This window comes from Suricata suricatta, chromosome 13 (assembly GCF_006229205.1).
Source record: "Suricata suricatta isolate VVHF042 chromosome 13, meerkat_22Aug2017_6uvM2_HiC, whole genome shotgun sequence".
Lineage (NCBI taxonomy): Eukaryota > Metazoa > Chordata > Mammalia > Carnivora > Herpestidae > Suricata > Suricata suricatta.
Genome location: NC_043712.1, coordinates 78,970,075 through 79,091,007, shown reverse-complemented (window position 1 = coordinate 79,091,007; position 120,933 = coordinate 78,970,075). Strand labels below are relative to the sequence as shown.

General features: G+C 39.6%; 1 protein-coding gene across 2 annotated transcripts; it reads left to right on the top strand.

Moving 5' to 3' along the window:
• The first annotated feature begins 15,566 nt into the window (after nucleotides 1–15,566).
• Nucleotides 15,567–90,786, top strand: C13H9orf135 (chromosome 13 C9orf135 homolog). 2 transcript variants are annotated; one of them, XM_029921156.1, is made up of 6 exons: nucleotides 15,567–15,783; nucleotides 39,807–39,915; nucleotides 51,742–51,860; nucleotides 53,584–53,652; nucleotides 73,768–73,825; nucleotides 90,512–90,786. In XM_029921156.1, the coding sequence occupies exons 1-6, from the start codon at nucleotides 15,617–15,619 to the stop codon at nucleotides 90,698–90,700; spliced, it is 711 nt and encodes a 236-aa protein (XP_029777016.1). In that variant the 5' UTR covers nucleotides 15,567–15,616; the 3' UTR covers nucleotides 90,701–90,786. The 2 variants fall into 2 exon arrangements, with proteins under 2 accessions (XP_029777016.1, XP_029777015.1); XM_029921155.1 differs by having other exon boundaries at nucleotides 51,727–51,860.
• The last annotated feature ends 30,147 nt before the right edge of the window (nucleotides 90,787–120,933 follow it).

Below are 120,933 nucleotides of genomic sequence, written 5' to 3'. Positions count from 1 at the left end.
GTTAAAAAAAAAGTCCTATTAGTAGAGATTATAAGAACTAGGTTCACTGGACATTATAAACTAGGAGCCTCTTTTCTGCTCACTTCTTATGTCATTCATAAGGGGGGCATCTTATACCATTCACCTCACCTTCCCAACCCATTTGTTGCTCACTAGAGACATTTTTTGTACCCAAAGATCTCGGTCATCATCTCCAGGGATTTTTTAAAATAGTAACTTTCTGATAGAAGGAAAGACAAAGAGTTTCACAGACAAAAGACTAAAGGAGTTCGTGACCACTAAACCAGCCCTGCAAGAAATATTAAAGCGGACTCTTTCAGCAGAAAGAAAAGACCAAAAGCGATAAAGATGATAAAGGAACAGAGAAAATCTCCAGAAACTATAAAAACAAGTAATAAAATGGCACTAAATATGTATTCATCAATAATTACTCTAAATGTAAGTAGACGAAATGCTCCTATCAAAAGACATAAGGTGTCAGAATGAATGGGAAAAAAATCCATCTATATATTGCCTACAAAAGACTTATTGTAGACCTAAACACACCTGCAGATTGAAAGTGAGGGGATGAAGAAACATTTATCATACATCAAAGCCGGAGTAGCAGTCCTTATATCAGACAGACTAGATTTTAAACCAAACACTGTAACAAGAAATTAAGAAGGGCACTAATAAAGGGGACTATCCAACAAGAAGATCTAACAATTGTTGATATTTTTGCACCCAACATGAAAGCATGCAAATATATAAAACAATAAACATAAAAGGACTCATTGATAATAAGTAGGGGACTTTAACACCCCACTTATATCAATGGGCAGATCATCTAAGTGGAAAATCAACAAGGGAGCAGTGGCTTTGAATGACACTGGACCAGATGAACTTAACAGATATATTCAGAACATTCCATCTTAAAGCAGCAGAGTACACATTCTTTTCAAGTCACATGGGACATTCTTCACAGTAGATTACATACTACGTCACAAATCAGGCCTCAACAAGTACAAAAAGACTGAGATCATACTATGCATATTCTGACTACAACTCTGTGATACTTGAATCAACCACAAGAAAAAATTGGAAAGACCACAAATTTGGAAAGACCACAAACAACATGCTACTGAATAATGAATGGTCAACCAGGAAATCAAAGAAGAAATTTAAAAATACATGAAACAAACGAATATTAAATCAAAACTGTCCAAAACCTTTGGAATTAAGCAAAAGCAATCATAAGAGGGAAGTATATAACAATGCTGGTCTACCTCAAGAAGCAAGAAAAAAAATCTCGAATGAAAAACCTAACCTTACACCTAAAGAAGCTAGAAAAGAAACACTAAAGAACTCGACAGCCAGTAGAAGAGGGGAAATAATAAAGCTTATGATACATAGAGCAGAAATAAATTATATAAAACTAAAAAAACAATAGAACAAATCAATGAAACCAGAAACTAGTTCTTTGAAAAAATTAATAAAATTGATAAACCCCTACCCAGACTTATCAAAAAGAAAAGAGAAAGGACCCAAATAAATAAAATCACTTGTGAGAGAGGATAAATAACAACCAACATCACAAAAGTATAATTATCTAACAATGTTATGAAAAACTACATGCCAACAAATTGGACAGCATGGAAGAAATGAATAATTCCCTAGAAACATAAATTACCAAAACTGAAACAGGAAGAAATAGAAAACTTGAACAGACTAATAGGCAGCAAAGAGACTGAATTAGTGATTGAAAATCTCCCAAGAAACCGAAGTCCAGGGCCAGATGGCTTCACGGGTGACTTCTACCAAATATTTGAGGAAGAGTTAATACCTGTCCTTCTGAAACTATTTAAAAAAAAAAAGAAAGAAAGAAATGGAATGAAAACTTCCAAATTCATTCCATGAGGCCAGTACTGTCCTCATTCCAAAACTAGATAAAGATTCCACTGAAAAGAGACAGGCCAATATCCCTGATGAACACAGAATGCAAGAATTCTCAATAAAATACTTGCAAACCAACACTATGTTAAAAGAATCATTCACCATGATCAAGTGGGATTTATTCCTGGGCTGCAAGAGTGGTTCAATATTCACAAATCAATCAATGTGATATAACACATTATAAAAGAAAGGATAAGAATCATATGATTCCTTCAGTAGATGCAGAAAAAGCATTTGACAAAGCACACCATCCATTCATGATAAAATCCCTTAACAAAGTAGGGTTAGAGGGAACATACCTCAACATAATGAAGGCCATATAAAAAAATGCGGCTGTATCATCCTCAGTGGGGATGATTATTTGCCAATAACATGATGCTGTCTATACTCTATCTGGAAAACCTGAAAGACTCCACCAAGAAAATTTGCTAGAACTGATACACAGATTCAGTAAAGTCACAGGATACAAAATCAATGTGCAGAAATCTGTTGCATTTGTATACACTAATAATAAAGCAAGAGAAAGAGAAATCAAGGAATTAATCCCATTTATAATTGCATCAAAAACCTTAAGATACATAGGAATACATCTAACCAAAGAGGTTAAAGATCTGTACTCTGAAAACTGTAAAACACTGATGAAAGAGATTGCAGATGACACAAACAGAAAAATATTCCATGCTAATGGATCAGAAGAACAAATATTGTTAGAATATTGTTAATAATAACAAATATTGTTAAAATATATTTCCCAAAGCAATATGTACATTTAATGCAATCCTGGTTAAAATACCAATAACATTTTATTTTCATAGAGCTACAACACACAATCCTAAAATTTGTAGGGAACTACAAAAGACCCCAAATAGCCAAAGCAATCTTGAAAAAGAAAAGTAAAGCTGGAGGCATCACAATTCCAGATTTCAAGTTCTATTACAAGCTGTAGCAATCAAGACTATGGTTCTGGCACAAAGATAGACCCATAGAGCAATAGAACAGAATGGAAGACCCAGAAACAAACCCACAACTATATGGTCAACTAATATTAAATAAAGGAGGAAAGGATAGACAATGGGTAAAAGACAGTCTCTTCAACAAATGTTGCTGGGAAAACTGGACAGCAACTTGCAAAAGAATGAAACTGGATCACTTTCTTACACCATATGCAAAAATAAACTCAAAATGGATTAAAGACTTAAATATGAGACCTGAAACCATAAAAATGCTAGAAAAGAGCACTGTCAGTAATTTCTGTGGTATTGGCTACCACAACATATTTCTAGATATGTTTCCTGAGGCAAGGGAAATAAAGGCAAAAATAAACTATTAAGACTTCATCAAAATAAAAAGCTTCTACATGGCAAAGGAAGCATTCAACAAAACAAAAAGGCAACATATGCAATTGGAGAGGATATTTACAAATGATATAGCTGATGAAGGGTTAGTATCCAAAATATATAAAGAACTTGTCAAACTCAACACCCAAAAAGCAAATAATCCAGTTTTAAAAAATGGGTGGAAAACATGAATAGACGTTTTTCCAAAGAAGAAATACAGATGGACAAGAAAAGATACTCAACAGATGGTCATATGAAAAGATACTCAACATCACTCATCATGAAAGAAAGAAATAAAAACTACAGGGGCGCCTGAGTGGCTCAGTGAGTTAAGTACCCAGCTCGCTCAGGTCATGATCTCACGGTTCAAGGGTTCGAGCCCCGTGTCAGGCTCTGTGCTGACAGCTAGCTCAGAGCCTGGAGCCTGCTTCAGATTCTGAGTCTCCCTCTCTCTCTGACCCTCCCCTGATCGCACTGTCTCTCTCTCTCTCATAAATAAATAAAAAGTATTAAAAAAATTTTTTTAATAAATAAAAACTACAATGATATAACACCTCACACTGTCGGAAAAGCCAAAATTAACAACACAGAAAACAACAGTTGTTGTTGAGGATGTGGAGAAAGGGGAACCCTCTTATACTGTTGGTGGGAATGCAAACTGGCATAGCCTCTCTGGAAAATAGTATGGAAGTTTCTCAAAAAATTAAAAACAGAGCTATCTTATAATCCAGCAATTACACTACTAGGTATTTACCAAAAAGATACAAAAATATTAATTTGAAAAGATACATGTACCCTGATGTTTTTAGTAGCATTATCAGCAATAGCCAAATTTTGGAAGGAGCCCAAATGTCCATCCACTGATGAACTGATAAAGATGTGATATGTGTATCGTGTATATATACACATATTCCATTGTGCATGCACACGTGCGCGCGCGCGCACACACACACACACACACACACACACACACACACACTGGAATATTGGCCATAAAAAATGAAATCTTGCCATTTGCAACAACATGGATGGAGCTAATAAGTATTATGCTAAGCTAAATAAGTCAGTGAGAAAAAAACAAATATCATATGGTTTCACTCATATGAATTATCTGAAACAAACCCTTAACTATAGGGAACAAGCTGATGGTTACCAGAAGGGAAGTGGGTAGAAGAATGGATTAAATACATGATGGAGATTAAGGAGAGCACTTATGTTGAGCACCAGGTATTGTATGTTAAGTACTGAATAAGTAAATTCTACATCTAAAACTAATATTATACTGTATGTCACTGGAATAAATAAGTTTTAAATAATAACTTAAAAAAAAGAAAAATAGTACTTTCTAAAATATCACTTATTTTAGTTTTCTATAACTTTAGTTTTCATAACAAATGACCACAAATTCAATGGCTTAAAACATTTTTTAGCTCATAGTTATATAGGTCAGAAGTGGGGCAGGCTTCGTGGGGGTCAGTAATTAGAGTCTCACAGGCCTCACAAGATCAAGGTGTCAGCTAGACTGGGCTCTTCTCTGAAGTCTCCATGGAAGAAATCATTTCCAGGCTCCTCCTGTTGACAGAATTCATTTCCCTACAATTGTATGACAGGGGTGTCCGTTTTCCTACTGGCTGTCGGGGGCACAGCACTCTTAAGGCTCCTTGTGGCCACTCTCATTTTTCACACAGCCCCTCCATCATCAAAGCCAGTTACAGTACCTTGAATGCTTCTGGATTTGGTTTTTTGTTTGGTTTTGGTTTTGACTTTTTAGGTTTTTCATTCCAATTAACATAGGAAGTTATGTATGATATAGGGGATGCCTTGTGTTTTAGATCTGGCTTTCTCTACCACCATCAGACAGAAAACTCTACTTTCCAGGGGCTCACATGATTATATTAGGTCCACCCAGATAATCTCCCTGTCAATTAGCTCAAAATCAATGACTAGAACTCTTAATTGCATCTGTAAAACCTCATTTGTCATGTAATGTAACATAATCACAGGTGACTATTGCATTCATCATATCCATACTCCCTCAGATGAGGGGGGGGTCATGGGTTTTAGGATTCTGCCTGCCACAGTGCTTGTAGGCTTCTTTCCACTTAGTGCCACTCAGCTGCCTTTACAACTATTTTAGTCTCTTAATTTTACCAAAATGTGAATTTTGTTTCCACATTTTTGTGGCTTTCAGATTTCCATGATGAAAAGAGGAAACTGCTGACCAATGCATCCATGATCATGTTAAAAGTTTCTCTGACCATTTTTGACCGTGATTTATCCCTTAATCAGATTATTTTATGATTCCAAGGTTTTTTTTTTGAATTTATGTTCAGAATCATCTCGTATGCTGCATCTAATAATTAAAATATTTGAGTTGGGGCGGTCGGTTGTAGTGAGGGACCTAAATCTGTTATTTATTGGTTTCACTCATCCTAGCTAATTCCCTTCTATGTTTACCAATAACATCTTATGAACTCACTTTTGGTTAGTTTAATCTGGGGAATCCTGAGAGTGTGACTTGGGGATATTTGCTTAGAGAGCATTTGTCTTCTCACAGTCCCCATCAGTTGTTGCCTCAAAGGTCCTAGGCTTTGATATGAGTTTTCCTACCTTGCCAGAGGTCCAAAGCTTAGTCTCTGGTTGGTAGTTCTGATCCTAGTTTTAGCCTCAGGGAATACATATATTTTGAATATATTTCTCCCTGGTCTTGTTTCAGTCCATCTGAAAACATTCAGTTGTTTGCCCTTTCTTCCTCCCTTTGTACCTCTCTTCCATCCTGTCTCAGCCCTCCCTTCCTCCTTTCTCCCATGCCTAGGTTATGCTAATAAATGCAAAGAATCAAATGTATGGGACACAATAGTAACACCCCCCCCCCCCAGTACTTGGCACTGGTGAGTGTAAAACATTGTGCTCTTTTCTGAGAAGCGGTTTTTAAGGAGATCATGATCAAAGTGATATACATCCAGAGCTTCAACTAAAATAAACCTGAAAAATATGTAGGGTTGGTTTATTTTGTTTACCTGGGAACAGAGAAGGCATGTTAGCTTTTTTCAGATATCTGAAAAGATTTTTCACAAGAGAGAAATGAAGCTTATCTTTTATCTTCCAGAAGCAGGACCTATAGGTGCATCTAGCAAGAAGGTTCATGTTAGCGCTACATAAGATGGAATTTAGGATTATATTTCTATAGAATTGGGACGGGCTGCCTTTGTGAGGTGTGAGCTCTGTCCTCCTGGGCTCGTGTAGAGGTCGGATAAGTCTCCTCAACAGTATTTTAGAGGCCAGGAGTACACTTCTCCTTCGGCCAAGAGGCTGTGCCCAATAACCTTCGCTGTCCCAGGGAGCCAGAGTCTAGGCTTGCTTATTCCATGACTCTTATAAATTTAGATACAAACTAAGAAATTATAGCCATCTGGAAAAAAACACACATTTATCTCACATTCTGACTACAACAGAAGGAAATTTTCTGTCACAGTGTTGAAGAAACTTTTCTAATTGGTGAATCAGAGTAATCAATATGTTTTACTTCCAAAATAGTCCTCCTTGTAATGTGCCAAGAAAAAAAGGCAATTAATTTTTACACAAAATATTCTTCTCATACATATCCACACTGGGAGAAAATATGAGGCATTTTTCAATAATAATAAGGTTCAGTCAGAAATAGAAATTTAGTTCATTTTAAACTAAATACAAGAGATACTGGTAAAGGAGAAGAGATGACACAGCATGAGCTATAGAATTACATTTAAAATACACGTTCAGGGCAGTTTCCTTTAATATTAAAACTTTAATTTTTGACAGAAATGGATTTTTGAATATTTTTATAAAGGATATTTGAGACCTTGCTATTTTTGTTCTTATTTATGTTTATATGAACATAAAATCACACTTGTTCTAAAATCATCACTTTAAGGAAAACAACACATTTAACCTTTCACTGTGGAATAAAAGCTTATGTTGAAATGTTTTAGAAATCTGGATACCCCTTTTATTCTCTGGATTCTAGAGTGACAAGAGAGCCCTGAGGAAGAAAGACTCAAGTCCTATAGTCCTGCTTGGGACAGTAGAGCCACCCCAAGGGGAAGGAAGAACCAATCCAGATTCAGAGAGGGTGAGAGCAAGAGAGAGGCAGAATATGAGCCAGATGTTCTTCAGGACAAAAGTGAAATTTGACCCCAAGTGACAAGCAAAGGGATGAGTGAGAGACCCAAACTATTTGCCTGTATTTTATGAAAGCTTTAGGAGTATGTAATTGTATAATTTCTGAGGAAATTAACAAGGGAAGGATGTTGGAAACATTGCTAAACCAACATACAAACAACTTAATGCCTTAGATAGAGAAAAAATTACAGAGGTAAAGCCTAGCCAGGGACGTAATCCTGTAATCCTACTAAAGACCAGGATCCTGCAAATAAAAGAAAAAAATACATATATATATTGTCTGCAGGAGATTAATAATGGAGAACCTTCCTTGGGGTTTAAAGATAAGAACATAAGACAGGCTTTGCTTCTAAATAGGTGTGATTCAGTTTATTCATCTTAGAAATGACAATATGCTCCCCACATAATTTTTCAAGGACCAAGTAAGAGAGTATATTAAAAAATATTTAATAAAGTGATATGGATGAGATGTCTTATTATTACTGTCTACAGTGGGTATCTGTTGTTTTTGCCTACCAGGCATGCTTTCCCACTAATTTTGGAATAGCAATCTGTTTTTCCCTTTAGTCCAATCCCATACTTTCAGTCTAGATTAGTCAGAAAGGGCAGACCTCACCCAGGAGGGGAGCCTATGACACACATGAAGCTGGGGAGCATACTACAGCAACCCTGCGCCTTGCCCTGGTGGCTTCAGAACAATCACATGAGGAAGTCAAGCCAGTCAGCATTTAGGACTTCTATTAGAGCTAGAGGAAAGGGAAACACTTTATGTGGTGAGAGAGTTGGGGAGTAATGTAAGTTGGTAGCCATCTGGGGAGCTTGCCTGAGAATAAGCTAACCCAAGAGGGAAAACAGAACCAAGAAATAGTGAAATAGCATCCTAAGATATCATCAACCCCTGGGATTCAGATGTGCTTGAGGCCAGAATTGCCCCTAGAATTTCCAGCTGCATGAGTACAAAAATTCCTCTTTCTGTTCTAACTAGTTTGATTTGGCTTTCCGTCATTTGTCATCAAAACTGTATAGCTGAGTTCCTATAATTAGGGAAACTTTAACTAGAAATTATTAGTGTTACTTGGAGAATCACACCTAATTTATACGAAAGCAATTACAGCTGACCCTTGGACAATGAGAGGGGGGGTAGGGGGAGTTAGGGTTAGACACCCTTGATTGGCTCTGTCATGAATCCTGTGAAGACATGCACAAGATCTCCAGCAGGAATTTGTTGTTTTGGGCTCGACATCTTTCCTGGTTTTTTCTTCCAACAATAATGGCATTTGCAACAGTGTAGTCTTTCCAGACTTTGTTGATGTTCTCAGAGTCCTCTTTCATAACATTGACTCCTTTTCCTACAGAGTATATAACGAGCCTTAAAGGTCCTTAGGATACCCCGATCTACGGTGAATGAGAGACGTTGTGTTTGGGGGCAAGTAAACTACTCTGACACCTTCCATGGTGAGCTCATGGGATTCTGGGTCATCAGGGGCATTGTCCAATATCAAAAGAACATTAAAAGGTAGTCCCTAACTGGCAAGGTACTTCCTCACTGCAGGGACAAAGCATCACAATGGAACTTATCCAGAAAAAAGGGATCTTGTTTTCCAGCTGCCTTTTTGTACAACCCAAAGACTGGAGGCTGGTGTTTATTTTTTCTCTTCAAGACTCAGGGGCTAGCAGCCTTAGAGATTAGGGTAGTCCTGATCATAAACCCGACTGCATTTACAGAAAACAGTAGAGTCAGCCTCTCTTTGCTGGCCTTAAATCCTGGTGTTAGCTTTTATACATTTCCCCCCAGAATAGGGCACTTTCTTCTGCACTAAAACTGTTTAGGCAGGTATCCTTCCTCAGTGATTTTCTCTATGGTGTCTGGGAACTTGTTTCCAGCCTCTTGGTTGGCAGAAGCTTCCTCTCCTGGTATCTTAACAATTTTTAAGGTGAAACCTTTTTTTTTTTAAGATTTTAATTTTTTAAATAATCTCTATACCCAACATGGGACTTGAACTTAAAGCCCCAAATCAAGAGTCCCATGCTCCACCAACTGAGCTAGCCAAGTGCCGCTAAAACCAAATCTTTTTAAAATTATCAAACCATCCTTTGCTGGCATTAAATTTTCTAGCTTTAGATCCTTCACTTTCCTTCTGGTCTAAGTTGTCATAGAATGACTTTGCTTTTTCATGAATCATATTAGTGTTGACAGGTATGGCTTTCTCATAGCCATCCTACACCCATATAAAAGCTCCATTTTCAGTATGACATAAAAAGGTATTTCACAGAAAGTGTAAGGTTTTTGTGCCTGTTGGCACTGCTGCAATGGCAGCTTCACAAATTTGCTTTTTTTCCCTTTAACAATTGCGCTTATGCTGGGTTCATTTATCTTGAGATGGCAGGCAACCGCAGCTGCAGACCTCAACCCATAGCCCTCGCAAGTGAATCATGTTTCTCCTGTAATGTCGTGACTGTTTGGGAGCACTTCCAGCATCACTAGTGGCACTTCCTATGGGTCCCATGGTGTCATTCAAGGTTTATGATGTTGTGCTAAACTCAGTGAAAAATATTTGAGAACTGTGAGCTACTGCTTTTTACTGCAATGCACAGTTTACTCGAGAGCCGCACTGCTCAAGGGGGAGATGATTAGTGTCACAGGGCGTTTCAACAGGGTACTCCGAGCACTTGAACTCACTGCAGGAGCAACAGGAAGTGGCTACCAAATTATCACCACAGTACAGTATGCACTACAGTTTATGTTCTGCAGTTATGACTTCATATCGCATTTTTACATTTGCTTATATTTCTTTCTACCACAAATGGCACCACGAATGCTCTGTGTGTCCACAAGCTTTGATATATTTTAACTTTTCTATAGCAGACTCGTGTACTTTATGGCAGTAAATGACAAAGGAGACTAGCATCTACCTACATTTTATGCATTCAGGCGTACGACTGTTTTCTTAATTTGGGGGGCTATTTCTAGGTTACACAGTTTGCGAGTTTTTCACATTGTCATAAATCTCCACAAACTTTTCCAATATATTAATTGAAAAAATCCCTCACATAAATGGATGTCTGCAGTTCAAAACTGAGTTATTTAAGTGTTGACTGTACTAAGTGGTCATAATATGGGTGCCAAAAAAGTAAATGCCTCTCTGGTCTTGAAAATCCTTACTCTCAGTTCACTTCCTTTATTATTATTATTATTTTTAATGTTATTGCACTTGCTTTTAGTTCCCTCCTGGCCCTTTAAAAAATGATCTTTGGGACACCTGGGTGGCTCAGTCAGTTGAGCACCCAAATCTTGATTGCGGCTAGGTTCATGATTTCATGGTTTGTGGGATCAAGCCCCACATCAGGCTCTGCACTGACACCACAGAGCCTACTTGGCATTCTCTCTCTTCCTTTCTCGGTCCTTCCTCTGTTGCATTCATGCTCTCTCTCTCTTTTGCTCTCTCTCAAAACAAATAAATGATCTTAAAAAGAAAGATCCTTCTCCTGAAATAGCCTCAGCCTCCCTAGTTTAAAGCAACCTCAACATGATGCTACAGAAAGATTTAGTGAACAGAGGAAACAGCACCACACCTCTGACAGACATGCCAGCTGAAAACCAGAAACTCAAATCATGCAACACTCAGACAGTCCTTCAAGGCTCAGGAAGTCCTCCAGCTTCTTCTCTGACCTTCTTCTCCTAACCTTTACCCCAGACTGGTGATATCCTCAGCTGTGTGTTTGGTGTACTCCACAGCCAGAAACGTCCTGCAGAAACCTGGCCCCTGAGGGGAGACTTTCAGTACATTTCTTACCAGCCTGCTCACCGTGCAGCTGGGGTGGGTCTTTTGCGGACATGGGGAAATGTCCACCACCACCAGGAGCTTAAGGAACCCAAATCCAGTTTCTTTTCTCTGAGCTTACTCCCTTCCCCAGGAGAGAGTGTTCCTTTATCCAGATTAAAGAGCATGAGGAACAAAGAAAGTCATAATGATATTGAACTTAATTTCAAGTACCACTCCTTTCATAATAATGGTTAACTGGTAGCTAAATGGTCTCATTTTTGTTGCCAACAAACAGTAAAGGTGCCAAGAAACCAAAGCAGCACAGGGGAGAGAAGGGAGAAACCAAGGGTTTAGATAATTTGTGAAAATGGATATTTGGTCCTTGAATAATTAAAGATATCCAGTTTGTAGGATGCTAAAGAAATCCCTAATCTACATTTATGTTAGAGCATGTCATTACTAATCCAGGGCATTGAAATTTTGTCATTATAGTTATGGACAATTCTGCCAAAGAATCTCACTTATTGGCTATGAAAATAAGGGAAATGCTGAATTATAGAATACTATACATTGAATATTTAATAAATTAATCCCCTGTGCTGATAGTAGGAGTTCTAGAAATAATGCCTGTTGCATGACAGCATTTAATCAATATACTAGTGAATAATAATAATTTGAGAGCAAGTTAATGCGTAATAGGTTTGCAACCCAAATTAGAAGCACAGAGAAATCATACTCAAGGTTAAATTCATTCTTAAAAAGACCATTGCTTCTTGTGAATATTTAAATGAAAGGAAAGAAGAATGAAGGTTTTGTTGTGGTTGATTCTTTTGAGAGTTCCTGGGTCATTAAACATGAGCTTATTCAAACAAATTTTGGCCCTGGTATCTGTATCTTATTATTTTTCTTTCATATTTTTTCACATAATTGAATTGTACCGGATTCTCTTGGGTGCTCAGCAATAGATTCTGACTCTGAAATCCATTATTACTTCTCAAAGGAGGAAGAGGAGGAGGAAACAGGGAGGGAGGAAAGAGGAGAGAGAGAAGGAAGGGGAGGGAAGAAGAGAGGGGGTAGAGGATGGAACAGGAAGGGATAGAGGGAAGAGACATGTTAGAAGGAAAAGGAGAAGGAGGGAGAGAGAATGACGAAAGAAGGGGCACGGGGGGCGTGGGGAAGACCAGACATCTCATCTCCCTCATTGTGACATGGAGGTGGACTCTAACTTTTTTATATAAAATATTGTAAAGTGAACCCCAAGGTGTGTATAGAGTGGGTGACAGGAGCTCCCTGTTCCTAGAGAATTAAAAAAAATACTACACAATCAATCCTTGATTAGGACACAAATATCTTAATTTTAAACTTTTGAGTGTTACATAGTTTAAATAAGTTTTTAATAGATTTATATGATTAAACATGGAGATAGTACAAGTTCTTTTTCTTACAGAATTATTTATTTTCTCAGTTTAATTGCATGACATTTGGTGGAAGGTTTAATGTTGGGGGGAGAAGGTGCTGATAGGATTGGAAGGTCCTGGGCAGGGGCTGGTCTGGAATTGAGCAGATGATTATTAAGACAGGAAGAGAAAGGAGATGGTGAATAGGTTTGCCTCTGTGGCAATTTACATCTGGCTGATTTACATCTATTTTAGGTTTGCTATTCTGGTTAGTTCTTCTTGGCAACTTCTTAAAATTACCTGATAAAGCTGATAACTATATTAGGGTGGGCTCACATGATGGGATTCCCACTTCCCGACTTGGTCTGCCTATACTTTCCTATAGAAAAGCCCTGTACCAGCCACCTGAGCTACAGTTTTCTGACCCCAGGGATATTATGGTGAAAAAAGTTAATATAAATACGAAGACATTGCTTTAATCCCTACACTTCATTGGTTTGATGAAGTTTGAGGAGAACACAAATAACTCATGTGTTGAAGATCAGCGATTTCACATTTAAAAAGCATAAAGCTTATAATGGTCTTGAAGAGAAAAGATTCCATATGAATACAAAACCATCATTATCACTGGCAACATGTCCAAATATCTTGCCAACATTTTTCTGATTCAGACTGTTAAGTTTCATATTAAAATATAATAAAAAGATATTCATTAAAAAAGACTTTATAAACAGACAAAGCTTGAAAAGCAGAAAATATAGTTAGGAAAGTCCATGCAAACAATAAGCACATTTTAGGGTACTTTTCCCAAGAGATAAAGACAAAGTCTGGATGTAGTAATAGCAGTAGGATTGAGCACTGAGCATCCATTAGACACTGTTCCACTTTCAATATATCATCTTCCATAATTCTCATAAAACCCCTCTGTAATCAACATCGTTCTACTCTTATTTCATTGATAAGGACTCAGGAAAGCAAGAATTCCACAGAATGTACTGGTGTATGCAAAGAGAATGGAATGAATATGAACTTGAGGACCTCGGAGAGTCAATCTGTATCCCAACACAAGGGCGTTGGAAAGTGTGTTTACCAGTCACAGAAGACAGTAAAGCTGGTAACTTTGGTATAAAAGGGAAAGAACATAACAAAAAAGCAACTAGGCTGTCAGCTTGGTGTACGGAGCTCTAAAATAATAAGCTCTATGTGTTTCATTTTCCGGCCATCCTGCTACTCGGTGTACTGCAACGCTTTGAAGTCTCTGTGGTAACCACGGACTGCGGAAGGGACTTGGCTCTGGGCAGCTCTGTCTCTGACCCAAATGGGCTGCCGACCTGACATCTTGGCTGCAAATATATGATGTTGCCATCACTTTAAGCATAAGCAAAATAAATATACTTTAAGCATAAGTAAAAAAGCCAGATGATAGTAATGATGGTAATATTTTTAGATTGACAGCAATATGCTATGCTTTGGGCAGAATTGAGCTTAACATGGATCATATTTACCCTTTTAAAGTTAATTTCTATTTTTCTTTTCATTCCTTCAAGAAGAAAAGGGCTAAAATAGCACTCAGTACTCTACTAGCACTTAGGTGGTGACAGTGGATATTTATTGGTTTTAAATAACATGGCTTAACTACGGCTGTCAGTAAAATAGACGCCTTAGCATACCAGAGGCACCCACACAGGGTACCACAGGCCACAGAGAAGCACTTAGTAGTTGTGTGTAATCAAGTTTGTGAAAACTGATCCAGGAGGGCACTTTACTATTTACAGGAGTGCTATAATAAATCTTTTTTCAAACTATCGAATCCATTTGTATTGTGAAATATCTCTTAATTTGTGTTTTTAAGTTTGAATTTTTGTGTACATGTGGTCTTCTTAAAGTGAGTCTCTTCTGAAATTTATGGAAGCCCAGGTGAATCTAAAGTACTCAAACATAAAATTCATTCATTTGTTCTCTCAATACTCTGAAGTGATGCTATGTATTAAACACACGCCAGGTCCAAGGGATGGCCATGATTAAGTCCGCTAATGCCCTTATGATGCTCATAATAATGCCCTGAGTTGGGAAGAATTCTAGTGTGTTAAATATTCCTCTCTTGGAAAGCCACAGAAGAAATAAGCATCTTCCCTCTGTAAGACAGCTATCCAGTCATTTCTCAAAGGCAATGCCATAGGTAATCATTTTGAATACTTCTCACCTATAAACAACACAATAATGTGCTGAATTTGTGTTGTCACAACATATCAGATGTTAAAATGAGAACTGGCAGGTCTTGGGGAGCTGAATGCCCCAGAGCCCTAAGCTGTACCTAGAGGTTGGATCTCAGAAGGACCTCAGATTCTTCTGTCCACCCTGCCCTCTCCTAGGTCCCATACATTATTCCTCCCCAACACCCAACACTGCCCCCCTCCTCCCGTCCCCTCGAAGAAACTCTTGGTTACTTTCTTGGTTGAGAGTAGCTGAAACTGGAGTCATCAAGGCCTTTTCATCCTCAGACTTTGTAGCTGATGGGCTGAATGATTCCGCTCCTCCTCCTCCTCAGAAAATCTGAATATAAATGACATATTTTAGGGTTTGAGGGGTGGGTTCCCTTGCTCCCTTTTGGTTGAACTTTACATGCTTGTAAGTAGAATCTGCAGGAGCAGAGGGCTCTGGACTCAAGTCCCCTTAGCCCCTAACTGACTTCGCAGATCCTTGTTAAGTCCGCCAGCCACTCAGAGGATTAGGCGGGAGGGCGAGCGAAACTTCAGATCCCAGAATGCCGAGAACTTGCCCCCCGAGCTCCCTGCAGCCGGTCCGCTCCTCTCATTGCATTCTGGGAAATGTAGTTTCTTTCTAATCAGTAGCTACAGTGTCTTGGAAAGGAGGGCTGTTAGATTTAAGGGATCCGCCCCTCCACTGGCCCCGCCCTCTCCATTGACCCCGCCCCAGGTTGCTCAGGAGATGAGAGACGCCGAATCTTGGTCGGTGCTGGCGTGGGAAGCAGGGTAGGTGCAGAAAGAAATCCTCCGAGGTCTCAATGTGGAGGTCCTCCATGGAGACTTCTGACAGCTTCTGTCAAGACTGTAGCAGCAGTAGGCAATACTGGCTTGAACTCGGACCCACGGACTTGCTGGAGCGCAAAGGCTCCCTGACCCTTCGCTCCCATCACAAGAAGTACTCGAAGCCCGTGTTGGTGTATTCTTGGTGAGCGAGCTCTCTGCAGTTCCCGGCCCCTGGGAGAAGGGATGGGGGAACAGAGGAAAGGACAGTAATAGAGAGAGGACAAGGGTGGGGAGGTTGGAATAAACAGGAGAAAATAAAAGAAAAGGAAGAGAAGAGCAGAGAAAGGAAAAAGGAAGACATGGGAAGGGAAAAGACGAGACAAGTGAAAAAACTGGGAGAGGTGACAAGGGAGACCAAAGAGAGGGAAACAGATCTTCAAGGTAGGAATGGGGAGGAGGGCATTGGGAGTTGGGGCAGCAGGAGATAGGGAAGCCTCCAAGACCAGCTGCCCTGACACACTGAGACCTGCTGTAGCCAGTTCCTGTCTACCAGAGGTCATAGATCACCCGCACGGAGGAGGGAGATGAAGCCTTTTGCAGAGGCCTGGAAATCACATTTCTGAGAGAACTACTTACTCAAAAAAGGAAGGGTCCGTTAGGAAACCAGGGGACAGCAGGAGGGAGGTGGCTGTTCAGAGGATGGCCTCCAGGGCTACCATTTCTTGGGGGCAGTGAAGTACACCAGATGATTTGAAAGAGGTCCCTAAATATCTCCTACTAGGACTCTCCTGGCCAGAGATTACAAACTGGCATCTCCCACTGGCTAAGGCCAAAATGGACATAGTTTTTTTTGTGTCCACTGTGTTTCTTTTTTTCTTTTAAATTGTCCACATTTAAAATTAAGAAAGTGTACATAAGCCTTCAGGATTGTGTCTTCCCTTGAAAAGCTTAAGGGCCTGGCAGCAGAGGATTTTATTTCTTCTTGCAGTTACTGGAGCTGAGCCCTGTCTACCTATAATATGGGAGTTCCTTCTCTGGGTATTTCACTCATAGAGGTTCTTGCCTGGTGCCAGGAGGCGTTTGATTTACTTCTTCTGCTTTGGGTTTGGAATTAAAATTCATCTAGAGAGTCTTGCTTTATTAAATATTGTGGTGACTAATAGCAAAACCATGACAGATAACTGGGAAAAAATTAGGAATTAGGGCATTTAGAACTTTGTCTTTTGGGTCATTTTCCTGTATTATTGACAATAATTACTTTCAGAGTATTTGGGATATTCTGAGACAGAGGGTGGAGACAACGGAAAAGAAATCTCAACTATTGTCTCCTTTATACTTTTGCCTTTGGACAAAGATAACTGATTTGGCTTGACTCTAACCCTAAGGCTAAGCCCTCCTTGATCCCATTCGTTCACGTAATGGATGTGAGCCTTGCAGTTTCTGTCGTGCAAACTTTCGACAGCCTACCCTCCTTCCTATAAGCCCACTCCCCTAATTTTACTTCTCATCCCTAAAACTGACTTTCGGCCTATTTAGAAACATTTTTTTAATGTTTTATTTATTTTTGAGACAGAGAGAGACAGAGTGTGAGCGGGGAGGGGCAGAGAGAGAGGGAGACACAGAATTGGAAACAGGCTCCAGGCTCTGAGCTGTCAGCACAGAGCCCCGACGCAGGGCTCAAACCCACAAACATGAGATCATGACCTGAACTGAAGTCGGAGGCTTCACCGACTGAGCCATCCAGGTGCCCCAACCTATTTTGAACTCAATATGAGAAGCTAGATAGATTTGGAATCCAAAGCTATATAAGGAAATAGAAAATCCTCTCTTAGCCTCATACCGGGCTTACCTCATAGACCTCAAGCAAAACACTTAGCTCTTGCATGATTCTGTTACTCCGTGAAGAGGAGGTCATAATATAAATCACTATTAGAAATGACTCTTAAAGACAAAGAACTTTTTCAGTGGGCAGTGCTGCTTCTTTCTTGTGCACTCCCATGACTTGTGGACACCATAGGCATCAATAGCCAGGCCACAGAAGAACATGAATGGGAAGGAGATGAGGAATTTGGTGGGGGAGAAGTGTGGAGGAACACTGGAAGTCATTCTGGTCACTGCTGAAAATGCAGAGTTCTCATGCTGTTGGTTTTAGAAAGAATATTGGGGAACAAAATGAAATAAATTCAATTCAGGAAACATTCATGTGTTATGTACTTTGCTATGTGTTTGAGACAGAGATAAAGTGGATTCAATGAGTTGATTTGGCTAAAGGATTTAACACCATGCCTGGACTTAGTCAGTGGTCAGTTATATATGGTAGCTAATCCTAACTTTTTAAGATAATATAATAAACACTTGGACTCTCTCTTCCAGTACCAACTCTGTAACATGTGAAATGGCAAGTGAAATGACTGCTGTAGGCCTCTGTTTCTGCCACCGTAAAATGAGGGTGGTAGGATTATTGTAAGATTCAACATATTGTAAGTGGAGCACTTTTTAACATATGGCCTGGCACGTCATAAACACAGTGAAGCTTAGATGCACGTGTTAGGACACGGTCGTGGCCTTCGATGGGTTTCATCGATCAATAAAGAAGAATGCTAACAAATTCAGTGTAATTGATTTGTGCAAAATAGAGATGAATGTAAGAAGCCGATGTAATAGGGAGGGGAGATTTGTGTGTGGGGAGTTTCCTGAGCAAGGTTTAGAATGAAGAATAGGAGTTCCACAGGTGCACAGAGGAGCACAGGCAAGTGCAATGGGATAGTCAGAAGCAACATCATAGGGAAATAGAAACAATTCTCTACAGTTGGCCAATACAGCTGACCCTTATTATTTGCAGATTCTGTATTTGTGAATTTGCCTGGTTGCTCAAATTTATTTGTAATCCCAAATCAGTACTCCAGGCATTTTCATGGTCATTTATGGACATGCGCAGAGAGAGAGAATTTTGGGGTCACTCTTCCTCCCCTCTCCCGTACTCCCTTAACGGTCCCAGGTGAGATCAGACAGTGTGGACACTCTGCCTTCTTGTTTCAGCTCTCAATTGTAAACAAGCGGGGTTTTTGTCTGCCACAGTCTATTTAGCATTTTTGTGCTTTTTATGGGCAATTTCATTGTTAATGTGGATCCCATACAACTGAAGTGCTGTCTAGTGTTCTTAAGTGCAGGAAGGCTGTGATGTGCCTGATGGAGAAAATATGTGTTACCTAAGCCTCATTCAGTCATGGGTTATAGTGCTGTTGCTGGGGAGTTCAATGTTAATGAATCCGCAAAATATACTTAATAAGGTATATTTAAGCAGAAACACACACAAAACCAGGTCATATATTGATTGGTGATGAAAATGTGAACAGAGGCTCACAGGCACCTACTTCTTTATTTCCCTGAGGAGCAGTGGTTCAGTATTTGCTAATTATTTGCGACAACTTTGTAAAACATAGCATCCTCAAAAAATGAGAACTGATCATAAAATGTGAGAAACATTTGCATTTCTTTGAGCTGGCAGTGCTGCTGGCATCCTTATTTTCATCCCATATCCAACTAGTCACCAAGACCCATAAAAAAAAGTGTTAAAAAAAAACTCAACTCTGTAAAGTTCAAATTGTATAAACTTCCAAATGGACAATCTGGTCGACCATTGTGTTTTTATGCATTCCGGTCATAATTGTTTGCTTTCTATTAACTTGTTATATATTAAAACTTTTATTAAATTTTAATCTTTTATCAGTGATTTTTATTTAATAATGAATACTTACTGTCTATGATACACCATTCGGATGGCTTTCAACTGAGTATTTGACCAATTAAGTGACTGTCTCTAGGCTTGCAAAGGAGAGTCTGTAACTGAGAAAAATTCTGATTTGCATCTTATATAGTTTAAACATTTGCATGATTCCTGTGTTTTGTTATTGCTTGTAATACAGGTCTGTCTGAAGAACAGCTGTATATAATAGACCTGATGAAGTGATATACCCAGAATGGTTGTTCAAAGCCATCTCTGGTCCATGACTAGAGTAGGACATTGCTTAGGCACCATCACTTCCTTACAGCTGGAGTGATGGACAGAGCCATGTTACTTACATCACACAGATGCTTCTGTGGGAGAGAGACCTTTTCTAGAAATTAGTTTTCTCTGTTCATTCCTGTGGCATATGTAGAGCTGGTCCCGTGAGAAATTCAGAATTGAGGGGAAATTTCTTGGGATGTCTTCCCATTCATTGGAATGACAGAATACTAAGAGCCAGAACAACTAGATTTGCCCTTAATAAAAATTCTCTGTTGTGAGGCTGCTGCTTATATTGTTATGTATATATTTTAACCCATCTCTTCATTGCCCAAATCGACATCAGGTAATAAGTGATGATAACTTAAAGCCTAAAAAATCATTTGAGTCTCCATGGAGACAGTTCATGCTCTAGTCTCCATGGTGACACCTAGAGTTTTAAGAGCTCAGGTTAATTTTATGTATATGTAATTTCAATTACTTTTCTTCCCTGCCTAAGCCCTAGGTAAGGAGCTTGGGCATTTTATTCTTTCCTTTCCTCACCCTTCTCCCAATAATAGGAAGAAAACAGAAAAAGGAAAAGAAGGAAGAAAAATAAAATGCAGTGATAATTGTGGGGTAGGGAACTTCGTAGTTTTACAGATTTCTACGGAACATCATTTGGACTGGGGAAAGAAAGAGCCTTCTGTGATGTCGTCAGACTTGCACTCCGTTGTGCTGTCTGAACAGGGCACACTGAAGGTATTCCACAATCAGGGGAGAACCTAGTTCCCTAGATATCGTTAGTGTCCTTACAAAGAGACCAGAGGTGTGTTTTCTGACACGCTGTATCATTCTACCTGCACTTAGCCAGTGACTCTCTCAGGGCCTAACCTGGACGTGTTGGGAGCTCTTCACACGACTCAGGGCCACACTAGACCTTCTCTAGCCAGCGCTCCTCTCCTCGCATCTCCGACACTCACTCACGAAACGGGATGAAAAGGCAAACCAGCAAGGCCTTTTAGCAACCCCATGTTGCTGCCTGCCTCTTTTATGGAATACATCAATGCTTCCCTCCACCAAGCCTCCGTCCTCCGGCCTTTAACTCAGGCCTTCAATCGAATGCTTATTAACTCTTATCTTATGCACATTTTAAGTAAGTTTGGTTATATGGTTTCCATGCACACAGCATACACGTTGGTGAGAAGAGAGAAGAGCCTTAGAGAGGCTTTTTTTTTTTTTTTTTTTTTTTTTTTTTTTTGCCAATAATGAGAAGTGCCAAGAGCAAGCCTCAGGACAAGGTGTAGGAACACAGCGGGGGGCCCAGTTAACGTCCATCAAAGAAATGAACAAATGAGTGGGCAGAATGAACACACACAGAAACCCAGAAAACACTGGGTTGGGACCCTCTATTTTATGCTGTAAAAATGTTCAGAGGGAAACAGTCTACAGGATAGAACAAACTCATAATAAAGCCAGAATCAATGTTCACACCCACGATCCTGATGTAACAGGATGCCACTGAAGTGTGTTTGGTCACCTCTGTGTAAGTGAGCTTCAAGGGGTATAATGTACTCCTTCTGATTTGAATGGTGAAGAATTAAAAATGGAGCTGAACTTGTACTCTTCCTAGTTGCGGTGCTTAACTTATCAGGGACTGACAGGTACTAAGAAGATTTTGAGTTTATACAGGGATAAACGAATTTACACTTTAAAGAGATATTTTTATTTCTTAACTCCTGCTTAAAAAGAATTCTAAATTATATCATGTGACCATTTGAGATGGTGTTCTAGTAGACCAATAGCATGCAAATATAGTCTTCGAGTAGATAGCAGAATTAGAAACTTGCATACAAATCAGATGCATATGTAACATTTTTTTCTAAAATTGATCCTGATGGCTTTTCAATTGATAGTTACAAGGAAAAAAATTCAAACGTTGCAACTAAAGGGTATCTCAGTCTCCTCAAGTTTAAACAGCTTGTTTTAAGTTAACATAGTCCCTTTCAGAAGAGTGCCCCCATTCCTGTGTCCTTCGTCCTCTAGCCTCTTCTTTCCCCAGTGGCACCTGTGTGTGTGTGTGTGTGTGTGTGTGTGTGTGTGTGTTTGAGGAACTGAGGTTGTGTGTTATTTTGGAGGTGGGGAAGGAGACCAAGGTTGCTCACCTCATTCTTCGTCCAACTTCTGAGTCTGCTCCTGGTGAGTTTGTGACCAATAGACTTTGTTGAGGACCGGATGTCTCTGCTTACGCTTCTGGTTCCACTTTGGCTCTTACTGGCTCCACGGATGCCCATGTCATGCTTCTACTCCTCCCCAACCCCTGACTTAGGCTGGTCATCCTGTGGCCACTCTGGTTACAGCCCCTCATCCCTCAACATGGCAGCCCGCAGCTGGTGCTCTGACAGCTTCCATCAAATACCCCAGAGACAGAGCGCGCGCTGTGCTCTGACCAGGAGAGTTTACTCCTGTTGGCCTGAGAATTATTAAAAGCATTTTCTTTCACTCTCTAAAGTGATCTGCTTTAAAAGCTAAATTATAAGGTCACCCTATCTGAGCTGTGTTTGGGAGCTTCTGAGTCTTGTTGATAGAAGCTTAAGAAATTTAGACCTTTTATTTCTCCACAGTGACTGACTTTCAAGAAAAATATCTCACTCAAGACTCAAAAATTCCATTTGGTTAATCAGAAGTTAATGAGCCATGCTTTATTTTCCTTCATATTCCTCTCAAAACAATCTTAAATCTTCCCAAGACAAATGTGAATGCCTTTGATTTATTAGATCAAAGGTTATTTTACCGAGGTAAGCAAATAAAAGTGAAAATATGAATATTTGAAAATATAGTCTCACTACAGTGAGTGAAAAAAAAACAGGATGTGATGAATTCCTTTGTTAAAGGTGTAGGTCTATACACATTGGAAAGAGATCGAAAGAACATTCACCACAGAACACAAAATACTTATTGCTGGATGGTAGGTACATTTATGGATTATTTGTCTTCTTCTTTTTCCTCTTTGCCACTTCTACATTTTCCATAATGAACATGTATTATGTCCATAATAAGAATAAAGTAAAATTACTTTAAAAAATTTGAATCATTTGCTGCAGCTTTTCCCTGAAGCAGACATTCTCTAAATGATCAGAATGTAGGCACAGTGTTTCATCTCTTTTGGAGTCTGAGTCACTTTTCATGGTTTATTATGAGTCTTTTTTAAATATCTTTTTAATTGCTAGTTTTATGTTGGGTAAAAAAGATGATGTTATTCACATTCATTCGGTTTAACCACCCTTTCATTCTTGTCTCTGTTCTATAACGGTAGCTCCTACGCCACAGTTATTTTTAATGTAGTCCTACATTCTTATTCCTCAACATACGCACATACCCACAAATGATCTTCAGTGTAGTAGTTTTGGGGGGAAGCACCTTATTTTCTATTTTTAAGATGAAATCCAGGACACACTGCATCCTTTTGCCCTGACTGAATTTTTCTTTCGGTGCTGTTCTCTTTCATGAAACTCCAAGTTTTCTTCCTGAAAACAAGTGGTTATAGGATTGTTGTGCCTTGACCTTTATGTGAGGTTTTGCTCAACTTAATTGGTGGCTAAGGTAAAACATCTTGCACGTTTTGCTTGCAAGATGAACCCTTGTAAGGCAGAGTATGATGGAACGGGCATTTCTACATATGGGTACCCTTAGATTAGGAAAGATCCTTGCTGTAGACAAGTCCCTCTGTTTGAGCCAACCCTCTACTTACTGTTGGGACCACCGCCCACCTGGGCCATGGGAGCCACCAAAGACCACTCCGCATCGTAATGCTGCTGAAGTCTTTCCTCTTGCAGATAGTCACAAGTACTTTTCCACCACACTTTCTTTTTCTTACTGATGATCCCTTTCTAGGTAAGGGTGTGGGGAATAAGGGAGGACATAAGAAGAATGTGGAGCCTAGTGACATTTTGATAAGGTGAGATTCAGTCTATGGACACTGTTGACACCAGGCTCAGGGCTCGAGGTTTTTAACAGCACTAGGACTAGTATTAGCAGATAAACTTCTCTGAGTTGGCCAGGGAAGCCACCTCTTGGTACTGTTTTCTGTATGTACCGGTCAGACTTCTTTTGGTTGCAAGTGACAAATACTCAGCTTGCATAAGCCTAAGGAAACAAGGCAATGAATCAGCTCATTATATTCATGAAATGGTTGATTACCAGGTAAGAAGAACAAGGGTGAAGCCTCACCTTAAGAACAACTAGAATAAAAGATGAAAATGCAACCAGGTCTCATTTAATTTCTCCTCTCTCCTCCTCTTGGTGTATTTGCTTCATCTTATTGAAAACTATGGGAAACATGGCTGCTGAAGTTCTGGAATTTATATCTGATGAATCTTTATATTTATCCTACCAAAAAAGTTGATTTTATGGTACTGAATACAAAACTTCCAAGTTAGATATACTGTCTTGGACCAAATATCTGTTTGGAGTCATCTGAATAGGTAAGGTTAGGTGGAAATATGGCAGCTCTCCAGTAACAATGGGACAAGTTGGATAATACCAAGAGAAAGGGGTGCTGAGCTGAAAATCCTATAGATATCTACTATATTCCATTCTATCCTAATATATATATATACTCTATCTGCTATATCTTATAGAGAGCTACTGTAGTGGAGAATGAACCCCATAATCCAAACACTCCATTTTATAGCAAAAGTTTAGAATATATGCATTAATATATTAGGGATTTCCTATATTACCTGTTACTTTGACTTTAGACTTTCCACCACCCCACCCAACCAGCACCTACACAATACACTTTTAAAAAATTGATCTTGGATGTAATGGACAGAAAACAGAAACTTTGTGTAGACATTAGATAAATATACTTTTACAATGTTTTGAAAACTTTAGTTCTGATATTGCATTATGGTTTTTGTTAGACACTAATCTTTTCTACTGTTTTCTTTATTTCACTTTGAAATACAATTACATTTAATTATTAGCCACATAGTATATTTTCTTTATTTTGACTTAACTAAGTTTTGATGCATTAACAATTAATTGGCAGAAGAATTAGAACATGTTTCTTTGGCAAGATGTTAGATTCCCAGTCAGATTGTTCTAGGTTCAATCAAATGGAAGAATTAACATATTATCACTTATTTATCACAAAAAAATGTAGCTTTCTTTTATAGAAAGTGGTAGGAAGAAGGTTTTGAAATTAAAATGTATGAACGACTTGTCAGAATTTTTTAAACACTTGGAAAAATACTGAGATGCTCAACCAGGAGCCAGAAGCATTAAATGAGCTTTTGGAAAAAAAATCACTTAAAAATGTTTTTATTTCTAAATAGCTCATTTTTGTTTAAAATACCATTTGCTTAAAAAATATATTTATTAAGCCACTGCTATGTTGCAGACACTCTGCTGGGTGTGGGGTTTGGCAGTTAGGTCAAGATTCCTATAAGACAGGAGTGGACAAGCCTGACCAGGCAAACACTGTGCACTGTTCTGTGCTATGAGTAGAGGAAGCAGGGTATTCTGGGAACTTAGGCCCTACTGGACCAGGTCACGTTTTCTAGAGGAGGTCATTGTAGTTCCTAGGGTTCACATGGAGAGCTAAGGGTGGCACATTAGCTAGTTTTCAACAGAGAGCATTACTGCCCTTTCCACTGGAGTGTTTGGTAATGGTGTGGACATTTTTTATTGCATAATTACCAGTATCTAGTAATGTAAAGTGTGTGATTACAAGAATTGTGACTCTAAGTTCTAGGGATGGCCACAGCATCTTAGTAGCATTTAACCATCTATTTCTGTGCTGCCTAAGTTACATATCCATAATTACAGCCAGATGGGTGGGGACAACAGAGCTAATATATATCTACGGCCAACACATTCAGGTTAGCTAATTTACATATGGCCCTTCCAACACATTCAGGTTAGCTAATTTACATATGGCCCTTCCTAGCAAGGGTATGAATAGCAAAACTCCATGGTGTGTGACCATCACAGAAAAGGAATTCTCTACTCATTACTGTCTAAGAATCCTGAACTTTCAGAGCTTAGTGGCACCTGCTCTCATTTGTAGGGGTGCATGCCAGCAAAGCAACCAAAATTTCATGTGGGCAATCTAGAGATTAACATATTGTGGCCTTCTATCTAGACCTCAAAAGAAGTATATATATTGTGTGATTGTTTTTTAGAGAAATCTAATATGATCTGATCTAATCTATTCCATGGGTTTTTTTTGTATATTAAACCATTTTATAATAAATATAAATAATCTAGAAAGGCTGCCCATGGTTGTTTTACTCTTATGTCAAAGTGAGTGTAGTGAATGTAACATGATCCACTATAGGTCTTATTGACCTTATCCATGGCTTTGAATCTCTGACCACTGAAGATATCAAGGCATGTCAAACATTCTTCTAAACATTAAGATACAGATAAGAAATTTCCTTCTACAATAAAATCATCTGGGCCTGGTCCTGTTTGACAGATAACTCTTTCTTTCTTTGACAACTTTCTCTATTCTTTCTTTAGGAATTGTCTATTTAGATTTTCTGTCTCTACTGAGGACAATTTTAGTAAATTACTTTTCTTAGAAAGTTACGTGTGCTATCTAGCTTTCCAAATATGTTTGTGTAGAGTTATGGAAAGTAGTCTTTAATGCTTTAAAATTGTTTCTTGTATTTTGGTGGTTATATCCTATTTTAACAACCTTGTTAAGATAGAACTCATATACTATACATATCAACCTTTTAAATTGTGTAATCCAGTGGCTCTTCATATAGTCACTGAGTTGAACATCTATCAAAGCAGTTGACATTAGAACATTTTAATTAACATCAAAAGAAATCCTATGCCTTTTAGCTGTTACTCCTGAATCTACTCCCCTGCTCCCACCAACTCTCAAGTCCTAGAAACCACTAATCTATTTTCTGTCTTTATAGATTTGCCTGTTCTGACCATTTCATATGAATGGAATAAAATAATATATGGTTCTATGTGACTGGCTTTTTCTTTTCACTTGACATAATGTTTTCAAGTTTCACCCATATTGTAGCATGTATCAGTACTTCATTTCTTTTTATTGCCTAATAATACTCCAGAGTATGGATATTATATCCCTCTATTTTATTTATATCTCCCCTCCCCTTTTTCTTGGTTTTTAGATGTTTGTCGATTTTGCTTATTTGTTTATTCTGTTTTCTAATGTATTTAATTCTGTTTTTATCTGCTTTTTAAAACCTTGAATTATTATATTCTTCTGGGGTGTTTTTGTTGTTTTGCTTCTTCTATTTCTGTTTTTGAATTAGATCTTTTACTTGTTATTTTTTCATTTCTCTTGATATAAGGACTTAAGCTTAGAATTTTTTTTCTCTTGATATAAGGACTTAAGCTTAGAATTTTTTACTGCTATAGCTATACCCTATGGATTCCTGTAAGTGATATTTCAATTTATTGGTATTTGTTAGAAATTCAGCAATTTTAGTTTGTATAGGTCTTTGATTCAAGAGTAGTTTGATAAAGTGTTTAAATATTTTCAGATTGGAGAAGGATCTCTTTAAAAACATGTTACTTGGGGTCTTTTGTGATCCATACAGATTTTAGGATTGTTTGGTCTAGCTTTGAGAATAGCCAAAGTAATGTTGAAAAAGAAAACCAAAACAGGCGGTGTCACAATCCCAGACTTTAGCCTTCACTGCAAAGCTGTAATCATGAAGACAGTATGGTATTGGCGCAAAAAAACAACACATAGACCAATAGAATAGAATGGAGAACCCATCATTAACCCCACAAATGTATAGTCAACTAATCTTTGACAAAGGCAGGAGTTTTCATTGGAAAAAAGTCTCTTTAGCAAATGGTGCTGGGAGAACTAACTGGATAGCAACATGCAGAAGAATGAAATAGGACCACTTTCTTACACCATACACAAAAATAAACTCAAAATGGCTGAAGGACCTGAATGTGAGACAGGAAACCATCAAAACCCTAGAGGAGAAAACAGGCAACAACCTCTTTGACCTCAGCCACAGTAATTTCTTGCTCGACACATCTCCAAAGGCAAGGGAGTTAAAAGCAAAGATGAACTATTGGGACCTCATCAAGATAAAAAGCTTCTGCACTGCAAAGGAAACAATCAACAAAACTAAAAGGCAACTGATGGAATGGGAAAAGATATTTGCAAATGTGATATCACATAAAGGGTTAGTTTCCAAAATCTACAAAGAACATACCAAACTCAACACCCGAAAACAAATAATCCAGTGAAGAAATGGGCAGAAGACATGAATAGACACTCTTCCAAAGAAGACATCCAGATGGCCAACAGACACATGAAAAGATGCTCAATGTCACTCATCATCAGGGAAATCAAAACCACACTGAGATACCACCTGACACCGGTGAGAGTGGCTAAAATGACTAACTCAGGAAACAACAGGTGCTGGCGAGGATATGGAGAAATGGGAACCGTCTTGCACTGTTGGTGGGAATGAGAAGTGGTGCAGCTGCTCTGGAAAACAGTGTTGAGGTTCCTCAAAAAATTAAAAATAGAAGGACCCTATGACCCATCACAATAGCACTACTAGGAATTTATCCAAAGGATACAGGAGAGCTGATTCATAGGGACACATGTGCCCCAATGTGGATAGCAGCACTTTCAATAATAGTCAAATTATGGAAAGAGCCTAAATTTCCATCCACTGATGAATGGATAAAGATATGGTTTATATATATAATGGAATACTACTTGGCAATGAGAAAGAATGAAATCTGGCCATTTGCAGCAACGTGGATGGAACTGGAGGGTATTATGCTAAGTGAAATAAGTCAGTCAGAGAAAGACAGATACCATATGTTTTCACTCATGTGTAGATCTTGAAAAACTTAATGGAAGACCATGGAGAAGAGGAAGGGGAAAAAAGTTACAGAGAGGGAAGGATGCAAACTACAAGAGACCCTTAAATACAGACAACAAACTGAGAAGTGATGGAGGGGTGAGATGGGGGGGAAATGGGTGATAAGCACTGGGGAAGGCACTTGTTGAGATGAGCGCTGGGTGCTATATGTAAGTGATGAATCACGGGAATCTACCCCTGAAACCAAGAGCATACTGTACACACTGTATGTTAGCCAATTTGACAATAAATTATATTAAAAATAAAAATATAATATAATAAATTTAAAATGTGTTATAAATTTTTACCTTTTTTGTATTGTCATATCTTTCAAACATATGAAAATATTTGTTCTTATTTTTTTGTAGAAGTTCCATGTTTTGTGTTCAGGCAAGTCACCAAAAATTGGCTTCAACCTTTCCATATACAATATTCACTCATTTATGCAAGGATAATGACCCAAATTCTACCCAGTTGCAGGTAAAAAGTTCAAGATCTCCACATGTTATGCTATTGTCCCTCTCTGAAATCTAGCTGTAGCTCTACTCGATTCAAAAACCTATAAAGCAAAAAGACAGATTTTTTGCTCCCAATACACAATGGCAGGACAGAGACTGGAATAAGCACTCTCACTCAGAAAGAGGAAGGACAGAAGTGACAGAATTGTCATTTGTCCACAGTCATCCTAAAATCCTCCTTCTTCAAGAGCCCTACATTGGTGTCAGGAATATTCTTTGTTAGATTCTGATTCTGTTAGACCCGATTCTGCTTTCTGGAAACAGGTTCCCTTTCCCATTGTTCTCTGTGGTCTTTGGCTCTGCCCAGTGTGTGATTTTTTTTCTATTATTCTTGACTACACCTGCAATGGATGTTGTAGACTATGCTCTTCTGTGAGCTCTCCAGCTTTCCCAGTTCACTTCCTATTTCCAAAAGTTTGGGGACCAAAGAATAATTTAAATATTAAACAGTTACAGGATTTTAAGTGCAGACTCCTGTCTTATTTGGAAGAACAATTTTTAAGAACTTCATCAGTTATTTTTGTTTGAATCCAATTAATTCCAATTGCTAATAACCTCACAATTCTTTCTAGAATAAGTTTGCTATAATTCCTTATTTTTTCTCCTCATAGTATCTCGATTATCACATTGAGGCTGCTGTAGTTACAGAAATCAGAAACCCTGGGAATTTCTGCTTGGCTATCTCTTTAAGCAGATGTTTACTTAAATGCAGCTTAATTCATTCAAGTGTCTAATAATGGGGTGAACGTTGCTGGGAGGCTCAGCTTTGTTACAACTTTGTCTCAAAAAGATCTTTCTCAGTTTCCTCTCTTACTGTTTAAGATCTAAAAGTTGCTGACTCTTCCAACTTTTTAGATCCCAAATATCGGGAATCTCTCATTTCCCTTTACCTTCTTGTAAACAAGCCAAGTTTTTGAATTTATGCCTCTCTCTTTTATAAATACCTTGGTAAAAAGCAATTATAGTTCAGACATAGAACTAACAAACTTTTCTCCCAGTCTCTCTCGCTGTACTAGGCACATGAGTTGACTCTTCACCTACTGTGGCTATGAAATGTTTTGCCTTTCCAGCTTGCAATCTCAGTTACCTTTTGTCTTTGCCTGGCTTTTCCAATGCTATATATTTTAGATTTTTGTTGCAATAGCACCTACCCCACTTTTGGTACTGACTTCTGTGTTAGAATAGGCTAAAGTTAATCTGTAAAAACAGTCCCCCAAATCTCAGTAGCTTAAGCACATAAAGGTTTATTTCTTGCTCTCACAAAGTTGACTGTAGGTTTTTGGTGGGGAGTGAGCACTCCTCCACACAGATACTCTGTGATTCAGGATGATTCAGGCTCTATCATCTAGAAAGTCATTGACTGCTCTGGCAGGGGAAGAAAAGTTGAGAATTGTACAAGAGCATTCACTGTCAAAGAAATGATATATATTACTTCAACTCAAATTTATTTTATTATCCAGTACTAATCAAATGGCCCCACTAAGTTCAAGAGAGCTGACAAATTGAACCTCTTGTATTCCCAGGAAAGAAGGAGAAATTACACTGGTGAGCACAATGTTTATCACATATGGAAGACTTTCTTATAAAACTCCCCTCCTAGGTGGGCTCTGGGGCTAGAGTTTTGTCCTTCCCAGTCCAAAGTCATTGCCCATGTGCAGTGTTGGCAAATACCTCGAGGGCATCAGCAGATCTGGTGTTTTGAAATTCTACTTAACCCTTTGGTTACAGGCTTTCATCCAAAAATTGGCCTGGGATTTCCCCCACTGGATTTTCAGCTTTAAAAAAAAAAAGTTTTTTTTTTAACATTTATTTGTTTTTGAGAGACAGATCATGAGCAGGGGAGGGGCAGAGAGAGAGGGACAGACAGAATCGGAAGCAGGCTCCAGGCTCTGAGCTGTCAGCACAGAGCCCTATGTTGGGCTTGAACCCACGAACTTCGAGATCATGACCTGAGCTGAAGTCCAACGCTCAACTGACTGAGCCACCCAGGTGCCCCTCAGCTCTTAAATCCATTTAATATGTTGGCATTTAAAAACTATACTTTTATTTAGCATTTTCCATTGTTTCCATTGTGAATGTATTTGCATAACTATGGAAATACCATTTGGCTGTCACTCCAGGAGTTCCCACCTCTGGCCAATCTCCTTACTGAGATTTCTCACTACAGCCTCTTGTCTCCACTTCTTCCATTGTCTTTGACTGGGTCTTGGCTGCTTATGAAAGTCCTTGCCCACAACGTGATCTGGGGATTATAACTTCTGACTTCGCCAAAAATTTAGTTTGCTTTTAATTTTTCCACTTCCTTTGCTTTGAATGATTTCTGGGGAAGACATGGGGGAAAATGCTCATGTCTATAATTATGTTCATAATGGAATAATATTTAAACCTTAGATTCTCTTTATGAAGAAAGACTTGTTCACTTGTTTCTCATGTAAATGAAATGAATTGCTTTGAAACCAAAGAACGTCGTAATATCTAGGCAATATGCCTTGCGCTGTGGGTTCACAGAAGTGTGTATTAAAATGGGCTGTTGAGCTCACATAATATAACCTTTTGATGTTATTCCAGAACAGTTAATTCAAATTATTTAAACTAGTAATATGAACTCTAGAGAAGGTGTTTGCTTTGTTTTGCTGGAAAGCAAACTGGTCTACATTCCATTCATGTGAGATCCACAGTCAAGGTTTTCTTGACTATCTATCTATAGTACACTTAAGAAACTCTGTCTCTCTTTAGTCTTACTCTTCCACCTCCCAGAGCGTCTTATTCAGCCAATATAAGTTGATTCTGGAGGTCAGGATCAAAGAAACCCCGAAAAGTATCCTAGGATTTGGAAATGAGATCCAACTGTCGAACCATGGAGTAACAGGACGTCCTGATCCAGGTTATCTGGGACAGTCCTGGTTCCCACCCCTCCCTGCGTACTTAGTACCTCATTTCCCTCTGAACGTGTTCCAGGTGGGATCATCAGTTACAGTGTCACCCTGCCTAATACGTGTCCCTTCAGCTGTTTTCAAGGGCATGTGTTTGGCAGTTAACTCAGACTGACAACATTTATTTAACATTTAAACTGTTTAGACACAGACTTCCACTACTATATTCCTTTTTGTTTCCTCCCAGTATTCTCCATAGGGCCTCCTGTTGCTGAAGATTTTATGAAAGAAAATTTATAATAATGAAAGGTCTTATTTACATGCCACTCAATCAATATATGTCGAGTGAAGAAAATGACTTATCTGCCTTTGTCAAGTCGTTTTCCTTTGAGTGCAGTTTAGGCTTCAGATTCTGTGGTTTCAGGTTATAGATGCACAAATCACATATGGCATGAGACACACTGAAAACCAGAGTCCCTCTTCATAAGTTTGAAATGTCATCATTTCTCCCAAGGACATAAGATTTTCTTTATGACTCTGCAAATGCATCTAAAAGTCTTCATTTGTCAGTTTGATGAATGTGCTACCAAAAAACACTGCCTTGGACGTAAATCATTTTCCCATGAAATCTTTAAAGAGCACTGTCAAATGTTTCTTTGTAGCCTTTGATTCTGTTGGTTTTATGCTCTTAAAAGCATAAATGTCAGAAAATATAGCTGACTCTCTGGGGTGATTTTCTTTCAAAATTCTAGATAGCAGATGTTTATAAAACCTAATAGAAAAGGTGTCTTTCTCTTCTCATGTGGGTTAGATTTATATCCGAAAATACAATAACTGACAGAATAGTTGTGAACTACATTAATAATTCTAAAATTTAAAATTAATATATTCCATCTGGAGTCTTAACTAAACATTTTTAACATCTTTGAAATTCGCAAAGAAAAGGTGTCTCTTGTCAAGGAACGAGAAGCTAGAAGGGCAGGGGTTTTCATTGTTCTCACGTCAGATATTGTTGAGATTCACACCCCCATTGCAATCAGTGTTACGCATATGCATGTCGAGAGCTCTCCCACTCAGCAAGCAGATTTATAATTCCTCTAGAGACAAGTTTTGGTTACAAAGGACTAGCGTCTCTATATGCATAATCACTCCTTCTTTTTGTGTGCTTTTGCAGAGTGAGCCAGGATGCTCTTTATTTTTATGGACACGATTGAAAGCCTCTGCTTTCAACATTTATATTAAGGTGACGGTAACACAGTGTAAGAACACTCAATCAATCAATCATGTAAGATTTAATGAGCATTTATAACATGTTAGACTATGCTAGGCACTGAGATTACAAAAATGAACAAAGAATAATCCCTGCCATCTAAGATACTCTTAGTCTAATGAGAAGGCAGATTCATTAATGAAAATAGTTATAAAGAAAAAATGTGAAATGTGGAGCAGGGATAAAGGTTTTCATTGCAAACCCCACATAGATGTGGGACCACAGAAAGTGAGAATAAACTTCAGTATAGCTTGAATGTCACTTGGTCCACTAAAGTGTAACTTGGTGCCCTTTCCTGCATTGGAGACTCCTCTCCCCACGCTGTCCCCCACTGCTAGCAGGACCACTCTGGCTTGGAGCAGCCTGAGGAGAGCTATGGGGCCTTGCCTGAGCACTCTCCAGACTCAAGTCTTTTTTACAGCTCTCAGGAATTGTATGTGTTTACTCAGGGGACATTAACAGATCTGACTGCAGGTGGAATCATCCAACTTTTATGTTAGGAAACCCAAGCTCCCAAAGGACCCCAGAAACCGACCTAGAAAGTCCTCTTGACAAGACATTATTTGGGACTACACTAGGCCAGAGAAGATAGAAAGTACAGGATCTAGAGGCCTCCGGTGATGGTAGGATTGGTGGTAGGAAGCTATGTACTGACTGGATATATTGGGCATTTGTCTACAATGGGACCTGCTCGTGCTAGCTTTGACTTACTGGATTCCATTGACTTGAATCCCCTCTGAATCAGTCCTACTGGCATTTTTGACAACAGGGTCATGGTTCCAAGCTCCCTTTCATACAGTTGGCAACTCTGATCCTGTCCTGTCTGTCCTTTCCCCATTCCCATTTCTATTCGTATTCATGCTATCTCTCCCACATCAGGGTAGAGAATGCAAGTTTCATCTCTTATAATTAATGATGTCTTACATAAAGATTTCTCATGTAATGAAATAGCCATAGCACTCAGCTCTGGGCTTGGCAGAGCAAGGTCCCAGGCAGAAGCAAGGCTTCTTGTCAAGGAAGAAGATGGCAGGGAGCCCTGTGGACCAGCAAGAATGTCCGCCAGCACTTGCATGCTTGACATGGAAGACACAGCTCTTCCTTCGGTCAGCAGCATGGAGTACCTATATTCAAGGAGCTTTGACCTTCAACTGACTGCTGACCAGCTGCTGTCAAATTCACGTCTCGACAAATTAATGTCTGCAGAAGCCAGTCAGTAGACTAGACCAGTGCTGGTCAACAATGACCTTAGTACTAATCCAAGGTGATAATACAAACTGTAAAGACAGTGTAGCAAGTTTTTCATATAGCTGAATGTATTTGGTTTAAAGGAATCTGAGATTGTTTTTACTTATCTTTGGTGTTAGAGGTCTTCCTATTAAAAGCAATACATAGCTATTTTATTTTTAATGTTTCTGTCAAAACAAAAGTTGGCAATTTTATGTTGGTTCTACAAATTTGGGGGGAATGTTTTGCTATTCCGTGAAATCGGTTTTGGGAACCACTAATCTAAGACTCTGATCTACAACTGTTCCCTAGAGCTTTCTTAACCTTGGCACTTTAGACAGGTTGAGCCAGATAGTTCCTTGCTGGGGAGTGGTGGGCGAGGGGTTGTTCTGTGCAGGGTAGGGTGTTTTACAGCATCATGGCCTCCACTCACTCAATGCCAGTAACAGCCCTCCCCACCTGGGATGCCTTCAGACATTAGGGAAGTTGGGGTGGGGCTTTGTTCAAAAAGTTTGAAAGATATTGCTCCAGAGACATTGTAAATTTTATCTTATTATTTTTTTAAATTATCTTATCAAAGAATTTCTATTGCAATAAACAACAGGTTACGGGTGGTTTCATGGTGAACATTAATAAATGCAGGTAGCAAGGAGAAAAAAGCTATTAAAGTACAATAAAGTCTTGGTTTGGGAACATAATTCATTCTGGAAACATGTTTGTAACCCAAAGTCCTTGTATGTCAAAGTGAATTTCCCCATAAGAAATAATGGAAAGTCAGATGATTCATTCATAGCCCAAAAATATTCATATAAAAATGATTACAGTACTGTACTATATACAACATAATAAAAAATACAAAATATAAAGAAAAATAAACAAATGAACCTGCACTTACCTTTGAAAACCTTCGTGGCTGGTGTGAGGGAGACAAGTGAGAGGAGGGTTATTATGTAGGACGACTTTCACAATCACTGATGGAATCACTGCTATCTGTTGGCTCAGTGGAATCTTTTTCTTTTCATGCAAGTTTAACAAGGAACCTATCCAATGACACTTGATTTGCCTCTTTTTGAGGATTTCACGGAAATGTGACATAGCATTGTCTTTAAACGGATTAATTGCTCACACTGCCACAGCCTTATTCAGGTGGTGCTTTTCAACAAAATTTTGTAGTTTCCCACATTTTACACATCTCCCTCATCTCATTTGAAATGAGGTATTTCTCCAGCATTTTCTCCTCTTCCTCTGCAGATGAGATCACCTCCCTAAGCGCTCGCTGTTGCTTGTGATACAGCAGTTTGATGCAGTAGTCAGATGCCAGTTGTGGCCACCTTCCAATGTTCTGAAAAATCACTGATTTCTGACAACCACTGCAGCCTGAGACCAAGCATTCGAGCATGGGAGCCAATCAGCCACAATCCTGCGGGGCAGGGGGGAGAAGAACCATTGGTTCATTTGTGATTATGTGACCTTTGACTTCATGTACTACTCATCCTGCAAGACATCACTCCTTTATCAAGTTAAAGTTTATTAGAAATGTTTGCTCGTCTTGTGGAACACTCGCAGAACAAGTTACAATCCAGGGTTTTATTGTATGTGTGTGTGTTTATAATACAGATATTTCCTTTATTATCTATTATTATACCTTGATATAGGTCTCATAAAGATGCTGTAAGGCTTAGTTGGCATTAACAAAGTAGTGAAAACACTCAACTAAAGCATAGTGTAGAAAGATAAAGTATTATTACATATAATGGTATTTTGCATTTACATGTCACTTTTCACTTAAGACTCTCAATCCATTGATTCATTTGTTTCCTCAATGTATTATTCTCAGTTCATGTCAGGGAAATTGAGGCACAAGCCAATGTTCACCTGACATAATCAGAGAATTAATTAAGCCTCTCATTTCCTTTATAATACGCTAATCACTTTTACTATACATATATTATAGTATAGGATTATACTATACTAATTATACATATTATATATACTATTTATAATATACTATGCATATATACTATATAGTATGTATATACTATATACGAATATTTAGGATACTATATACTAATTATATAGTAATATACTTACAATAATATACTTACAATACATATAATACATACTATATATAATAATATAAGCATGTTATGTAATATTTAGTATATAGTAAATATGTCTTTTATATTTTATACTACATTATATATACTTTATAATTTTTAAACATCCAGATTTCTCTTTGCTAGGCTGGCAGCCTCTCAGGAGTAGGGGCAGGTCTTCAGTTGTGTATCTCTCAGAACAGAGGGCCATGGGCACAACATTCACGGGCAACTAGTAGACACTAGGAAATGCCAGTTGCATTAGCAGTTCTGCACAGAAACGTTTTCATTACAGATTCATCTTTTCAATGCTGGACTTTTAGTACTGAGACTGCTGTAAGTCAACACATCTGCATCTTTTGTAATACTCCAGTTAGAATACAACGTAAAATATATGGTGGCATAGTCAGGACAGCATTCTGATTTTCATGGACCTTAATTATCTTTGCCTTCATGGGCTTCTTTCTCCCTTTAAAAAAAGAGTTGAAAGTGATAGTTTATGACTACTTGGTATAAAGATGGCTACAATCTAAGATGAATTATTTTCTTTATTATCTGATTAAAAATGATTAAAACACTCTAGTGGGATCCCAAGGGAACCGTGTCCCCTACACTGTGCCCATGGTAACCAGTAAAGAAGTGAGCACTGAGGGTCACACACTGAAATGTTAACTATGCTTTTCCTCTTCATCCTCATGTTGCCAGGGAGATAATTTGGTTTATTGTCTCAGGGAAGAAAGACACAGCAAGCAACAAAAACACCAAATTCTTAGCTTCCAGGTCCAAAAGCTCGAGTTTTAGGATGAGTTTTAGGATGACGCCATAGGTTTGGAAGAATAGATGAAGAGCTGGGCTCCCCCATCTCTTGGGAGATGAAGAGTTCATGGACTGAAGATGGAGGGTGCCAGAGAGGCTGAGGACATGTGGGATTGTCTGGGACCCCCAACTTGGAATAAAGACCTTGGAAATCCTGGAGCAGATGGGACCTATCCCTGCCTAGCCCTCTGTTCCCGGGGTACAGTTTTGGAGGTGTGGAACTGTGGGGCTTCTGTGTGTCTCTCAAGCGCGGTGTGGTGGGATTGTGAAACCTTGATGGACCAAGCAAACAGCTTAGAAATAAGATTTGCTTCCAGGAGCCCTGGGTGGAGAGGGACACAAGAAGGTTCTTGGTGGCCTAGATAATGGCATGCCTGTGGCAGAGTGCCAGTCTACACAGAGCCCATGTGGCAGGGCCAGGAGGGCGTAGCAGAGACCTGCATGGGTCCATAATGGAAGACCACAGGAGAATCCGGAGGTTTCCACGGATGTCAGCAGGAAGAGATGGTGACACAGAGATGGGTTCTTGGCAGTGTGGCACCACACAAGCCCTTGAGAGTTGGCAGGGATCCATAATTGACCAAGATTAAGGATTTTTCCATCTTGACAATATGAGCACTTGGAAAAGAAATTAAGTACAATTATGGAAGAAATAAAGTTGCAATTGTACACCAAAATTTTTTAAGCTGGATAAATATTCACTTTACATTGGTGTTTATGGTGCTTGACAGTAATAAAGGACCTTCTGCTTTAATTTTTTTCATTTTGCAAAAATCTCCTTGGTATTATGTCTGTTCTCATTTCATACATGTGGAAATGAAAGTACAGAGAGGTTAAGTGACTTGCCCAAGTCACACATCTAGGACCTGAGCAATGACTCAAACCCATGGCCCCATTCACTCTATCACTCTCAGTTCTTAAATTTTTTTTATGTTTATTTATTTTTGAGAGACAGAGAGAGACAGCATGAGTAGGGGAGGGGCAGACAGAGAGGGAGACACAGAATCCGAAGCAGGCTCCAGGCTCCGAGCTAGCTGTGAGTACAAAGCCCGACGCGGGGCTCAAACCCACAAACCGAGAGATCATGACCGAAGCAGAGGCCGGAAGCTGGAGGCTTAACCGACTGAGCCACCCAGGGGCACCCCATATCACTCTCAGTTCTTGATGTTCAGTATTCCCCCCTAAGGACCTAAGTGAGAGTTTCCTGTGAGGATCTCAAAAAATGCTTATAGGATTCTGTATCTCCCTCTCTCTCTCTGATACTCCCCTGCTCGTGCTGTCTCTTTCTGTCTCTCAAAAATAAATAAAAAACATTAAAAATTTTAAAAATGCTGATATGGTACCAAAATGCTTTTAGTGTTTTGCAATTTAATGCTCAGATGTTAGGAAGGCCGAGGGTTCACATGTCTGAGTGCAGCTGCTCTGCCCTGGGCTCCCTCACTGCTGTGTTCTGTGCAGTTCTGTGCTCTCCTCTCAGAGGTGGGGAAGCAAGGGTGTAGCAGTGTAGGGGCCCAGCCCCAACACAGTGGGATGAGGTGGGCCTAGGGCCTCCCGACTTGGATTCTGGGTGCCCCATTCAGGTGAGTGGATGCTGTTCTGCTTCCATAACCCACCCTGTGCCCACATTGTAGAATTTTCTTGTTTGTCTGTGTCTCTTGCCAGACTGTGAGCAACTGAAGCAAGGACTGCAATAGGCTTGTTCCCCGCCCATCTCCTCCTGGCATGGAGTAGGTACTTAAAATAGTTCCTGAATAGATAGACCGTTGAATGGATGGATGGGTGGGTGGGAGGGTGTATGGATGAATGGATGGACGGGTGAATTCTGGAGTACCTCAGTGTCCCTTACATCATCTCAGCCCTGTACCCCTCAATAGCAAGGCCCCTTCTGAGGGATGTTTGGGCTCTGCTGCCTTTATCTCACCTAAGAAAGCTTTGCAAAAATAGATACTTCTGCTGTAGGCCACTTCACTTCCTTTTTCCTTCCCTACTCCCAAATCCCTCCATTATTATTATTTCTATTCACCCTTTTCGTCAAGATGTTTGGAATATTTTTTCTCCTTCCATCTACATGTTTTTCCAGCTTATGTTTGTCAGCTTTCTTTAAGCCCTCTTTAGAAGCCAGAAGCACATGTTGTAAATCCATATGAGCAGATACTTCGCTCTTTCTCATTTTGAAAAAAAAAATTCATGGTAGGAAATATTTCTAATGTGGCAAGTTGCCTTTCTAATTTATTACTGTGTCTTATTTTCAAATTTACTTTTGATAAATAATCTACATTACTGAGTAAGTTTCACTTCATTGGAGTCACTGAGTAATTGCTGTGTTGGGTAAGTATTGTGCCGGTGATATTATTAGTTTTATCATATGTGCTAAGTTGTATTTAGAAAATAGCCTCAGCATTACTTGAAAAGGGATGGAAAATACATTATATATCCCACACCCAGTGAATTTGTAATTAAAGCAATTTTCATTGGGTATTTTTAAAAATCTTTAAAAGCAATACATGATAAATAAACTTTATCCCATAACAGGTTCTAATTTATTTCTTAAGGCACCATGACAGAGAAGCCTATCCCAAAGATTATGATATAGAAGGTCCTGAGGAAATAAAAAAACTGTGTAATTCAACATATTGGCGACTTGGAGCCAATGAACCCCCAGTAAGTAACTGCTGCTGATTTCTTCTTTTTTAAATTTTTATAACTGTTTATTTATTTTGAGAAAGAGAGAGAGTGCATAAGCAGGGGAGGATCAGAGAGAGAGAGAGAGAGAGAGAGAGAGAATCCCAAGCAGGCTCTATCTGCGCTGCCAGCCCAGAGCCCAATGTGGGGCTAAAACTTACAAACTGTGACATCATGACCTCAGCTGGAGTCAAGAGCCTGACAATCGACTGAACCGCCCAGGCCCCCCTGACTTTCTTTAAGTCTAGAATCTTCTTCCTAGTAAAACATGGACAAGTAAAGGCACAAGCACTTTGTGCCACCTTCCTAAGCTATGTTGGCTATTTAGGCGGATGAGTTAGTCACTGTGTGCTTCTGTGACCTTACCTATAAAATGTGCACAGTTATAAGATAAAGCAAATAAAGTGGTTAACTCGGTACCTGGTACATAGCGTGTGTTCAAGAAACTATTAGTGCTCTTATGGGGCTGGGGCTGCGGCCACGGCATCTTGCTTGATGTCTCCTTTGACCTTCACAATAACCCTGTGAAGTAGGTATTATTTTCCCTATTTTACAGATGGGGAGAAACTCCTAGAGATGAAGTGACTTAAAGTTACACAGCTGGGGAGTGGCACAGTGGGAGTTTGAATCCGGTTCTTTGATTTCAAGTCTTTTGTATTTGTCTTAAGGTGGTAGAGTTTTGAGTTATTAAAACATGCTGGTATTATTCTCGTAACATTTGTATGATCCAATTCCTAAAGGAATATTGGCTGCACAAGTACTTCCTATTTGAAATGCCATGAGTGGGTTACTCGTTGGCTATTTCGGTGCCTGCCCAATCAGGTTAAGGCAGGAGCTCACCTCTCCAAAGATGCCCAAATTGTGTCCTACTATGTTAAGGGCTTTAGGACTGCCTAAAGACTCAATTCAGCTTTATAGAATGCCTTTGGGGCTTGAAGAGCTGGTAATTTGACTAGGACAGATAAAAATGTGTTGAGAAGGTCGGGTTTGTATCACATTCTGTCCCCAAAGGCATGGCTAGCCTGAAATAAGGCAGGAAGATGAGTAGTTCCATATTGGAAATGAGGCTAGAAGATTCTCAGTTTTCCAGGGTGATGGGAATGAATGAGTTTATCAGGACCCATGCTTGTTCCCTTCATGCCTTTTATACTTGCAATAGACAATGATAAGGACAGCCTGAAAAATGGGGACTTACTATAGCGATGCAGGTATCTGGCTGTGGAATCAAAGACACTTAGAGGAACCAAGACAGCTCCAAAGCAAGACATCCTCCATCTCTCCTTTCTGACACACACACAGACACACACAGACACACACACACCATCTCATTGGCATCCTTATTTTTTTGCTTCTCAGTGTCTTCTTGCCCTACAGCTCCAATCTCAAGAGCATTCTGACGGTTTCCTCAGTTTCCACATTGCTCTTCTGCCTTGCAAAGCAAGCCGCCTTTTGGCCACTAGCCAGCACACAGAGGGGTACCCAAGCTTTGCCTTGTTTTCTTGAGCATGGGGCTAGGTGGTCCGGACAAGAGCAAGTTGGGCAAAGCAACCATGGCCTGGCATGCATTTAGCATCTTTGACTCTTAAAAAAACATTTATCTTTGATTTCTAACTGAAAATGTTCTTGATCTCTGTGTTGTGGGAGGACGTGAAATGAAGTGAACTACGTGATGTAGGAACCTCAAACATTCATTCTGTACCATCTATACATCGTAGCACTTAAGCTTCATTTTTAATAGAGGATGTATAAATTAGATATTTTATTTTGTTCATGGTCATTGAAATTGTGTGTTTCTTTTTCCAGGTTTATAGGTATATTAGATAGGAATGGAAATAGAGCAAAGGATCAACTATTTCTGATGCTATTTTCATATCTTAATAGTAAGTTACATTTTTCTAGACTTCCTGTGCATAAATCACTGGTTCATCCATCTTGTTTCTTGCTCTTCTCAACAAAGTTATAACGTTTACAAGAAAGATATTATTATTCCAGTTTTAAACATAGACTCCATGATCTCCCTGATCTTTTTTTTTTTTTAACATTTATTCATCTTTCAGAGACAGAGAGAGAGAGAGAGCATGAATGGGAGAGGAGCAGAGAGAGAAGGAGACACACAATCTGAAGCAGGCTCCAGGCTCTGAGCTGTCAGCACAGAGCCTGATGTAGGGCTCGAACCCACAAACCATGATATCATGACCTGAGCTGAAGTCAGATGTTTAACCAACTGAGCCACATAAGTGCCCCTAGACTCCCTGATCTTAAATGACTCCCACAAGGTCCCAGGTGTAAAAAAGAAGGGGAATACAGACACAGAACCTTCATATTTTCATACCTCAGGTGTGATGCTGGATGTAGCAAGAGGATGGATGAGTTCTCCTTCTTGCCACAGAGTTTTGATAGAGGCCTAAACACTAGAATACTCAATAGTTGGTGAAAACCACACATCCTAAAACAAGATCCTAGACCATCTAGGCAGGACCTGCTAAGATACGCTAAACCAGGTTAGGCCAGTATGAGTGATTATGTCCTTGGAGACTAGAGTTCAGGAAGGGTTTATTTAGTTGTGGGTTGCATGCCCCTTCTTCCTCAGTGGAGAGGTTTTCCTTCCTTAGTTTTCAAGGGAATGAGACAGATTAATATCTGTGTCCTAGAATTTAGAGGGCATGGGGTCCAGGTGTATGATACATGTGGAACAGCAAGGCCTACCTGGCACAGGATTCCACGTCTAAAGCAGCCCCGAGCTGGGAAACTGAGAAGCTGAAATCTAATACAGTTAGAAGTTTTGATTATGTCACTGGGCTGGAAAATTTCATAACTAAAATGAGATCCTTCTCAAGATTGAGGGGCCTAGCAGTGTTATGGGACTTGCTTAAAATTTCCATTAAGGGAAAGGGAAGAACCAGCCATCCATGGGGGCTGGAAGAGGCAGTGTGATTAAAATGAAGTTGCTTCATGAATTACATTCTGAGGCAACAGGACCAATTCAACAAGATGGTTATGTGAACAGTACCTTATCTCAGCGTCTGGACGCCTTCAGGCTGTCTCTCTGCGTGGCCCACGTTGTATAAACTGTATAAACGAGGAAACTGAGGGCAAGTGAAGCTGAATGACTTGTTCAAAGTCAAACAGCTAGAAAGTTGTGTTAAAAATTAAAATCTATTTTCCCCTCTGACTACAGAATCTGAGATCTTAAATACTTCTCAAACTGCCTCTTGGAGTGCCAGGCTGTTCCGCTCCCAGCCCAGTGGCCTTTTTGACCCCCGACACTGCATCCTGATTGGCTTTTGTGCTCTGACTTGGGCATTGTGTACATCTCACAGCGTACGTGTTGGGGCATCAATTTCTTACGTCTTATCTATAACCTCTCTCCTGTTTCCTGAGTTACGTCCACACGCATGCTAGCCAGCCCTAGTCCAATGTGCCTCTTTTCCTAAATATCTTCTTAGCACCTCTGGGTTTTTGCAGTATTGCTGCTGAGTGGTTGCTTTCTATGTCCACCAGCATTTCTCTTCTGCGGTGTGAAGTTTTCCTTGCTCTTAAACGCTTCTGATGGGGCTAATGTGAGCATTGTTTATTTGTGCCAGGATTTGGAATAGGCCTTTCTTTGTGTCTGCATTTTGACTGAGACTCCAAAAGGCCACAAACAAAACTATAGTCTCATGTGCCACTTGGGTGGGATCCTCAAGGACGGTGCCCTTAGGCCAGCACTCACATGAGGGATATAAGAGGACTGAAATCCAAGAAGCCCAAAGAAGAGTTGGAGAGCAGAAACGGGGTTTTGGAAAAGGCATACTGTGAGTCTCATCTTCCTGGTGAAATTACAGACACAAGGTTCAGGTGATGTGTCTGACACAGCAGAGCAGAAAGAGAGGAGCTAGTGGCATGTACATCACTGGTGGGACAAAGATAAAGAGGACTCAGGCCCAGAGGTGGCTTTGGGAGATCAGATGTGGGCCATATAGAAGACAAAGATGACAGCGAGCCATCTCAGAACCTGCCCAAGAGCCCCTCGTGTAGGGACTTAAGGGACACTGACCGGATTCTCAGGGGCTGAAGGAGGATGGTTAAGTCCAGACGGGGACATCCTGTGTCATGGAACATAACCACCGAGTGTTTCCAGAAGGGATCTTAACGTCCAACAGAAGGCCTCAGGAAAGGCGGTTTTGAACATCAGTCAATGCTGGAGAGGGTCAGACCTCAGACATGCCCAGAGGAAACAAACAAAATTACACTTCCATCTTCCTTATATCTACCTCTCTCTTCCTCAGATCCCCACACACTCATCTTAAACCCTCAGGAAGCCAGAGGGAGTTGAGGAGTAAGGAAGAATTTTAGGGGGGACAATTGAGAAGAAGCTAAATGTGCCCCCTTATCACACTGAGTTTTGCCAAGCTAAAGCCAACCCAGAGTACAGGGATTTTACATAAAACTTTCATTTTAAATGGAGTTTTGGCCATTACTTGCGTCTGGGTATTTTACTTACCTCAATAAGATTTCTCTTGAGACAGAAGTAGCCAGAAGGTGTTTGTATTACCTGAGAGTGACCACAAAGTCCCAGCAACTGTTATGTATTTCATCAAGGAGCACGGGTCTCTCCAAAGGACCATGGATGGGCAGTGAGAGAGGAAGAATAGATTTGTTTATTGATTGTACCTACTTACAAGTCCCACTTGGTCAGTGAGTTAGTTGTCCATTTTCATATAAAAGAGCAGGCCATTCATATCATCCCTCCTTATCCCCTTCCTTTAGTATTTTTCATGACATTTAAGTTTCTTGACTAGAATACAAGCTCCATGAGAGAAAGGACTTTGGTCTGTTCTCTACTGTTTCTCTAGTTCTTAGAATGGGACCTGGTACAGAGTGGGTGCTCAGTAAACATCTGTGGGAGAAAGGAATGAAAGAAGAAAAGAAGGAAAAAGGCAAAAAACGAAGAAATGCAAGAAGGAAGGAAGGGAAGAAAAGAGGGAGGGAGGAAGATATTCCACAGATATGTATCAAGGTCCTATTATTTTGCTCAGTGTGGGGTAAGACACATAATTTGAAACGACGTCACTGAACATCAGGAACTCACAGGCTCGTGGAACAGTGTGGGTTTACACCCACAGTGGCAGAGTGTACAATGGATCCTAAGATAGGGAGAGGGTCAGGATGCTGAGAGGGACCCCTGAACTGGAATGGGTCATGGATGGCTTCCTAGCGGAGGTGGCCACAGTGAAACTCCTGAGCTGCATCTAAAGAACATTTGTTGGTGAAATCTGGAAACATGACAGTCAGGTTTCAGTGGTGCCATAATCGAATTCCCAGCCCTGTGGTCCTTCAGGCTTCAGGAGACAGAGTAGGGCCATGGGGATGAAGATTCACAGGGGAGCGGTCCTTCAAGCCACTGGAGTTTCTCTGAGTATTTTGCTAGTCTAAGCAAGTGTGGGAAATTGTAATTTAAACTGTAGTGCTTTGTCTTGGAATTTTATTTAAACGTTATTCAGGTGCTGCTTAGCCATACCAGAGTGCGTTCCATGTGAACTAAAGTGCTCAGGAGTCCTTCTGTCATTGTTTCTTCACGTGTAAGGCTCCTCACCCGGGGACCCTCATGCCACTTCTAACAGCTGTGTCACAATCAGTACGTAAGACTGCTTCTGGGGAAGTAAACTCAGAAGAATCAAGTACAGAGCACATTCGATGCTGTGTCATAGAAGGTGAGAACTTATCAGACATAAAAGAACAAGGAAAACCATGAGCGATTTTGCAAACAGGTTTTCTTACGTAGCTAATGGATCAATGCCAAGGCAGTTTTGGAACTAAAAGGATAAGATGAATGTGCAAATTAGTCTAATATTAGTATTAATAGCATTATGTCATTTTGGACTTTAAAATGGTAAGTAACTGAACAGTGCAAAAGTGGGCTAACATTCATTTTATGAAGTGATAAAGAACAGCCAAGTAGGTCTCAAATATGAACTGTTTCAGTGGATGGAAGGATGACATTTAAAAATTGATGACCCTAAAAGGGATATAAGGGGATATCCTTCTACCAGATCTGAGAAAATCAATTATCATTTACCTAATTGGTCCCAGTATTTTTTTTTCTTTGATTGACATCGTAGGATAGTGTTTCGGCCACGAGAGTCTTACACAGATGCTTCTTGCTTCTGCTCTAAGTGCCTGAAAGAGGCATATGGATCCACTTTTTGTAAATGGAATAATTTTAAATGCCATTGGAGGAGAACCACTTAAACCAGGAAAGGGGGGATGTTTGGGGAGGACGCGCTGAGGAGGCAGGGCCTCCTCCTCCTGCGGGTCCCCATATTCTCTGGGCCTCGAGCTGAGGCCGCCAGTTCCAGCATCCTCTCCTGGGTCTACTCTGATTGTCCTTTCCAGTGTCAGCACAATTGCATCTGCCTTTCCTCTTTCAGGAATTCTGTGTAAATTTAGACCAACAGAGTGTACTTCCCTTTTCTGCTGATGCAGCTCTGGGCTTATTTATTCTGCCATATATCTTCTCCATCATTTCTAAGGATTCAGGACAAAATGAGCATAGGCATCTGCCATTTTGATCCCATCACTCTCCTTCACGATTCTTTTTCGCTGTCAATAATCATGCTTAATTTAACTTCTAGAGAAACTAGATTTTAATTTTTCACCATATCAGTTTGCTTAAGCATATGCAACTGTTATGTTGAACAAATGGGACTCAAAAGATGCAATCACACACACACACACACACACACACACACACACACACACACACCTATATTTTTTCTCCCCACTGTCTATTCAGCCTACTTTGTGGAGTTAGTTCTTTTCTATACCCCTGGATAAAACGTACATATTTTATAATCTTTATGGTCACTCTCAGATAATAGAATCCTGTTGGTCACATTTGAGTAATTAAAGAATCTCATCAAAATGGTGAATTTCATTGAAGGCAAAAGACTTTCTCCTCCAGCAAGAGTGTGCTCCAAGCCAGGAAAGTCTGTAGAGGGAAGTGTGTCCATATGGGGAAGGTTGGCTGATTTCCCATTTCTTCACTTGCTCTGTTTTTTCTTTCCCTCAGATAACAACTAAAAGACCCTCTTGTGATTATTTTAATATTAATTACTTAACCGAGACTGTTTTTGTTACAAGAAACAGTTTTGTTATCTGAGAGTTATCATAAGAAAAGATTGAACAAGTAGTTGGAAAAAAAGAATGAAATCATTTTTCTGATCGTACCCCATGAGTCCCAGTTGTTCAAAATAACGATGGGAAGGGGGCCTCTCTCCTCTCTCTTGAGATCCTTTAAATAATCTGTGTGTGGAGCTACTGAGTTCTCCTAGACATGAAAAGAGAGCCAGAATTTACAAGAGCAAAATTACTGCTGAGAAACAAGACTCATCCTTTTTTAAAGATAAGGACTTTTTTTTTAAGTTTATTTTTGAGAGAGGGAGAGAGCACACGAGCGGGACAGAGAGAGAGAGAGGGAGACAGAATCCCAGGCATGCTCCTCTGACCCACCCATGCACCCCGAAAGATAAAGACTTTTAAGAGAGTCTCAGTATTACTTGTTGATGCTGATGACGTTCTGGTAATGGTACAAGAAAGCTACAGTTGATAGGGGAAGTGCTGTTGAACAGGGTAAAATGAAACTTCCCAGTTATGACTGAAGAGCCATGATAATAGGTGCCAACTTCTTTATTCCAAAGTGAGGGGCTGGATATGTCACAGAAAACATGCGAAGCATTTGGGGCAGTAACTGGTTTTGAGCCTCTTGGTCTCTCATCCCCCTTGAAGATGAAAAAAAAAAGAAAGAAAAGGCTGAAATTAAAGAGACTTGGCTGGAAGTATTTGGAATTTGGAGACAATTTATGAGCTGAGTTTGACCCCTCCTATCCCAATGGGATTAGTTACTTCATTCTGGGCAGGGAATTTGATTATTACCCTGAAGTTGGGGAACTTAGTTGAGTGAGGTCTGACTTATTCCCAAAGCAGCCTGTGGCATCAGAGAGGGAAACTTGACTTTAAAATATCTGCAGGGGCACCTGGGTGGTTCAGTCAGTTAAGCATCCAACTTCAACTCAGGTCACGATCTCATGGTTGGTGAGTTCGAGCCCTGCATCAGGCTTTGTGCTGACAGCTCAGCGCTGGAGCCTGCTTTGGATTCTGTGTCTCCCTCTCTCTCTGCCCCTGCCCTGTTCACGTTCTGTCTGTCTCTCAAAAATAAATAAACATTTAAAACATTTTTTTAAAAAGGAAAATATCTGCATTTCCTTCAGTATGAGTCAGAGGAGTCTGCTTTCTGGGGACCCTATAAGCAACATAAGAAAGAAATGTCAATTAGTGATCATCTAAAATGAATCTTCCCAAGAGAGATTCTTCTGTAAGTAAGTCATCTGCAGCAGAAAAAGTCTGTTTACCCTCAAATGTGGAACTTGAGGGGAAGTCATAAATGACTTTCTCCTTCCCTGTACCAGTTACCCAGGTTACCTGTCTACTGAACTTCTTAACTGCTGCACATACAGGAAGAGTTCATCTCGGAAGATTAGAAGTTAGGACTTTAGGAGAAATTGATACTCAGGAAAATGGGGAATAAGAATAACATTATGAAGTGAATTTCACACATACATTAGATTTTTTTTTTTATGTTACCATTCAACTCAAGCTAGATTTTATTATGCAAATTTAATGGAAATTTTAGTGATTATCCTGTGAGTTTGTGCTCTGTTGACTTAGATATCTCACACATCAAATTGCCAATCTCCAGTTTGTGATATATACACATATATATGTATATAGAGAACCCAAAAGTCTTTTAAACATATGGTAGTGCTTTTATAAATTATCCACCCTTATGTCAGGTTATGAACATTTCTAGACCAAAGTGATTTTTCACATTAAAATGGTATAGGATTACGTTTGCCCACATGCAACAGAAACCACAGATCAACAGTGGCTGTTCACATTAGGTTTTATTCTTTCCCATAAAGAGTCTGGAGGATAGCAGGTCAGGACTGGTGTGGCAGTTGCGCAGATCGTCAGAGACCTAGTCCTTCCAGCTTTCTACTCTGCCATGACTTGCCCAGAGTCCAACATGGCTGCTAGAAACCTGCCATTATGTCCACATTTCAGACAGCTGGAAGAGAAAAACAGAAGCAGCACCTTTCCTGGAAGTTGTGTAAATTACTTCCATTTATGTCTGGTTGTTCAGAACCTGTCACTAGTCCTATGTAAGTATAAATTTAGGAGGCTAGAATGCACTTGTTACGATGAGCACCAGGTGTTATACAGCTGTGTTGAATCACTACATTGTACACCTGAAACTAATATTACACTGTATGTTAACTAACTGGAATTTAAATTGAAACTTTAAAAACTTTTTTGAAAAATAAAGGACACTAGAAAATGTGGTTTGAAACATCATATGTCCAGATAAAGTTTTGGGGTTCCATTACTGATAAAATTGAGGAACAACATTTGCCCCTGACACAGGGAACACAGAGGTTAAGGGTGGGCTCTGGAGACAGATGGCTTCTCTTTGATTCTTGGCTCTACCACTTGCTAGGTTGTACCTTTGATCAGGAGTCAAAAGCTTTCCATGTCTTTATTTCTTCAAGTGTAAAGTGGGGATAGTAGACTTTATAAAAGCAATCCAAATGGAGTAAGATACTATATGTCTGTTCTGAAACCCACACCAGGTGAGCTTCTCCTTACTGCTATTGGCCCTACTAGGCTCCACCCTATGGCTCTCCATGATTGCTAACCTCAGGGTGCTTCAACATTGTTGATTTCCTGAATACTGGCCACACTTCTATAAATAGATCCTTCATTAAGCTCTAATCAGTTCCCCATTGGATTGTTGTTTTCTTTCTATGACTATGATTGATACACAAGACTCATTGGATTGCTTCGAGTATTTAATGAAATCATGCATTTGAAGGGCTTAATACTCAATAAACTTAAATCCACTAATGTTATTATCTGTTTTTCTTTTAACTCTTCATTATTTCATTTTTGCAAATAAATTTGTTTCATATAATTTCAAAGGTATTGATTGATTATTGAAATATTTTACTGCTGAAAATGATCAGAGCATTATCTAAGGTTAATTTTTGGGTCAACCTTACTCATTAAAACAAAATAGTGCATTGTAATTTTTCCCCCAAAAGAAATGTCTTAGTTTTTTGTTAAAGTATATAACGTGAAGCTAAATAATACAATGTCCTTTCCCATTGACTTGTGAACCTGGGAATCTATGAGGGAGAGTAGTTAGGCAAAGGGTATAAGGAGTGAGAGCTAAGAAATTGGGCAGGGTGACTGATGATTCAGGAGGTGAGGTCTTAGAGAACATTGATCAGAGTAGCCAAGGATCTAGAGAGCCATGGAGAAGACCAGGGAACCAGGGCCAGAGACTATAGTTAAAACTGCTTTGAGTAGGGTAGGTTCCCACTTACAGCAGAACCTTATCGTACTGACCCAAAGTGGACCATAGGTGTTTGACTATAGCTAAGATATTCTTGCAGTTAAAGTCTCCAAATATCTAAACAGAGGTTTTTCTCTCTCTCTTTAAAAAAACAAACAAAATCTGGTGGGATTAATGTGATACAGGACTTCACTGGATGTCTTAGGGAAGTTAGTCTTCAGGTTTGGGGAACGTAATGGGTTCTCTTGGTGGTGGTGAGCTCTCCTTCTCTGCTATGAACCTCCACATTCATGATCTTCTAGAGTTTGGAATGGAAAACATATTGAATCTTCAGTGTCCATTTTTGTTCTTAAGATCCCCTAGATGTTACCCATGATGTTTCTTCACTGAGGACATCTTACAACTTGCAGGGCTTCCTCATAGCAATAATTGCCTGATAATTTAGTGAATAAGCCTCAGTGGAGAATGATGGTGATGGTGGTGGTCCTGCTGCTAGTGCTGCTGACTGGTGCTGGTGCTGGTGTCTGAAGTCCCGTGTGATTTACAAAGTGATTGCTACAAGCATTTTCTTACTTAGAGAAATTAACATATACTAACCTTGAGAATACCGTATAAATCAGTTAGTATTTAGTTGAAGGCATTTTACAGAAACAAGCAATTTGATTTTTTATTGTCTAGTAACATAGTAAGGAATTGGCATTTTCAGATATTTACAATGAAATAGTTGGCTGCTAAGAGGCATTTTTTAAAGTGTATTTATTTTTAAGAGAGATGGGGGAGAGAGAGGGCACAAGTGGAGGAGGGAGAGAGAGAGAGACAGAGAGAGAGAGAGAAAGAGAGAGAGAGAGAGAGAGAGCAAGCGAGACAGAGAATCCCAAGCAGACTCCAGGTTCTGAGCTGTCAGTGCAAAGCCTGGCATGGGGCTCAAATCTACAAACTGTAAGATCATGACCTGAGCTGAAGGTGGACACCTAAGCAACTGAGCCACTCAGGTGCCCAAAGATATTACTTATTTTTTAATCTCGACAAAGTCAACAATTAAAATCAGAATATACTTTGGGGCGCCTGAGTGGCTCAGTCAGTTAAGTGTCTGACTTTTGATTTTGGCTCAGGTCATCATCCCAGTGTCATGAGCTCAAGCCCCATGTTGGGTTTCTCACTGGGTGTGGAGTCAGCTTAAGATTCTCTCTCTCTCTCTCTCTCTCTCTCTCTCTCTCTCTCTCTCTCTCTCTCTCTCTCCCCACCCCCGTACTGCTTCCCCTGCTCACACATACGTGCACACCCTTTCTGCCTCTCTCTCTCTTAAAAAAAAAATCAGAAATGTACTTCAACAAAAGTATTTTAGTAACTGACCATTTTTGGCATTGGCATTTTGGCATTACTTTTCTTATATGTAGCTTCTATTTTTCCAGATTTGGATATCAGAAACACATGAACAAATGGCACAAGTTTATTTAAACAGAGAATTGGCTACAATAAAGAGAAAGCCTTTATTGAATGAAGAAACAATGAGCTCTGGGATTATTGAAAGGTATTCTTGATACTTTCCTTCACTTACAGAACATATCCGTGCAGGAAAGGGTTTGGACTAATAGTGAGGAGGTGCCGTGGCCCCGGCTGCCGTTACAGGCCCACAGCAAGCACAATGAACACATCTCGAGCTTCTGTGCTTTCTGTTCATGCCATGGCCCCTGTCTAGAAATTCTCTTTCCCCCAACTGTTTGCCAATCAGCATTACCCACTCTGGGTCCTCTTTACATAATTTTTTTCTGGCCAGGGTTCTGACTATTGAGGTTTGAATACCAGCGCCACCATTTACTTGTGAAAGTAAGTAGTATTTATAATATTCAGTTTGTCAACCTGTAAAATGGGAATTATAATAAGTATCTGCTTCATAGGGTTGTTGGGAAGTTTAGGTGTAGAGGAATGGAATGTTCATAGAAATATTGCCCGAAAAGTAGTAAAAATTAGGTGAGCTGTGATTAATCAGGATTAATTGCTCTTGTATTCTTGCCTTCTGAGCATTTTGTTTATGCTCTTCATAACAGTTGGACTTAACATTCTAGTTATTTGTATGTATGTGTGTTTCCCTCAAAATAGTTCCTTGAAAAGAGGAACTATTTCTTTTTTAAAGAATTTTATGCTTATTTATTTTTGAGAGAGATACAGAGTACAAGCAGGGGAGGAGCAGAGAGAGAGGGAGAGAGAGGGAAAGAATCCCAGGCAGGCTCTGTGCTGCTAGGACAGAGCCCAGTATGGGGCTTGAACTCAGCAAACTGTGAGATCATGATCTGAGCTGAAGTCAGGAGTCGGGCACTTAACCGACCGAGGCACCTCACAGAACTATTTCTTCCATATCTGTAGTCCTGCAACTTGGCATAGTGCCTTTCCATGGAGAAGCCTATCCACAGCCTTCGTCTTATCTTGTAGTTGTTGGAAAATGCAGTCAAAACAGTGACAAAAATGCTGAATTTTTCATTTACTTGTTGGGGCATTTTATTTTGCAAAGTGCATGAAAGTTGCAGACATGAAAACCTTTAAAAAACTATCATAAAAATTCCACCCTAGCTATGCCACCCATGCATTTGTATTAATTTTATTCATGGTTGTACAGATTATAATTGGAGGGAGGATTCAGAAACTGACTGATCCCATTAATAACAGGAGCTCCCAATAGAGCATTTTCTCAGGCAAGAAGTTTCTGTCTACTGCCCCCCCCCCCACTGTGTCCCTTCCTCACATAGTCAATAGTTGAAGCAGGTGCTGGAACGAGTCGCACTGTGCACCCACCTCCAGCGAGCTGCTAACCCAGTTCATCCAGGAGCTTCTGTTGACGTACCGCTCCTTTCCCTACATGTAACGAGTATGTCCCCAGTCACAAGTTCTATCAGTTTTATTACTATACTTGTTAATGTAAAACCACAAGCCTTCTCTCAATACCAGGCGCCCTTATTTGTTTGATCAGTCCCACTTACAGCCATACTTTTACTACTGTCACTCCCCATCTTAGCAGCTTGAATAACAGGATTATCAGCCAACTGCGATTTAAATACTACATTCTTTATATGGAGCTGTGGAATCACTATATTGGACACCTGAATCTAATGTGTGCTACTGTGTGCTAACTACACAAGAATTAAAATAAAAACTAAAAAGGATTTAAAAAATCCAGCTCCAAATAAGTTTTGTATGGCTTTGAAAGTTTATAAATATCAGTCTGACATGTTTTTTAAAAATTGTTGTCTTGTTTCCAGGGACACCGGGTTGCCTGCTACTGGCTTCGGAGCTCTCTTTCCTAGACACCCACCAGATCGTCGCAAAATGTTAGTAGATTGCCCCAAATGTTTCCTCATTAATCAGGTTTGTTTGCAGAGGTGAGGGGGTGAGGAGCCTACAAGGTCGACAAAATACCCTTTACGTCGCACTTCACAGACTCCTTTCCTTTCACAAAAGGTTTGTTTCCCAGTCAATATGAAGCACTAATAATAATACAGTCAATCCTCATTGTTCGCGGATTCTATATTTGCAAATTCCCCTACTTGCTATAATTTATTTGTAACCCCCAAATCAATCAGCACTCAGGGAGCTGTTGCGGTCATTCACAGGTAGACTTAGAAAGGCAACAAAATTGAGCCAACTGGTGTGCACGTTCCCAGCGGAGCTGGAGGAAAACAGAACTCTCCGTCCCGCTGCGGCTTGCCTGCCGCACACGGGCGTCCTCACCGTCGGTTTACTGCCATGACTTTTGCTTTTTTGCCTGTGCTCTTCATTGGTGATTTTGCTGTCTGAAACGGCTTGCGAGGGCAATGTCAAAGTGCTGTCTCATGTCCCAAGCACAAGAGGACTGTGATGTGACTTATGGAGAAAACACGTGCATTAGGTAGGTTTCCTTCAGGCACGAGCTGTGGTGCTGGTGGCCATGTTCAATGTTAATGAATGAGCAGTAATATTAAATAGATGTCTTTAAACAGAAACACACATAAAAAACCAGGGCATGTACGAAGTGGCTGAGGAGGATGTTGGGGCCAGAGGCTCTCAGGAACCCAGCCCTGTGTTTCCCCTAGAGCAGTGGTTCAGTGTTTGCTAAGTCAGTGTTTGCCGGGACTTTATAAAAGTCACTGTGAGTGATGCGCTTGGACTCTGGAGCAAGAGGCAGCTGATTTTTAGTGGTAAAAGAAACATGTTTATTTGGGGTGGCATGACTTGTTAACAACTACAGACAACGAATTTGTCTTCCATTCATCTCTCCAAAGACAAACTTTAATAATTTATGTAATGATGTATAGATGAGTATACATGATATATAGATCTGGATGTATAGGTACGTACAAGCATGACAAAATTCCACGTGTTGAGTTGTGCATTATGTAGATATGGCTACATGCCATCATTACCAGCAATTTAGATGTTTTTGCTTCCTGTGAGAACTGTCTGGCATTAGAACTAAGCTACTTTGCAGTCTGTCTGGGGTTGAGGTGGGAAATGTCCCCAGTGACAGTGCCCCACAGCCCATTTCACAGTCACTTGAAATTCTGGCCAGGTGCAGGTTCTAACCTTGATTGCTACAGTGGCGCTGGCCTGGCCTGTGTCTCCCACAGGCCACTGTCGCATTTCTAAGTGGGCTGGTAGGGCCACAGGGAGTGTTTCCGAATGACCCCCAAGGAGGGGGAACTTCTGGCTGCCATGAAGGTGATGAGCTAAAAGGAATCCCACGGGCTGCCTTCCCTGCACTGAAATCTGGAAATTCTAGCAATGAGAGGGAAAGGCAGAATGAATCCAGAGGCAGACTTTGTATCCAGATGTTGAGAAACTCTAAAGAAAATGATGGGCTAAAGGAAGAGAGAACTGGGGGTTGGGAGTGGGGGAGGAGGAGAAGAGAGAAGGCAACGGTCAAAGTCTCTAGATGGAGTCCTGAGCCAGTGCAGGGTGGAAGCAGTGATCTTGGTGGGCCAGGCTTATTCAGGAGCTGAACGAGTCTTGTCTATTGTGTTTGCAAACTTGGAGTATAAGCTCAAAGTTGGATTTTTCTGCATGGACTTTGTCTGCTGTTTTTAATCCAGGACGGAAAATGAGACACCCAGGGCTCTATGTACTAGATGACTTGCTACCAATAATCTACCTCCCTTAAATCACTCTGATCTCAGCATTTAAATCTGTAATGCCAGCCACAGATGGCCAGTAGGACCCTGAGTTGTCTCCCCCAACTCCAGTTGGAGAAAGCAGCCTTGGATATGGAACAACTAGGCAGTGCATCTGAAGGAGAAAGAGATGCCAGGGGAAGCAAACACAGTTCAGCCTAGAGAGTGGTAGTAGTAGTGCTCAACTCACCTCACCCTCGCTCACAGTGAAGACACCAATTGAGTCTCCCTTATACCAGAGGAAGCAGACCCAGTGTGACAAATGGAACAGGAATGTAAAGCTTTAGTACATGGGGAAATAAAGGAAACAGTTGCAAACATAAGACAAAATAATAAAAATCAAATTGACATTAGCTTTCCAATAGCAACACTGGATGCAAATCCATAACACTGAAGTGTTGAAGGAAAAGAATTTTGAACCTAGAACTATTTAAAAGGTGAAATTTATACGATCTGAAGAGAAACCCAAACTATTTAAACAGGAGGGTCAGACAAAGACATCCTCAGGTGCACAAGGACTGGTTGCAGACTTACTGTCCTCACACATAACTACAGAACCGGGCAAAATGTAGTAGGCAACTGTCATCAAGTGTTGGGTGGCTACCGTGTGGCTCTGTGCTCCTTGAGATGGGGGCAACGGCATCTCATTCCTCCCGACTCACTCTCTGAGGACACTTCTTCCAGCTGTGGTGCAGGGGGGTGAGCCCAACTGCACAGCAGTATTCCGTTGAGTTAGCAAGTAGGAACAGGATTTTAGAGCTTCTGAACGTGACTCAAGTTTGTAGGACCAGGGTGTCAGAGAGAAGGAAGTTGTGTGGGGAGGTGGGAACAGCAGTCCACGTTGGGTTCCCTTGGGCTCTTGATCAGGAATGCAGCCCTGCACAGCCTATGGAAATAATAGATACCCCTGGTTTTAAAAAATCAAATAGAACTGTCTGTAGTGTATTCTGAACTTCTACGGTGGTGCTCCATCCTGCATGGTGATATCGTGTGGTGGGTTCCAGGGCTACACCACCTGCCTTCACATCTTGGCCCTGCCGCTAACCAGCTGCATGATCTTTGGCAAGTTGCTTAGCCCTTTCAATGTCTTCGTTTGGAAAATGAGGATGATAATTATAAAGGCGTCCATGTTCTAGGGATGCGGTGATGATTAAGCAAGTTAATTAAGATAAGATAAGATAATTAGAACAGTAATTGATGTGTACATGGTCAGTGCTGTGCAAGTCTTCCGGGCCAGATACTCAGCAAACTCAGTCTAGAAACTATCAATTCAGGGAAATATTCTTAATTTATTTCATTGATGATTTATACTTTCCATTTTCTCTATTCTTTCTTTTTGGAAATCCTTTATTTGGATGTTGGATTGCTTGGCCTGGTCCTTTACTTTCCTTGTCTTTCTGTTTTATTGTTGTCTTTACTGTCTTCTCCGTGTTTCTTCAACCCTACTATTGAGTTCTTTTTTGTTTGTTTTTTGAATCCTTCTGTTTTTATTGGATCCTTTTTTAATTTCATGACTGCAATAACTTATCTATCTGGGGATGTTAATGATAATTTGTTTTTCTTAAATATTTTTCTCTATGCATCATCTCTATTTCATGTAAAATGCTTTTTTGTTTCTGTTTTGTTTTTGTTTTATGGTATCTATTTATGCTGGAGGCTTTCTTGAGGGGTCTGGTAATCAGTCCTTGCTTTTCTGCTCATGATTAAGAGCCTGTGAGTGAAGCTTACTGACCTGGAGTTTTGCTGGAACAATCTAGGTGGGTCTTCCCCCCCCCCCCCCCCCCCCCCCCCCCCCCCCCCCCCCCCCCCCCCCCCCCCCCCCCCCCCCCCGCCGCCCCCGCCTGCAGAAGCTCAGTGTCAGTACTTTAGTCTTTTCTCTTGGGCTAGTCAGATTCCCCAGAGGAAGCACCCTTATTTGACCCTCTGAAGGGTGAAGGTCTGGCCCCCATGTTCTTGGAGTGAGCATATCCTTCATTATGCATAGTCACTGAATCATGTTGTTGATCAAAGACTTTCTCTTTTATCCTTACATTTTTTAAAATGTTTATTCACCTTTGAGAGAGAGACACACACACAGAGCATGAGAAGAAGACAGGCAGAAAGAGAGTGAGACACAGAATTCGAAGCAAGCTCCAGGTTCCAAGCTGTCAGCACAGAGCCTGATGGAGGGCTGGAACCCATGAACGTGAGATCATGACCTGAGCTGAAGTCAGTTGCTGAACTGACTGAGCCCCCCAGGCACCCCTCTTTTACCCTTTCTAGTGAATAAATTTCTAGTTCCTACTGGAAGAGGGAAGGGGCAGTACCTAGCAGCAGAGAATAACAGAGGGACCTGGGGCTCTACCTGCTTCTCCAGCAGCTCCAGGCCAATTTTCCTCTGCTCCTTCAGGACTCTCTCAGCTTTCTGCTAAGTCAGACACCACTTGTTCATCTTCTCTCAAGCTTCCAAATGTTCTCATGTCCCTTTTCCTATTCTCCATATCCTTGTGGTTATTTTTGTAAGCCTCTTTCATATGATTTTAGTGGAGTTTTTTGAAGAAGCAAAATGCCATGTGTACAGTTAATAGTTAATCTTAACTCCAAAGTTGTCAAGTCTCATCTGAAATATCACCTCCTCCAGAGGACCCTCGCTTCCTACTGTCACGCCAGTCCCCACGACATGATAGGCCCCTTGTGGGTATCTCCGGCATTGTGTGCTGCTTTTATCCTAACACTATTAATCTTGGTTGCAATTACTTGCATCCCTGTTTGTCGTTCTTGCTAAACTCAATGCTCTAGAGGGCAAGACTGTGACAGCGCCATCCCCAATTCTTACCAGAGAGCTTGACCTCTAGCAGCTGCATAGTAATCATTTCTTGAACGAATAGATTATTTCTTGTGTTGAACAGAAAATTCTAATAAAGGAGAGGTATTGCTCTTTCCTATCTTATTTGATTTAAGGCTTCAAGGCTTGTAGAAACAGAAGTTGTTCTCAGTTCTATTTTGGTAAATGCATTAGAAGACATAGTCTAGAAAATCAGTCCTTCTTAGTTGGAATTGCCGAATTACTTGTTTGTCTTATTTGATTATCAGCAAGGAAGTAAATACGTGAGCACCTTTGAATGTCCTTAAAGAATTCCATATGTAATTCCTTCTTTCAGGTAATGTACACTAATCATAGGATATTCCATACCATAGAATGCTGTGGTGTTTTAGAGTCTGCTTTCTTTAATATTAAATATTCTTTTGCTTCTTACCAAGTGTACAGCTGTGAAAGTTAAATGTCAACTTTAAAAGGCAATGAATAAGAATGAGTTTGCTCAATGGACCAAAGTAATGTGCTTCAACTTATAAAAGAAAGGCTGTAATCATAATGTAAATTTAAACTTCCAGTTACCTCTTAACAAAAAACCCCCAGAATATAGGTATAGTTTTGCTGTTAAGGGGACATTACTCAGATACATTTATCTTAACTCTTAGATAACATTCACTATATTATGATGGCACTTGACAGTCTGTTCTTTTTTTTTTAAAAATGTTTATTTTGAGAGAGAGATTGAGAAAGAGAGAGAGAAAAAAGAGAAAGAGACAATTCCTAGCAGGCTCCACGCTGTCAGCAAAGAGCCTGACATGGGACTCAGTCCCATGTCCGGTAAGATTATGACCTGAGTAAGACCAAGAGTCAAATGCTTAACTGACCTGACCGAGCCACCTGGGTGCCCAACAATTTGTTTCTTTTCTCACAACTCAATTGCTAGCCAACCTACTTTATTTTGGACCGATGTCAAGAGGACACAACACCTTTCCTTCTTAAACTGACAGCAAACATTTCTGGAACATATTGAAAATAGTGTTTGGACACTGCTTATCACTCCTGGCCTTACCTAGAGAAAAAGACTCTGTGGATAACTCCTTCCACATAAGTCTCAGACTGAGATAAATTTTTAAAAATTATAATGTAGGGAGTAATAAAGTTGAGACTAAAAGTGGTATCCATGACTTAACTTTAAAAATGAGATTTACATACATTGAGGCTGGATTGAGCTTGTCTAAAACCAGAGTTGTTGTTCCTCTTGAGAGCCGGTTACATTTCTATCAGTGAGTTTCCAAAGAATTCACCCTGACCAGTAACAGAAGGGGTGAGAGCTGGCGAGGCCCAGAGAGCCACCAACAGTGCTCTTCTGGTCTCAGATGGGGACAGTTGCATGTTTAGGGGGTCTCTGACACATACTCCTTTTACTACATGGGTAGAAACATTAAAGGCATTGAAGAGTAATGAGAGACACATTTCCTTTAAGGCACATAGGAAAAGTAGATAAGAACATGAATATAATTAGTAGGTTAAGAGACTTGTTTTGGCCTCCCATCTTGTTCTCAAGAACTTGTACTTAATTCGGGAAGCTAACTCACTATCAGAAGGCCCTTAGATATGTGATGATCTTATACAAAATCATTTTATGATTTGTTCATATGAACAGACAGTTGTAGCTGATTCATTCTAAGAAGTAAGGTTTTTCCATGTATAATATTTGGACTGCACCTGTGACCATTAAGCAAGCAAGCAACCAGAAACCAAAACAACAGAACAAACAGAACAAACAACAACAAAAGCTGCATCAAGTTGATCCAAATTTGCAAATGAAATTTAGTATAAATATAGTTTTAAGATCTTATTTCTCAGAAACCCTTACTTAAATATGCATATGTAACCATGCATGGTCCTGGGATAATGGTTTACAGGAGAAGCTAATTTCTTTGGACAGGGGAAAGCCAACTCTGGCATAGAATATGTGCTGGGCGAGATGCTTACCCATGGGAGCCTGTGTCAGTTTGAGGGCAGCCCAGAAGTACGGACTGCCTGCTGGAGGATGGAGAAGTATGAAAGTATGAAAGAAGTAATAAAGGAAGTGTGAAAGGAGAAGTATGGAAGGACCTCTTACAAGGATAACCATTAACTACTGTGTCTTGACGTTTTTACCAAATTTCATTGACTCCTGGTGCTAGTGATTAGTGGATATTGTCAGGATTTTATAATAAATGTGTCTTGTTTCCAGAAGTTATCCAATGCTTATATGATCCACATGATGGGAGAAGAAAGAAATTAATAGTGTTTTGGATCACTGGGTAGCTTTTTGGAGATAGTGTGGTTTTTCAGAAAAAGCACAGTATGAGAAGGTAGACCTGGCTTCTACTTCTGGACCTGCACTAAACCTGCTATGTGACCTTGTGCTGGCCAGTAAGACTCTCTGGGTTCCAGTTATTTCCATCTATAAAATGAAGAGATTGAACCAAATGATCTGTAAAGTCCTTTCCTGCTCTAAAATTTTATGGTTCTAAGGAGAAAGGCATCTGTAGTCTCATAAATGGACAAGTTAAATGAGGCCACAAAGTAGTTCAGGCAGTTAAGTGTTCATTGTTGGCATAGAGCACTTATCCATATGTGTGTGGAGTGATTACTTCCCTGTAGCCATAGCGAGCTTAGGCCACAGCTTAAACTCTTTCAATTTATTTCTCTCACTGGGGCGTTTAGCATCTGTAAAACCTTTGGCATTCTTCAGAGTAAAGGGACTGAATATGAATAGCAAGAGATGTTATTTTGGTATTTTTTTTCCTTTTCTCAATGTACAGTGCAAGGCATTTGCTTTTTTTCTGCTCAGGCACTTAGCCGGGGGCTTGTCTCTTGGTAAAATGCCACCCAGTTGTTGAACATTTTTCCAGAAGGAAGAAAAGCTTTAGAAACTGCCCTCTGATGAAAATGATGAGGATAACAAAGAAAATGTGAAGAGTAGAATGATGTGGTGGAATGACCATGCAGTAGGAATGAGACTGACCCAAACCCCTTTCTTGATTTCCCATCTTACTCACTGGAGGACCTTTTCCTTCCCAGTGTAATATAGGCAGGCTGTATGCTAATAGACTGATTCTTCTCCCCACTCCCACCTCCCCCTGGCCCATGTGTTGGCCATATGACCCAGGCCAAGCCAATCAGAAAGCATTCTAGGATTGTAATTGAAGTTTTGGGCAAGATGCCCTAACATTTTCCAGGTGGCAAGTTACAGAGAGCATCTTGCTGCAGGGGGAGCATCTATCTCTAAATGAAGTGAAGCAGAGGTGTAGAAAAAGACTGTTCTGATGGTATCCTTTTTATATGTACTGGTATTTTCTTTCTTTTTTTTCTTAATTGAGTTTGAGTTGGGTTTCTAGAACTTAAAACATTAAATAATACTACAAATAGCAAATACTTGTATGTATTGTGTGCATGACACCATTATAATGTTGCTAACTCATTCACTTCCTCCAAAACTCATATGACTTGGTTCCATCTACATTATCTACTTTCTACGGTGGGAAAAACAAAAGCACAGAGAAGTCAAGTAACATGTTCAAACTCTCAGAGCAGGTAAATGATGAGTCAGGATTTGGACTCAGATTGTCTAAGGCCAAAGCTCTTGGTCTTAGCTATTCTTCTATAATTCCCTCTTTGAATTCTAGGCAACTAACAGAACTCTGAACATGGAGTTGTTATTTGCTGTATTTACGCAGGCCAGGTCTTGGGAACCAAGCCATTAAATGGAAATACTGTTCAAAGGTTCTTTATCTCTTGAAAGTTCTGGATTCAAAATTTTCATTTTTCAAATAACATGGCTAGTGGTTCCTAAGACATGCTGTAGGAACTTTGGCTTGGAACTCTTGGCTTCTAACTTTCCCCTGTGAGGCAAGAATCCTGCCTGAGCTCACTTCACTCACTTGGGCTGCCTGGAAATGGTGGCTTGGCAAGTGCTGAGTGACAATGGCTTTTATAGTTGGTCAAATTTGCTGAAATGATTTCAGAGTTGACCTAAATGCTACTGTTCTTTGCGCTATTCCTGTACTTAGGGTATCCTTCCTTACCTGACATACGTTGAAACCAAATGGCTAAGTAGGTGAGACACTTTCCCATTTGTTAATGTTCAGGGGTATGGCTCAGGTCCTGACTTGGCTTGTGTGCCTTGGCACAGGAGTGTTTTAGTGGTGGGTAGCAATGATATCCTTGCAGGGTAATTCATATAATTTGATAAGAAAATTTATGTGAAAGCACCTGGTATAGTGCTTGTTAGATTCTAAAGTTTTGGCATCATAGTGCTGACATGTGACATGATGGCTGACTCAGACCATCCCTATAAATCTTTACTGTATCTAACTTCATTAGAATAGTCATTCACACTACACCTACCAAACTGAAGTTTTTTTGCATATTCAGGTGTGCTCAGAGGCCCTCAAGATAAAAGTATGAAGATAGCCTTCTTCAATTTATTTGGTCTCTAGTCCCTAGAAGTAGCCACCAACAATCCCCCTTTTCTCTGTGCATGAATGCCACAGCTCCCAGCAAGAGGCAGAGGTCATTTGCCTGTCTTATAAGTCTGGGCTGGCCTTGTGACTTGCTTTGATCAATAGAATATACCCGAAGTGATGCTCTGGGATATCAGAAAGCAGACCCTATGAGACTGGTAGTTTCTACTTTCTGATTCTTGGCTTCTAGTCAACATGCTGTGAGAAGCCCAAGACACATGGAAGAAAACCAAGGCATTGTGTTGACAGCTCCAGCTAAGCTCCCAGACAACAAACAAAACCAACTGCCAGGCATGAGAATGGGCTCTCTTGGATCTTTCCATCCATTCAAGTACCTGGATGATTGTTGGTTTCATTAACATCACATGGACCAAAACACTACACAGCTGAGCCCAGTCATCCCAAAGAATAATTAGAGATAATAAAATAATTGTTATTTTAAGTTACTAACTTTTATGCCGTAGCAATAGCTAATTGAAGTAACCTTAATGTCTCTAACTATCATGATTATATGGCTGCTTCTACCATTATTTGGCCTACAGGTGAATTTTTGTCATTGCTAATCCATTGGGAATACAAGCAGTTCAAATTTTGGGATTGATGAGCTCATAAAACAAATGAGTGGCAAAGATTTTCAAAATGTCAATATTATAGGAATTTATATTTAATCCTGACATTCCTTTTATTCCATGTAATGGTGAGCCTGCATTGCTAGTATTACTTTTTATAATATTAGAAATTTATGTGGTTGTCATAATGCTATAATTACTTGAAGTCTTCACTGGGTCTCAGTGGATAGTACTATATTATGCATTTTTGAGCCATAGAAGTGGTTTCACAGGAACAAGAACTTTGCAGCATTACAGAAATCTTTGCTGCTATGTTTAATTTGATTCTATGTTTGGCATGTTCATAGATAAATTATGACCTTAATATGTAAGACTTATATTACCCTTCAAAATGGCTTGCAAAAACTATTAGTCCTGAGGAAATTGTATTTGTTCCACATATCTGAATTCATCCTTTTGACATTATGAGTGGCTACTATGAATTAGGAACAACGAGGTACTAGAAATTTAGAGACGAAAGCCACCCCATTCCTGAAGTAGCTCATTGTCTAATACATGAGATAAAAAATAACCAGTCAGTACTCACGTATCAGTGAGGAATACACTTGGCTAAAAGTAAAAGAAAACCTAACTAATAGCAACTTTAGTAATTAAGGAATTTGGTCAGCTGGCATGAAATATAAGGGAGTTAAGACTGATATGTCATGGGGCACCTGGGGGGCTCAGCTGGTTAAGCATCTGACTCTTGATGCGGATCTTATGGTTTGTGGAATTGAGCCCCCCAATGGGCTGAGCATGGAGCCTGCTTGGGATTCTCTCTCTGCCTCTTCCCCATGTGCATGTTTTCTCTGTCTCTGTCTCTCTTTCTCTCTCTCTCTCACAAAAATAAATTAACTTAAAAGACTGGTATAGCACCTACATGATGTCATCAAGGATGTAGGGTACTTTTGTCTTTCTTCTCTACAAGTTTTGGTAGGAAGCTTTCATCCTCATAGTGTCAAGAGGGTGCTGTGCCTCTCAACATCATCAATCTGTTCTAAAAAGGAAGAACTGGGAAAGTGAAGAAGTAAAGGGAAACCCCCCTCAGAATCTTCATTCTGTATCTACATGATGGACTGTGACATGGCCCCCCTTGGCTACAAAAGTCTTCTAAGTAAAGAAAAGCAAGGGAGAAGGGAGGCTGGAAGTGTTGTTGAATAAGCCAACCTACACGTTGCAACATGCTAGAGTGAACAGAGGAGGCAAGGGAAGAACGTAACTCAGATTTGGAAGGTTAGGAAATGCTTCCAGATAGACATGAAACCTAAACTGAGTCACGAAGTTTGAGCTGGAGTTAGCCAGATCAACAGGAGAGAAGGGCACCCTAGCCAAGGACTTTAGGCAGAGGGTAATGGTACTTGTGATGGGTGTGCTTGGTTCAGAGAGTACAAGTTTTCAGTGATACCAGCCAAAGTTGGAGAGAGATGTTTGGGACAAAGCAGGTAGGGCCTGAACGCTATGTTAAAAAGTTTGGACTTTATCATGAAAGCAAGAGTGAAAGATTTTCAAGTATGGGGTAGAAAGGATCAGATTTGTGTTTAGAAAGCAAAAGGCAGGTGGTAGTTGATTGGAACTGCACTGAGAAGACTGTTGAACTAATCAAGTCAAGACATGATAAGGTCCTGACCTCTAGTGATAGCAGTGCAGAGGAAAAGATTTCATATTTTAGATATATTAAGAGAGAGGAATAGACATTTGCTTGGTAACAGATAAGATTAGTTATAAGGGCAGAAAAGACTCAAGGTTGATTCCCAGGCTTCTGGCTTAAGCATGTGGGGTTTAATGGGGCCATTCATTGAGGCAGTGAAGGTAAGAGGAAGAGCAAATACCAGATAGCAGGTGGATAGTTGAGACTGGAGCATGAGCGAGATCACTGACCCAGATCCAGTTGCTTAAATAAGTGTCCTAACTAGTTCCTCTGCCTCCAGTCTTGTCCCTTTCAATCCATTTGGCAGCTTGAATATTTCAAATAAAATGCAAAGAGAACTATGTTCTTCCACTCCTTAATTAGTACCATTGCAGTATTGCTTTTTCTTCTTGTGTTAATGAGCACATACCTTGTGTCTGGCACTGAGCGCAGAGCTTTATATGCCTTATTTCATTTAATTCTTTCTTTGAGATAGACACTGAAGCTATCTCCATTAAAAGGGGCTCAGAGAAGTAAAATAACTTCCCAATAGTTCCTTGACCTAGTAAGCACCAGAACTGGGTTTTAAACTCAGGTCTGGTCTGACTGCAGAGTTTGTGTCCTTAACCCCTATAGTACATTGTCTTTCATGCTTAATTGTTTAGAGTGCTCCATTTCCTTCAAAGTATTTCATATGCATTATCCACTCCTAACATTTATACGAAGTTATATGTCTGTATTTTCTTAATTTTGTAAACAAGAAAATCAAAGCATAGAGATAATCAAAGATCCAATTTCTCATTAATTAATCTATCCATCTAGTCTCTACATATTTATGGAAAAGATACTAATGGAGGTAAATGAGATGTAGAGGGTTTAAATGACTTGCTCAAGACCCCATAATCACTTGGTGGTCAAGCAGAGACTAGAATCTCTGGGTTTGTAAGTCTGCGTTCTTGATGGGAGGAGAGAACTGCTTCCAAACTGCTAGGAAACTTAGCAAGGGCTTGGCTTGGATCAGGAGTAAAGCAGATTCAAATTGTCTGCCATTTCATCTGTTCTTTCCACATCTTTGCCCTGTAGCTTCTTTGAGATTGATTTCTAGGATGGACCCAGAGGGTATAATGCTACGTTAAATAAGTTGGAGAAGGACAAATATGGTATGGTTTCATTCATAGGTGTAATTTAAGAAGCAAAACAAATGACCAAACAAAGAAAAAAGAGATGAACAAAAAACAGTCTCCTAAATACAAAGGACTAAGTAGTGGTTGCACAGGGGTGCTGGGTGGAGGATGAGTGAAATAGATAAAGCAGATTAAGGGCACATTAACCCTGGTGAGCACTGAGTAACATATGGAATCATCAAATCGTATTGTACACCGGAAACTAATATAACATTCTGTTAATGATTTAAAAAACGAGGGAGTAAACAAAGATAGAGAAAGATAAGGGACCCCCAAAATAGAAAATCCTTCAAAGAGAGCAGTGGCAGTTATCCCCAAGACTAAAGCTTGCCAACGAGCCAACTGTGCCGCAGATTGGGAGAAGAATCTCCTGAGACCAGAGCAGAACAGAAGTCTCCAAGAGAAATTTTCACAAGAAGTAAAATTAACTGAACATATTGAGATGAGAATTACACAGCTGGGGAAGTTTGAGAGTAAATTAGTGGCAGATTAAAAAAAGAAGGGGGGGCTTTCAGCCCATGTGGAAGAACTGTAAGATTTGCTCTGTGTGGCTTCATTCTGCAGGTAGAAGGAAGAGGAATCTCAGCTCAATCTGAGACTAAAAAAGAATGATGATTTCTGATAAGAATGAGACATAACTTCCCAGAATGGTTGTAACCTCCTCTTCCCTCCTACCACAGAGTCAAGTAGAATCCATAGCCATGGGGGCTTTCCTCGTCCTAAGTAAGGGATGCTGCTTCTACCGCTGCCAGAAACAGGATTAATTCCAAATTAATTCTCTGCTTTTTTGAGTCACTTACTCAGATTTAGACTCTTAGGTGGGACCTCTGATTTGCTGAGTACATGTCACATACCCTTGTTCTGGCTGCCGGGAAGATGGCTAAGAAAATATCTGCTTGTTCTCCAGACAGAAGAGAAAAGAAGCCATTGACTTTTAAAGTTCTTCCAGGTTTAAGAAACTGTGATTCCCTGGGTTTTGGTATTTCCTCTTGTCATAGATTCACACATGTTACCATAGAGGTTAGGGTCATTGTAGGCATTTTAACTAATACCATGGCTTTAATAAAAACTTCAATATCAGACTTCTTTTCCTTTTTCATCTTGCAGAACCTTTAGTAGTTCTCCACCTTACAACCATTAACGGTTGAAGAGGCATGTGTGGCAAACTGTGGATGGTGTTGGGCAAAAGCCAAGTGTCCACTTTCCAAACGTTCTTGCAGCATGGCATTATATTGGTAAATTTATCAGCGTCTGGTCTTCAGTTTTACATTTCCAGAAGGACAATTTTATCAGTGCTTCAGAAATTTTCTGATTCATGGAGATTGACTTATGCTCATTAAACTCACAAGAAAAGCCAGTATTCTAATTACTTAATTTAAACCAGGAAACAAAATGTTCAAGCATACAAGCATACCAGTCATGTCAGCCAAACAAAAGGATTCTCTCGGTAAAAAAAAAATGTTTTTTAAATGGATAGGAAGGCAACATATAGTCAGAATGTTGTTCAGAGTGTGTGAGTTAGTTATAAGATTACAATAATCAATGGCCTCAGATGCTGACTACCTGATTATAATGGGACTCTTTCAGCTGTAAGTAAAAAATGCACAATTAAAATTACCTTGAGCCAAAAGGAGAGTTTATTATAAGAGTTTGAATGACCGGATGGAACTCTGGGAAAGTCCTTGGAAGAGCTGGGCTTTCAAGACTACTGGAATTAGGACCAGGATTCTCTCCTTGGTGGCTTCCTTTTCTCCTTCTGAGAAGAGGGACTTTACATCCCATGGTTCTTATCACAGAAGAGGGACTGTCCCTTTCCCACTCATCTCTAGTAAGAAATCCCATGGCAGGGCCCTGATGGAATCTGAACTGGGGGCTGATGCTCAGACCTATCAGCTATGGGTAGTGATGGAGTGGTAAAGCAGGGACATGTGGCACAAGGCTTGCTTGAGGTGATTCCAGACAATTAGATAAAGTCATAATCAGACTGCAACACTGGCTCTGATGTACTGCAGCTCTGCTCCCAGAACCCCCCAGAGAGGTCTGTTTATGAGCCAGGACACCTCTTCCTTGTGCCTAGAACACATGCTTCCTTTAGTTTTATCATCTCTGGCTTTCTTGAATTTCTCTGAAGGCCATTTCTCTTCTAATGGATTTATTCTTTCATTATAGTCTTTTTTGGCTATAGCCTTTAGCTGATATCGAAGAGCAAGATCTATGGTGATTTTCCATAGTTTGATTTTCAAAAGACCATCTTGTTTCAAATTGGGCAAAATATATCTCTTCAAGGTTGTTGCCCTGTTTTTCAGATTAAAATGCTCAGAGGGTGGAAGGGAGTGATCAGAGTTTATAGCTGACTGACTGAGTCATCATTCAGTATTATAGAAGTTTCCAGTTTGTTGAGCCACACTGCATTTTCAGAAAGATAACTGGATATTTTAACCTTCCACTTCTTTTTACTTTTTTTGTAGTAAATCTCTGTTTTTATGTTCTAATTTTATTTTTATTGCTTTATTCATTTAATTAATATTTTTAAGTGCTTACCTTGTATCAGATTCTGTGCTGGGAGGTGATAATAAAGAAAGGGAGAAGGGCCTGAGCTTGGTAGAATGGGTTTCTACCTGCTTTAAATGGGTTGAGAGATGCTCAATGCTGCCTTGCAAGGTTGGCCTGCCCAAAGCAGCACTCTGACTGAAAATATTATCATTTGCGTCATAAATTTGGATGAGAATGGGGTAGAGAAATAAGTTCACTGTCATCTATTAACATTTAACCATTTTAAGATTATGGAATATTTCCATTTAAATACTCCTCGGACAGCCATCTGTTTATTTCCTAGTTATAATGTAAGTTGATAGCTTTGCCATATTTGCTCCTTATTTTTTTAAAAAGACGATTTATCATGACTTATAGACTAATTCAATATGTTCACCATATTGCTGGACATTAGCTTCCAATTTTTCACTGTTACAAAGAAGGCTGCATAGAATATTATATATGTCTCCTTGAGTATATATGCAAAGATTTCTTAAAACTCAGAAATATAATTGCTGGTTATTAAGATATATGCACCTTCAATTTTGTAAGATATTGCCACTAGTAATGTATGAAGATACTCATACTTTCATATCCTTATAAACATGGTAGAGATTTAAAAGTTTTACCAAATGGATATCAAATGGTACCTTCTTGTTTTACTTTGCATTTCACTATTGAATTTAAGACTGAATTTTAAGCGTGAATTTGTTTTCAAATATTTATTAGCCACTGTGGTTTCTTCTACTATGAACTATTTATAGTCTTAGTCCATTTTTCTATAGGATATTATCTTTTATTGATTTCTAAGAATTTTTTATTTATCCCGGGTACTAATAGTAATTGAGTTCATTTTACAATAAATATCTTCTTGTCTGTGAATTCTCTTGTAGCACTGTTTATGGTGTCTTTTGAGCGATTGAAATTTCAAATTATAACTTAATCAAGTGTTATATGTAAAATATCAGATTGTAAACCTTTTAGAAATTGTATACACATATACATACATACATAAATATATATACATATATATGTAACATATTGAGTAGCCATCTATAAATAAAGGGGTTGTTTTATGTCCTTCAGCAAATTTAAAAATTTTTGTCATAAATGTCTTTTAAATCTGTTAGATGCATTCCTGTAGGAACATTAGAGATTTTATTGCAGTTATAAATGATATATTTCCACTTTAATTACGGTTTTGAATTTCTTGTTGCTGTTGTCTGTGTATGCTATTTTTGTATACTGATCATGTATTCAACAACCTCTCTGAAACTTGCCTATTATTATGATTTATAGATTCTCTTGGATTTTTTAAGTGTAGACAATCTTATATGTGGAAAATGAGAATTTTATTTCTTTCATTCCAGTTTTTATACTTATGCTTCTTTTTTCTTGTTTTACTGCATTTTCTAGATCTCCAATTCATAGAATAGAATCCAGTTCATTGACCAGAAACACTGATGGACTAATGTGACTATTTGGGAATGTTTATGCAAAGGGTTTTCATTGGCTTAGTTTTGACTTTCATTTACTGTTTTCTTCGCATAGTGATACTGCACTACTCTGTTTATTATATGTTAAATTTTCCTGGAGGAGCAAGAATCAAGTAATTCTAATGCAGGGGTTGGTGGTGGGGCGGGAGGGCAGTGAGATGTTTGGGCAGTTTTCTTAATCTCTTAGTTCAAGAGTTCCCTCTACTGTTGGAACAGTGAAGTGATCTATATTTCCTTGAATGCATCTTTTTTGAAAGAGTGGTGGTTCTAGGACCTTTTGTTTCTAAGCTCGAATTCTTATTTTTCTTTCCTTGCTAGTTGCTTCCCACTTTCCCAGAAGCAGCACCTTCCCACACTGCCACTGTGGTCTTGAATACTTCCCAAGCCCCTTTCTTGGAAAGCCAGTCTTCAGATCCTCTAGTCACAGACTTGTTATCAGTATTTCCCCATCAGTGAAGCATGCTCTCTTTCTGGGGGTGATGTCTTCTGTGTTCCATCCCCGTCAGGGACTTGCCACCCTCTTCTCTCTTCCATGTAATACCCAACCTGATTTTGTTCCAGTAGGGCTCTGGATCTGGCTCTACTGACTTTGGACTTTTCTCCCACATACATGTACACTGAGGTTTGTAGTTTCCTCTAGCGGCTGTTATGCACTAGGCATGGGTGATTTTGTGGTTTTATTTGCTTTTGCTGTTGATCTATGTGATTTTGGAGGATATATGTAGAAATTTGGGTTTAAGGAACCAAAGGATCAAGGAATGTGTAACAATCTTGTTCTGACTGTGGACTGGTCATTTTATCTTTGTGAGTCTATCATTTTTTGACTTACACATTCTGTGTTGTTAGGTTTATTGCTTAGGATCCTTCTGGTGTTTGTCCCTTTAATCGGTAGGTAATGATCTTTATAACTGATAACTTTTGACTCAAAGTGTCTATTACATATATTAATATAAGGATACTAACTTACTTTGGTTAATATTTTCTGGATATATCTTTTTATATCCTTTTATTTTCAAACTTCCTTTGGAAATAATTTATTCTAGGTATTGATGCATAGAGTTGTACTATGTAATACAATTTGATGTTCAGTTTAAGTCTGAGAAAATATTTTATTGATGAGTTTAACCCCTTTAATTGTATTTGCAAAGACATTTAATTCTATTTTTGTGATTTTAATTTGTCTTATGAGCAAAAATGATTTTCCTTTCTTCCTTTTCTTCTTTTCTTCTTGTTACTAGATTGGTCTTTAAAAAAATTACTTGCAACAGTATGGAGGTTCCTCAAAAAATTAAAAATAGAACTACCCTACAACCCAGCAATCGCACTACTAGGTATTTATCCAAAGGATGCAAAAATGCTGATTCAAAGGGCACATACACCCCAGTGTTTATAGCAACACTATCAACAATAGCCAAATAATGGAAAGAACTCAAATGTCCGACTGATGAGTGAATAAAGAAGATGTGTTATTATATGCAATGAATATTACTCTGTGATCAAAAAGAATGAAATCTTGCCATTTGCAACAACATGGATGGAACTAGAGTGTATTATGCTAAGTGAGATGAGTCAGTCAGAGAAAGATAAATATCATGTGATTTCACTCATATGTGGAATTTGAGAAACAAAACAGGTGAACACAGAGGAAGGGAAGGAAAAATAAGATAAAAATAGAGGAGGATGCAAACCATAAGAGACTCTTAAATACAGAGAACCAACTGAGGGTTGATGGAAGGTTGTTGGATGGGAGAATGAGCTAAGTGGGTAATGGGCAGTAAGAGGGACACTTGTTGGGATGAGCACTGTGTAAGTGATGACTCACTAAATTCTACTCCTGAAACCATTACTACACTGTATATTAACTAGCTTGGATTAAAAAATAAGAATAAAATTGTAAAAAATTAAGAAATTTACTTGTTAGTTTGAAAATTACAAAGGGGGAGGGGGGAAAAGAGGTGGTGGTGATGGTGGAGGGCACTTAAGGGGAAGAGCACTGGGTGTTGTATGGAAAACAATTTGACAATAAAATATTATGGAAAAAAAAAGAAAGAAAATTACAGATCTAATTTTTGTTCTTTTAACTGCCAGTATTCATACTTGAGTGTGCCTGAGCATCACTTAGAGGGCTTGTTAACACAGACCACAGGGCCCTACCCCAGCTTTCGAACTCAGCAGATCAGGGTTGGGACCCACTTGTTTGTATTCCTAGCAAGATTCTGGGTAATGCTAATACTACTACTCTGGAAGCCACACCATGAAAGCCCTGCAGGAACTGGTGGTTACCCCAGGTAAAATATTAGCACCTATACCCAACAACCGTTCTGAGTTTGACTCCTTGTTATTTTGGAACTCTTTTACTTATTGAATTCTCTTTCTCACCAGCATAGCCAAGCATTAAAATGTTTAAATTTCCTTGCACCCAATATTTTTAGGTATGCAATTCTCAGAAGAGTTTCTTTGACTGTCTAGTCCCATAATACTGCCAGAAACAGAAGTAGGGCTTTACTTATTTAATTTACTTGATTATTTTATTTAATTATATCTGATAGAGGAATCATTTTTGTCCCACCCTGAGTTCTAAACAGAGAAACTTTCTTGCAAGTTTCTCTGGACCGGTGGCTGGAGTTTCTTTGGTTTCTTTTATATGAGGTTACAGATGACAGACTCCTGACTATGAGTAGGAGTTTAGCTCTTTGCCTTCTGTGAACCCAAGGCCATGTCTCCAGCCCTTCATATGCAGCTCATATGCCACCTTCTAGTCTTGGCACATCATCTTATGGCTTGCCACTGTAGTGAGCATCCTCTTCATTTCGGGCACCTCAGGGTTCCCCTTTGGAGCTTGGCTGTGCTTGTAGACTTGGGGGTGGGCGGATGTATTTATTCAGCATTGCTATGTGTTTAATGGGGTGGAGGTTGGGGAAGCGATATCATCTCAGTCCACCTGGTTGTCTTCTATTATCTTTTTCAGCTGTCATCTAGCAGAAAACATGGGGCATAGAGTCAAAAACATTTGAGAGGCAGAAAACGGATGGTTAAGAGAATCCCAGTAGTCTAGAATACACCTAAACTCACAGACTTGGGATTGGTAGCGAATCATTAGTATAGGAGAGTAGTAAGTGGTGCTGAATTGGAAGTAATTGAAGGAAGGGCATCCTATGGTGGTAGATAATGCTATAAACAAAGTCTGGACAGTTACAGGTTTTTAAAAAAGTGTTTATTTTTGAGAGAGGAAGCGAGAGAGAAAATGAACATAAGCAGGGGAGGGACAGAGAGACAGGGAGACACAGAGTCCTAAGCAGCCTCCTTGCTGTCAGCATGAGGCTCCATGTGGGGCTCGAACCCATAAACTGTGAGTTCATGATCTGAGCCAAAATCCGAAGCTCATGACTGAGCCACCCAGACACCCCAGTTGTAGCTTTTAAAATGTTTTAGGGCCAATCCTCCTTAAAATGTTTTTATTTCATGTAGAGCACATAATACTAAAGATTTTCAGTATCATTCTTTTTGAGTTGTTCTTTTCTCAAATATTGCCGTATCCCTCTTAGGTGTGCCTTGACAACATATGCTGAGGACTATGCTCCGCCATGTGATTACCAGCCATTTGTGAGTATAAGACAGCTGAGAAGCCTTATTCTAATACTTATTTATTTATGTACTTAAAATTATTCCGTACTCCTAATGTAAACAGTCAAGCTTGGAAGAAAGGACAAATTGCAGAAAGTTATGACATTTTATATTTATTTAGAGATAGTAGCTATTTGTGGGAATCAATGGAATGTTTTATGGTTATGATTTATTTTTGGAAGTTTATAGATTTCAGGAAGAAAATACAACACTGTCCAAAATATATTAGTTATTTTCGTCCTCATCTTGTTTTATTGTCCCCTTCCCTGAATTCAATTTATGTGGAATAAACCCCTACCTTTCTATTCATTTGTATTGCATTGACACATAAAAGTAGGTAGTTTAATTTAGTTCTGGGAGATGTGTGTGTTGATAAAATATGTCCAGTTTATAACTCAATATACTTGTACTTAAAAAATTATACAACAGAAATGAAACAAGGGTGCTTCCTATTAGTCTTGTTATGAAAGTCTTGACTGGTACAATAGGTGAGAGATTTAACTGTTGAAAAGGAGAAAAAAGGTCATCTTTATTTTCAGAGAGTATGATTATCTCCTTAGGAGAATTAAAATATTACACTGAGAAGTAATTAGAATAAATAAGAGCATTTAGTGAGGTGATTGAATACAAAATAAGTATATTAAAAACCAGGATCTTTCCTTCATATCAGCACTACCTGCTTAGTTAACTGTGAGAAAAAAAACATACAAATTACTATAGCAACACAAATTTTAAATACTTTTGTGAAGAAAATTCTAGACCAAATAAAGATTAATCAAGACAATGTGGTCATTTGTCTCCGAAGATAGTGGACTTTCCACAGGCCACTTCCCTAGGACGAGGTGAATGATCCTCCACCTCTGACTCTGAGCAGGTAACTTATTTGATCAACAGAACATGTCAAGTGACCCTGTGCCAGATCTAGACTAGTCTGAAGAAGTCCGCTTCCAGCCCTCGGAGCCTCGAGCTACCATGTGAGGAATCGAGGTACTCAGCTGGAAGGAGAGGCCATGAGGAGGAACAGAGACGAGCTTGAGCAATGGGTGAGGAAGCCATGTTGGGAACACGGCCTCACTGAGTCTAGCCCGCAGCTCCAGACGCCAGCTGACTGCCGCCCAGGAAGGAGGCCAAGAAGATAATGATAAATTGATGTTTGAAGCCATTAAGTTTATTTAAAAAGTATACCCCAAGGTAACTGAGACAGAAATATTGAATCCAAGGGCATAATAACCATTTTAAGAGACTGGAAAACTATGTTAATTATGAATTAAATTCATAAATTTAATTATATTGAAAATCCCAATGGATTTTGTTTTCTGTTAGAACTGTAAGATTCTAAGAATTTTTTGAAAGAATAAACAGAGGAGAATAATCAAAAGTTTTTGAAACAGTGACATAGCCAATTTAGGGAAGTATAGGATTCATGATACTACCTTTATTATACGTTGTATTCTTATTTTTTTTCTCATCTAAAAAGAACATTCAAACTGTAAAAAAATATATTTTATGGATTAATGCCTAATACATAAATAACTTACACATATTGGAAGGAAAAATGTTGAGGCCCTAGAGAAATGACTAAAGGACATACATAGACAACTTACAAAGCAGGAAATGTGAGTAACTAACTAATAAATATAGCCATTTGTAAAGATATTATTTACAAAGTATAAGAGATCTGAATTAAAATTAGATTAAAAATGTTTGCTGATAAAATTGGCAATATTTTTAGAAATAATAATACTTAATGGGGTGAAGATGAGGTAAAATGGATACTTTTATCTGTTGCCAAGAAGACTGTAAATAGTTTTAATCTTACTAGAAAATAATTTGGCGATGTATATCAAGATACTATTTGATCTAATAATTTTCCTTCTAAGAAACTTCCTCAGAGAAAAATAAATCAACTAGGGATAATATTCATATTCAGGATATTCATCACTGAATTAGTTGTAGTGACGAAGCTTGGAAAGTACCTAATATTTTAGTATTAGGAGTAGTACTAACTAAATATGATATAATCATGTGATGAGATATTTTGCAGCCTTTACAATGTCCGTAGATGGTTCTTAGTGTCCTTATAAATCTTGATTTAAGGAAAGGAAAACATTAACATAAAATTGTATGCATGTGCAATTTATTATATGAATATGACATATTCATATAATAATATTTTTTTCACTCTGTAAAAATATCAAGGAAAGAAACCTGAAGGAACTGTCAAAATGCTAGTAAAGCTGGCCATTGGATGGTGAGATTCTAGGTGATTTCTTCATCTTTTACACATTTTAGAATTTTCTAATGCAACCAGTATGATGGCTTTTCTGATTAGAGAAACCACAAGGAAACAAATAGATTATTTAAAAATGCAGTTCAGGCCCATTTCCTTATATACATGGGATCTGACTGCATCTCTAAACAAAAGTCAGTATTAAGACATGTAATGAAAAACTCACAAAATGCAAAGGACTAATTTCTCCATAGGCATAAATGTTAAGAATGTGAGCTGTATTCTCAGGGTGCATATATCATTAGCCATTGTGTTGTATATTTGTGCTTTTAATTTTTGAGCATTATTTCTAACATTTATCATGTTGCTTGTGTCCACATTAACAGCACACTGTGCCATGGCACTTGCTTGGTTTTATTTAGAATTTTGTTCACTCACTTCTGAGTTCCATACCAAAGTAATTGATGTTGAGGCATGTTTTAGCACTGCTCCCAGCACCCCGTTTAATGAAAGCTTACATTGTTACATTGTTATAGGATATAAAATTGTTTTAAATTGTAATGACTGCGAATAGTTACATAAGAGTAAAATAGCGACTGAATTCTGACATAGAAGTTACTGTGCATATAAACAAGTGTGTGATTGATAAAATACTGACAAAAGAAAGAGAATATTTTTTTCTTGCTAGAGACTAACCCATGTAGACTTAGCCTGGACACAGTACACCATTCTCAGGCTACTGCCTTTGCAATTATGCAATTCCAGAAGAAATCTTAAAATATGTGGATTCATATTTCAAATTTTGGGCATGAATTGAGACTTAGTTTTTATATTGTTTTTTAAATTTGTTTAATTGCTATTGTTTAAAATGGAAAAGCATTATAGGAGTTCTAAAGTAAAGCAAATTATCATCCCATAGCTCTAGATATGAGTACATAAATACAGCATATTAGGAAGCTATGAAATCATTTTTAAGGTGAGAAATGGAAGAGAATTGGAAGGTACTTCCTCAAAACTCTACCTTTTAGGTTAGGTACTTATTATGGCTATTATGGCTCACCCCAATCTCAGTGAAAGATACTTTCTCTTAAAAGCTTCCCCATCCTTCTCCCAAAGAACCAAAATAGAGGAAACGTTACAAAGAAGATACATTAGAGGATTGGTCCAAGGCTGGCTGGTTTTTAAAAAAAAAAATTTTTTTTTTTTTTACATTTTATTTAGTTTTGAGAGACAGAGTGTGAACAGGGGAGGGGCAGAGAGAGAAAGAGAAACAGAATCTAAAGCAGGTTCCAGCCTCTGCCTGACATGAGGCTCGAACCCACGAACCGTGAGACCATGACCTGAGCCGAAGTCAGATGCTGAATCAACTGAGCCACCCAGGTGCCCCAAGGCTGGCTGTTTATGGGGTACATGAGCTTTTAGGATAAAGGACCAGTGAGCTAAGTATCATGATGAGAGTTGACTGAACAAACTCAGAATGAGTAAGGAAAATAATTAGTTCAGGCAGAGAGCAAACTCAGGAAACTGAAGGGTCCACGGAATGAGAATGTTGAGAACAAAAACCAATCATGTTAATAATGAAGGAGTGAAAGAGCTGGAAGAATTGGAAGGAATGAGCAAATGGGGATATACCGAAATTTATTGGAATTTCAGATATAGAACAATTCTTGGGAATGACAGAGCCCAGGACATGACCATGGGTCTGAGTTTCTATAAGGAATCCAAGCCCTTGACTTGAGAGGGTGAGAAAATGGTAAGCCAGAATGTTGGCTAGATTCTAAATATGGGTGTTAGAAATCAACCTACAGGACAAGAAAGAAGGGTAGTGCCCAAGACTGAGTCAAATGACTGAGCCATCAGTTGGGAGCACTTTGGATGTTAATGGCTCCTCCGAGCCATGCAGCTGCCATTTGGGTGCTTCTGGTTGGTCATTATCAAGTGTCAAGTACCATTTTGTTTTCCTGAATAGAGCTGCCTAGTGAATTATTTTTCCAGGCATATGAGTAGCTTAAACTCCCAAAATGTTGAATATCTTGGTTCACTCAGACGTAGAAAGCTGAGGAAGTTTTTAACAGAGAATTATGTTTTAAAGTTGGCATGCATTCCCAGCTGACTTTGAGGAGTCCCCACCATGTTGCATGTAGGTATGAAAAGAGACAGCATCAGTTTAGCATTATTCCCAACAACAGGACTGTCCTGCCACTGGGCCTTTATGCACTGTACAGATATTGCCCTGTTAAAATACAGACATTTCTGTGCTGATTTGAAATTTGCTGTCACCTTGAGTTCCCCAGACCCTTACCCCCTGAGTAGCCCCAGCCCTTTCCCTAGACTCCCAAGACTCAGGACTGCATTATGAATTTCCTGGACCCTAAGGACTTTGGCTGTCTTGGGCTCCTTCCACTAAAAAATTTCAACATTATATATTGTATAACTGCCTTGGTATAAAGACAAATATAATCCAAGTTGGATGATTTTCACTTTTGGCAGTGGGGACTTAAAAGCTTATTAAAGAAGTACATTGATTAGGCTGTATTTCTCATTGTCCTTTTGTAACAATTACATATCTTTTCCCCCTTATACTGTTTGTCTTCTTGCCTATTTATGACTATATTATATTTTATGGCCATGTTATACGACCGTGTTATTGTTAACCCTTTTGAAGTTATTACCAATGTACCAATGGGTGTTATTACACAAAACTAAAGTGTACAATAATTTTTTTCCTGAAAAGTACTCTGTACCCTATTTTAAACAAAACTTTATGTGTAATAACTTATCATCAGTTTCTACCCTAAGATGTTTTTGAATATTAAATGGCCAGCAACATTTCCTGGCTAAGCCATGAGTTTCTACCATTTAATACAGTTAGTTTTTCAAAATGGCATTTGCATTTTTTATTGTGATAAAATATACGTATATAAAATTTACTACTTGGACCCTTGTTTAGTGTAGAATTTAGTGGCACTAAATACTTTCACATTTATCTTGAAAATCCTGATTTTAAAAGAAATGACAACATTTTTGTGAGCCCCCAAAAGTACTGTGGGTTCCAGGCACTGGGCTTCCTGGGCTTCGTGGTTGAGTGGGCCCAGCCTGGACTTTCTGGAAATTTAATACTTGCCTTACCAGGGGCCTCTAGGATTTGCCCAGTCATATTGATTGATAAATACTCTGAGTATCATCCCAGATCAAAATGTACCTTGGCCAGCAGTTAGAGGTGGACAGCATCAATAAGAGCTCTCTCTTGTTCAGTTGGGGGTCATTCACATGCAAGAAACTCCCCAAATGCTAGACTTGCCTTTAGTTTTATGCTTCCCAGGAAAGGATACCTACCAGGTCCCTTAAAAAGAAGAGAAGGGAAAGAATGATGTGCTGAAAATACCAAAAGCTGAGACAGAAAGTGACTCTAGGACAGGTTGGGGGTTCTATAGGAAGCATCTGAAGGAAATTAGCTTTGGTTTCCATTTCTTTTAAAAACCTCTGTTTGTATCTTTGTTCCATTCAGTGCTCCCGTGATCTTCCATAATTTTACTTCAGCATATAGTCCATTTCTTTTTCTGGTTCCCTTTAAAAAACATAATAGCGTGCAAAGTTGTGCCATTGAGTTGGCCACATGGAATAATCAAATATAAGCCTTATAGCCCAGAGTGAAGTGTGTTTTTTTTAACTAGGTGATGTCTGGATTCCATGATATGTTTTCATGAGTTTCATTTCAGTACTACTTTTCTTTGCCTCGAATCTTAATATATCTATTATTTAATTTTCTCTTTTTTGTCCTATAAATGTTCTAACTCAATATTTACTGAAAAAAGAATAATTGCCATTTGCTGAATATCCTTGTTTATCTTATTACATTAAAAGTTGACTGAAATGAGAGTTTTAGAGTTATCTGCAAATGAGGTAGGGTGAAGGTGAAATTGGAGAAGAGGGAAGGGTTCTTGTGGTTAGACCTATTATTTTTTTATTGATGTCAAGGGTGTTCCAAAATACCGCTGTTAGCTAACCACAGGAATGGCCCTCTATTACTTGGGTACAGAAGGAAATGGTGGCCTTCCTCAGTCTAGAACTGTGCCCGAAAGATCTTATTGTATGTTACATGTTTGGGCCGACTTTATACATATACACATAGATTGTATACGCATGATTTTTAGAGGCAAATGGTTCTAGTTCCGAACCACATGGGATTCTGCTGGCATTAAGGGGCCACATTTCCTAAGCCCCAGTTCCAACTTTAGGATCTGCTGGCATTTGCTCATACAGCCACATGGGGCTTCCACAGCTTCTCTCTTGGGAGACAACAGGGTTTGCCTTACTTGGGGGGAATATATAGTTCTTAATAGGTGAGAGGGAAGGAGGGAAGAAGGAAGGATACTCAGTGTATATATATATAGATAGATAGATACCCAGTTGACCCTTGAATAATATGGGAATTACAGGCACTAACCCCCACCCCCAAGCAGTCAAAAGTCCACAAATAATTTTTGACTCACCAAAAACTTTAGTAAGAGCCTACTGTTGAGCAGAAGCCTTACTGATAATATAAACAACATAAATAATTGACTACACATATTTTGTATGTTATGTGTATTATATACTATATGATTACAACAAAGTAAGCTAGAGGAAAAAATATTAAGAAAATCATAAGGAAGAGAAAATGAATTTATGGTACTGTACTATATTTATTTTTAAAAATCTGTGTATAAATGGACCTGCACAGTTCAAACCTGATTGTTCAAGGGTCACCTGTTGTCCCCTACATACAGAAATAGAAGACATAGGAGATAGATATGAGGGGAAGGTAAGTAAACATCCTTCCTCTCTCTCTCTCTTCTCTATCTATCTGTCTATCTCTGTATCTATCTATCTATCTATCTCCTATTGGCTCTACTTCTCTGGAAGACTCTCACTGATGGAGACAGAATGATAATAGCTCTCAAGCCCTGAGAGTTTACTATTTATATATTTGAGGTGATTTGATTCTCTCTCATTGATCCTGTCTCATCCTAATAGTATTTACTTATGACCAAGTAATCTTTTTGATGAAGGACCTTGGCAAACATTTGCTTCAAGTCTACTTAAAAATTAGGAAATAAATGTTTTAACTCATGCGCATCTCATGTATCACCAAGAGTTAGAAATTGTGGTCTTAATTCTCAGTAAACTCATACTTTCAAGTATTTTTTTGTGTTGTCTCCTTTTAGTGGAAAGAATCCTGTGTTCTCTAAAACTGCACCTTCATTTTATATTACCTTTCGAAGCTAAGTAACTATGATCTTCTTTTGTTTCTGGGTCAAGTCACAAGAATTTAGTTCTAATTTTTTTCTTTTAATCATGTTTAAGTTCTACAATGAACATATTTGACTTTTGTAAAGAAGAAAAAGAAATTTTTAACTGAGAACACTGGGCCTCAAATTTATAACTAACTATACCATCATAAGTATAAAATAGTGACAGGTTTCCTCACATAATACAGACTGAGGAATCAGAAAAATGGTATTTGTTTTTTCTATGGTAGGGGGACCAATCAAAAGTTGTGCATTAAAAATGTATCAGTAGCTGGGGCACCTGGGTGGCTCAGTCGGTTAGGTGCCCGGCTTCGGCTCAGGTCATGATCTCACGGTTCATGGGTCAAGCCCCGTGTCATTCTCTGTGCTGACAACGCGGAGCCTGGAGCCTGCTTCAGATTCTGTCTCTCTATCTCTCTCTACCCCTACCCCAATCACACTCTGTCTCTCTCTCTCTCTCAAAAATAAACAAACATTAAAAATTAGTTTAAAAGTATCAATAGCTAAGGTTTAATATGGTATTGCTTAGTTTTTGACGCTAGCCGTTCCTAAAGTTTGTGTGGTATTGTTTAAAGTCAGCTTATTTTGTGAAGTGATTGTTCATACAGATCTATATATTTTTCTTCTTGATGACGAGACACTTTAATGATATTGATATTGATATTAATACTGATATGTCTAGCCTAACCTTCCTTGTACCTCCAATGACTACTTTCACTTAGATGCATACCTCTGTTGGTTATGTGTTTTTTCTTTGTAAAATTTCATCAAATATGAAAGAATAGTAAATGTTTCTTAAATACTTAACACAAATATACCCAATCAGTAACGTGTATTTTATAGCTACATTTGTCAACTACTCTTGTTTCTGTGATGCAGTCTTTGGGAGAAGAGAGTATCCAGTAGCCGTGAGATCATTTCTGAAGAAGGAGGAAATGGATGAAGGGGTCTGTCTGGAATACCGAGCCTCCGTAATTCCTAGGGTTGACAAAGTATTCCATGGCTGCGTGGAAACTGCTCTTTTTCTCTCACACCACTCCGCATGTGTGTATAGAAGACAACCTTATTAGGGGACGGCAGGTCTTCAGTCAAGTGCATATGACAGCTAAGGAATTTTACACATTATGTATATTGAAAATAATGAAACAAAATGTCACAGTAATCTACCTGTATATTTACTGTCACTCCCTCCAATGTGACATTCACATAAATAAGCCTGCTGCCTCAGATGCCTTTCTAAGAGTAAACGGAGTACCCCAAATGAACATGCTTACAAGCAAGCTCAGGAAGAATGGTCTTTGCTGTAGGGGTGCCAGGTGGCTAATAGCTGTCTGTAATCATGGACACAAGATTAGTTCACAGTGACTGATTTGGCCAGGAAACCTAACACATTGTGCATTTTTATGGATGATCTGGATGAAGGAATTGAGACTAGCTTTCAAATTATCATATAATATTAAATTACACAGAGGTACTCATGTTCCAGAAGGCAGTCTTCAAACTGAACATGACCTTGAAAAATTTAGCTATAAAAAATAAAAGATCCTAAAAAAAAGGATGAAATCAAACAAGACTAAGTACCAAGACTAAGTACTAAGTACTCAAGACTGAGCACACAGTTGACTAAGAAAACAGGAAGGTCGTTTTATTCTAAAGAAGCTTCAGGAGATAATGGTGTTCAGAATAAGAATATAGCAGCCAAGAGTGTGGAGATGAGGGTTGCCAGGGGCTCGGGGATCTGTGGGGGATACCTGTGGTGACTTCAAGATACTGATACGTTTTATTGACAAAGGTGGTAAAACTGTATTCTGTTTCCTTCATAATGAGAGAATGTCAAGTGGGGAGCCCCCTCACCCAGAAGACCCTCCTGTAGCATTCTAACCTGTCTTTTCGTGATTTGTTTAAAAGAAGAAAAAGAGAGAAGAAAAGGAAGAAAGCTTTCTTAACCTTAAGGCAGATTCTTCCCACAGTGACTCTTGCTGCATCTTTAGTGCTTGCTATTTCTATGGCTTGTTTGCCCTGGGCATATTTTTTCTCTGACACCCTTTCTTTTCCACCTTTTATCAGGAAGGCTGCCATACTCACCGGTATATCATCAATGCCCACTTCCATCTTGGATCAGGATGTTTCATTCAACTTCCTCTCTGTTTTCCTGTAACAGAACTGTAGGTTGTTGTTGTCAGGCCTTGCTCTCTGTGATGTTTCTTTGGAAGCGAGCACCTGTTGGCTCCCACTGCTTTCTTCCACCTCCCTCTCCCTTTAGAACTGATGACCTTGCAGCACTTCATGCCTCTCCTCTCCTCCATGGACCCAAGCATGGGCGTCCATAAGACTCGGGATCCAGAACTCTGTGCTTCTCATTTAATGAAACCTCAGAGAATCATCCCCTCCCATGGCTCCCCAACCATTACTATTTTGGGGGGTGAGGTAATATATATTCTACAATTACAGAGCTTATAGGAAACTTGCAAGAATGGCATAAGGAGCTGCCATATAATCTTTCCCCCAAGTGACCAATTGTTTGCTACTTAAGAGTAAGCTGTGCCCCTTTATCTATAAATAGTTCCATGTGTACTTCCTAAGAACAAGGACACAGAGCTATGGTAATATTTTCAACCTTAGGAATAACTGATGCAGTATAATTATGTAATTCACAGTCTGTATTCAAATATCATTCATGGTCCCAATACTGTTCATAGGGCACTGATCTCTTTCCCACAGTTTCCCTTTCAGGTAAAGATTTTATACTGATGTCATCTCACATTAAAAATGTCTAAAATGTGACTCATCATTTATCCCCTAAAACAAATCCTCCTTCCATCTCCACATCTTTCATATTCCTTTTAGTGGTTCTAGAACTCTCCCAGCCATCCACATTTGAAGCTGTGGATCATCTTTGGTTCTTTCACCCCCATTGGCCTGGTGAGTTCTCTAAATTCCTCCTGTGAAATGTCTCTTCCATTCTGGCTCCGTGTAAGCCATTGTGCACCAATACCCATTCAGTCCACACCTCAGACAAATTTTACCAGAGATCCTCATCTACCTGAAGAGCTCAGAGAAAGCTTGTGGTGATGATCCTATCTTAAGTAAACATCAGAACTCAGGGTCCGTGTAGCACCAGAACAGTGAACCAGCCAACAATGCATGGCGATTCGCACCTGTTTTTATATGCAATTTCTAAACATTTCTTCCCAGTCCCACTAAATAAATGTTGAACATGTACATAATTAAGTATGATGTTAGGGTGTGGAAATATAATAACTGTCTACAACTCACACATGCAGAGGAAAAGTGTCTAACGGATAACTGGCCTTCTTCCTGAGCCCACCACTAGTGGGAAAACATTCACTCTTCAATCCATTTACAGCTTAGTCTGATTCTATAATTCAAATAGTTCCTATAGGAAGTGTTTGATTTCCCTTCATAAAAACTTTTGTTTGCAGAAAAGAACTAACATAGCAGAACTGAGACAGTTGTCTGTTAAAAAGTCTGCTTGCAAGGTTGGCCCAACTCTGGCATCTAGAAACTTGACTTTTGGGACTAGAATCCCCTAATGGGCATGGCTCACTGCACCTAAACAGTTTGTGCAAACAATATGGTTCATCTTGAACACCTGCTTTCCTTCTGGGAGTCTGGAATTCTACTATTATAAGGCAAAGAGTGCCTCTGTGACCAGCCCTTGAGAAAAACCTTGGCCACTGAGGCTCTGGTAAGCTTCCCCAGTAAACAGCATTTTACAATCCGTTGCTGAGGAAATTAAGTGCATCCTGTGTGACTCACTGGGAGAGGACTCTTGGAGGTTTGCACCTGGTTTCCTCTGGATTTCAGCCCATGTGCCTTTTCTCTTTGCTGATTTTGCTTTGTATCCATTTGCTGTAGTAAATCATAACCACAAATACAACTACATGTTGAGTGCTGTGGGTCCTCCTAGAAATCACTGAATCTAGGGGTGATCTTGAGAACCCCACCACATCCTACTTTTCTCCATGTGGCAGATTGTTATTCTCCCCAGATGGCAGCCATGTGTGTGGTCGTCCCACATGCTCTTACAATGTGGTTTGGACACTCCTTACGTTGAAAAGCAGAGTCCTTGTTACGTCCCCTAGGACTAGGTGAACCATGACTGTGGTAGAAGTGAGGCCATGTGACTTTGGGGGCGAGGAGATCAGAAGCTATGCAGTTTCCTCCGGGTTCTCTCTGTGCCACTGCCGTTCTCAGAACCCAGGCACCGTGTCGAAAGCCCAAGCAGGCATGCAGGGAGGACCTGTGTAGTTGCTCCGGTCAGCAGCCCCAGTTGAGGTGTCAGCAGGCAGCCAGCGTCAACCCCCAGCTGGAGCGAGGGACGTTTGTAACGGCAGCCCTCAAGTCACTCCCAGCTTTCAAGACTTCTCTGCTGAGGCCTCAGACACTGGGGAGCAGAGAGATGCTGTCTTTGTTATACCTTTTCCAAATTCCTGACCCAAAGATTCTGGAAATGGGTATTGTCTTGTTCTGTTCTCCATGGATTGACCTATTTGTTACACAGTAGTGGTAACTAGGACTCTCCCTAAGATGGGGTCCAGGTACATGGAGAGGAGGATGTGCCTTAGCATCCTGATGCCAGAGGGCAAGAGGAGGATTTTCGTGTGTGCTGTTGTCTGCCTGTCCTGGTCTCTGGGATGATACCCCTAGTCCACCCAGCTGCTCTTTTCCTTGCTGGCACTGGTGGCTAAAGTCTGTGGACATTGAAATGTCAGTCTTTTTCTATTTCTCGCTCTTTTTCTCTGGGCTAGCTTAGAGCCCAGAAGGCTTGCTTGAGATAACTCAGCCTCGTTTCTACTCCCATAAATACTATGGGCCCCAGAGAAGACTTCTGTGACTCCCATTCAGCCCAAACTCCAGTGTTCAGCTCTGCAGCTCCTGTTAACCCCCTCTGCAGCCTCCTCGTAGGATCCCAAAAGTAACTCGGAGTCTCCCTCTGCATATGCATTGTGCTCTGCCAGTGTGGGTGTGGTGGCCTCCAGGCAGATGAAAGGATGGCCTGAGATGGTCAGTGTCAAGCGTTCTCATGAGGGATGGGACCCCTCTTATGCCTTTCCACCATTACGCTCAATTCTCTCATGCAGTGCTCTCTGTCTAGGTCAGAGGGACTCTGCCGGAAAGGGAAAATTGGGAAATACATTGTCTCTCTCTGCCATCCTGCTTTTCCCTTTTCTCTTGTTTTCTCATTTTTATAATTCTCCAGACTCTTCCCTATCTTCCTGCTATTCATTCCAACCTTTGGTTAAGCCTTAACAAAAGGATCTTTTTTTCCTATACGTTTGGAGAACTCTATAATGTGAAGTATTTCAGGCTTGGACATTGGTATTCTAAAATCCTCACGATTGTGAGTGGATTGCAAGGCTGAAAAAATCTTACTGAAAAATCCTATTTTGCATGTTAGAAGCTGATATTACTTTGTTCTTTGGTTGCCATTTTATTCTGAAACAAGTTTTGGTCTCACCTTGGGCAAATGGCTGGTTACACACAGAAAGGGCAAAACTACTCATCATTTTGAAATGATTACCCCCTGTATACTTGATTTGAGTGGCACACTAAATTACTTGCTTGTTTAAGACTCCTACCATCTCATTTTGGCCTTGGGTCTAAGCTGCAGTCAATATTAAGTTCCTTTAAGGTGGCTCTTGGTACAGCTATTTTATTCTATATTGTGCCTTTAGTATTAAACTTTGAAAAACATGCTTGCTCTGCCTTATAATAATTATACCTTCTTGAATCCTAACAGTTAGTTCTATTGTCCTGTTTTGTTCACCTATTCCATATTTGCGTTGTTCTAATTCTTGATTATGTATTTAGTCACAAATTGATTGCTTGCCTTTACTCCTATTATAAATATATATTTGCCCTGTTTCCTTGGTTTTGACTTTTTTTTTTTTTGCTCTGATTCACAGTACTTCAGTGCTCCAACATTACTTACTATTCAGGTATACATTAGTTAGGATGTTTTTAATAGTTTGTCCAAAACCCAACTCAAGTCAAGTCAGACAATAAGAGCAATTTGTTGGTTCACACTTCTTTGAAAAGTCAGATTACAGTAAAGGATTGATACAGCATTATCATCATGCTCCTCCCGACTCGCAAATATGGCTTCTACAGTGTTGACTTCATGCTAAGCTGATTGTTGTAGCACTACCAACAACAACCTTCAACCTAGATGCTTCCTCTTTTATGTCCAGTAATGGAAAGAGTTTCTTTCCTCCAAATCATTGAACAAAAGTCTTGGGCTTTACTTTATTTGGGAAAATTCAAAACACATGCCCAACACTGGATCAATCATTGTCATTGAAACGAGTGAGATTACTGTGATTGTCATATGCCAGTTGGATTCTGCCCCTAGAGCTTGCAGTAGGATTGATTTACCCGAATCGCATGGCTGTCACATAATGGGGGGTGGGAGAAGTAGATTCAAGGTGAGCTAATTATACTCATGTCTTCCTAACTCAATATTCACTGACCTCACTTTGATAGCTTGATGTCAGCCATCGCGGGAATATTTACAACACGGAAACTGGCAAATATCACAAATAAGTTATGTGGGATTTTTTTTGGTGGGGAACTCATTTACCAGTATGCCTCAGATAACAGAAGGGACTCAAATTTCATGTGTGTACTAGTAGGCAGTAGTCCTTTAACTAGTTTTCCTAACTTTCAGATTGCTCACCCCTACTTATCCCCTTTTAAAAACTAACAGCTTTGTTGAGATATAATTCACATGCCATAAAATTCACCCTTTAAAAGTATGCAATTCAGTGATATTTGTATATACACAGGGTCATGCAGTCATCAGCACAATCGGTTTTGGAACATTTTCATCACCCCCAAAAGAAACTCCATATGCATTGTATTAGTCAAGTTTCTCAACAGATAGAGAACCACTAGGCTATCCCAAAAGAGAAGAGAGAGAGATTTATTTATTTTAAGGAATTGGCTAATGCAATATGGAGGTTGAGAAGTTCCACAACCTCTGTAAGCTGGAAATGTACGTAAGCTGATGGTGTAATTAAGTCCGAGTCTGAAAACCTGAGAACCACGTACCAAAAGGATAAGATGAATGTCCCAGCTCAAACAATCAGGCAGGAAGGGACTGAATTCTTTCTTCCTCTGCTTTTTTTTTTTTTTTTTTTTTTTCTATTCAGGCCCTCTGTGGATTGGAAGATGCCCACCTACATTAGGGAGAGCAAATTGCTTTACTGAGTCAGATGAAAGGGCAGCCTGAGATGGTCAGATCCAAATGCTGATCTCATCTAGAAACACCTTCACAGACACAACTCACAAATAATGCTTAGCCAAATGCCTGGGTGCCCTGTGATCTACTCAGATGACAGGTAATATTGGCCACCGCACCCATTAACAGCCTCTCCCTATACTCCCCAGCCCCCAATGCCTCACAAAGCTAATTTCTATCACTGTGGACATTCTTTAGAAGGAATCATACAGTCTGTATAGTCTTGTGGTTTAGTTTCTTTCACTTAGCATAATGTTTTCATTGTTCATCTATACTATAACATCTGTCAGTATTTTATTCATTTTATTGCCAAATAATATTTTTTCACTGTATGGATAGATCACATTTTGTTTATCCACACATCAGTTAATGACATGTGAATTCTTATTCTCATTCTAATTCTGGTCTTGGTTCTGGCATCTGATTATTTCCCCCCTCAGTCTTCAACACCTTCTTGCTACCAGAATCCTTTTCTTAAAACATCACATTTAATCATGTCACTCACCTGATCAAAATAAACCATCCTCTCTGCCTAGGAGATGCTAGAGGAACATGTTGTTCCTGCAGCTGAAGCTCCCTTCAGTTTGACGGAACTGGTGTAGGAAGGAGCTGACCCTGCTTCCCTTTGAGCAGGCAGGTTTGGCCAATGATGCTCAAGTCTCATTGAAAGGGCCTCTATCAGACCAAAAACTAACATAAGTGCCTCAAAGAAATTAGACCCTACCTCTGAAAAACAAAAGCCCAAACAATACAGAAAGTAACATGGATATAAGGTAGCTTTAGGATTTTGTTGTTTATAGTTATTTTCATCTCTTTATTATTAAGAATTTCATGAGGGTTCTAGAGGGATAATGGATCTTACAGTTAGTTGAAGTCCTGGCTGAATTAGTTAATATTGGCATTCCTTAAATCCTCTTTTTCTTGAGATTTTGAGCAAATCATCTTTTCCTGTATGTAAAGTAGCAGTAATAATTCCTATGTCAGAGCCCTCCTATGGATTAAAATATACCAACACTCAACTCCTGTGCCCAACCCATGATAGGCACTCAGCAAATACACTGACCCAATATTTATTGGTATGGTTGAGTATATGGTTACATTTTTCAATTGTTTTCAATAAATCCAATCTAAGACTAGAACTATTTTGATGTTCTTTCATTGTTTTATAGTTCTGGTGTTTTAATTTCAATATTGTGTTAGTGCTTTAAAATTAGCACCAATTTGAAGCAGAAATTAGATAATGAGTTCAAGGGCTTTATGTTCCCTGTCTACTATTACCCTTGATGTAATCTGAGAGAATCAATATTCCCTTTGGGAAATGGTCAATGAGAGTGTCTTGTTTTATTACAACAGAAGCTTCTATGAAGTGCTTTAAGGAGGAATGCCTTAAACACTATAATGGGTTATCCAGAGGTAAATTTCTTGGAGGAATGATCTCTTGAGTTTGGCATTTAGTGGCAAGTGTGATTTGATAGCGACGATGAAAGATACAACCCAAGATATTATTCTTTGGAATAATTATCACTTATATTAACTTAAAAAATATGTTGAATGATAGGTAAACTGTAATTGTTTTGATCTTATTAGATGATCATAAAATTTAAACTGTTCTTTGCCATATATTTACGGGTAAGAAAATTTTTACATATGTAACAATTTATTTTTTAGCTTTATAAATAAAAGAACTAGATTCTTCTTTCAAAATTATAGTATTTTAAATGCAATAGCCATATTTTTATTGAGGCATTTGTAACTTGAGATATTAAATTAATTGTGTGAAAATTAAACTTGGATCATAATAAGATCAACTTTTAGAAATCACACATTTTTACATATTTTGGTCATTCAATATTATTTTGTTTTCTCCCTCTTCCTCATAGGAGTATCCTTGTCAAGATGATTATTCAATAGTCCACAGAAAATGCCGTTCTCAGTTCACAGATCTAGATGGTTCCAAAAGATTTGGCATCAACACTTGGCATGATGAAAGTGGGATTTATGCTAATTCATGTGTAAAACAAAAACTCTGCCCATCAGCTGATGGTCCTATTATCCCCTTTTTAAAATAATATATGGAATCAGATCCTCTAACTAATGAAAGAATAATGGATATGACAGTTGGTTTGCTATCCTAATAAATGCAATGGAAATGTTACTATAGTAAATTCCTTTAAAAACAATGTCTTATATATTCTAGGCCATCATGTATATAGCCTTCTTTTCATAAAGCTACTCTGATATTTTCCAAAGTTTAGTATGTATACCACGGAAGGTGTACGGCACAATTCTAGATGGTACTTCCTGGAATTGTCTTTTGTATATGGACTATGTGTTTATTTTAAATTTTATTGGAAAAAATGTATAAAGCTAGCAAAGTCAAGCTTATGATTGCTTAGAATATGGCTAAATTTTTTAAAAAGCTAACTTTAAATTCCATTTTTAAGGGAATAAGAACATAGATCGTACTCAGATTTGACATGGAAGTCAAATGGCTGAAATTTGGGCGATACTAGAGAGACAGAGAAAGTTGCAGTGGGGGTCAGGTACATATCTATTGATAGACTTTGGTTTGTCTATGCTGGCTAACTGTGGTGTGGATTGTTTATTCAGCATAATGCTTTTCCTTATTTAAGATCATACTTTTTGAGTGTATGGAATAGAGAAATGTAGACAGAGTCTTAGTGAAACTTTAGGGTTTGATGGGAACACTTTAGGGTTTGATAACTGCATCTAATGTTAGATTTAGAAGAAACCTTAGCAGTTGTTTTGACTTAACATCCCATTTTACAGATGAGCAAACAAAGCTCACAGATATTTAAGTAGGTTGCCCAGAGTTCCACAGATAGCAGATTCGAATTGCATTTTACCTTTGCTTTCTTTTGAGGATGAGTTTAATTGTTTGATCAGCCTAGGCTAAATTCACTGTTATTATTTTCTTTAAAAAATAAATTCATGAAATAGCATTCATGATAAATGCTAACTTAGCATTGCCTCCAACTCTTGATTAGCAAAATATGGTGGAGACCATAAGCCTTGTGAGTGGAGAAATGATAATTAATCAAGAAAAACATGCCAGGTAAACATTCACCAGGAGAGTTTGACTGTAATTTATTGCCACTTTAAAGTATGTGTCTACATGTACACACAATATATATACATTATATACATAAGCATGTATGTTATATATGTAATAATTTTTTTCTTATTTTTAATTGAAATATAGTTGACATACACTATTATGTTAATCTCAGGTGTACAACTCAGTGATCTGACAATTATATACATTACGATGTGCACATTATGGTAAGTGTAGTTACCATCTGTCACCATAAAGAGTTACTATAATAATTTTGGCTATATTCCCTGTGTTGTACTTGTCAACCTCTTAACTTATTTATTTTATGACTATAAGTTTGTGCCTCTTTTGTTTTATTTTTGAGAGAGAGAGATACAGAGAGAGAATGCATGCACAAGTTAGGGACGGGGAGAAAAGGGCGGGGGAGATACAGAATCCAAAGCAGGCTTCAGGCTCCAAGCTGTCAGCACAGAGCCTGACTTGGGACTCAAACCCACAAACGGTGAGATCATGACCTTAGCCAGAGTCAGAAGCTTAGCCAACTGAGCCACCCTTGTGCCCCTAGAAGTTTGTACCTTTTGATCTCTTTTACCTATTCAGCTACTCTTCATCACTACCCTCCCCTCTGGCAACAACCCGTTTGTTCTCCGTATTTATGAGTTTTTTTTTCTGTTTGTCCATTTGTTTCTCTTAGTTTCCACGTATAAGTAATATCATATAGTATTTGCCTTTCTCTGTCTGACTTATTTAACATAGCATAATACCCTTTAGGTCCATCCATGCTGTTATGAATGGCAAGATCTCATTTTTTTTAATGTCTAAGAAGCCACTGAAGAAGAAAGGTGCACCACATCTTTATCTGTGCATCTATCAGTGGACACTGAGGTTGGCTATTATAAATAATGCTACAATAAACATAAAAGTGCATATATCTTTTTGAATTAATGATTTCATTTTCTTTAGATAAATACTCAGAAATACAATTACTGGATTAATAATATTTCTACCATTTCCATTTTTAATTTTTTGAGGAACCTCTGTACTGTTTTCCGTCATAGCTGCACCAATTTAAATTCCCACCAACAGTACACGGGTGTTACCTTCCCTCCATATCCTCACCAACACTTGTTATTTCTTATCTTTCTAATACTAGCCATTCTGACTGGTATGAGGTAATACCTCACTGTGATTTGGCTTTGCATTTCCTTAAGAATTAGTGATATTGAGCACCTTTTCCTCTTTCTGTTGGCCATTTGTATGTCTTCTTCAGAAAAATGTCTATTCAACTCCTCTGCCCATTTTTCAATCATATTATGTGTTTTTTTAATGTTGAGTTGTAGAAGTTCTTTATATATTTTGGATACTAACCCCTACTGGATATATCATTTGCAAATATCTTCTTTTATTCACTAGGTTCCTTTTGGTTTGTTGATGGTTTTACTGTGCAAAATCCTTTTTAGTTCCATGTAATCCCAAATGTTTATTTTTGCTTTTGTTTTCCTGACCTGAGGAGGAGGCAGATCCAGAAAAATAGTACTAAGACCCATGTACAAGAGTTTACATATGCCTATGTTTTCTTTTAGCAGTTTTTGTTTTCACATCTTACATGTAGGTCCTTAATCCATTTTGAGTTTATTTTTGTGTATGGTGTAAGAAGGTGGCTCAGTTTCATTATTTTGCTTTATAATGTTAATTCTTTGTTTTAATTTTTTTAACGTTTTATTTTTGATACAGAGAGAAACAGAGAATAAGAGGGAGGAGGGGCAGAGAGAGAGGGAGACACAGAATCCAAAGCAGACTCCAGGTTCTGAGCTGTCAGCACAGAGCCCGATGCAGGGCTCGAACCCACGAACATGAGATCATGACTTGAGCCGAAGTCGGAGGCTTTAACTGACTGGGCCACCCAGGTGCCCCTAATATTAATTCTTTATATATTGCCTGTTCTAATGGCTACCTGCCTAAGATTACCTTTCCTTCCACCAACTATAAATTCATGTTTAATCACTCTTAACACTCATTAACATATCTAGGGTAGACAGCTATCTGAAGTATGCAAATATAAATGCCAAGCTACTACTCATTTAATTTTTTCCTCCTTTTCATAAGGAAAGAGTCTTAATGGCATATCATTACCTTTGAAAAATGCCTGGTACCTAGAAAATAAAATAAAATAGATCTGCTTTAGCAGAAATTCTGTATTGTCACAATGACTAACATCTCATTTTGCATAATTGACCTAGGTATGTCATGAGAGATTCACTTAGAAATACGCTTTGTGACGCGCCTGGTGGCCTACTTGGTTAAGCATCTTACTTCAGCTTGGGTCATGATCTCGCCACTCCTGAGTTCAAGCCCTGCACTGGGCTCTGTGCTGACAGCTCAGAGCCTGGAGCCTGCTTTGGATTCTGTTTCTCCATCTCTCCCTGTCCCTTCTGTGCTCATGCTCATGCTTATGTTCATGCTCATGCTCTGCCTCTCTCAAAAATAAACATAAAAGAAAGAAAGAAGGAAAGAAATCCACTTTGGTTGGGTTTAGAATGAAGTAAGAGATTATATACTTAAACTAGTGAAGTCAAATGGTTGAAATGAAGATTACAGCAGAGTTTTGTTCCTTTCCAAGTATTCAGTCGCCATCCATTAGTGAATGAGTAAATGTTGGACTGAATGAAAGTTACAATGTTACTCTGAAACCCAGGTCTTACAGGTGCAGGTATTTTGTATTGCTTTGGATTTCTTTAGAAAGCTTCTTCGGTGGTTTATCATGCCAGTATCAAAGAACATTTGAAACAAGAAATGTTTGAACATTTGAAACAAGAGCTTTGATTTGATCATTGGAGAATGTCTTTTCTAGGAAGTGACCACACAGCTTACTTACAGGGTCCACATGCATATTTTGTAGTATTTAACCTGAGGCACCAAAATAACATATCTCTTGTGTGTTCTATATCTAAAAATTTGTTCCATATTTTTCCTTTGGCCCTATGTCTGTTCTGTCAGACCTGTTGGTTTGAGCCCACTATGGCAGATGCAAACTGCTGTGGGGAGTATGGGAGATCAGTTGGGCAGATCCTAAGTAGAGCTATTGCAATGATGATTCTTTTTTGTTTTCAATTTATATCTATTTAGCTAACATACAGTGTAGCCTTGGCTTCTGGAGTAGATTGTCATAATACATACAGCACCCATTGCTCATCCCAACAAGTGCCCTTCTCAATCCTCCACCACACCCATCAACCCTCAGTTTGTTAGAGTCTCTTACGGCTTGCCTCCCTCTCTGTAATGATTTTCCCCCTTCCGTTACCCCATGGTCTTCTGTTAAGTTTTTCAAGATCCACATATGAGTGAAAACATTTATCTGTCTTTCTCTGACTTATTTCACTTAGCATAATACCCTCCAGTTCCATCCACATTGTTGCAAATGGCAAGATTTCCTTCTTTTTTTTTTTTTTTTTAATCACTGGGTAGTATTACCCATTCATCAGTTGATGGACATTTGGGCTATTTCCATAAAATTGGATATTGTTGATAGTTTTGTTATAAACATTGGGGTACATGCGCCCCTTTGAATCACCACTCCTGTATCCTTTGGATAAATTCCCACGATGATGGTTCTTGAGTTAAATTTGGCCTACAGATAAGTTTTATTTGGTCTTCATGATGTTTTTTTCATTAATTAAAAGAAATCAAGCCAAATTTTATAAATTAGAGCATCTTACTTAAATGTCTATATTTCTGTACCCTTGACAAATTGGCAGATCTGGCAACAGAGGGCCTCATTTTACTACAGCAACAAAGTACAGGAAAAGCACTCTTTCAATGGGGGCTAAAGTCATCATTTTGCTGCAGTTCTTACCTGATTCACTTCACTCACTTGTGCAGACCTTGTGACCCATTACCTAAGGAGGTGCAGGACAAACATGAATTAACAAGTTGTGTAGTGGAGGGCATGGGTGGTAGAAAAGTGGCAACACTGGCAGCTTCTTGGTGATTAAGGTGAGGATGGTAAAGGTGGAGACTGAATCCTAGTAGAAAGGACATAGCAAATCTGGTTGAGTTTGAATAGGAGTCAGTATCCTGGGGTATGTGATGAAGAAAGTGGAGACAGGAAGTTGGCCTGGGGCTTCACTTTAGAAGTACAGAGGAACCTCAAATCCACTGGATTATACTAGAAATCCATTTGGCAGTGAGGGAGGCAGTAAGCATACTAGGCCCAACCCCTGGGATGTGGAGCTGGCAGAGGAAGAGAAGCAGGGCCTGGCCGGCTTGCTGGTTTACTCAGAAAGGAAGGCACTGGGTGACAGTGGTCCAAAAACTCCAGAGTCACTAAGACCCTCGGCAGGCATGGGGAGATTGTTTCTTAAAGCTGTCTTGACCAGCAGCTAACTTTATTTCAGCGACAGTGGTGGGCGATTTGCCAAGAGCTGGAAGGCCATTCCCAAATAGCTGAGGTGGGAAGACATGAGGCAGCCATTGTATGTCAAGGTGGAAAACCCAAAATCTCACACAGTAAATTAGTGCTCCCAATTAAGATCATAAGCTTTATAAAATTTTCATAAGCTTTTATTGAGATGTGATTCTGAACCATCAGCTTCACCCTTTTGAAGTGCATGATTCAATGATTTTTCGTATTTTCACAGAATTGTGCTACCATCACCAGGATCAATTTTAGAACATTTTCATCACACCTAAAGGAACTTCCATATCCATTGGCTGCTATTCCCCATTCCCTCCCAATCTCTCAGTGCTAAGCAACCACTAATCTACTTTCTTTCTCTATAGATTTGCCTATTCTGGATATTTTATATAATTGTAATCACACACTGTGTGGTCTTTGTGACTAACTAGTTTCTTTCACTTAGCATAATGTTCTCAGGCTTCATCCATGTTGAATGAAGTTGACAGTACTTCTTTCTTTCATTGAGTAATAGCTCATTGTATAGATACTACAATGCATCCATTCATCAGTTGGTAGACATTGGGTTACTTCTACCTTTTAGCTGTTATAAATGATGGTGCTGTGAATATTCGTGTATGAGTTTTTGGGTGAATGTATGTTTTCATTTCTCTTGCATATATGCCTAGGAAGGGAACTGCTGGATTGTATGGGAACTCTGTGTTTAATCTTTTGAGGAACTGCCAAATTATTTTCTAATGTAGCTTCACCATTTTAAATTTTCACTAGCAGTGCATAAGGGTTCCAATTTTTCCATATCCTTACCAACATCTGTTGTTTCCTGTTGTTTTGAGTATAGCCATCCCAGTGGTGTCTCACTGCAGTTTTCATTTGTATTCCCCTAATGGCCAGTGCTATTGAACATCTTTCCATGTGCGTATTGGCTATTTGTACATCTTCTTTGGAGAAATCTTTATTCATATCCATTTTACATTTTTAATTGGGTTATTTATCATTCAAGATCATAACCTTTTGTAACATAATTTTTAAAACATGGGACATATAATCTAAAAAGGAAAACCAATTTTTGTTCCGAACTTGAGAAGCAGCTTGGAAGATTTCATTTAGAATCAAATATTGGAATTCCTGTTACAAAGTGACAATATTTGAAAATGAAGAGAATCCTGGAAAATTTTGGAGGCAGGCACTGTCATGTGAAGATTTAGAATGCACGGGTGTGTGTTTAATCAGTGTTTCTGATAATGCTGATACAGTAAGTCAAAGTAATACTGAAATTATTTGTGAAATGCTGTGGAAATGTATTCTTTTTAATTAAAAAAATGTAATATAGTTTATTGTCAAGTTAGCTAACATAGCGTGTATATGGTGTGCTCTTGGCTTTGGGAGTAGATTCTCCTGATTCATCACTTATGTACAACACCCAGTGCTTGTCACAGTGCGCTCCTCCATGTTTATCACCCATTCTCCCCAGCCTCCACTCTTTCCACCCTCAGTTTGTTCTCTGTATTTAAGAGTCTTTTATGGTTTGCCTCCCTCTGTGTTTCTAACTGTATACTTTTCCCCTTCCATTCCCCCATGGTCTTTTGTAACGTTTCTCAGCTTCCACATATGAGGGAAAACATATGATATCTATCTTTCTCTGACTAACTTATTTCACTTAGCAAAATACCCTCTAGTTCCATCTACATTGCTGCAAATGGCCAGATTTCATTCTTTCTCATTGCCAAGTAATATTCCATTGTGTTTATAAATGACATCTTCTTTATCCATTCATCAGTTGATGGACATTTAGGCTCTTTCCATAATTTGACTATTGTTGAAAGTGCTGCTATCATCTTTGGGGTACATGTACCCCTATGAATCAGCACTCCTGTATCCTTTGGATAAATTCCTAAAATTAGTTCTATTGCTGGGTCATAGGGTAGTTCTATTTTCAATTTTTTGAGGAACCTCAACACTGTTTTCCAGAGCGAATGCACCAATTTGCATTCCCACCATCTGTGCAAGAGAATACCCATTTCTCCACATCCTCACCAGCATCTGTTGTTTCCTAAGTTGTTAATTTTAGCCACTCTGACTGGTGTGAGGTGGAATCTCAGTGTCATTTTGATTTGTATTTTGTAGAAATATATATATATATTTTGTCACATATTTCTACTTTTCACCTATCAGAATAGTAACTTAGGCTCTCTGTCTAGGAATTAAACTCATCTCATTTTCCAACACTCTTCCCTCCTACTAAAATCTCCCCTTTAAGCAGTGGGTCTTAATCTGTTGTGTTCATGAGCACCTTTGACAGTCTAAAGAAATCCAGACCTTTTACCCTAAAAAGGTTACAAATATTCCTGTGAAGAGAACATCGGGAAACATCCTGACATCATAAGTAATGAAGTTTTCCTCTGGAAGATGATGAAATAAACTGTGAATATTTAGCAAGCTACTATTAAGGCCCGTGTGCCCATTTCTAGAAGACAAAGTGTACATGTACGTACACACACACAATGTATTTTTGTAGGGCAACTACAAAAGAGGATATGTAATTTTATCAAGTAGCATTTGCTAGCCACGTGAAAACATACTGACTTAAAACAACAAATGTTATTTCTCATTGTTCTGTGGCCTCCTGGGCGGTCTCTAGTGCGGGCGGCATCCACTGGCTATGGATGGTCGGGGTGCTCTTCCTCACCTGGCTGGCGCTTGGCTCAGAGTGAGCTGGAGGTCAGGGAAGCCCTTGCTGTGCGTCACTCACCATGAGGCAGAGCTGCCGGGCTCATTCACACGGTGACGACGAGGTCCCCAACAGCAGTGTGTGGAGGAGCCTCTGTGCACAAGGGCTTTTCAAATGTCTGCCTGTGTCGTATTTCAAAGCTCGCCTGGAGCATGTCCTGGGGCCAGCCCAGAGTCGTAGGTGGGTTCTCCCAGAGTGTGGATAGGAGGGGGTAGTTTGGTCCATTTTTACACTCTAGCAGAGTACTGTAGTACTCTTATGAGAAGTCTGTTTTTGTACAGAAATTGTGCTTCTTCCTATTTGGTGTTTCTTTTTTTTTAAATTTTTTAAATGTGTATTTATCATTCAGAGAGAGAGAGAAAGACAGAGCAGGGGAGGGGCAGAGAGAAAAGGGAGACAACAGAATCTGAGCTGTCAGCACAGAGCCCCGGTGCAGTGCTTGAACCTACAAACCATAAGATCATGACCTGAGCCACAGTCAGATGCTTAACCGACTGAGCCACCCAGGTGGTCCCCCCATTTGGTATTTCTACTAGAGAAACAAAGAGACCTTTTCTATTTATCTTAAATTGGTAGCATACTATGGTGGCTTTTTTTTTTGTTTTTTTTTGGTTTGGGTTTTGGATTTTTGTCTCTTCAGGCCCTTGCTCCTGTCATTGACAGCCCTCATAGTGCTTAGTTATGGGTTGGGATAAATCTTCTGGCCCCAATCCTAAGACAGAGTGAACCCTCCAGTTACGGTTCACTGGAGAGCTGAGAAGTGTGAAGTCCCTTCTCTGGCAGAGAGCTGGAGATAGCAAGCAGAGAATAAAGGAACATGAAAAATAACCTGTTGACTTCTATCGCCTGCTGTCCTAGAAGTGTCCCATTGCAATGAAAGGATCAAAGGCAGTTGGCACATTGTAGGATAGTGTCGTCCACCCAAAATACTTCGTTCCTTTCCAGGAGTTTTACAGATACCCTGCAGCCAAGTCATCCAGGGTTGGAAGTTGGAGAAGGCAACAGTTACATGGGGGAGGAGCCCGACCTGAGTTTTCTAGAAATTAAAGTCAGGGGCCAGACATAGTATAGAATTTCTAGGTCTAGAGTCAACTAACAGAGTTAAGAATCAACATGTTCCAGTGCTTTTGGTATATTTACAAGATTCCATCATCACAACAACTTAATGGATAGTGTGTGTGTGAGATTATCATTACTTCTGTTTGGCATTTAAGCTTCCAATTGGTGAAATGACTATTGGAATTAAAATCAAGACCCCTAAGAATAAGCCCAGAACTTTCTTTATATCCTCATTGTTCAGACAAATATTATTCAACTCTTAGTGATTAAGGAGATACTGTTCATTTAACCCGTGACTTTTCAGAGTCCCATGCTGTGGTCAGATTGCAAAGTGGTTACACAATACATCTCCCACGAATTCTCCCAACAGAAAATTAGCTCTGTACTCCCATAGCCTGACCACTTTCTACCTAGTATTATATAGATGTGTAGCCTTATTTTCCCATATTATTCACTGGTCATTGTTTTTATGAACCAGAGTTAAAGTATGAGAGAGGTAAGGATGGTATGGACTCAGAGAGCCTCAAAACATAAAATTGTGACCTTTTTTTTAAAACTGTTTTGAGAAACATCCTCATCCCCAGTAAAATAGTCCCTAATTCTGTCCCCAAGTCTGGAATTGGTTGCTTCCTCCAGCATTTGTGATTTTTGTATGACTCTCATGGTTGTCACCTGATTATCTTAAGGTCATTTCACAGGGGTTCTTGAAGAACAGGGATCAGTTCTTCTCAGCTGGGGGCTACGTGTATCTAAAACACAGTGGGCACTCAGAAATGCTGAAGAAATTCACATAAAGCCTCCTGTCATAATCCTGTGCCATCCTGAGTGAGTGCATGGGTAATTGGTAATTGCAATCTGTAGAATCAGAAAGGCTTGGGCTAGAAAGATTCTGATAATTAGCATGTTTGTATTACTGAGGGCTTCAGTGGGAATCTTGGGAAATGGGAAGAGTTGGCAAAATTGGCGGAAGAAAGTTTTATGTACTGACGGCAAGACAGTTTGCCAGCGAGCTTCCATCAGTCCGACTGCAAGCATCCTTACAGTAAAATAATGTTCGCTGGCAAGCCAGAGCCCCAGTCAGAACCGGCACCGCCCCTGTCGCGGGTGGAAGTTGACCGGATAGTGTGAGAGGCGTGACACGCGCAGTGGGCAGCTGCTGAGCCTGCGGCCTGAAGAGACGGCGGCGTGGAAGAGGGGCTGAGAGGAGAATCATTTTAAGGAGGTGCTGCCCCAGAGAAAAAGCAGTGTGCACCCTGCCTTTCTCTGGTCTGCAGCCGCTGTACACATTCGATTGTCTGAAGTGTAACTGTCCAAGGAAGCTATAAACCTGGAGGATGATGGTGCTGAATTGGATGTTTGAGGCTTAATATTTAAAGTGGTATAATTTGCCTCTTTGCGTTTGCCGCAAGCCTTCCTCACTTACATTTCTTATTATGGAAAATGAAATTGTTCTGTAAGTTCTCTAAAGGTTACTGGCGATAACTCATTATATCCCTGCTCCTGGTGCCTTCTACTTATTTTATGTTCTTGAAAAATATTTATGAATAAGTGACAGAGTTTTGTCATTTTTGTAGTCCCCTGGGAATACAAACACCACATGATCCTTACAAGTCACTTTCCTATCACAGACTGGGAATGGACAGCAGCCGTCTTGGTGAAGTAAAATAAGCCCCCTCCCTCCTCCCCACAAAAAGCTGCAATAAATAATCGAAATGAGGTGTGTGGAAATGACTTTCAAATTGGACTCCTTCATAGTGTACTTGTTTACGGCACATGGACGACCAAGAGTTAACCATGGAATAAGTATTCTACAGAGCTGCGATTAAAAGGAAAAAATATATACAGGGCGCCTGGGTGGCTCAGTCGGTTGAGCATCTGACTTCTGGCGCAGGTCCTGATCTCGTGGTTGGTGAGTGCGAGCCCCTCGTGGAGTCTGCTGCTGTCGGCACAGAGCCCGCTTCCGATCCTCCGTCTCCCTCTCTCTGTCCCTCCCCCGCTAGTGTGCACATTCACGCTCGCTCGCTCTAAAAAATAAATAAAACACTTAAAAAAAAATACTAATGCTTGGTGCCAATTCCCATCTTCCAGGGAAAACTGTTATTTTAAAATTCATATTCTCTTTCAGAAAGCTTACTTTATATTAACAGTACCCAGACGTACAATATCTAGAAGCTGGCCAAATAGTGAGATTTGAAACAGAAAAGGCATGCAGTCTGCAGTTGCAGTGTGTGGCAATGCACAGAAGAGATGTGTTTGTAGAAAAACATACTGTCCTACCTGGGAAACTGTTTCAGAATGCAATTAGAGTGATGTTATTATAGGCATACATTAGGTCACATACTTTTGCCGGCAAGAAACAAAATTCTTTTTTTATATATTTTTTAATGTTTATTTATTTTTGAGACAGAGAGAGACGGAGGAGGGGCAGAGAGAGAGGGAGACACAGAATCCAAAGTAGGCTCCAGGCTCCAAGCTGTCAGCACAGAACCCGATGCGGGGCTCAAACCCACAAACCCTGAGATCATGACCTGAGCCGAAGTCAGAAGCTTAACTGACTGAGCCGCTCAGGTACCCCAAGAAACAAAATTCTTAAACTGCTTTAAACAATAAGTATATTTATGATCTCACATAATAAGAAGTCCAAGGGTAAGGCAGGCCCCTAGTCTGCTCACATCCAGCCTCTGCACATATCTTGCCTCTGCCTTCCTCAGACTGGCTGCATTATGGTTGAAGCTGTTGTAACCGCCATGTCCAGACATGAAAATGTCCAGAGGAAAAAGAATGATTGTCTCTTCTTGAGTGCATTTCGTTGGGAATGCTTCCCCAAATGTCTCTATCATGCAGTCTCAGTGGCCAGATCTGGGTTACATGTACATTCCTGAAACCCAGCTAGGGGAGTGCCATGATTAGGTTAGACAAACCAGAATCTTCTCCTGAGCTGCATGCAAATGGGGTTACCTTCTTCTGGATCTGGTTGCTTGGCTACAGGAGGCAAAGCAAGGCCATGTGAGGAAGACAGAAGGAGGGAAACAGATGTTGGGCAGGTAGCCAACAGAGTCCACCCAAAGGGTCACCTGGACCCGGCTGTCCCTTTTCTTTTCATACAAATAGCTGCTGTCTTGGCACTCTGCCCAAGAAAAATGAGTTTCTTTAAAAAAAAAAATCAAACTACTAAAAAATCAAACTAAGCCACCGAGGCACCCCGATAAGATAAAGTATAGATGTACCTTAAATGTTATGGTAACTGACATATACACGTTTCACACGTTTCCCTGGTTTTTCTAAGCAAAGGGTGATGGTTAACTCCTTTGCTGGTTCATAACCCTCCAGGAGCTTCCCGGGTGTAAGCTGAGATGGGCCCCTCATAAGCAAAGGGCAAAAGGGGCAGGGTGAGACCGAAGAAGGAAGCAGGCAATCCAGGTTGGTAGGTGACAGTTTTAATAAGAGAAAAGGGAGCTTACATACAGGCCTGTCTTGTGGCAAGCAAGACTAAGGCATCCCCACGGCCACCCTCCGAACCCAAAAAGTTTATAAAGAGGCCCTAACTGGGCTCAGTCACGGATACCGTGCAGGCGCCCACACCACATCACCACCTCATGGCTGTGTCCCTAAAGCAGCCTCGGGGAGATGGGAAAGGTGAGTAGAACCCACAAGTCAAGGACAGGAGACGAGGTGAGAAGCCTCCGAGTGCCTGAGTCCAGTTTACAGGTCAATCGGCAGTCACGTCTTTCTGATGACGTTCCCCAGTGTCCTCCTGCCTTATAGTCTTAAAACGATTTATGCCACATTTCACCCATTTCCATTAAACACCAATAGAACTTGTGGTCTTTGGTTTCAATAACCATTTTAATAAAGGTAAAACTGAGTATTTGTAGATAAGAATTCTTTTAGTCTATATTGCACCACCAGACTAGGGACTTTTAATGAGTCTTTTTACCTCAACAATTAATGCATAATCATATAGGTGCCTAATAAGTGTTCATTTATGAGAATATAGGATTCTATAGGTTCTTAGTCTACCCTCAAGAACTATCAGAAAAAAAATTGCATTTAATGAAACTTAAGACAATACAAATGAGTAAAATCCCCAAGTAGGAAAACAGATGAGAGCTAACCTGAAGCAAATTTGGCAATGTTTGGAGAGGAGAAATTCAAGCTGTAAATTGGGAGAGATAAAGAATGGATTAATGGTAGAGTATTTTTCAATATTGTATGTTTTAATGCACTTAATTTACATTTTCTTTAAAAATGTATACAAACTCCAACTAGATTGAATTAAGGTAGTATACTGACTGAGAAGATAGTTGATACAATATTGGCAAAGCGTTGATTGAACTTTAAAACAACAGACTGCACAGTGTATGTAGTGGCTTTTTAAAAATTGAAGTACATCAAGCAAAGAAATATTTCTAAAATGCTCAAGCAAATACAGGAATCAAAAAATGCTTTTCTGTTCAAGCCAGCCGAAGAAAAGAACATAGGATAATCATAAAGTAGAGAGCATTTCTTTTCAGAATGCCTCCTTCTCATAAGTAGTTTAAAGTCCAGTGGAGTGTGCTAAAAGCTCTTTCATAATGCAGGAAAAGAGAAAAGGAAGCCTTTGGCATTTCTGATGTTACCGAATAATGCAAAACAGTGGCTTTGAAAGAGAAGAGGAAAACTCAAGAAAATGGGTAGTTGAGCAGCATGATAAGACAATAAAAAAAAAAGCAGATGAAATGGGTGTGAAGGCAAATGTAATGCCTTTCACTTCAGGGAAATCAGGCAGAGAAAATTATCTCAGGAGATTGCCAAACAGATGGCATGCTAGAGAATCTTGGATTTCTGCAAGATAGTTGGCCTCAATCGAAGTCCTGGTGGAGGGAAGGAGGGTTTTGGAGGAGAGGATAAGTCTTAGCTCTCAAATGCTGCTAATGCAAAGAGGAGGTGGTGATTATTCATGGAAAAATATAAACGATGAAATTTTTAAACATTTCTAGACTTTTAGGACTGAATGGTAGAAAATGTACATTTGCTACTTAGCTTGAGGTGTTGCTGCACTTAAAAGTGTGGCATGAGGACTCCGGGGAGTAATAGTTGATTTCTTAGGTGCTACAGGGAATATACGAAATAAGTCTGGAGCATTTGGAAGGTCTAGAGTAAGAAAGTGTTAAACACAGATGCATGCACATGCGCGCACACACACACACACACACACACACACACACACACACACCCAATGACAAAGATATGTCAAAGGGACATGAGTCAACTGAAAGAACTCCAAATGATCATAGATGGAACATAATTTAAGCAACAAAATAAATAAAACTGTGTTGGATTATAACCAAGTCTTAAATAAGGAAATAAGAACAGAGAAATCTCCCTCCCAAAAGAATACCAAACAACTGACATAGATATCCTACTCTTGAGGTCATGAGCGTAACTTCCAATTTGTTATGTGTGGGCTGCACAGAATGACTTTCCTCCACATTATACCATATAGAAATGGAGGGGGGATATGAGTAATAGTGGAGAATCATGTGAGACCAATGTCAACATTGGCAGTGGTAAGCGATATTGATAGTATGTCCCCTCAATTGATGTGATGAAAATGGCACTTGACCTTTGTGATCTTCCTCTAAAACCCCATAACTCCTAATTATGAGAAAAGCATTATATAAGCCCCAAATGAAGGACATTCTACAAAATATCTAACCAGTAGTCATCAAAATGTTCAAGGTCATCACTAATAAGGAAAGCCTGAGAAACTGAGAACTAAGGACAGATGATTTACTAAATGTCATGTGACATCCTGGGTGGGATCCTGAAGCAGAATAAAATAAAGGACATTAGGTTGAAAACTAAAGAGATTTGAATAAAATATGGACTTTATTTAACAAGAATGTATCCACATTTCTTAACTGTGACAAATATACCATACTAATGCTGACAATAGGGGAAACTGAGTTGGGTTTATCAAAGAACTCTACTATCTTCACAACTTTTCTGTAAATCTAAAACTATCCTAAAATGAAATTTTTATTTAAACATTTAAAAAAGTGTTTTTGATGAATGCTGGCATCTGAATATTTTTGCTAAGAAATTGTTATTTATAGGTGTGTGATTTTTGATATTTTTTAGCCTAAGCCTTGTGATGTTAAACTTGTATTTTCTGTAAGTCAATTTGCTTGGTTGAATATTTTTAAGTGGTCAAAACACTTCTATATCAATTCAGCAAAACTGGTTCCAGAAAATCTGGTGGACAAAAAAACAAAAACAAAAACAAAAGGTAGTTGGATCCACCGATACAAAAATGTACTACATATTTTATTTATTAAAACTTCAAAATGTATAGTAAAGGGAAAATTCTCTTTGAATGTTAGAAGTTGAAATGGTGATTATCTAGGGGGTATGACTAGAAGGAACATTAGGGCTACTTCAGGGAGCATATGTTCCTTTTCTTGATCTAGGAGTAAGTACTGCACAATATTTATATTGTGACAGCTTTTGTATGTTTCTTTTCAATCAGTATATTTCAGCTAAAATGTTTATGAAGGAAAGACAGTTGAATTTGAAAGATTTGCCAACTTGCTTTTTGACATCTATTTGAAAATAAACTGTAGGGGGGCGTCCGGGTGGTTCGGTCGGTTAAGGGTCAGACTTTGGCTCAGGTCATGATCTCACGGTTCCTGGGCTCGAGCCCCATGTCAGGTTCTGTGCTGACAGCTCAGAGCCTGGAGCCTGTTTCAGATTCTGTATCTCCCTCTGTCTCTGCCCCTCCCCCACTTGGGCTCTGTCTCTCTCTGTCTCAAAGGTAAATAAACTATTCTTAAAATTAATAAAAAAAAAAAAAAGAAAGAAAATGTAGAGGCACCTGGGTGCTCAGTTGGTTGTGTCCAGCTCTTGATTTTGGCTTAGGTCATGATCTCAGGGTTCGTGAGCTTGAGCCCATGTCAGGTTCCACACAGACAGTATGGAGCCTGCTTGGGATTCTATCTCTCCCTCTTTCTTTGCCCCTTCCCCACTAGTGCTCATTCCCTCTCCTTCTCTCTCTCTCTATCTCTCTGTCTCTCTCTCTAAGAAAAATTAAAAAAACAAAACCTTAAAAAAAACTGTACTTCTCAAACTGAAAGACCTAATAGTGCTGTCATTAGAAATGTATGTTGTCCACTTATTTATTCACTGAGTCCACACATATTTATTAAACACCATAACTGTCTTGTCTCTAAAACCATAAATTAGATGGGAAGTAGACCTATAAACAGAAAGTAATATGTTATGATAATTGCTATAATGGATATGTGTACAAATGTAATGGGTTCCCAGAGAAGTTCTTTGGTCCATCAAGGGAAGTCAGAGATGGCTTCACAATAGGGAGGGACACGTGAGTGGACACAATGAAAGAGCACACATTTGTCTAAAAGGAGGTGGGTGTCATTATGTGGAACAAGGTGAAATGAATAGAGAATTCTGGATGGACATATGCTAGGAAAAAGTCACCGAAGCAGGATGAATCTTGGAAAATTTCTATAGTTTTGGGGAATGGCAGGAAGTGGCGGCAGTTGAGTGTTATTGACTGAACATGTGTATCCTAAAATTTAGAAGTTGAAGTTTTAACCCCCAATGTGGTGGTATTAGGAGGTGTGGTGTTGGGAGGTGATTAGGTTTAGATGAGGTCTTGAAGATGGGGTCCTTTTGATGCGATTAGTGCCATTTAAAGAACAGATCAAAGAGCCTGCCTTCTCCCTCCATCGCGTGAGGACAGCAGGAAGATGGCTCCCTGGAAGCCAGGAAGCACACTCTTACCAGATGCTGAATGTACCTGCACCTTGACCCTGGCTTTCCCAGCCTCCAAAACTGTGAGAAATAAATGTTTATTTTTGAAGCCACCCAGTGGTGGTATTTTGTTATGGCACCAGAACAAAGACACGGAAGCAATGGAGGAGGATGGGAATCAGACCATAAAAAGCCACATATGTCATGCAAAAGAAAAGATTTTCTCCAGGAAGTGATGAGTCTTGAATGGTGAGAAATATGATAAGAAATATGATTAGAAAGATAACTCAAAGGCAATGTTGAGGAATGCTTGGAGGACAATAGCTGGAATCAGAAAAACCAGTGAAGAAGTTTCTACAAGAGAGATGATATCAGCATGAACAGAGAGCAGTAGACAGAGAAGTTGGAAAATTGGAGTTGGCAGGATGGGGAGGGGGGACAGGTAGGAGTTCAAGATGACACAGTGGTGCCACTAAGGAGGTTAGACAACATTAAAGGAAAAGTGAGAATGTGGAGAAAGAGTTCTGTCTGGGATAGATTGAAATGGGGACACACAGAATAGGCATCTAGCAGGTGGTTGTATATAATGGGAATGGGGTCCAGAGGAATAGTCTGCGGTGGACACATAGTTGATAATTAAAACTAAGGGAGATCTGAGTTCACTTATGAAGAGTAAGCAAGTAAGCAAATCATCCCGGATGAGGGTGTGTAGGTAAGAGCTGAGCCTAGAGAGTCTGTGAATGCTCCACCAGGCATGGGTCCAAACCCCTTAAGAAGGAAGGTGTGGTCAGGTGTAGGTATGTGGGGCCGTCAGGAGATCAGAGGTCTTATGAGGTGGAATTGTTTGGGATTTAGAGTAGTGAAGGGACGGATGAGAACATCAGGAGGATGTGAACTTCTGGTTAAGAGAGCACGTTACCAGAGTTTAAAATTTTCAGGCTGGGGTAGTTGTGAGTAGAAGTAGAATGTCAGCCCCATGAGGACAGGAGCATTTCACTGTATCCCCAGTAGATGAGGCAGAATATGGCTTGTGATGGGTGCTCAATAAATGTTTTTTGAATAACTGAACAGATGAATGGGACAATACTGAATTAGACAGAGTGGGAAGTTAATGAATTGAATAAAGTCAAGGAAGTCTGTTGAAATTCTTAGAAAATGTGAAAAGGTGTCTTTGATTTTTTAGGAGGCATGTCTCACACCTTCCCTTGTGGCAAGCAAATTACTAGACATAATCAGGAGGTTTCTATGTCCTGGGATATAATCACATATCAGGAAAAGATCCCTTGTTACTTCCTGATTTAGAGAAAATGAATTTCTGTAATGTATAAATGTCTATATTACAGTCAAATCAACACATTCTGTTTTGAAGATTTCATCAGACTAGCATTTAAAAATTTTGACATAAAATAGGTAATATCACTGATGATGTAATCTAGTTAAATGTTTAATTTAAATATACAAAGCTTTTAGTTCTCTTTTAGTTTATAGGAAATACAAAGGCCAGAAGAGCAAGCTAAAAGTCATAATGAGGAAATAGCAAGAGAAATCTAGAAGATAGGACACTGTAGGACTATTAGCTCAGTTTATTCATGAAGTCAGTGAGAGTTAAAATTCTTAAAAAGAAGGGACTCTGTCAGATTGAAGAGGAAGCCTGGATTGGATTATTGTTTAGACTGAGCAAGTTATAAAACCATTTTGGGATAATTGAAGGGGTTACACTATGGACAAGACATGAGAAAAATGAAAATTTATTGATGTGAAAATGTGTGGCTCATTAGTGACTAAGGTGAAATATAAAGCAGCATGTACAATATGATGTAGTTTAGGTAAAAATGTCATCGATGTTTATAAATGTATATAAAAAGTTCTGGAAGGATTTATAACAAGCTCTTATGTAAGGGTAATTAATGTCTGGTTTGTGGGAATGTTATATTTTAATTTTCTCATTCTCATCTATATGTCTGTACTGAGTTTATATTTCTTTGCAATATTAAAAAGTAATGTTTTGTTTTAAAAATTAAGATGAAAAGAAAGCAAATAGTTTAGACGGAAAGCTTTTATTCTAAACACTATGAGACCATGGAGTAACGTCCTGTATTAGTTTACTGAAGGGGCTGTAACGAAGTACCACAAGCAGGGCAGCACAAACAGCAGACACTGTTCTAGAAGTCAGGATGCCAGCGGGGCTGGTCCCTCTGGAGGGCTGTGAGGAAGAATCCATCCCGTTCCTCTCGCTTGGCTTCTGATGGTTTGTTGCTCCCACCCCAATCTCCGCCTTCATGTCCACACAGCATTCTCCCTGAGTGCATTGCTGTGTCCAAATTTCCCTTTTTATAAGAATACTAGTGATATTGGATTAGGGGCCCAGCTTGCTTAGTATGACCTCATTTAACTAATTATATCTGAGATGAACTTATTTCCAAATTCAGCCATATTTTGAGGAGCCAGGGGTTAGAACTTCAACATATGAATTTTGGAGGGGCACAGTTCAACCCATAACACATGTCAGGAGAGGAATCCTCATTATTTCGAGGTGTGTAAACTCCCCTACACAAGGGAATGAGGCTGCAGTGTACAAACAGTTTCCTCTCTCACAAGAGAGTCAAAATACTATTCTTTTTTTTTTTAATGTTTATTCATTTTTGAGAGACAGAGGGCGAGCAGGGGAGGGGCAGAGAGAGAGGGAGACACAGCATCTGAAGCAGGCTCCAGGCTCCGAGCTGTCAGCACAGAGCCCGATGCGGGGCTCAAACCCACAAACCGCGATATCATGACCTGAGCCGAAGTCAGGCACTTAACCGACTGAGCCACCCAGGACCCCCTCAAAATACTATTCTTAATGATGACCTTTCAGCCAAGAATATATAACGCAGAAAGGACAGTCTCTTCAATAAATGGTGCTGGGAAAATCAGACAGCCAACGCAAAAGAATGAAACAGGACTGTTTTATGCCATATATAAAAATCAACTCGAAATGGGTTAAAGACCAAAACATAAAACCTGAAATCATAACAATCTTAGAAGAAAACGTAGGGGGTAAGCTCTTTGACGTTAGTCTTGGTAGTGATTGTTTGGATTTGATGCCAAGATCAGAGGAAACCAGCACAAGTAAATAGGTGTGATGATATCAAACTAAGAGCTTCTGCACAGCTAAAGAAACCATCCACAAAAGGAAAATCCGGCTTACTAAAATGGAGAGGATATTTGCAAGTCATTTTCTCATAAAGGGCTAATATCCAAGATATATGAAGAACTCATATAATTCAACAGCTAAATAAATAAGTGAATAATCTGATTGGGGGCACCTGGTGGCTCACTCGGTCAAGCGCTGGACTCTGGATTTTGGTTCAGGTCATGATCTCATGGTGAGTGAGATCAAGCCGCATGTGAGGCTCTGAACTCAAACGGTGCAGCCTGCCTGGGATTCTCTCTCCCTCTCTCTCTGCCCCTCCCTTGCTTGCACACACACTCTCTCTCTTTCTCTCTCTCTCTTTCTCTCAAAATAAATAAATAAACATTAAAAAGATAATCCGATTTAAAAATTAGCAGAGGAATTAAATAGTCATTTTCCCACAGAAGACAACATCACTAATCATCAGGGAAATGCAAATCGAAACCACAGTGAGACGTCACCTCATACCTGTTAGTGAGATCCTAAAAACAGCTGAACTCACAGAAACAGACAGTAGAATGTTGGATGCCAAGAGCTGAAGGGTGCAGAATATAAGGGGATCTTGTCAGAGGATACAAATTTCTAGTTATATGATAAACCATTTCCAGGGATCTAGCGTACGGCATGGTGACTATAGTTAACAATTCTGTTGTATATTTGACACTTGCTAAGAAAGTGAATCTTGAAATTTCTCCTCACAAGAAAAAAAATGTAACTGTGCGAAGTGATGGATTTAACTAAACTTACTGTGTTAACAGTTATATCTTATATCAAATCCTTTTTGTATACTTAAAATTAATGCAGTGTTATATTTCAATTGTATCTCCATAAAAAAGACTTTTCTTTTTACCTATAAACAAACAAAAAAAATCTCCACTTACAGAAAATTACCTGTAGTGACTCCTTCCTAGATCTGTAAATTTTATTTGAACTTGAACTCAGATATCCATAGGCTAAGTAACTTATTTAAAATTCTACTACCCCTGATGAAATTGATAGTTTTTTTTTTAAGAAGAAACATTTATTACTAGGATAAATTTTGCCTTTTGGAAAATTGGTGTTGGTCTCTGTGATACAGTTTTTAATGTTAAATATAAGGCCCAGATGTGAGGATTTAGTATCAAAATACTTATTTTCTCGTCCGGTATCAGGCAAACAGGGCCATGGGATGAATTGTGGTCTGGTTAACGCTTAAAATCTGGCTCCCTCTGCTGGCGGATATGAGACCTCTCCTCCCTTCCTTTTAAATCCGTGTCCAAGCATATGCAGGACCGGAGTTCATGGCTCGGGGTTTTCTGATCTTCACGCATGTACGGAAACTATCTCATTGACCAGCTTGGGGTTTGTAATGGAGAAAACTTGTAAATTTTCCTATTTGTGACTCAGCTACCAACTCTTCACTTTAAACAGAACTACTATTTAATTTAGGCCCTAAAGCAAATGAGAAGATGGCCGTGACATTTCAGTCTTGCCCTATTGGGTCCATTTAGGCTGCTAGTCTGCTTTTAGGCTTTCAGAGCCAGAAGGAGCCCAACAGATGCTCCAATCCAGCTATTCCTTTTCCTGACAGGAAAGTGCAGGTGCAGAGAGATGAGGTGATTTCCCAAAATCACACAGCTCGGACGACTTCAATGTGCATATGCAGCAATTTTCATATGATGCACTGCTCTAACTTTTTATAATGATTACTGCATCAAATCAAGTTAAGAAATATTTCTCGGTTGCCTACTACATGTCAGACATCAAGAGATACACAAAGATGATGACACATGATTTTTGCTCCCAAAAGAACATGTAGTTAATTAAATTGTATAAATTATGAGTCCAGGTTAGACAGAGTTGCCAGGTTTGCAAATCCAAATGGCCAATTAAATAAACTTTTTCACTTTAAGAAACTCCAAGTCCTACAGATGATTGGTCATATCTTTGCATAGCCATTTAATTCCTTGAGTGGGTGTTGGCTCCTGTAACAATTAGCTCTGGAGTTTGGCCTTCTGAACTGGGAATTAGTAACTTTGATGGAGGAGGGATATTTGTGTTGGAGTGGAATTAAAAATTTTTGTTCTGTTGTAAATGTAGGAAATGACATTGGATTATCCGAGTGAATGATCCAAAGTTGGTTTTGAATGGAAATGCCAGAATCTCCATAATTTCTGTTGATTCCTTGGAAAGCACGTTTGCATATCCAACTCTATTTGGTTGTGTCACCTTGGAAAAAGTACTTAAACCTCTTTGGGCCCCACATTCTTCATGAGGTTGTTGTGATGATTAATGAATTAATACACGTGAAGCCATTAGAGCATATCCTGGTGCATAGGGAGCCCGTACCAGGGGTGTTTGCTCACATTATTATTGCTTGACTTATGTGCATGGAAAACTAACCTGGTGTTGACAGATTCTAAGAGAGGACTCAAGAGCTGATTTACAAAATGAAACCCAACGGAATAAATACCATTCATGATGGCTCTGGACACACAGATGTAGAGAAAGTTGTTCTCTGGGGGTGGGGGGGGGCGTCTATTCAGGAACCACAGGCCCCAGGAAGAGAGGTCTCACTTCCAACCCAACGAACGAAATCTCCCTCCGCTGCTGTTCCCGTATTTTCTGCTTAGAAGATACAAAAAGCGTTGTGGAAATAACTTTTCAAGTCCATTGAGGGAGGAAAAAACCCTTAGAGGCAAAAGTCAAACAACATGTATTTGAGCACACATCTCTCTTCCTGCTGAGACATCTTTAGACAACATGGCTCTTCCATTTCAAATTTGTTGGTAGTTCCTGGGTGCTAGGTGTTAGTTAGCATCAAAGGAAATGTGTGACTGCAGCACGAGGCCTCTGTTCTCAAATGTATTTTATTTATTTTCGCGAGACAGAGAGAGACAATGCAAGCAGGGGAGGGTCAGAGAGAGAGAGGGAGATACAGAATCTGAAGCAGGCTCCAGGCTCTGAGCTAGCTGTCAGCACAGAGCCCGATGCGGGGCTCAAACCCATGAGCCATGAGATCGTGATCTGGGCCAAAGCCGGGAGCCAGACGCTTAACCGACTGAGCCTCCCAGGCGACCCTCAGAGGACTCTGTTCTTAATAGTCACACTGTGACAGCAAGTGTTTTCTTACTCGGCACCTCTGCGAAGACTTTAGACAATATGAAATACCCTCCAGAGTGCAGAACCGTTCTGAGGTGTAGTGATACCTCATTTTCATCAAGGTAGATGTAAATGTGATTATTACAAATGCTTTCCCAAGCATTCAGCTTTTAAGACTTAGATAAGACTTAATCAATTGTTTCCTGTTTTATGGCACTGACATCTCCTATTCTCTCTAGCCCAGAAATCAAGCTGAGCTTGAATTAAGATCCTGTTTTCCAGGCTGTTCCTGAAAGATAAAAAAGACTAATTGGTTTGCAGCTTCTTCAAAGCCCACACAGCAGGTTGAGCTTCAGATGTTTAATCATTTGTGTTGCAGTATAGCATTTATCCAATCACTGACAAACCCGCATCTTCCATGAGCTGTTTTCTCCCGGCGCCTGTGAGCTCAGCGGAGCAAAGCATGGCTCCCCATACGCCTCTTGTCACTGTGATTAGGGTCTCAGACCATGTCGCTAGTTGCTACAAACCTAGCTACAAGGGGACAGCACATAGTCCATGGTCATTCTTTTTTTCTGTCTTATTCCCCCACATCCATTCTGCTCTAAGTTAGCATTAAAATGAAGGATTGATACCCTTCCTATGTAAGGAGTTCTGCTGAGTTGCTTCACAAAGAAACTGGTGAAATTATTTTCCAAACATTTAAAGCCCCTTGAAATGGTCCTAAGGGCACACAGCAAATGAAGATACATCTATTCCAGAAAATTTATAAATATTTGTTAAGAAAGATGAGAGTCTGTGGCATCTGAACAAAGACCACTCTCTCCTCTTCCAGCTCCCAGTGGAAGCGCCGTCTTCCCAGGAGGAGCAAGACTTCGGCATTTCTCATCCTGTTCCCAGCTATCTATTGTCCAGGCTAAGCCCAGGGTGAATGCAGTCAGTAAATGAGAGTACCCTTCCCCTCAGCCCCACTGAAGGAATGGAGACTGAACGTTGGACATGACATGCTCAGAGTGCTGGGGTACCCCAGCTCATGAGGTCATGGCTCCTGGCTCAGACTGCTGTCTCCTCCTTAGCTACGCACCCAGCTCCAACAGCACGGGTGTCACTCCAAGAGAAACTTCCTTTTGTCCCCATTCACCTGCTAAACCCTGGCTCAGAGACCCCCTGGGGAAGAAGCAGGCCATTAACAGCACTCAATGTCTTCCCATGGGAACTGACTTCACTGCAACAGACCTTGGAGAAGTGCAAGGCCAAGAACACTTCGCGATGGGTGCGGCCAGGGGTGAGAGGAAATTGGCAGGAAAATGTGTGGATTTAATGAAGATAGAGCCTGCACTGTAGATTGACTACTTTGCAGGAGAGAACCAGGAAAACGCAGTTGGGAGGAGCCCTCCTGGGGTGAGAACACATTTGCAGCTCAGACCTGAGAAAGCACAGGGGACTGTTTTCAACAATAGGGTAATCAGCTGGTAGTTAGTGGAGTTTAACTGCTGACTGTGGTTGGGGGAAAGAGAGAGAGAGCCCTACCGGTAGCTCCGTTTTCTCAGGGTTACTGAGCACACACCCAAAGGCCTGCTTTCTGAGGAGTCACAGTAGAAGGGGTGCCTGGGGGGCTTCCGCTTAGGTGCTCACGTTTGTGAGTTCAAGCCCGCATAGGCCCTCTGCTGTCAGTGCAGAGCCTACTTCCCATCTTCTGTCCCCCCTCTCTGCCCCTCCCCTGCTCATGCTCCCTCTCTCTCGCAAAATAAATAAGATGTGTAAGAAACGATTTGGGATGACTTACATAAAATAATTCAGCAAGTCAACAAAGAAAAAATAACAGTAACCACTAACAGCCCCAAAGAGGGGTAGTCTAGTACGCAGAGCAAGACTATCTAAAATATCCAGTTTCCAACAAAAAAACTATGAGGCATGTAAAGAAACAGGAGAGTCTGACCCATACACATGGGAAAAAGCAGACCACACACACAGCCTATGAGAGTGACCAGATGTCAGGTTTTACAGAAAAAGTGCTTTGAAACAGCCATTAAAAATATGTTCTGAGAGCTAAACAAAAGCATGATTAAAGGAGTAAGGGGCGGGGCACCTGGGTGGCTTAGTTGGTTAAGCATCGAACTTCAGCTCAGGTCAGGATGTCGCTGTTGGTGAATTCAGGCCCCACCTCTGGCTCTCTGCTGTCGTAGCAGAGCCCGCTTTGGATCCTCTGTCCCCCCTCTCTCTGCCCCTTCCCAGCTTGCTCTCTCTCTCTCTCTCTCTAAAAAAAGAAAAAAAATATGGAGGCAAAGGAAGCTATGACAATGTTGAATCAGTTAGAGAATATCAATAAAAAGCTAGAAATTATATATTTAAAAAATACCAGACGGAAATTCTGAAGTTGAGAAGTTCAGTAATTGAAGTAAAAAACTCATTGGAGGTGCTCAATAGTAGATTTGAACTGAGAGAAGGAAGAAGTAAAAGGTGGCCAGTCCTGTGGCGAAAACAGAGCGCCAGAGTGTGGTTGAATGTATTTTCACATGCTAATGTCAGTGCCCAGAGCACCTGACTCAGGGAGACACAAAGAATACTCGTGAGTGAATGAATGAATAGATATAGTGCAGATGGTATGTTTTACTTAAAAAGGTTTGCAATTTGCACTTTTGGACTGGCTTGATTTTGTTTTCTTCCTTTCTTTTTTTTGAAGTCAGCATGGCGGTAGAAAGAATTTCACGTCTGCTCTCCTTTCCTGGTCTGCTTTGTCCAAACAGGCAACATGGTAGAGGGGTTTAGCACAAAACTCTCTGGAGCCGGACTACATGGGTTCACGCCCCACCTTTACTGCTTAATTATTCCTGAAACCCTTAGTTATATTTATCTTTATAACAGTTTTTAAATTGCACATATTTCATCAACTAAAACTTGAGGCTCTGTGTTTTGAAGGCCTCCCTTCACAGATCATTTTCATGTTCTTTCTTAGCTTCATCCTGATCATTCCCTTGTCGTTATATTCAGTCAGCATGTATGTTGTGTCAATTGTTTGCAAGAAACTGTGTGGCGTCCTTAGGGAATTATTTAGCCTTGTGCCTGTTGTGGGTGGGCATTGATAATCCTTTTCTAATGTTAATAGGAAATTTGATGTATCTCAATTCTACACCAGATGTGAACTTCTTGAGAGCTGGGACTCTCTCACACAGAGATATGTAGCAAGTATTTGATGAATGAGTAAAGTTACTATCCTGTAACAACAATCCGTTATATATGCAAAAGGCACACATTTGCCGCTGGTCGAACATTCTGTTTAGAATATCTCTGGGCTTTGGGACGGTGGCCTGCCTGGGTCTGGACTCCCTTTCAAACCAACAGTCTGAATGGATGGAGGACCAGGTGACCTGTAGCTTGGCAAAACGCCCGAACATGCTTCTCTACCGTGGATATCAGCCAGGGGCCAAGTTCAGAGAGTAACTCCTTCCCTCCTTGGATGTGCTTTATATCTCTCCTTTGTGAGCTGGTTTTCCATTCCTGTATTTTGGTTGCATGTTCTTCTTTATTTGGGGGGGTTGTGGAGGGGTGGGGGTGCAGGAGGTCCTGTTTCAAAAAGTAAAACAGCAGTAGGGTTTGTTAAGATGTCTCCGTCAAATAATAATTTATTAGCTGTGATATAATGATACCAGGAAATAGCAAGCTCTTCGGCTGTTTAGTTCCCTCATTATGGATGGAAAGAGTAAGTATGGAGATGTCTCAGTTGCTATGGATACCAAGTCTTTGAGATAATAGAATTCTTTTAACATAATCCAGTTCAGTTAGATTGGCTTTTCTCTCAGATACTGTGTCTATCCAACACACTTTTTTTTTCCAACACAAAAAATTATATTCCTGTCTCCCAACATCAGGAAGTGTGATATTTTAATTTTTTCCCCCAGTTTTGCCCTGAAGTTTTTCTTTTTCCCGTATCTCTTTTTTCCTACATTAGAAAAGATGATATGGAAAGACAAACTGCATCTCCAGGTTTCCTGCTATCCAAGAGGCAAACTGATTTATGTGGTTCCACATAATCAAATTCAAATATTACAACATGATTGACCCAGGTGTGATGCTTAGATTTTTTTTAACTCAGTTTCAAAAACCAGGTTAATTATAGAAAGACATATAACCATCTCCTCAAAATTCCATTGTTTCATTGAGGCAGGATTCTTTAAAATAAAGTCTCTCTAGGATGTACAGTTTTGAACCCAGAAAGTTGGCGGATTGTCACAGAGGGGAAAAATCACCAGGCCTTCAGAATAAACTTGAAAAGTGGCAACTCATACTTCATGAGTCCGAGAAAAGTCTATTCCCATGTGTAAAAGTAGTCAGACACCTTGCTAATAACATACATTTATGAAAGTTTAAAACGCCAGTTAAATTATTCATCTGTTTTTTAGAAAGAATTGTTTCAGTGGATTTATAACAAAAACCGTGGTGGTTTGAACTCCCACTTTGGTCCCTCATTCCTCATTTTAACTTGGATTTTCTTTTAGAGAGAGGTTGTGTTCATTATATAAATTTAAAACTCCGTGCAATAAACATTTTCCCCCCCACTGTTTTTGCTGGAGGCTGCCATGTTGGAGATGAAAAGGCCAGCACATGAGTCATGAGGACTGGATTTTAGCCCTGACTCTGCTTCAGTTGTGTGGCCTCAGATGAGTCATTTACCCTCTCAGGTCTTCATTTCCTTGTCCAAAAATTAGAGGTCAGACTCCATAATTTCCCAAAGCCCTCTCTGCATCCTAAAATATCCACCCTGCTTTGAAGTGTATCCTCGTCTCCAGTTGATACCCAGCACCAAGGTCAGAAACGGTTTTAAATGGGCTTTCTGGGTTCAAAACCAAATAGAAAAGAGAAGGCTTTGGAAGGACAAGCCTGCTAGCAACTTTATTTCCTTCCTGCACTGCATTGAAAGTCATTTCAAATTTGCAGTGGAAAATAGGAATGAGACCACATTCAGGTGGATCATTTCAACGCCTTTATTGTTGGGGATACTTTCTCCAGATGGAAAATAAGTATGTAAAAGTAATACTCGCTGATACTGGCATTAATTGCTCCCTTAGCCAACGTCAGATACTTTGCTAAGTGCCTTGTACGGCTCATCTCATCAATCCTCACAGCAACACTGTAAGGCAGGTGTTGTGATGAAATCTTTTGTCCTAGGTGGTTCAACTAGTAAGTGGCTGAGCTAGGATTTGAAGCTATGCTGACTTTGTAAGTCATATAAACTCTATAATGCATAGACATTTAGGGTGTGTGTGTGTGTGTGTGTGTGTGTGTGTGTGTGTGTGTGGTTTATACATTCTTCATACATCTCAAGACATATCATTATATCCTTAGCAATGGGCCTTCTTTGCCTGCCTAATCTCAGGGAAAGGCACCACACCCATCAATTACACCAGACAGAAATTTGGGGATTACATCAAACCCTTTGCCTCGTTTCCACTCCTCACCCATGCAACCCATCACCAAGCCCCATATAGTTTACTTATGAAATAGCTCTCAGAATGGATGTATGAGTCAGGGTCCCAGAACGACTCTGGCACAGGTGAAGTCTGGGAGCCATTTCTGAAGTAAAGCTGGTTTGCAAGGCGGAGGCCTCCTACCGTCAGATGGTGACCGAGGTCTACCCCCACTCAAATTTTGCTTGAGCGCCAACCCCATGGCATCTGGCTGACTGGTATCAGACCTTGTGAAGGAACTTATAGGAGTTTCTTCTTCTGTGATTATAGGAGCAAATATTACATTTCTCAAGAAACATGTTTTTCTTCCCCGCTATAGAAAACAGGCTATTGACCCCTGCTCACTAAAGAACTAACTCTTGCCATTACTATGCTAAAAAACATTTTCTTGTATTTGAATACTGAAAGTACCTTCCTACCCCATATGATAAGCATCTAGTCACCTACAATCAATCACTATTGATAAAGATTATGCATGAGTCTTCTATGAATCTATGTGCTGGGAAGTTTTTACATACCAGTGAATTTGTCAATCAGGAATCATTGTCTAAGGCAATTGCCTCTCCTGTTTTGTACCCCATTCACTTTTTTAAAATAGTTTATTGTTAAATTGGTTTCCATACAACACCCAGTGCTCTTCCCCATAAGTGCTCTCCACCATCACCACCACCTCTTTCCCCCCTCCCCCTTCCCCTTCAACTCTCAGTTCATTTTCAACATTCAATAGTCTCTCAAGTTTTGCATCCCTCTCTCTCCCCAACTCTCTTTCCTTCTTCCCCTCCCCCTGGTCCTCCATTAGGTTTCTCCTGTTCTCCTGTTCGACCTATGAGTGCAAACATATGGTTTCTGTCCTTCTCTGCCTGACTTATTTCGCTTAGCATGACACCCTCGAGGTCCATCCACTTTCCTACAAATGGCCAGATTTCATTCTTTCTCATTGCCATGTAGTACTCCATTGTATATATATATATACCACATCTTCTAGATCCACTCATCAGGTAATGGACATTTAGGCTCTTTCCATGTTTTGGCAATTGTTGACAATGCTGTTATAAACATTGGGGTACATGTGCTCCTATGCATGAGCATTTCTGTATCCCTTGGGTAAATCCCTAGCAGTGCTATTGCTGGGTCATAAGGGAGTTCTATGGATAGTTTTTTGAGGAACCTCCACACTGTTTTCCAGAGTGACTGCACCAGTTTACATTCCCACCAACAGTGTAGGAGCGTGCCCGTCTCTCCACACCTTCGCCAGAATCTGTAGTCTCTTGATTTGTTCCTTTTAGCCACTCTGACTGGCATGAGGTGGTATCTCAGTGTGGTTTTGATTTGTGTTTTCCTGATAATGAGTGATGTTGAGGATCATTTCATGTGCCTGTAGACCACCTGGATGCCCTCTTTGGAGAAGTGTCTGTTCATGTCTTCTGCCCATTTCTTCACTGGGTTATTTGTTTTGTGGGTGTGAAGTTTGGTGAGTTCCTTGTGTATTTTAGATACTAGCCCTTTATCCAATATGTCATTTGCAACTATCTTTTCCCATTCTGTTGGT

Bases quoted from the DNA above. Each gene is read 5' to 3' on its own strand.
- C13H9orf135 (XM_029921155.1), top strand. From the start codon at position 15,617: ATGTGGAGGTCCTCCATGGAGACTTCTGACAGCTTCTGTCAAGACTGT. The intron at 15,784-39,806 runs GTGAGCGAGCTC...TTATTTCTTAAG, and splicing joins CCCGTGTTGGTGTATTCTTG to GCACCATGACAGAGAAGCCT. The intron at 53,653-73,767 runs GTTAGTAGATTG...TATCCCTCTTAG, and splicing joins CCACCAGATCGTCGCAAAAT to GTGTGCCTTGACAACATATG.